Consider the following 117,998-nt stretch of genomic DNA (forward strand, 5'->3'; position numbering starts at 1 on the left):
ACTCTTCCACTGCCCTCTATGGGGAATTTCTCTGACAGTCCTGACCCTGACTTGAGAAAAACTTCTTAGTTTGAAGGCTCATTGACAAACCAGCACCTAGTATTCCTCCCAAATCACATAAGCAACAAATCATTTAAAAGGCAAATGTTCGAAGGTGGACAAGAAGGGCCTGGAGGGAGACACAAACTCAGCAGAATAGCTTTAGGAAACGTGTTGGCTTTAGAAATTTAGGAAACGTTGGTTTCTGAGGCCATACTTCAATACCAGCAAACCAGGGCTCTTTGAAGGAATGGAATTCTGGGGATGGTGTGACACTGTGATATAAAAAAAAAAAAAAATATTCCTGATACAAGCACTAGTAAAACATTTGCAATGTCCTGAGAGGGAAGAGTCTCGGTATTCAGAAAAAGCCCCTTTCAAACACACCCAGTAAGATGACTTTTGGTGGACCCCCCCGGGGAACGTCATGAGGCTGAGGGCCAGAGAAACCACACATGAGACTCGTCCCAGCCTCCCTCCACTGGGGAGGAAGGAGGAACTGGAGACCGAGCTAATCACCAGCAGTTAGAGATCTAATCAACAATACCTGCGTGATAACATGATGCAGCTGGGTAGGGAGCTGCTGGCCTGGGAAAGGCCGGTGCTGGCAAGGAGCGGTGTGGAGACGGTCTGGAGTCTCCATGCTCATCTCCCCAGTTCCATGCCTTGCCAAGTGCATCTGTTCCACCAGACTGTTCCTAGCTGTAACCTGCATCAAGCAAGCTCCTCTCCTTGAGTTCTGCAAGCCACTTCAGCAAACCGTCATCCACGAGGAGGAGGGGTAGAAAATCCTGACAGCGCCAGCCACTCAGCCAAAACAAGTCTAGTGGTCCTGGAAGTGCATTTGGCGATTCATCGTAACAAATGTCCCACCTAGTGTGACATGCTCGCACAGAGCAGTGTGCCAGGGAGACTTGGGAACTCTCTGACCCATCTCTGCAACTTTTCTGTAATTCTGAAATACAAAACACATGGAAAAATGAAAAAGAAAAAAAAAGAGAGAAATGAGTTTCTTTGAGAATCTTTAGCTTCACAGTTGAAATCCTCCAAAATCAGAGGGAGACTGAATCACATCTTTCTGTGTCTAGAGTATATTTTGCCCAAGCGGTAGCCTTATTTCTGGCTGGCTAATGGGAGCAAGACACAGTGGAGCGACACTGAGGACCCCTGCTTGACCTCCTTCTCCCAAGCAGTGAGCTAAGAGCAGATCTAAAGGAACAATAAATATTTGTGGAAATAGAAATGCTAATTACCCTGATTTGATTGTTATGCATTGTATTCATGTAGCAAATTATCATGCCATGCCTCATAAATATGTACAAATAGAATGAGTTCTTTCAATTCAAAATTCAAAAGAAATTATTTTACATCATGACACATAAGCATTGTCAGTCCTAAGTGATTAAAATCGTGATTTAACCACGCAAGATACTTTGTTGATTCCTTTGTATTAAATGTTTTCTTTATTATTATCTTTTTTATTGGAAAGCCAGATTTACAGAGAGAAGGAAAAACAGAAAGATCTTCCATCCTGGTTCACTCCCCAAATGGCCACAATGGTCAGAGCTAAACCAATCTGAAGCCAGGAGCCACAAGCTTTCTCCAGGTCTCCCAAGTTTTTAGGCCACCCTCCACTGCTCTCCCAGGTCACAAACAGGGAGCTGAATGGGAAGTGGAGCACAAGAACCAGCGCCCACATGGGATTCCAGCACTTGTGAGGTGAGAATTAGCCAATTGAGCCTTCACACCAGGCCCTTCTCACCCTTCTGGATGTAGTCATATGCCTTCTCTGCCCTCCATGCAACCAAACCCGTGAAAACAATTGGCAACCCCATGCTTTGTGCTCCGTGCCCCTTCCATTCTCTGGACACATTTATATCATTGCACGTGTCCTGTGTTCACACAGCAGCCCCTCAGTCCAGCTGGGATGTCTCATTCATCTCCATATATGCAGTGCTCAAGTCCTAATAGGTTCTGAATAAAAAAGTTTAGTGAATGACTAAATGAAGGAATGCATGGGTGAATGTTCCAGACGTGCAAAGGCGACCAGGAAATATCCAGAGTAGTTAATACAGACTGAACACACAGCCCCATAAAGTACCAGCTTCCTTCTTCTCCTCTTTCCCTGTTTGATCACACTGGCCCTACTGTGGAAGCTCCCCAGAAGGAACGACGCCAGTTCTGAGAAGGGTTTCACTTTGTGACTGTAGTTAAAATGTACGCTGTCACTGGCCACCACCCATCAGCTGCAATTTATGTTAAGCAAGGGACAGGATGTTCTACATGCGGTGTAGCATACACCCCCAAAAAGCCTTTAATGATAATGTCCTGGGAAGTACTTCTAAAACTCTTCCCAATCTCAGTTGACTCTGAAACGCAGGTGCAAGCAGTCACCACCATCCCACTGAGGCTCAGCAACAAAGACATGGTGGAGGGTCCATGGCCCTCTTACAAGGGAGCTCACCACTCAGCCTAGAGGAAGTGGTCAGCCCAGTGCAGAGGAATATGCAAGGGCAGACCCCATGTGAGGCCTGAGCAGGGAAGGGAAAGCTGCCAGAGGAGAAGCGTTTGAGCTGGACGTGTGTAAGGAGAGGCCACCCAAGGTTGAAGCAGGGCATGGCCTCTGAGAAGTGCATTAAGGAAGCTAAGTGCTTAAGTCAGTGACATAAGGCCTATGCAGACCTATGAATGAAGATCTTCTATGGAGGCCTGCATGATGGCATGGTAGGCTAAGCTTTCTGCCTGCAGTGCCAACATCTCATATGGATACAGGTTCATGTCCAGCTGCTCCACTTCCTATAAATCCCCCTTCCAATGCACCTTGGAAAGCAGAGAAGGCTGGCCCAAGTCATTGAGACACTGCACCCACATGAGGAAACCCAGAAGAAGCTCCTGAATCATGGCCCCTGGCTTCACATCAGCTCAACTTCAGGCATTGATGAGGGGGCATTTTGGGGAGTAAATCAACAGATGAAATACCTCTGTCTCTCTTTGTAACTCTGCCTCTACAGTGAAAATAAATAAATCAGGCCTGGCGTGATCCCTCAGTGGCTAATTTCTCACCTTGTACATACCAGGATCTCATATGGGCACCTGTTCATATCCCAGCTGCTCCACTTCCCCTCCAGCTCCCTGCTTGTGACCTGGGAGAGCAGTGGAAGATGGCCCAGTCCTTGAGATCCTGCACCCACGTGGGACACACTCTTGATTACTGGTTCCTGACTGTGGATTGGCTCACTTGTGGCCATGGCAGCCGCTTGGTGAGTAAACCAGCAAATGAAAGCTCTTTTTCTCTGCCTTTCCTTCTCTCTGTAAATCTGCTTTGCCAATAAAAAGTAAATAAATCTTTAAAAATAAATGCAGAAGCTCTTATATTTGAGTACTTGAAGTAGGCAAAGTCTCACACATAGTAAAACTAAACTGTGGTGCCAACATGCCCATGACATTAGTTGTCATTCTGCTTTCCACCATGTTGTTAGGGTAGATTTGCCTTGCTCATATGGTTTGAAGGATTTGCTAAGATTCTTTCAAAGGGGAGGAGTATCTTTACCACGGAAGTGAAAGCAGAGAGAAAAACAGAGATTGAAAATGACAAGGGTAGCCATGAGCAAACGAACCAGGTGCCCCTCGGGGAGGCCAGGCAGGCCGGCATTCCTGGTCCACTTCAAGGAGTGGTAACAGGCAACAGGAAAAGGCCCACCATAAGAACAAGACAATCCAGCCCAGCTCCATGGCGAAGATGGTAAGCCAGTGACAAAGAAGGCAAACAGCCCCAGATTTTTACAAAGGAAGACCTGTCTGTTGAAAATGAAAGTGGAAATCAAAGCTGCCAAAGCAGGTGCAGAGCCCCCCACCTCCTGGAGACGGGAGAGTCACGTATGGAAAGCCTGCCACACATCCTCAGATGAAAAGCAATGGTTGAACAGGAAGCTCAAAGGAGAAGACAAATGAAGATAAAATCAGCAAGCATGACTCAGTCAAAAAGAACTCACAAAAGCAAAACAGTGTAGCCTCCTTTCTTCTAGCAATGAAATTAAAAACGAGTATTTGGGGCCCAGACAACTTTGACAATATTTGAGATGCTTTTAGAAAGAACTCTTATTATTACAAAATTCATGGGGGAAAAGTAATAAAGCTTTATTCATTCATACACCTCTGCCTGAAATGCTAGCTCTGTGGATGTCAACTCCTACCAATGCAGTGGTATCCCTACATGTGTACATGTGTATAAATGAATTCTATTTTTAAACACACTTGAGGGGGCATTATATATGTGTGTCTATATGACATATGTGTCATCTATGGGTGCATACATATATACATATATGTACATGTATATACACTTACATATGTATATATAAATGACATATACATGTCATTTAACATTTTCAAAACATAAATTGAAGAGGCCAGCATTGTGGCATAGAAGGTAAAGCTGGCACCTTTGACACCAGCATCCCATGTGGATGCCAGTTCAAGCCCTGGATGTGTCACATTTTTTTAAAAATATATTTATTTTTATTGGAAAGGCAGATATACAGAGAGAAGCCAGACAGAGAGGACGATCTTCTGTCTGCTGGTTCACTGCTCAAGTGGCCACAATGACCAGAGTTGAACCAATCTGAAGCCAGGAGCCAGGAGCTCCCTCAGGGTCTCCCACATGGGTGCAGGGTCCCACAGCTTTGGGCTGTCCTCGACTGCTTTCCCAGGCCACAGACAAGGAGCTGAATGGGAAGTGGAGCAGCCAAGACACAAACCGGTGGCTATATAGGCTCCTGGCACATGCAAGACAAGGATTTAGCCACTAGGCTACTGCTCCAGGCCTGGATACTTCACTTGTGATCCAGCTCCCTGTTAATGGCCTGGGGAAACAATGGCGGATGACTGCAGTGTTAGGGGCTCTGCAACACCACGGGAAACTCGGGTGAAGCTCCTTGCTCCTCGCTTTGGTCTGGTCCAGTCCTCACTGTTGTAGCCATCTAGCACAGCGAGGCTGCACACAGATCTTCCCATCTCTCCCTCTCTTTGCAACTCTTTTAAATGCATAAATAAATCATTTTAAAATATTTTTTAAAAGAAAGTGATAGGACAGAATATTTGCATTCTATGTCTGAGAATTTACCTAAACAGAATGACTCTCAATTTTAAAATTATGCTACTTGCAAAGAGAGCTGAAACTTTGCAAATATGTAACAATCAACAAGATAGGAGGAAAAAGAGTAAGGGAACTGTAAAGATTTTGAGTGTGCATTTTGGGGATATCCATAAAACCTGCAGACACATTAGACTTGTTAAATTAGAAGTAAATCAGGATCGGGCCTGGTGCAGTGGCCTAGCAGCCAAAGTCCTCACCTTGAACACGACGGGATCCCATATAGGCGCTGGTTCTAATCACAGCGGCCCCACTTCTCATCCAGCTCCCTGCTTGTAGCCTGGGAAAGCAGTTGAGGACGGCCCAAAGCCTTGGGACCCTGTACCCACATGGGAGACCTGGAAGAGCTCCTGGCTCTTGGCTTCAGTCGTTGTGGTCACTTGGCAGTGAATCATCGGACAGAAGATCTTCCTGTCTCTCCTCCTCTCTGTATATCTGACTTTGCAATAAAAATAAATAATTTTTTTAAAGTAGATTAGGATCTTACTGATTCAATTTCCCCGTATTTGTTGGACATTACTTTGTGCCAGGATCTGCTTTATAGTCTGGGCATAGCATGGGGAACAAGTTCCTTCTCTCACAAAGTTTTTCTTTCGCAAGAATAAAAGGCTAACAGACAAGAGAGCTATCAGGCGCTAACAGGGCTCATGGAGAAAAACTGCCCAGGGAAACTGCTTTAGAGCATTTCAGTTTGGATAAGGCAAGGAATGGTGGTGCTTGTGCCTGACCTCTCAGCAAGGTGACTGGGATCACAGCAACTTCTTTGAGATCTTCAAGTTTAAATAAGATAAAAATGCTATTCGCTGGTTCACTCCTGCACTGGCCTTGCTGAGCTGATCCAAAGCCAGGAGCCAGGAGCTTCCTCCCGATCTCCCACGTAGATACAGGGTTCCAAGGACTTGGTTCATTCTCTGCTGCTTTCCCAGGCCACAAGCAGGGAGCTGGATGGGAAGTGGAGCTGCTGTGATTAGAACCGGCACCCATATGGGATCCCATCGTGTTCAAGGCAAGGACTTTAGCCACTATGCTACTGCACCGGGCCCAAGGTTACTTTCTTATTTTGCTTCTGCTTCATCCAGTTGCCAGATGTGCAGAAACAAATTTGTTTTGACAACATATGTATGATACTCACCCCAACTAGTGACAACTGTGTCTGATTTTAAAACTCAACTAGTATTTCCATTAGTAGAAATGACCTGGTGTACAATAGAGACTATAAGATACATTGCAGTATACATTTCTACTCCTGAATCAAAGATGCACTCCCAATGAAACTGTTAACTCTATCTTGACAATAGGATGTCGAACTTTCTGCCGTTGTCTATATCTACAATGTCATGATACACTTAAACAGCAGAATGCTGGACTGGTGACTGTTTTTGAAGCTCTACAGTATCGAGACAATATAGGGGAAATCATGCAGAAGAGAGGGAGGGGGGAAGAAACTTCTTGATCCTACGAAATGATATCAAAATAAGATAAAAGAAGACCTGGCGGGCTGGCATTGTGCCACATCCGGTGCCCCTGCTGTAGCACCAGCATCCCTTCTCAAAGGGCCAGTCTCGGTCCTGGCTGCTCCACTTCCCATCCTGCTCGTCACTGATGTGCTTTGGAAAACAAAACAAGACAAGTTCTTGTTCTCTGCTACCCACATGGGAGGCAAACCTGGCCTCAGCCTAGCCCAGCTCTGGCATTGCAGCCATTTGGAGAATGAATAAGCAAGTGAAAGACTTCTCTGTACATCTCCCTGTCTGTCACTTGGCCTTTCAAACATATCTTTTAAAACAAAAATGAATGGGAAAATGTAAATGGACACTTTCTATCATCTTGGCTTTCAACACCTACCTTAGTGATCAGCAAGTAAGTAACAGAAATGCATTCCCTTTGATGTAGCCCTTTAGAGAAACTGGGGAAAGCTGCTTTGCCTTGCTGAGGCTGGGATTTCCAGAACCTTCTGATGAGCTCTCTCCTCCCTTAGCTCAGCCCACAGGAAACATTCCTTTCATTGTAAAAAGCAGGTTTGTCACGCATCACCCTAGCACCAGCCTGCCATGGAACACTCACCATGCAAAGCCAGCCACATTGCAGAGCAAGGCAGAGCAGCCAAGAGGAAAGGCAAAGCAGCCAGGTCACAGTCCTGATGGCGTGACTCATCCCCACCATGCCGGGAAAGCTGAGTTGGCGTCTGCCAAATGAAGAATGCTGAGCTGGGTGGTTTGGGGAAGCAAATGTGCTCTTACCCCTAAGCTACTTAGCACCCTAACAGACCCTCTACTGCTGGAGCTCTGGGGCCCCTACCTGCCTCCCCATCTCCTAGCAATATTATGAGGATAAAGTGAGATCAAATGAGAGCCTGCCACATGCCTGGCACACAGAAGGCCAACATCAGTGTTGGACAGCAGTGCTATTTCATCTCCTCAGTATCTCTTACCTGCTCGGTGGTTTCCCAATGGGATTTCTACTGACAGTCCTCCCCTAAATCCATCCCACACCTACTTGCCAAAGCAGCTTACCAGCACACAAATGTGATTCTAAAAACCCTCCAGGAATTCTTCACTACCCTCAGAAAACTTCCTGATTCGTGGGCATGACACCTCAAGTCTTTCATTCTCTCCCTCTGCACCTGCACAGTGCTGTCTGCTTGGCCAAAGGTGCCCTTTCTCAGCTTGCCAACCTGTAAAACACCTACTCATTCCTGAAGACTCACCTCAAGCAGAATTTCCCTACATAGCTACCTGTATGAGCAAGTGCCCTTTACTTTGCAGAACATTCAGTGTGGACCTTTTGGTGGAACTTTGTGAATTATTCTGTCATTGCCTAGCTTTCTTCTCTGATAGAGTTTATAAAGCCGCAGGAGTAAGACCAGGTTCAAGGACCAGAAATGGGGCCCGGCGCGGTGGCGCAAGTGGTTAAGGTCCTCGCCTAGCACGCCCGGGATCCCATATGGGCGCCGGTTCTAATCCCGGCAGCCCCGCTTCCCTTCTAGCTCCCTGCCTGTGGCCCGGGAAAGCAGTCGAGGACGGCCCAAGGCTTTGGGACCCTGCACCTGCGTGGGAGACCCGGAAGAGGCTCCTGGCTTCGGATCGGCATAGTATCGGCCCGTTGCGCTCACTTGGGGAGTGAATCATCGGATGGAAGATCTTCCTCTCTGTCTCTCCTCTCTGTATATCCGCCTTTCCAATGAGAAAATAATAAAAATAAATCTTTAAAAAAAAAAAAAAAAAAAAAGGACCAGAAATGGTGACAGTCCAGACTCAATAGGAATGCAGCGGCTCTGGCTTTCCATCAACTTAGCTGGTTAACAAGGCAGAGAATACCCACAATGGAATGCTATCTGTAGTAAGAACTCTAGACTGTCTTCTGGAGAGAGAAGGGAAGGCAGTGGTCAGTTTCTCTGGTATTGACTGGAAGGTGTAGAACCTATTGTAAGGAGCAAGACTGGAAGCGTAGGTTAAGTTAGAGCCGTAAGAGGCTGCACAGGCTGGAGACGGTAGCAGACTAAAGTAAGGCAGTGGAAGCCAACTGAAGAGACGTGGAGAAGTGTAAGAGACTTTCAGGAGGCAAGACTTGCAAAATATGGTAACTGACTGAAAAACAAGCATGAAGGAAGAATTAGCTGGAGATGCTATTAACGCAGCAAACTCAGAAAGAGAAGTCTGTGAAAAGAAGACAAATTCAGTTTAAACACACATGATGTGCATGCAAAATCCAAGGTTCATTTGATGCTAGTGGACAGCGCACTCCCTGGTTCCCACAGAGAAGCTGACTGCAGGGAGGAAAGAAGTTGCAAGAGTCAAAAAGCCAGCAGTGAGGACTTGCTAGGGTTGGCTAGTGCATTGCGAGGGCTGGGCACCAGGAGTATTTTTGGACAGAATATGTTTTTGTTAACTTGGAAGTATTTGCATAAAAACATGAGTTATCTTGCAGATACTACTTAAGTCTAAACATGAAATTAATTTGTTTCTTACGTACTTAGCCTAAAGGCAATCTCATCTAACGCTTTTGATTGCAACCCATCACATGAGATGAGCTGCTATGACATTTTCTATTTGTGATGTCACATTTGTGCTGAAAAAAAAAAACTGAATTGTGAAGCATTTCACAGTTCAGGTTTCAGACTAGGTATATTTAACCCATAGTAGAGCTGACCTTCACCCACCATACTGTATATTTTGCTGAAACTATTTATACCTACTTTTAGAAATGTAATTTAGAAGGCATTCAATAAATGATATCTAAACATGAAGATGATAGTACCAACTTCATACGGATGTATAAGCTTAATGAGATAACTAAGTAGGAATGGGCCACTGGCCTGAAAAAGTACTTGCAGAATGTAAGTATGCACACACAGACACACAGAGCTGTAGAAATACATGGTTGTATGATCTAATCATTATGTGGGTATCATAGAATGTTCTTACACAAGCGCAGATGATACAGCCTGCTAAAGACCTAGGCTATATGGAACAGTCTATTGTTTCTAGGCCATCAACTTCTACAGCCTGCGACTATCCTGAAATCTATAGCAACTATAACACAGTGGTAGGTACCTCTATTTCTGAACACAGAGAAGGTAATGAAGAAATATGGTACAAGGGACCTGCATCATGGCCTAGTGTGTGCAGCTGTGGCCTGAGATGCCTGCATCCCATTTTGGCACCAGCTTGAGTCCCTGCTGCTCCACTCTTGATCCAGCTCCCTATGCACATGCCCAATGCAGCCTCTGCTAATGTGCCTCCGAGAGCAGCAGAGGGACCTCCTGTGCTTGAACCCCTGAACCCATGTGGGGAACCTGGAGGAAGCTACTGGCTTCACCCTGGCCCAGACTATTCCACTGCAGCCATGTGAGGCATGAGCCGGCAGATGGAAGATCTCTCTGTTTCTCTCCTTCTTTGTGTCTATAATTGTGTTTTTCAAATAAATGAAAATAAATATTTTTTAAAGAAACATGGCACAGAAGTATTTGAGGGGCCAGCTTTGTGGTGCAGCACTGGTGCTCATATGGGATACAAGGACTCGTGTCTTAGTGACAGTCTGAACTCTGCTCTGCTTCTGATCCTTCTCCCTGCTAATAAACTTGGGAAGGCAGTGGGAATGCCCTAACTGCCTGGAATCCTGTCATCTATGTGGGACATGAAGATAGAGTTTCTGGCTCCTGGTTCCCCCTGACCCAGCTTCAGCTCTGTAGTCATTTGGAGAGTGAACAAGTAACGGAAGATCTCTTAGTCTCTCCCTCTCTCATACACTCTGCTTTGCCATTAATTAAGAATATTTTTCGCTTATTTTAGGATTTATTTATTTTTATCGAAAGGCAGATCAACAGAGAGAAGGAGAGACAGAGACAAAAGATCTGTCCACTGATTCACTTCTTAAGTTGCTGCAATGCCCAAGCTGAGCCAATCCATAGCCAAGAGCCAGGAGCCTCTTCAGGGTCTCTAATGTGGGTGCAGGGTCCCAAGACTCTGGGCTGTCCTCCACTGCTTTCCCAGGCCACAGGCTGGGAGCTGAATAGGAAGTGGGGCCACCAGGACACAGACTAGCACCCATATGGGACCCCAGTGCATACAAAGCAAGGATTTAGCCTCTATGAAATCATGTCAGGCCCTATTTTTCATTTTTTTAAATTGGACACCTGCATAAGCATTTACCAGGAGTGGAATTTGCAGGACAGGAAACTTCTCAGGGTGAATCAGTGAGTAGCAAGTGAATGTGAAGGCTTGGGCCATCATTGCCCTCATGAAGACAGACCTGAGTACTCAGGCTGCACATGCAAGAAACCTTCTTCTTTCATCAATAGTAAGTGACCTTTGCTTACCTTCGCTTTTTAAATTAGGAACTTTCACATATTTTTATTTTTTTATTCTTTGGTAATAACACATTGATGTGCCAAAATATTATGTTGCTTTTTTATATCTTCATAAGATTTTTCCCAGTTTTAGTTTTTTGCTATTGTTCTGTAAACTTTTTTAAATTAAAAAACCAAGACACATATGCTACTCATACTAGTGACCTAAGAATATACAGGGTCAAGATAATCAGGCCCAGCAGCGTGGCCTAGAGGGTAAAGTCCTTGCCTTGGACACACCGAGATCTCATATGGGTGCCGGTTCTAATCCCAGCAGCTCCACTTCCTATCCAGCTCCCTGCTTGTGGCCTGGGAAAGCAGTCCAGGATGCCCCAATGCTTTGGGATCCTGCACCTGTGCGGGAGACCTGGAGGAAGTTCCTGGTTCCTGGCTCTGGATCGGCACAGCACTGGCCGTTGCGCTCACTTGGGGAGTGAATCATCAGACGGAAGCTCTTCCTCTCTGTCTCTCCTCCTCTCTGTATATCTGACTTTCCAATAAAAATGAATATAAATAAATCTTTTTTAAAAAAAAGATAACCAACATTAACATCTTCAGCCTCACACTTTATGCCACCGGAAGGTCTCCAGGGACAATCACTTGCATGGAGCTGACATACATGCCATCTTGCATGGACTTTCCTGACATACATGCCATCTTCTGGATACCTCGTGAAGAACCTAGCCCAGATTGCTTTACACTTACCTTTTTAAAATGTAAACATGAGGAGTACACTAAACAGTGATTTAAAATATGGTGTTATAAGTGCATGAACCAGTAACAGAGCTGGTTATTATTAAGTATTATGGCTTATACATAATTGCATGTACCACACTATTATTTGCCTGGGTTTGTTACTCTAGCATCACCACAAGCATGTGGAATTGGGATGTACCGTGGTGTTACAAGGCTACAGCATCCCCAGCTGACAGAACTCCCCAGCTCCCTTATGACAGTATGAGATCATTGCTGCACATGAGGGCCATCATTGACCCAAATGCTCTTAGGTGGTGTCTAATGATGCACGTACAAAATCCTGATAGCATTTACTGGAAAATTCGGTAATCGTATTTAGCTTTATCGAAAAAAAAAAACAAAACAAAGAGACCCAAGATGGCTGGATAGGGTTACCATACACACTAAATAGCTCAATACAATTTGCAAAAAAAAAAAAAAAAAGGATCTGAGGGCAATGTGGCTGTGACATCTGTCACCCCATTGATCACCAGGGTTGATTTGGCTGATCTGGCTGCTAGGCAGGTGTCCCCTTCCTCCCTCACCGCTCCATGTGCGTCCCTCCGGAAGCTGCGCGGCTGGTCGGTTGGTCGAAGAGGACGACCATCCCCCGCTAGAGGAGGCACCGGTCTTCGGTCAAGGGTATACGAGTAGCTGCGCTCCCCTGCTAGAACCTCCAAACAAGCTCTCAATTTGCAAAGAAAGAGTGGGGATGGGGAAAGAGGGGGAGCAGACTCTGCGAGACAAGGGGAGAGAAGACAGACTTCAATGCAGCCAGTCAGCCGCACCAGTTGGGAGCCGCCTCCTTACCACCTCCACAGAGGCAGAAACCTCATGCCCCATCACTCACTGTTTCAGCTGAGAGGGAACGCCATACTCACCACTGACTTCCACATCAAGTTGGAGAACTCATAGGGTCTGATCTCTGCTGGGCATGGAGCAGGGAAGGTGACTTAATGTACTTCCCACCTCTCCCCAGTCTGCACACAGCACCATATTTAGCAGCAAAAGGCCAGACAGTGCACCTCTACTCTGTTCCTGCCAGCTTCACAGTTAAAGTGAGGGCAATGTGTGGGGCAAGGCAGATCCCTGCATCCTACAGCTGCGGGACTCTGGGCAGTTAGCCCTAAAGCTACTTTTACACACTGAAGATGAGTTAGGGGGATTTGCTTAGGTTCTGGAAGCTAACACCATAAATGGTCCATTAAAAAATCAGTTTCCACGTTGGGACATCTGGATAATGATGCCACTAAATCCTGCACCACTAGTAATGTAACAATTTGTTTCAAATTTCTTGGAGCTATTGGAATCCATATGTGGACATATGGAAAAACCTACCTGCATTCTATCTATCTTTTTAAAGATTTATTTATTTATTTTTATTGGAAAGTCAGATTTACAGAGAGAAAGAGAGTTGGAAAGAAAGATCTTCCATCTGCTAGTTCATTGTGCAATGGCTGGGACTGAGCTGATCCACAACCAGGAGACAGGAGACTCCTTTGGGTCTCCCACATGGGTGTAGGGTCCCAAGGCTTTGACCCATCCCTTTCTGGCTCAAAGTAAGGAGCTTTATAGGAAGTGGATCAGCCAGGACATGAACCAGCACCCATGTGGAATACCGGTGTTAGGAAGTGGAGGATTAGCCAGTTGAGCTGGGCCCATTCCGCATCTCCAGACTTAACACTCTCCAGAGTAAAATCTCCTTTACACCTTACAGGTACCCTGTAAAGTTTAGGACTAGGAAGTTAACACCTCCTAGCCCTAGGACTAGGGCTGCTGATATTGTATGTCATAATACCAGTTGGACTCTGCAACCAAGATCTGAGGAAAGGCCAATCTGTATCCCACAATGCTAGAGCCACAGCAGTTGCTGCCACAAGCTGCAGCATCATTCGGGCTTGCCAATATGACAAGAGAGAATCCATTCCTGTCTACCTCAAAACTAAGAAAAACCTAGTTCACCAGGGACAGTGACAACAAACTCTTTCTGGGCCAAAGATACATCCAAGAAAACTCATATTTGTCTCAAAGTCATACTTCTATCCCTGTAAACTATAGCCAACTAAACCACTGTGCCACTTACAGATGCAGTTGATATTGGTTAAGACAAAAGAAATCACTCAGAGACCACACTCCTGGTCCCATTTAGAACTAAAGTCAAAGCAACAAGTCAAGTGATACCCTGCATTCCAGCTAAACCATAGCTCTTGTCCAATGAAACCTACTCCATAAAGAGACGTGATGAGTATACCAGAGAGGCAGATGTCAACTTTTAGGGATGCAGGAGATATGAAGGGGCAATGTGGCATGATGCCACCAAAAAACACAATAATCCCACAGAATAAAACCCTGAACTGAAGGAAATCTTTGGAACAACAGTTATAGAATGTAAAACAATGATTGTAAGAAAATTCAACAATATGCAACAGAATACAGACAGATCAAAGACATGAGGAAATCATGAGTGACATGAATAAAAATATTACTACGGAGATAGAACTCATTAAGAAATAAAGAGACTGGGCCCATATGGTAGTGTAGTGGCTAAATCCTCACCTTGTATCCACCAGGATCCCACATGGATGCCAGTTCATGTCCTGGCTGCTCCACTTCCCATCCAACTCCCTGCTTGTTGCCTGGGAAAGTTGTCGAGGATGGCCCAAAGCCTTAAGACCATGCACCTTCATGGGAGACCCAGAGGAAGCTCTGGGCTCCTGGCTTCAGATCAGCTCAGCTCCAGCTGTTGCGCCCACTTGGGGAATGAACCAGAGAATGAAAGATCTTTCTTTCTGTCTCTCCTCTCTGTAAATCTGCCTTTCCAAAAAAATAAATAAATCTTTAAAATAATAATGATAAAATATTTTTTAAAAAATTAATTGTAGATCAAATATCTAAATTTAAAACCTGAGCCTATGAAGTTGCTGGAGAAAAACAATAGAAGAAACACACCAAGACATTGGTGCAAGGCATGACTTCCTGTAACACAACCAAAACAAAGGCAACAAAGGCAAAGCTAACCAAGTAGGACTGCATCAAACCCAGAAGCTTTTGTGCAACAAAGAAAACAAACAATGGAGTTAAGAGACATCCAATAAAGTGGGGGGGAAAAAAACTTGCAAACCACTTATCTCACAAGGCATTAACATCCCAGACATATCAACAAATTTAAAAACTTAACAAAAATTAAAAAAAAAAACTCATCCAGCTGAGATGAGCAAAGGACTTCAATAGACAGTTCACAAAAGAAAAGATACAAATGGCCAACAAATCTATGAATAAGCGTACAGCCTTATGAGCCATCAGGGATGTGCAAATCGAAACCATCATGATACATCACCTCATCTCTGTTAGAAACAAATGCTGTAACAAATGCTGGTGAGATTCTGAACAAAGAGGACCATTTATACATTTATGCTTTTTTAAAGATTTTTTTCTTTTTTAGAAACACAGTTATACAGAGAGGAGGAGAGACAGAGAGAAAGATCTTCCATCCAAGGCTTCACTCTTCAAGTGGCTGCAGGGGCTGGAGCTGAGCCGATCCAAAGCCAGGAGCCAGGAACTTCCTCCAGGTCTCCCACAGGGGTGCAGGGTCCCAATGCTTTGGGCCGTCCTCGACTGCTTTCCCAGACCACAAGCAGGGAACTGGATTGGAAGCAGGGCCGCCAGGATTAGACCCGGGCACACTCAAGGCAAAAACTTTAGCCACTAGGCTATTGCACCAGGGCTGCTCCCTGCTTCTGACCTGGGAAAGCAGCAGAGGACAGCCCAAAGACTTGAGTTCTTGCACCCACATGAGAGACCTAAAAAGAAGTTCATAGTCCCTGGTTTTGGACTGGCTCAGCAACAGTCATTGTTACCATTTGGGGAGTGAACCAGTGGGTAAAAGATTTTTTCTCTCTCAGTCTCTCCTTCTCCCTATAAATCTGCCTTTCCCAGAAAAATAAATAAATATTGGGCCTGTTGTGGTAGCCTAGCAGCTAAAATCCTCACCTCACATGCACCAGGATCCCATTTGGGTGCCAGTTCTAATCCCAGCAGCCATGCTTCCCATCCAGCTTCTTGCTTGTGGCCAGGGAGGTCAGTCAAGCACAGTCAAAAGCCTTGGGACCCTGCACCCATGTGAGTGACCCGGAAGAAGCTTCTGGCTTCTGGCTTCAGATTGGCGCAGCTCTGGACATTGCGGTCACTTAGGAAGTGAATCATTGGATGCAAGATCTTCCTCTCTGTATATCCGCCTTTCCAATAAAAATAATAAATAAATCTTTAAAAAAAAAAAAAGAAAGAAACATGTAATCAAATGGTCAAATGCTATGAATAGTGAAAAATTCAGTCATGAATTAAAATTGGCAGATGATGACAATGTTATGTATTGAGAGGTTATATTTAAGCGCTTTCTTAAATGAGTCGAGGTTTCATACAGACTTCAGAGGGCAGCAATGCCAAGGCACTGGAAGAGTTGTAAGTCACTCTTTCCCACTTTTTCATATCTTGTAATTTTTGTTTAGATACAGAATATCATGAATTTTATGCCGCTAAGTGTTGAACTGTGTTCCACAGAAAGTTTTAGATTTTGAAATATCTATTTTTTTTTTCTGGCAGGTTGGAAAATTAAAATTCAGCTTTTCTGGAAGGTAGGCAAGTTACTTAAAGTTCAGTTACTTAAAGATCCTTTTGGGTCTGGCATTAAAGTTCTGTTCAATAACATTTAAAATAGCCATTTTCCCAATGCTGGGATAGCCCGACAACCGAGACATTATGCTTTTGAGATGTGTATTGAGTTACCCAAAGATTTTAATAGCAGGTGCCTATCGGCACAAATGTCCTCCAGCCCCCAGGTAGGCTCTAAGAATTTTTCAAATTTTTAGCACCTCGAACATTCTTTGCCTGGTCATTTAAGAGTTTATCTTCTGTGTACACGGTTTGGTTCTCAGCAACAGATTCAAAGGAGCCACTAAGTAATCTGTATGGATCATTTCTCTTCCTTCGTCTCCATTGCATTTTAACCATCTCTGCCTCCCTGGACTCCAATGTCCCATCAGCTCGGAGGAACATCTGCCTTCGTGGAGAAACACCAGCCAGTGCTTGCAGACAGTACCCCAGGGAAATCAGAGGGATCGCATCATGTTCTCCAGAGCGCAATGTTTGTAGTCCAGCACGACTGTCATGTGGAGAACAGCATAAAAGACCTCAAGAACACAATGCTGCAAATCGGCGTCTCAACCAGCAGTTCAGCCAAGCGCCAAATACCTGCTACAGATTATTCCATTTTCCCCCGTTGGGAAGTGTCCCCCCTGTATGAGCGAGCGCCACGGTCTCTGAGAGGTGCACAGGAGCTTCGGGGTGGTGCCTCCACTCCCAGACCTGGTCGCCCGAGAACACGGCCCTCACACGTGCACCTGGCTCAGCTTCTGTGAGAAGCTTCAGGAGAATGCTCACCAGAGCAAGGAATCTTGACTCCTTACAGCTGGGAGCTTGGGGTTGTTGCTCCATAATTGGTGTTCATTATACATACTGAAACCCCCTGTGCTAGGAACCCCTGTGTGTTGGCGATTACACATCCTGACTGCCATGCAAACGAGGAAAAAGATGAGTGTGCCACCTTCCCCGCCTTCACCACCTTCACCCCTCTCCACATGAACATACACGGCACCTCATAACCACACAGTCAATGAACAGAGAAACAAATTATCTGAATAAAGAAACCAGAGCCAGTAAGAAAGCCAGATCAGCCCCCTCCATCCCTGAATGCAAACAAGCACATCCGTGTACTGATGCATTAAGGACTCAGAGGTGTGTGGTGCTCTCCGCTGCACAAATGAACACATTTACCTGTCCTTCACCTCCAATGGCAGACATAATAATCAGTTAATTAGCTGATCAATGAAAATCAGCAAGGCCCCTTGAGAAACAGACTTACATCTGGGAAATTTCAAAGATCTTTGACTGCCAACACTGATTAGGTCCGACTTCACTCCAGTCACAGCATGAGCCATGTCGTGTTCTCTGCCTTGATCTCTTCCAGACTTACTCAAGAGAGTGAAGGAATCATTTGTGCGTTACTCATTTACTTCATTTATTCAACTCTCAGAGGGCAGGCCAGGTGTGCTCTTCACGAGGAACAAGCTGTGTGGCCCACACCCTGGCCTTCTCTCTTGGTAGTTCTGCTGGGGGTGTTGGGTGCTCGCTAGCAGGATGAGTTCTGCCAGGCAGTGGGTGGGATGGTGCAGGACACCCGGTGGTCCCCTACAGCCAAGGAAGACTCAATCCCCTCACGTGCCATGAGCTAGACTTGTCATTCTGACTGCTCCTCATGAGTGCTTACTCAGTCCCCAGTGCTCACACATATCACACATATCACACATGGCTAAGATGTAACCTCCAGAGTAAGAAAGGCACAGGTTTCTCTTCTTTATATAGTAACTGATCAATCCTGGACAGGAGTAATTATTCTTGGGACCTCCATTTCCTTGCCAAGAAAATGAAAATCACAGTGATTATATCAATCAGATGGAGTTGGAAGAAATCAATGAAGAAAGTCCTTTGAAAGCATCTAATGTAACCAGCAGAGACTGGGCAATCAACAAGTCTTACCTGATGATACAATTCATCATACAACCCCAAAGCAAACGCTAGATTATCACCAGACCTTTAAAAAAAACTGATGAAATGAAGATTCAAAGGTAGTCATTTGCCACGTCACCAGGTATGCAGAGCCCAGATACAATGGAGGTGGACTGCCCCAGATCCCACAGCGGAAGCATCCCACAGCCAGCGAACTCAGGACCACCACCTCAGCCTGACCATGCACGGCCCAGTCATTCTGAAAAGTGGGTAAGGAGAACTCTAGCAAAGGAAAAACAATGGAAATGGAGGTCAGAACAGGCAGGCCACTAGAACCCTCGTGCATAGACACCAAAGGAACAACAGGCAGACTCATTCTGAAACGCTTCTGTCGTTGCTTTCATTAGCATGAGCATTAGACTCTGAGAGGTTAAATGCCATGCACGCAGCCACATGGCTGGGAAGTGGCAGAGCCAGGATGAACCCCAGCTTTCTGGTGCCAGGGTCCATGATCCTGACTCTTCCCAACATGGCTGGCCTAGCCCCTGGCTACAGACTTAGGACGCCTTTCTGGGTCTGTTCAGCACAACATGTTCTTACCTGTTGTGAGAAAAGAAAGGCAAAAAAAAAAAAAAAGCGAAGTGCCTCACATGTGTTCATTAACCATAACCCCAGCCAAGGAGGTAAGGTGAGTTTTACAGAGGAGGAAATAAATTTAGTCCCTAATTAAAGTGTATCTCCCAAGGGCCCCACCAGAGCAGAATTAGACTGTTGAGGGAAGAAGTGTGTCCCAAACTCCGCTTGATGCCTGAAGCCAAAGACGGACAAAACCTATGGTCTGAACTCAACCGTGTGGATGCTGCAAGAAGAGTGAGGAGGTGCTGGCCCCAGCATGACACGTCTATAGACCCATACATTTCATGGAGGACTCAGATTTTCATCCTCCTGTCTTTTATTTAGCAAATAATGTAAATGAATACGTAATGAGGACACTTAGCACAGAAAGTCATAAACTCAAAGGCATTGGTTTGCTTTCATTTAAAACTACTTTTCTCCTGTGATTACATCAAATAACTTATGCCAACATAATTTATTCACTAATGTTCCTTCTCACCACAGGCATAATTTAAACACCATGAAATAATTGGAATCATGAATATGCCACCAAGGGCTGGTGATAACAAATTTTTATCCTTTGAGTTTCAAAATCTTTTCTCTTGAGTTATTGATACTATTTAAAAAGCAAACCTTGGGGAGCCAGAGCTGTAGCATAGTAGGCTAAGCCTCTAACTGCAGTACTACACCCCATATGGGTTTTGGTTTGTTCCAGCTGCTCCACTTCCAATCCAGTTCCCTGTTCATGATGTGGGAGAGCAGCAAAGCATGGTTCAAGACCTTGGGCTCATGCATATACCTGGGAGACCCAGAGGAAGCTCCTGGCTCCTGGCTCCAGATAAACTCAGCTCCAGCTGTTACATCCATTTGAGAAGTCAATTAGTGGTTGGAAGATCCATCTGCCTCTCCTCTCTGTAAATCGGCCTTTAAAAAAAAATAAAGTTTTATACACACACATACATATGCAAATCTTGACAGACACGTGGCACAGCATTGTTAAGATGCTGTTATCTCTAGCATCCCATGCCCACATCCCATATTGCGAGTCCTGACTGCTCTGGTTTCCAATCCAGCTTCCTGCTGCTGTGCCTAGGAGGCAGCAGATGAAGAACCCAAGCACTGATTTTCTGCCACCCACTTGGGACAACACAGATTGACTCCTGGCGCCTGGACCTGGCTGCTGTGAGCATGTGGGCAGTAGACTGGTGGATGAAAGATTTCTCTCGCTGTCTCTTCTGACTCTGTTACTCTACTTTTCAAATAAGTGTATTAATTTTGTGCAAATTAATAAACAGCAAAATAGGGAAGCCCTTTGCCCTAGTGGCTAAGAGCCCAGTTAAAATGCCTGAAGCCTATATCAGAGTGTTCGGGTTTGTTTCCAAGCTTCTGATTCCAGTTTCAACTTCTTTACAATATACACCCCAAGGGTCAGCAGGTGATGGCCTAAGTATTTGTGTTCCTGCCCCAGGCCCAACTGAACCCCAGCTGTTGTCATTTTAGGAATAAACCAACAGATTTTCTCCTTTGTTGTCTCTCTCTAAAACAAATATATTTTCAAAAAAATAAAGCAGAGCCAGAATTGTAGCTTGTGGGTTATGCCACCATCTGTAAGCTGGTGTCCCATATGGGTACCAGTTCAAGTCCCAGCTGTTCTGCTTCTGATCCAGCTCCCTGTTAACGCACCTGGGAGGCAGCAGAGGCTGGTGCGAGTACCTGGACTCCCGCCACCTGCATGGAAGATCCAGATGACGTTCCTAGCTCCTGGCTTCAGCCTGGCCCAGTGTCAGGCATCGCAGCCACTGAGGAGTGAACCAGCAAACCATCATTTATTTATTTTCACTAATTTTTAATATTCATTTTACAGGTGAGAGGGTAGGGATTACAGCCTCACGCAGTCCTCTGGTAGGGCTGGAAAGGGTGAGGAGGGCAAGAGGGGCAAGAGAGATATGTCCAAGGCCAGGCCAGGGCATAGGAGGGGGAATGCTGCTCCTTATTGTCAGACTGCATTGGACTTGGGGAACAGAGATGGCCTACTGATGCTGCCTCAGGGGCCTCCGGGTGGGGGAGAAGGTCCTGCAGGTGTTGCCTGGGTGTTTCTCACAGGGGCTCTCCCTTCCCCTCTGTAGGTTGTCCATGCCTACCACAGAGTGTCCACAGGCCTAGATGTGTACAGGGGATTTTACAGGGTCTCTACTTTGGTGTGGCAAATTAAGTCTATAGCACCAGCATCCCATATGAACACTGATTCGAGTTACAGCTGCTTCACTTCCCATCCAGCTTCCTGCTAATAGCCTAGAAAATCAGCAGAGAAAAGCCCAAATCCTTGGGCCCCTGCACTCACATGGGAGACCCACAAGAAAATCTTGGCTCCTGGCTTCGAACTGGCCCAGCTCCAGCCATTGTGGCTGATTGGGAAGTGAACCAACGGATGGGAGATCTTTCTGTGTGTCTCTCCTTCTCTCTGTGCCAACTCTGCCTTTCAAAAACAAACTTTAAAAAAAGAACTTCACAAGTTTTTCCTTCCAAAAAACAAGCACCCAAAAAGCACTTGAACAATCCCAACATCTTCCCACGAGAAAAATGTAGTAGAATAGGAAGGAATTTAACCTGATAAACTGCACCTTGGAAAAAACATAACAGTTACCATCATGTTTAATGGTGAAATATTGAATGTTACCCTAGAGTTGGGAACAAGATAGCCACTCTCCCATATCCATTCAACTTTATACCAGAGGGTCTAGCCAAGGCAGTTAGTCAAGGAAAAGAAATAGTGCTTCAACATTAGAAAGAAGCAAAATCATCCCTGTTTGCAGATGACATGGTCTTACAGACAGAAAATCTTAAGGAATCTACTGATAAGGAACGCTTTTGGTTCCTGGCTCTGGACCAACTCAGCTCCAGACATTGCGGCCACGTCGGGAGTGAAACAGTGGATGAAAAATCTTTTCTCTGTCTCTTCTGCCTCTAAATCTGTCTTTCCAACAAAAATAAGTATTAAGAAAAAAAGAAGTGACTTCAGAGAGTTTTCAAGATTCATGAACAATAAGCAGAAATCAACTGTATTTCTACAACTTAGTAATAAGCAACTAATAGTAAAATAAAGGAAGTAATTTTATTTGCAATATCATTAGAGGAACAAATATTAAGGAGTGAATTTAATAAAATATCCATACACTGCATAAACTGCAGAACAAAATATTGTTAAAAGAAATTAAAACGCTAAATAAATGGAAAGCTACCCCATGTTTATGTTTTGGAAGACTCAATACCATTAACATGGCAACACTATCCAAATCAATTCACAAACCTGATTCAATCCCTATGGAAACTCCAGCTATTGTTTTTTGCAAAAAATTGGGAAATACCCCGAAAATTCACATGGAAAAGCAAGGAGACAAGAATTACCAAAACAATTTCAAAACCAGAAAAACTGGAGGTCACATTTCTCAATTTCAAAGCTTACTACAAAATTATAATAATAAAAAGTAAATATAATAGTAAAAAATAAATTAATATGCAGATATTTAAAGTAGAAAATACAGAAATAAACTCATATTTACTGCCAAAAGATTTTTGACAAGAGTAACAAGATCGTTTGGTGAATAAAGAATATTGCTTTCGGGCCCAGTGCCGTGGCCTAGCAGCTAAGCTCCTCGCCTTGCATGCACCGGGATCCCATATGGGCACCAGTTCTAATCCTGGCTGCTCCACTTCCCATCCAGCTCCCTGCTTGTGGCCTGGGAAAGCAGTCGAGGACAGCCCAAAGCCTTGGGACCCTGCACCCATGTGGGAGACCTGGAAGAAGCTCCTGGCTCCTGGTTTCGGGATCAGCACAGCACTGCCATTGCAGCCAGTTGGGGAGTGAATCATCAGACAGAAGGTCTTCTTCTCTGTCTCTCCTCCTCTCTGTATATCTGACTTTGCAATAAAAATAAATAATAAATCTTTTTTACAAAGAAGAAGAAGAGGATTATTCTTTAAAGAAAAAAAGAACATTGCTTTCAGTAAGTGGTATGAGCAACAGATAGGGGACTAATATCCGGATTGATAAAGAGCTTCAGAAATTCAATGCCAGCAAAGCAAACAACATTGTGAAGAAATGGGCCAAGGAAATGAGCAGGCATTTTTTTCAAAAGTACAAGTTGTAGTGGTTAATACATTTTTTAAATGCTCAAGCTCCCTAGCTATTAGAGAAATAGAAATAAAAACCACGTTGAGGTTTCACCTCACTCCAGTGAGACTGGCCTACAACACCTGCTGGCATGGATGTACCTACTTCACGGTCAGTGGGAACACAGGCTAATGCAGCCCCTGGGAAGTCAGTGTTGCTCAGACAACTGAACTTTGATCTGCCATGTGACCCAGCTGCCCCACTCCTGGACATACATCCAATGGAAGGGAACTTTGAATGTGAGAACGTGACCTGCGCCATTACAGCAGTGCAACCCACAACAGCAGACGCCCGCTGAAACAGGAATGCATGAAGAAACTATGGTGCACCTACTAACAGCCATTAAACAGAATGAAATGTACCATTTGTAACAAAATGGTACCAATTAGAGACCATGATGCTCAATGAAATAAGGCAATCCCAAAAGGACAAACATCATATGTTCTCTCCAACTGAAGGCAACCTCAGGAAAATGAATGACATATAGATACATAGGTAAACATGTTTATACATATATTCTCATGGATGAACTGACTATGGAGACTAGCAAACTGAGAAATGAAGATACTCTGCAGATGCATCTCTGCCCTTGCATAAAAGGAAGACGTCCAATCAAACTGTTAAAGACACCTTGACGAGGCCCTAATGGCTGAAGTCCTGTCCTTTGCACATGCTGGGATCCCATACGGGCACTGGTTCTAATCCCAGTAGCCCCACTTCCCGCTTCCTATCCAGCTCCCTGCTTGTGGAGTGGGAAAACAATCAAGGATGACCTAAAGCCTTGGGATACTGCACCTGTGTGGGAGACCCAGATGAATCTCCAGGCTCCTGGCTTCAAATTGGCTCCTCTCCAGCCACTGTGGCCACTTGGGGAGTGAATCAACAGATGGAAGATCTCCCTCTCTGTCTCTCCTCTTTTCTGTGTCTCTGCCTTTCCAATAAAAATAAATAAATCTTTAAGAAAAAAAAAATGGCCCGGCGCAGTGGCACAATGGTTAAGGTCCTCGCCTTGCACGCCCGGGATCCCATATGGGCGCCGGTTCTATCCCGGCAGCCCCACTTCCCATCCAGATCCCTGCCTGTGGCCTGGGAAAGCAGTTGAGGACGGCCCAAAGCCTTGGGACCCTGCACCCACGTGGGAGACCTGGAAGAAGCTCCTGGCTCCTGGTTTCAGATTGGCTCAGCTCCAGCCACTGCAGCCATTTGGAGAGTGAATCATCAGACGGAAGATCTTCCTGTCTCTCCTCATATATATGACTTTACAATTAAAAAAATAAATAAATTTTTTAAAAAGTAGAGCTGGGTCCGGCACAGTGGCACAAGTGGTTAAGGTCCTCGCCTTGCACGCCCGGGATCCCATATGGGCGCCGGTTCTAATCCCAGCAGCCCCACTTCCCTTCTAGCTCCCTGCCTGTGGCCCGGGAAAGCAGTCGAGGACCGCCCAAAGCTTTGGGAACCTGCACCCGCGTGGGAGACCCGGAAGAGGCTCCTGGCTTCGGATCGGCATAGCATCGGCCGTTGTGCTCACTTGGGGAGTGAATCATCGGATGGAAGATCTTCCTCTCTGTCTCTCCTCTCTGTATATCCGCCTTTCCAATGAAAAAATAATAAAAATAAATCTTTTTTAAAAAAAGAAAAAACAAAGATGCCTTGACAATAGGATGCTGGGCTTTCTACCATTGTCTATAGTTACACTTAAACAGCAGAATAATGGAATAACACTGCTGCTGAAGACTTGTACTGTTGTAATAACACGGAGGAAATCAGTGAGGGGAGAGTCGGGAGGGGTGCAAGAGGGAATCCATAAATAGAATTGTTTCATGAAAACATAAATATTTATATACAATTTTATAAACTTTTCAATTAAAAAACAAGCATGATGTAGGCACAACTAGATACCTACACACAAAAAAATAAATAAAAGTAGAATCCTACTGCATACGCCACATAAAAATTAATCCGAGAGCACAGTGCAATGGCTCCAGGGCTAAATCCTCACTTTGCAAGCACCTAATCCCATAAGGACACCGGTTCTAATCCCAGCAGCTCCACTTCCCATCCAGCTCCCTGCTTGTGGCCTGGGAAAGCAGTCAAGGACAACCCCAAGCCTTAGCACCCTGCACCCACACGGGAGACCTGGAAGAGGTTCCTGGCTCCTGGATTCAGATTGGCTCAGCTCCAGCCATTGTGGCCACTTGGGGCGTGAGCCAGGAGATGGAGAACTTATCTCTGTCTCTCCTCTCCATTAAATAATAATAATAATAATAATAGATAGATAGACAGATACACATACATATATCTTTGAAATAAAAATAAATAAATCTCTACAAAAATGCATCTAAAATTAATTTTAGACCTAAACATAAATGCTAAAAATAGAAAACACTTTAGAAGAAAACTTAGGAACACATTTGTATAACCTCGGGTTAGGCAAAGTTTTCTTAGGACACTAAAATCTCAAGCAATCAAAGAAAAAATAAATATGGCTGAATCACAACTAAGAATTTTCATACTTCAAAGGACACAGTCAAGAAAATGAAAATACAACTCAGAGAGTGAGAGAAAATGATTGCAAATTATGTGTCTGAGAAGAAACATTTATCGAAGACCTGGTGCAATAGCCTAGCAGTTAAGGTCCTGTCCTTGCATGTGCTAGGATCCCATATGGCCTGGGAAAGCAGTCGAGGATGGTCCAGGGCCTTGAGTCCCTGCACCCAAGCGGGAAACCTTTAAGAAGCTCCTGGCTCCTGGCTTCAGATCGGCATAGCTCTGGCTGTTGCGGCCGCATGGGGAGTGAATCTTCAGACAGAGGATCTTCCTCTGTCTCTCCTTCTCTCTGAATGTCTGATTTTCCAATAAAATAAAACATTGGAAAGGCAGATATACAGAGGAGAGACAGAGAGGAAAATCTTCCATCCATTGATTCATTCCCCTCGACTGCCCTCCCAAGCCACAAACAGGACCTGGATGAGAAGTTGGGCCACTGGGACATGAATAGGCACCTGCCCAATGGGGTCCAACACATGCAAGGTGAGAACTTTAGTTACTAGGCTAGAACACCAGGCCCTGGAAGACAGATTTTGCAGAGAGAAAGCGAAGGATAAAGAGAGGTTTTCGATCCACTGGTTCACTCCCCAAATGGGCACAACAGCCAGAGCTGAGATGAACAAAAGCTGTCACCCAGGAGCTTCTTCCAGGTCTCCCATGCAAGTGCAGGGATCTGAGAACTTATGCCATATTCCATTGCTTTCCTAGTCTATAAGCAGGGAGCTGGATGAGAAGTGGAGCAGCTGGGACACAAACCGGCACCTATATGGGATGACAATGCCACATGGTGGAGGATTAGCCACCACACCAGTCCCTAAATTGTATATATTTTTAATGAATTTATTATTTTTTATTAGAAAATCAGATTTACAGAGAGAAGGGGAGACAGAGAGAAAGATCTTCCATCTGCTGGTTCACTCCCCAAGTGGCTTCAACAGTCAGAACTGCACCACTGATCCAAAGCCAGGAACCAGGAACTTCTTTCAAGTCTCCCACATGGGTGCAGAGTCCCAAGGCTTTGGGCCGTCCTCGACTGCCTTCCCAGGCCACAGGCAGGGAGCTGGAAGGGAAGTGGAGCAGCCGGGATATGAACCAGTACTTACATTGGATCCCACACATGCAACGCAAGGGCTTTAGCCTCTAGGCTACTGCATTGGGCCTTAAATTGTATATTTTTAACAACAAAGTTTATGCTATGCAATAAAGCTGCTATTGGGGAAAAAAGGTCATAAATAAAAGTATCAGATGTGATGAGACGTCAGTTCAAATCTCAGCTCTGTACTTAGGCCCTGAACAAGTCATGATGCCATGTGTCCCCTTCCTCTCTGTGGATGGAAGAGAGCCTCTCTAGAGGGGTTGCATGCCCAAGGCCTGGCACAGGAAGTTGCGTCTTTTCCCCTCACTCCCTCCTCTGCCATCCAGACCTGTTACTTCCTCCCAGATAACAAGATAAAATATACCTCATCTTCAAGAACGACTACAACCATCCCACCCAGGACTGGCATTTGTTTAGCCTCTACTCAAAGCTCAAAGGTTAAAAGGAGACAAGGTTAACTAAAAGATAAATTCTAGAGACAGAATGTAGAATCATGATTACAAGGCACTTGGGTTAAGGGAATAACAGGGTGTTGGTGTTTAACGGAAAAAGAGCTGCACTTTGGGCTGATAAAAATGTTCTGCACGTAGATGCTAGTGATGGCTGCACAAGCATGTGAATGTGGGGCCAGCCCTGTAGTATAGCATGGACAGCTGCCACCTGCGCAGGGACATTCCATGCAGGTGCCAGTTCCCAGCTGCTCCACTTCCAATCCAGCTCCCTGTTGATGTACCTGAGAAAGCAAGGGAGAATGGCCCAAGTGCGGAGACTCCTGCTCTCCTGTGGCAGACTCAAAGGAAGCTCCTGGAGATGGACCCAGCTCCAGCCATTGTAGTCCGAGAGTAATCCAGCAGATGCAAGCGCTCTCTCTCTCGCTCTCTCTCTCTCTCTCTCTGTGTAACTCTGCCTTTCAAATAAATAAATCTTTTTTATAAAAGAAAAAAGCTGAATGTGAAGTGCACATTGTCACTCTCCCGGCCTGTGGAGGAGGGGCAGGAGCTGCACTGCCATGGGTTCACTCAAGGCTTGCCAGCTGGACACAGAACCAGAGCAGCGGGCTGAAATGGTAGCTGCTGTGTACAACCAAATGGCCAGTGCCTGCCACTAGAAGTGCATGCCTTCTCACCACACATGGAAACAGAGCTGTCCAGGAGGGTGGGGGTCCTGTGTGCCTGGACTGTGTCGCCAGTGAACGGGCAGGCAGTGGACCCACTGGTCTATGCAGAAGGAAGAACTGATAAAGTGGGTACTGCCGAGCTCTGGACTGTGTGAAGCCTCAGGCATTATAAACCCCGGGGTGCACCTTGCCCCTCCTGGCTACCCGCTCCCTGGTGTCCTCTGTAAGACTGCCAGGCAGAGGCTTCCTCCAGATGCTCCAGGGACCCCAGTGTGTGGTAGACTTCTATCCCAGCCCAAGAAGGGGTGTTTGTCACACTGGAATGTAACTGTAATTATGTGTATATATGTTTATGTATATGTGTGTACACAAACAAGGTTATCCAAAAAGATTATGATTTATTAATGTACAGATTTATGTACTTAAAATGGAAAAACTTATGTTACGCATATTTAAAAACTGTTTCTAACTAAAACGCATCATGAATGAAAAATCATTGTATCCAAGCCAGTTGTACCTGATGAGGCAGTGTGATTTGATCCCTACCAAGAAGGCTTCCACTCCACTCTCTGGAAGGAATAGGGTGATGAAAGATAAAGTCCTGTATTCCAAGGAGACCACCTGAGGAAGGGAGTGGGGCAACACTGATTCGGCCCTGGTGAACAGAAAAGCGGGGAAAGTTTATCAGAAATACTCAAGTCCCCGTCACAGAGTGCGCTGTGGTCAAGGACAGCATCCTGTGCTATTGGCACGATGTCGTGCAGCCCAGGACTATTTCACTATTTCCCTAGCCTTCTTGGAAGATGAAGTATGGAAACCCATCCATCCAGCAAGAGCCACTAGCCCTGGGTCCCCCACAACCACGTTCAGTACAAAGGGAAGTTCTAAAAGGCCCATCAAAGTCTTCAACCCAACAGCCAGAATGAACAAGCAGAAGCTGGCTAATTTCTCCTGGGTGTACTCCAGTCATGCCCTTCTTGTTTGTTATCATCTGGCATACAGATGGACCAGAGAAAGATCGAACACCCCAGTGTGAACACCCAAGGACTAGTCAACATACCCTTATTGGGCCATACTATTTCCCACCTTAGACCTTCAGGATGTCGTCGGAAGTTCCCCTCATTCTTGGGGCACCACAATGACATTCTGTAGCTTCCCTATACAGCTAGGAGAAGCAGCCCTATTTATTTTCACTGTATTTCTTCAGAAAGTCCCCAAAGTGGTCTGTTCGTTTATCTAACAAACAGTGACTGAGTGCCTCCTGGGTGCACAAGCCAGCCCAGCACCTTGCCCCTGTGCTGCTTACATCTCAACAGTGCTCAAAATCCATAATACCCAGAACCCTTGCAGCTCGTGTGGCCCACAGTATCCTCGGGACTCCCACAGGCAGTAGGGAGTGCTGGTGCAGGGGCGGGATTTGGAGCCACGTTTCAAATTCAACACACTTGCTTCTCAGCCATGCTATCTTGAACAAATGTTAACACGTCCAGGACTCTTGGTTTCCTGTACATGAGATGAGAGTGACTAGCTTGCCAGCCACATGAGGCTGTTGGATGAACCTGAATGAGGCAACTTTCGCACAATAGTTTACACGGCTTATAATACGTGGTAGCTACTCTTCTGACTGTTCGTGAGAACAGCACTGATTCTGCAACCGTGAATTTCTTCAGAAAGAACAAGGACTTTATAGGAGACCCAGAGCTTGGTGTCAGCAAGTCCCAGTTTGGTCTCTAACCACATCTTTGAGTATGTCACAACTTTCCTACCTCAGTCTTGCCAAACCTAAAGTGGGAAGAACACCCACCATCTCCCAGCAGTGTTGTAAGGACATTTGAACTACGTTTTCCAGGGCTCTTTGAAGCTGAAGAGCTGAGTAAGTATCTCAAAAACAGAAAATTAAAAGGCACAGCATTTATTAGAAGAAAAGCACCAAACTAGTGTCTGCTCACTGGCCACCAAAGACGTGGCCTCTGCAGGCCGGCTCCCCTTCCCTGGCTCATTTTGAGTGAGATCAGTCCAATGGACACCTCAACAAGTGCCACGCCTCACGCCGCCACCTGCCACCTGCCACCTGCCTCCAGCCCAGAGCAGGAGTTAACATTTCAAACTGTGTTTAATAAAACACTTTTTTTTTTCACAATAGAGAATTACATGTATATTCCTAGTCTGCCAGTGGCCACATCTCAGTGAATGTTGTACTAATCAGTTTCCAAGAATTGGCTCAGGAGACAGTGTAGAGATGTGTCCATGCTGTCATGAGGCAGCTCAGCAGGCAGGAGACTCAGAGGAAGCATGCCATTCGAGTTCAAAGTCAGCCAGTCCACTAGCAGAATTCTTGCTTCTTCCTGGGAGATCAGCTGATTGAATTTCTCACACACACACACACACACACACACACACACCACACACGTAGGATAACTTGCTCAGTTCAAGGTTTACTATTCAACTGTTACATCATCTAAGACAGAAAAAGAATGGATCCAGCAGAAGCTCAGTAGCTAATCTTCACTCTGTAAGCACCAGGATCCATGGGTGCCAGTTCAGGTCCTTGACTGCTCCACTTCTCATCCAGCTCCTTTCTCATGACCTAGCAAAGCAGAGAGCATCGTCCAAAGCTGCACCCATGTGGAAGACCTGGAAGAAGCTCCTGGCTCCTGACTTTGGATCAGCTCAGCTCTAGCCATTTGGGGAGTGAATCAGAGGATAGAAGCTCTTTCTCCCTGTCTCTCCTTCTTCCATAAATCTGATCTGCCTTTCCAATACAAATAAATCAATCTTTTTTAAAAATGAAAAAGAAAACTTTCACAGAAACATCTAGAATAATTTTTGACCAAATATCCAGTACCAGGGTCAAACTAAGTTGACCCATGAAATTAACTATCACACGTGTTACCAGAACTTGTTTTATACAGACACAATTTTCCCTGCTGGATCCACTTCTGGCCTCTGGGTTTGTTGCTTCCACCCCAAGCACTGAGCAGTCTGTCCCATGCCTTCAGGAATGTCTTCACCCACCATCACCCACCTGAGTGTAGGGAAAAGCCTACTTCAAGCTGCTTGCCCAACCTTCTCCCCAAGGAAGATAAAATGAAGGTAACATCAGACCGGCTTCCTCCATTCATTCCCCAAAAATGGTGGTTCTTGAACTGTGGCATCCAGGGGTCTGCATTGAGCTACAGAGAGTTAAGCTTCTTATTGAGTGTGCTGCCAGCGTTCTGTATGAGCACCAGCTCCAGCTGTGGCTGCTCCACTTCCAAACCAGCTCCCTGCTAATATACCTTGGAAAGAAGCAGAACATGGCCCAAGTGCTTCAGCCCTCACACCTCTGCAGGAGACCCAGAGGTAGATCCAGGCTACTGACTGCAGCCTGGCCCAGGCTTGGTCATTGAGGCCACTTGAGGAGTGAACCAACAGACAGGAGATCTCTCTCTTCCTCTTCCTCTCTCTCTCTTTCTCTCTCTCTCTCTCTCTCTCTCTCTCTCTCTCTCTCTCTCTCCATTTACTCATTTCTCTTCTCTCTCTGGGCCTTGAAATAAGTAACTAGACCTTTTAAAATTTCATAAAGTATGCCTCCCAACCATCATCTCCCCGATCACCTGGGAAATTCTTAGAAAAGCAAATTCAGCAGGTAAGCACAAGAAGCATGACAGGAAACAGCCCAGAACAAGCCATGGACAGTTTCCCACTGGAATACATTTGGCAAGGGTCAGGCACAGACCAGGCTGAATAAGTTCACATCATCCACTGGCAAATCCGATCACCGGAACAGAGTGTGGGACAAGCCAGGTTATGTTGTGACAAAAAAACAGTGCATATTACAGAATGCCAAGGTCAGGTTGCCTGTGCCGGATGTGACTGCTACGCCCAACCAGCACACGTGAGAACGAGGGAGGGAGGGAGCAAAGCCGGCAGGGGGAATGTGTGGGGGCTCCCCTGCTGGATAGCTATTCCCATTGGAGAGTGTGAGCTGGGATGGGAACAGACCAGACTAAGCAGGGCTACAACACCTGTGGGCGTCATGTGGCCTAGATAAGGGAAAAGCCAGGCTGGGCTGATTGTTCCTACTGGTGCAAACAAAATTAGACTGGATGAGGGCTGTTTGGGCTTAGCCGCAGCATCAGCTGGCAGAAGCTGGCACTGGGGACTAATTCTGTCAAGTTAAATCACAGAACCACCTGGAGAGTGCATAACCCAGGAGTGGGAGAGACCTGGGAGGGAAATAGTGGGCTCCTCCCTCTTGGATTACCACCCCTACTGGAGAGCACAAAAACCAGGACAGGGGCTGGGATGGCTAGACAGAGAGGCACCCAACAACATCCCGTGAGAGCTGGACAGTTAACTCTGGTTAGATGGAACTAAGCCCTCCGACATTTATGAGAGCTAGATGGGATATGGGGCAGACTGGACTAGTCGGCTACACATACTGGCAAACCAGGGTAGGGGGCGGGCCTGGTGGGGGTTATTGTGGGTTGCTCCGACTAGGCTGGTTTATGTGAGGGCCGAGTGTGTGCTGGGCAGAACCAGGCTGGACTGCAACATCCAATTGGTTCCAGTGGAAGACAGCGCTGGAAACAGAACCAACCCAACAATTACAACCACCAGCTGATCAGGGCAATGGACTGTGCCAGGCCCTGTGCTTGCTAGTGCATACAAGAATCTGCTCTGGGAACACCTGAGACGAAGTTTCTTTGGGGATCTCCCGAATCAAACTGCCAGACTCAGATCCCTAACCATGAAAAGACAGAGGACAGAACAAGTCAATCAACCACCTCAGCTATGTGTTGACAGTGAAATACTGGGCAAACGGAGACTCTATGATGGACTATGTCAATCAGTGGATTCTTCAACGACCTCATCGTGCTTGGAGTGGCAAGACTGGCAGCAATTCATAACTGGTGAACTATCAAAACCACTTGAACAAGCCCCTCGGAGCATACCCTACATCCAGGACCTGGGGTGGGTGGGAGACTGGGTTTTTCCCTTAATATCCCCTTTTACCTCAGATACATGAAGGAAACAATGTGGAAATAATAGTCTTACCCACTTTCCTGTAGCCCTTGAACCTTTTTACCCTAATTAACTATGTAAAGATTGTCAAAAATATAATTAAAAAATGGAAAAAAAATTTTAAATATCACCTTAATACGAAAAAAAAGAAGAAGAAAAGCAAAGCAAATTCAGGTGCATGCCCATCCCAGACCTTCTGCCTCAGCCCCTCAGGGCGGGGTCCAGCAGTGGGGTTTCAGGGGTCTCCAGGAGCCCCCGCTGCATGCTCAGGTCTGAGGGCCACAGGCTCAAACACGCCCAAGTGCAGCAGATGGATCCTCAGGCCCAGGTTTCCTCTGCTCCTTCCTCCTCAGCCCTGGATGTGTGTGGTGAACACCACCCCCTCCCCCCGTGTGAGAGTTCAGGATTGGTCCCAGCACAGCAGTTTCCAAATGCTGACTCACACCGACCATAGATCCAGCTCCCTTCCAAAGTGCCTTTATTAAGTTGAAAACTGAATCACTTAAAGTCTAGTTTGTCTTTTCTAAGCTTGAACATTTAACCTTCTGGAGACAATAAAGTTGAAAAACATTGCAGAGTCACATCACTAACCAGACTGCCTTACCTGGGACTCCATGGAGTGCTGGTACCTAGTCCGAAGGCCTGATCAGACTCTATAATGGACTGAGTGCCCACAGCCAACCCCAGGCCTCCGCAGGCCACTGACCAGCTGGCTGCCTGTTTCCAGTGCTTTCCCCAGGGCTTGCCTTCAGAGGTGTGTTCAGCATCACTGACACAAGTAATTTGGTCAACATATTTCAGCAGCCCCCACCTACACTGACCAAAGTGGCCAAGAGGATTGTGGGATTGTTAACAAGAGTTTGTACCATGGGCCCATTTCACTGCTCACTAGGGCTTGGGAAAGTAGCTTAAAAACTGAGCTGCACTCACATACTTAGCCGGATTGAGCACAAAACACAAACAGTGTTAAGAACTGCTCCACTAAGCAAGTGCTCTGGTTAACAGGGAAGCCGCCCTAAAAGTACTGATCCCAAAATGATCTATGTTAATGAACCAAGCTCTGTCCGTCATGGTTTGACTTTACCCTCATGTTTCCCTTCACCTCCATGTAACTTGAACACCGTGATCACGCCTCCCCAGCACCCTGCTCCCCCAAGCTGTGACCTCCGTGATTTCAGTAGTGTCAACACCAAGCTCACTTCCATGCTGTCTGTATTCCTCTCAAAGTGTGACTCAAGAGGCAAATGCGGCAACCCAGCAAGCTAACCCTCTGCCTGTGGTGCCAGCATCCCCTACGGGCACTGGTTCAAGTTCCAGCTGTTTTGCTACCCACTCACTCCCTGCTAGTGTCCTAGGAAAGCCGCAGAGGATGCCCCAAGGCCCTGGGCCCTGCACCCATGTGGGAGACCTAGAAGAAGCTCCTGGCTCCTATCTTTGACCAGCTCAGATCTGGCCATTACAGCCATTTGGGGAATGAATCAGTAGATGGAAGATAGCTCTCCCTTTTTTCTTCCTCTCCCCCTTCTCTTTATAACTCTTTCAAGCTATGTGTATATATATATACATACATATACATATATTTAATATGCGACATGGACCTACACTGTAGGTCATAGCCTGATCAAGAAAAGAAGGGGAAAGTGAGTCCCTAATTCTTGACTAAAATAAAAGTAGTGCTATTGAACCCAGTGTGGTAGCCTAGCAGTCAAAGTTCTCTCCTTGAACATACTGTGATCCCATATGTGTGCCAGTTCTAATCCTGGCAGCCCCACTTCCCATCCAGCTGCCTGCTTGTGGCCTGGGAGAGCAGTCGAGGACGGCCCAAAGCCTTGGGACCCTGCATCCATGTGGGAGACCTGGAAGAAGCTCCTGGCTCCTGGTTTCAGATTGGCTCAGCTCCAGCCACTGCAGCCATTTGGGGAGTGAATCATCAGACAGAAGATCTTCCTGTCTCTCCTCATATGTATGACTTTGCAATTAAAAAATAAATAAATTTTTTAAAAAGTAGAGCTACTGCTCTCTGCTGTATCCTTATAGGTGAGAATATGGCATCTACTTCTGAATACATACACCTAAGTAATTCCAGATGCTAATGTGACTCTTAAATGATAAAATGCATTTCTTAAATATTCAAAACAATATCAAATCATACTCCTGATTCTTACCCTCCTGACTCCTCTACGTCATCCATTTCTACTAGTGGTAGCAATGCTCCAGTCATTGGTTGGAAGACTCTAGAATCAGAGAGTCTGAGGGCTGCTACAGAAGCCACCCCAGGTACTAGTTTCCTCCTGGGTTACTGGATTGCGGGTGGTGGGCCTGCCCAACTTTACCATGAACAGTCATGCCTCTGAATGGTGCTCCATGCACAGACTCAGCCTCTCCCAGCAGCCTGGGTGTGGCCGGACACCCCGGGCCAGCAGCTTTGTCCAGGCCCACAGGCCTCTTCTCTTTGAATCCCCTTACCAGCTTTCCAGGCGTATGTGTAGCCCTCAGGAAGTACAGAGCGGCTGTGCAAGCTGCCCAAGGCTGTACAGCTACTAACAGGCAGGTGAGGCTGAGCCTCCAGGACAGGCCGCCAGGTTGACAGTCCCTCTGTCGCGCCCCACCAGGGCAGCCATGTACAACGGCACTCACCATCCCCTGCACGGATGGGGCACTCTGCGAAATGGTGCTGGAGGGTTCTGCACAGTTCCCACAAGGCAGGACCCTGGACAGGAGGTAAGGGTCACTCCTTCCAGGACCCAACACAACGAGTCACTTTGGCCCCACCTTGGAAACCCTGTCCCTTGCTGGCGTTCAGACAGCTGGGCAAAGCAACGCCCACGAAACTAAGAATGGCAAGCGCTGTTCGCCACGCCCTGCACATCTTGCTGTGCTCTGGCTGAAGCAGAGCCCTGACACAGGAAAAAAGCCGCCTCTTCTCATGCCCGATCATTTAGCAGCAAGGCCGAAGAGGGAAGGTACGAGAGATGAAAATCCGTTTCGGATGGCCGCAGCTTTCGGAGGCCCTGTGTGGCCAGCCTGGAGGCTGCAATGCCTCTTGCCTGATGGGAGAGCTGAGATGCAGTGCAACAGCCTAAGTCAAAGGGGCGGTCTCCAGTGGGTTCAAAGGGAAAAGCCATTAATCACTGGCGTGATGTGGACTTACTCAGCAGAGCCTTTCATCTGTGCCTCTCAGCGTTCGGTGCTACCACTAATTATACCTCGCCACACACCTCTGAGGTAGGTCCAAATTATTAGATCTATTTTACAGGTGAATAAAGGCTACCAGGGAGAAGGGATGAATTATTTGGGGCCACACATAAGCCGGGGGCAGAATGAACAATTTTCAACCCTCCTCCCCCGGTCTGGCTGGGGCTGCCTTATTCTACTTGGAAGATCAGACCCCTGGAGAAAGACAAAGTGGCTGAAATTCTGCCTCTAAACACCAAAGAATTGGTCCCTTCTAGCCCAGGTTCTTAGGGGCCTGTTAGCAGGAAGCATAAAAGCAGAAGGCCCCCAGGATTTGGGCACTGTCCCTTAGGATGATGTAGCCAGTAGCTGATGGAAGACAGGGACCCAGACCACTCAGCCATGGGGTACCTCGCCAAGATAGCGCACAGCAGCTCCCCCTTGTGGCCAGGGCTCCCCATTGCTTTGCCACTACCCACAGCACAGGTGCACACAACAGGGGCATCGCAAGAGGCCTCGTCGGGGGCATAGGAAGGAGCCACGCAGGAGACATGCTGTCACAGGGAACGACCGTGATTCAGGCAGAGGCGGCAGAAAGCATGGGGTCAAGGATGGGACGGGCCTGTGTGTGAGCGCCTGCAAGGGAGTGTGAATGAAGGTTGCCCAGCATGTATGCAGATTACGTGGGAAAAACCCCAAGAGGAAAGTAGAAAGTGGGGAGTGGGGCAAAAACCACACAATCAAAGGTGAGGGTGAGCCTCACGACACCTGCTCCTGCCAGGCCCCACGGTGCCCACACCTATTCCTGCCAGGCCCCACGGTGCCCACACCTGCTCCGGCCAGGCCTCACGGTGCCCACACCTGCTCCTGCCAGGCCCCACGGTGCCCAGGCCGCCGTGAAAGGCCAGTAGGAATCAGTTGGAACCAAGGACTCGAGTGCTACCATCCCATCTGCACACAGGAATGATGGAAGGGCCCCAAGTAGGAACACAGTATAGGTGTCCACCGTGTCTTTCTCACTAGTGAACAATGACTGACACAGGACACTTCCCAAGAACAGCACAGTTGGAAAAATTACTACAATGAAAGGTAAAGATACCAGCGAACGTGAAGATATTGCATTCATTTTGTGTGTGGACAAAGGCTTTGCGAAGAGCAAGCAAGCATTGCTGTTGACAACAGAAAAGCAGCTGAGTCGTTCCAGAGATGAAGCCCAGGGCTACCCAGGAGGAGTGGAGGGCAAGGGGCCCCTAAGTCATGCTTGTCTTAAAAATATGCTTGGAGAACATGACCCTCCAAAGAAGAGCAAAGAAGATTCCTGAACCACAAGGAGACAGTGAGGAAGTAGAAAAGGTGAAGGGGGAGACACTGCTGAGAGCTGCGTCAGCCAGTCCCAGGCTTCCAGCGAGGAGGAGGAAGAGCAACAACAGCACAAGCAAACCCAATCTGCTCAGGGACCAGGGAGAGGAAAAGCATGTATGTATCTCAGTGACGAGGAAGAACTTACAATTAAAAGTGCATTCATGGGCCCAGTGCCGTGGCCTAGCAGCTAAAGTCCTTACCTTGAGTATGCCAGGATCCCATATAGGCACCGGTTCTAATCCCGGCAGCTCCGTTTCCCATCCAGCTCCCTGCTTGTAGCCTGGGAAAGCAGTCGAGTACGGCCCAAAGCCTTGGGACCCTGCACCTGTGTGGGAGACCCAGAAGAGGATATGGGCTCCTGGCTTCAGATCAACGCAGCACCAGCTGTTGTGGTCACTTGGAGAGTGAACTAACAGATGGAAGATCTTCCTCTCTGTCTCTCCTCCTCTCTGTATATATCTGATTTTGCAATAAAAATAAATAGATCTTTTTTTTAAAGTGCATTCATTATATTAAAACCTTAAGGTTAAAATCTCAGAGCACAAAATTCACCTAGGCAGAAATTTTTTTTTTTTTACTAGAAAATGCCAAATTGCTTTTTCCTAGAAAATAGCTCACAGGAAATTTCTAAAATACATGCAAAGTATCAGGTTTCTGTCCTGCCATGGAGTGGAGCTGGGGCCTTCCTACTCTAGAATCACAGACATTTGGAATGCCAGCGCTCCAGCATGCCGGCTCAGGCAGGACTGCCTCACCATGGAACGCATGGTGACACTATCGCACGTGCCGGCTGTGGCCACCTGCAGCCCAGGCAGAGTGAGTTCCCATAAAACACAGGGCAGCCCATGTTCGCACTCGGGCCCATCCCCACCATGTCTCATTACGGTTGTGCAAGGACTCCAAAATCAAAAATAATAAGGCCTGGATGACAAAGCACTTCTGGTCCCAATTATTTCAGATAAAAGACACACTACCTATAATTAAAATGAGAATTTTCTGATAATAATCCAGAAAAGTGCCCATTTTAAGTAAAATAAGAAAACAATGCTCTGACAGTGGCTATATTTTTGAAAGATTGATTTTTATGTTGAAAGGCGAGACAGAGCTAGGATTGCCATCCACTGGCTCACTGACCAGCTGTCCACAATGGTCAGAGCGGGGCGTCTCTGAAGCCGGGAGCCAGAAACTTGCTCTGGGCCTTCCACGTGAGTGTAGGAGCCCGGTGAGGAGCCCTCCTCGTCTGTTTTGCCAGGCCATAAGCAAGGAGCTGGATCAAAAGTGGAGCAGCCGGGACTTGAACTGATGTCCAGATGCCAGCACTGTGGGTGCAAGCTTAACCTGCCCCATCACCGTGCTGTCAAAGACCTTACAGTAACACTGCTGTCATCCAGAGAGGAAAAAATATACTAAAGTACTTCATTTGAAATGTTCATTATAGGGCCCAGCGGCGTGGCCCAGCGGCGTGGCCTAGCGACTAGGGTCCTCACCTTGAACACGCCGGGATCCCATATGGGCGCCGGTTCTAATCCCAGCAGCTCCACTTCCCATCCAGCTTCCTGCTTGTGGCCTGGGAAAGCAGTCGAGGATGGCCCAAAGCCTTGGGACCCTGCACCCATGTGGGAGACCCAGAAGAGGTTCCTGGTTCTTGGCTTCGGATCGGCACAGCACCAGCCATTGCGGTCACTTGGGGAGTGAATCATCAGACAGAATATCTTCCTCTCTGTCTCTCCTCCTCTCTGTGTGTCTGACTTTGTGATAAAAATAAATAAATCTTTAAAAAAAAAAAAAAAAAGAAAGAAATGTTCATTATACAACTGTTACTATCTGATTGATTTACATGATTTTCGAAGTTTAACCTATAAAACCAAACTTCATCAATGTTAGTCAACTTTTTAAAAAGAATTTTGTGTTTAAAAAGAAGGGGGGCAGTACCATGGCCCGCTGTTGTTTTCCCAGGCACATCACAGGGAGCTGGATAGGAAGTGGAGCAGCCAGTACACAAAACAGCACCCCTGGCATGCCAGCATCATGAGTGCAGGCCTTGCCCACTGTGCCAAAATGTCAGCCCCCGTTATTTGAGATTTTACAGCCACAAGCTTGGATTCACTTTCAGACTTTCCCAAGCCTGGATTTGATCCTGGCTTGGAGGCCTTTTTGATCTTAGCACCATTTTCCATCTGGGCAGACAGAATATTCGGAAGCACCAGGTCCTGGCTTGTTTGTCCTCATTGCCCCTCGCCTCTGCTGGCCGCTCTCCCCTCCCGTCACACAGCAGGAACCAGAAGCGCGCGGCTCACCTTGCAGTCGTCACTCAGAAACCTCATTAAGTAGATGACTCAGCTCACTGAATAGATTTCCCACTTTCCACGTTACTGCAGGAAACATGTTGCTAATTATTTCTGCTACTGCATAGCAAAGATCTCTTTTCTTCTGGATTCTGACAAGATTGGTCTTATTTTTCCCTTGAACCTAACAGTCTCTTCAGTCCAAAAATCGGTGAAGGCAGCAGTTTGAAACAGAAAGAAAACTGAGTGCCTGGTGCAGTAGCCTAGCAGCCAAAGTCCTCGCCTTATATGCCCCTGGATCCTTTATGGGCGCCAGTTCATGTCCCAGCAGCCCCGCTTCCCATCCAGCTCCCTGCCTGTGACCCGGGAAAGCAGTCGAGGACGGCCCAAAGCCTTGGGACCCTGCACCTGCGTGGGAGACCCAGAAGAGGCTCCAGGCTCCTGGCTCCTGGCTTCAGATCAGCTCAGCTCTGGCTGTTGCAGCCATTTGCAGAGGGAACCGGTGGATGGAAGATCTTCCTCTCTGTCTCAACTTCTCTCTGTCAATCTGTCTTTCCAATAAAAACAAACAAATCTTTTAAAAAGGAAGGAAAAAAAAACTGAGGCATCTTTCCGATGTAGTCATTCGTTATCCCTCCACTGTACACCGTCCTTATCCAGAAGTATTGAATGGAAAACTCCAGAAATAAATATCTTGCTTTTAAATTTCACACCAAAGTTGTGTGGTGTAATTTCACATCCTCTGGCTTCCTCCTGCCTTTGAGACAGAGTATCAGCTTCCCCGGTACAGTTACACTGTCCACGCGACCCCCAGCGGTCACTTTGCATGTCTCAGCTATCACATATGTAGCGTAGTATGTATGTATATATATATATATCATTCAACACTATGCCCGATTCCTGGGATTTACTAAAGACCTTGGAATGTGTGTGCAAGTGAGCATGAATCTGTGTGAATGTGTGTGTGTGTGTGTGTGTGTGTGTGTGTGTGTGTGTGTGTGTGTGATCAGCCTGAATCCTTTGACCAGAAGCGCAGGCATGAGGTTTTGGACCTCATAAGTAAGGTGCAATTTCATTCATTCAAGCCTGCCCTTACACTCTCGACCTGGCTCTGGAAGCCAGCTGGACGGGGCTCACCAGAATATAATGAGCTGCTCTTGTCTCAGTCACCTCCCGTGAGTGCTTGAAACACTTCAGGTACTCCAAGATCCACAGCGCTACTCAAAGAAAGGGCCACTTGAAACCACACACATTTGGGGAAGATCGTTTCAGTGTGTTTCTCTTATCTGTGTTTAATCGCATTATCTGCCAGTCAAATGAGTGGATTAGGTGAGCCATCAAGTGGCCTTTCTATGGAATGCAGTGCGCAGGAGGCTCCACCATTCCCAGCAAAATGAGAACGAGGAGGACCTTGTCGTCGTGTGGACTCAATGCCTACAATTCTGTCATTATTAGTTCTCACCTGTTGATGTCAAGGATGTTTTAGGCAAAACTGGATACATATATGCGGGTTCAAGCGGAGTCTTGTTTTGCTTTGTGCTTGCTGTTCTTTATCTTTCTCAAAAAAAGTCAAAGATGCAGGACAGCATTGTGGCATAACAGGTTAAGCTGCCACCTGCAATACTAACACCCAAATGGACACAGTTCAAGTCCCAGCTCCTCCACCCCGCATCCAGCTCCTACTAACGTGCTTGGGGGAGCAGCACAAGATGGTCCTAGGCCTTGCATCCCCCAGCTACGTGGAAGACCCAGAGGAAGCTCCTGAGTCCTGGCTTCTGGCTTCTGCCAGTCCTGGCCCCGCCTCGGTGGCCAGTTGTGGGGTGAAGCAGCAGATGGAAGATCTCTCCCTGTAATTCTGCCATTAAAACAAATAAAATTAATCTTTTTAAAAATAAGATTCTTGACCTTATATTACCATTCTTAATTATTATTTTACAATTCCATGACATGTACATGTCTGGGAGCTCTAGCCATCGTGGAGAGAACTTCTTCAGTCATGGAGGGCACGTGGTTGGGCAGCAGTCGATAAAACAGTGGAGACAACCGTTGGTCAGCCCTCATTCTCCTTCAACCAGGCCTTGCCTTCTCAGTCTGTTCAAAGCCTCCTTGTCCTTGATCCCTTCAGCTCCATCTTAACCTCCATTCTCACTCCCTAGCACCTGCACGCTGCCCTGTTCTCGAGACTCTACTCTCCATGGCCCCTTGTAGGGACCACGCACATCGCCAGCTGTAGGGACCACACACACCGCCAGCTGTGGACCACGCACACCGCCAGCTGTAGGGACCACACACATCGCCAGCTGTGGACCACACACATCGCCAGCTGTAGGGACCACACACATCGCCAGCTGTAGGGACCACGCACACCGCCAGCTGTGGACCACGCACACCGCCAGCTGTAGGGACCACACACATCGCCAGCTGTGGACCACGCACACCGCCAGCTGTGGACCACGCACACCGCCAGCTGTAGGGACCACGCACATCGCCAGCTGTGGACCACGCACACCGCCAGCTGTGGACCACACACACCGCCAGCTGTGGACCACACACATCGCCAGCTGTAGGGACCACGCACATCGCCAGCTGTGGACCACGCACATTGCCAGCTGTAGGGACCACGCACACCGCCAGCTGTGGACCACGCACACCGCCAGCTGTAGGGACCACACACATCGCCAGCTGTGGACCACGCACACCGCCAGCTGTGGACCACGCACATCGCCAGCTGTAGGGACCACGCACATCGCCAGCTGTGGACCACGCACATCGCCAGCTGTGGACCACGCACACCGCCAGCTGTGGACCACGCACACCGCCAGCTGTAGGGACCACACACATCGCCAGCTGTGGACCACGCACACCGCCAGCTGTGGACCACGCACACCGCCAGCTGTAGGGACCACGCACATCGCCAGCTGTGGACCACACACATCGCCAGCTGTGGACCACGCACACCGCCAGCTGTGGACCACACACATCGCCAGCTGTAGGGAGCACACACATCGCCAGCTGTAGGGACCACACACATCGCCAGCTGTAGGGAGCACACACATTGCCCATGTAGGGACCACACACCCTCCACTCCATCACTTCCCAGTTCTCTCCTCAGCACACACAAACCCCTCAGGTCGCCAGGATGCTGGGATCTGACACAGGTGCTAGGACGGCTGAATGTAAGAAGTTCAATTCCACCACCAGGAGGTGGTGGGCCAGTGAACAACACCCTTCCCCGGGGTCAAGCAGGGTCTTGGCCCAGCAGGTGCAAAGATCCTGACAGCGGGAATTACCTCCCCCGTGCGCGTGGTCTGATTCCTCACGGAGTCTGAGGAACCACGAACCAGTTTGTGAGGATGCTATACCAGTTACAGGAACTAACAAGCTGTAATGTCCTACCCTGGGGGCCGCAGGGGACACTGACCTCTCTCCACGGAGCAGGTTAGCCATTGCTTCACAGCTGTCCCTGCTAGCAGATGCTGTCGGCTCAACCCCCTACACAGCAGAATCTCCTAACTTCTTAGACAATGAGGTGAATGTAAATGGAAGACAATGAAGTGACTGAGTCCATGTTGACGGAAATAAAAGACCACTCTTGCAGCATCACAGAAGGGGTGCAGAGAGGAACGGATGGGGGGTGAGGGTTCCCGGGTGCCGGGCTCAGAGGCTGAGGGGGCCTCCGCAGGATGTCCTACTCTTTAAGTGTCACGTGACGATGCGGAGGGTCCTGGAAAGGGAGAGGGCATGGAGGAGGGTAGGGAAAACAGGAGGGGAGCTGAGGAAAGTAGTGAAGGCTGGACATGGACCCTGCCGGGAAGAGAAACATGGAGGCCCGCCGGGAACTCAGGGCGGCACAGCCGGGCAGCAGGGGAGGTCCCACTCTGTCACCAGGACGAGCAGATGCTCTCGACAAGAAGCAGGGTCTTGCACTGTGTACGATGAAAAATCAGACTCCCTGCCCTGGCATGGCTGGGAAAAGCATCCCCGCGAGAAATCTCAAATGCTCAAGTGAATCACGGTTAGAGGGCTCGCCCTGTGGCCCAACTGTAAGCGAACAGAAAACCAAGACCAATGATTTCTCTTCTTGTTTCCCCTTCGTCCCCTCCTTTTAAACAAAAGTCACAGAATTCTTTTTTTCTGAGTATAACCCACACTAAGCAGTCTTGCAGCGCCACCTGGTGGATCGTCCCAGTATCAGCCTTCAACTCCCTTAAAGGAAGGAAGAGCTGTAACAGGCAAAGGAAACATTCATTTAGCCATTGTGTTCGTGCTGAAAACACTGCAACAGGCAACATGACTGTGAGTATATGAACTCAAGTTTCTTCTGCTCTAATAAAAATGTAGTTATTCATTGAGTAAGTAAAAGCCTGTATTGAAAGTAAATTTAACAAGAACTAAAAGTTGTGATTCCTCTTAGAAGACAGCATAATGTCATCTAAACAGAAGTGAGAAAATCTAGTTCATTTAGCTTGTTTTTCTTCTGGGCTTCATTTCATCTCCTCTGGTCCCCTCTCCGTAAAAATGTGAATCTGACCAAGCAATACCATAACCCACATCCACAAAGGTGCCAGCCAGGGAAGCAGCTGTGGTGTAGGGAAAGAAACAAAATTTGAGCCAGCAGTCCGGAACGTGAACTATGTGGGGCCATCCGAATTCAAACACATCTTTTAGCTGAAATGTGAACATTATAATTGTGTTTGTTTATGGAGCACAAAGTGATGTCATAGGTACACAATGGAAAATAACCGAGAACAACCAACTAAATCAAGTTAATGAAGAAGTAAGCCAAATACTTATTATGTATGTAGTAAGAATATCTGAGATTTGCTCTCATCATTTTGAAAATATTAAGTCTATTAACCATGTGATGGCTCAATTGGCTAATTCTCCCCTTGCTGGCACCAGCATCCTATGCACTGGTTCATGTCCCAGCTGCTCCACTTCCCATCCAGCTCCCTGCTTGTGGCCTGGGAAAGCAGTCGAGGATGGCCCAAGGCTTGGGTCCCTGCACCCACGTGGGAGACCAGGAAGAGGCTCCTGCCTTCAGATTGCCTCAGCTCTGGCCATTGTGGTCATTTGGGGAATGAACCAGCAGGTGAAAGATCTTTGTCTCTCCTTGTCTCTGTAAGTCTGTCTTTCCAATAAAATTAATTAATCTTTTAAAATATGTATTAATCATAATCGCCATGCTGTGCAGTAATCTCCAAAGTCTTATATTCCTCCTAACTGAAACTTTGAAACTTGCACCCAGCGCAGGTGTTGCGACAGCAGCGGTTTCTGCACCTGTAACCCAGCATCTGCTCAGGTGTCCATCACGCTTCCTGCCAGTGTGCCTCCTGGGAGGAAGGAGGCGATGGATCATGTGGCTTGGGTCCCTGCCACCACAAATGACAGAATGTGAGGCCACTGGCTTTGGCCTGACCCAACCTAGGCTGTTCTGGTATTCGAGAAGTGAAACCTGAAGAAGGTAGGTGTCTCCTAATATTGTTGTTAATATTAAAGATTGATTGAAAGTCAGAGAGGAGGAGAGAGAATGAGTGATGCTGCATCAGCTGGCTCACTCCCCAGATGGCCACAGTGGCTGCGGATAAGCCATGTCAAAGCCAGGAGTCAGGAGCTTCTTCTGAGTCTCCCATGTGGCAAACACGGGCCCAAGCACTCCAGCCATCTTCTGCTGCTTTTCCCAGGCCACTGTGTGGAAGCTGGATCACAAATGGCGTTCCCATATGGATTTCCAGCAACACAGGCGGTACCTTTGCTGGCTGTGCGACAACACTGGCTCCAAAGGTGCTCCTGTCCAGTGCTCCTCCTCTTCCCCTTCCTCCTCCTCCTCTTCCTCAACCTTCTTCTCCTCTCTCTCTCTTTCTCTCTCTCCCTCCCTCCCTCCCTCCCCCCCTTTCTCCAATTTAAACAATAAAATAAGAACAGTATTGACATACACATAGATGAGCCATACTTGGAAGGCTCACGCCACGTAAGAATGCCTGGGCTTGCATCGTGCCTGCTTCTGGTCCAATGCCATGATAACTCACTTGGGAAGCAGCAGATCAGGGTCCACATGGGAGACCTGGATGCAGCTCCTGGCCCCTCGCTTTAGACCAACCATCTCCCTGTGCCACACCCATTCTGCTCTGCTTCTGGGTGTTCAACTATTTTAGATTCTACATGTAAGAGAGACCACAATTACTTGTCTTTCTGAGCCTGACTTATCTCACATGGCATATTTTGCTAAAGGTCCATCCATGTTGGGCAAATAGCAGCATTTCCTTCCTTCCTGTAAACCACCTTTTGTGAATTCATTCATCTGCTGATGGCATGAGCAAGTCTTTTCATCTCCCTGGGATTCTGTTTCCTCACTAGTAATAAAAGGGAAATAAAATTGCTTACCTTTCAAGACAGTTACAAGGATTAAACAAGCCCATACTGTGGGAAGTGCATTTTATGTAAGGAGCTCTTCAGGCGTTGGCTGGTGCATACGAGCCTGTAAAAAGCAGGCGCTCCCTACAAGAAGAAGAAGTACACACCTCTCTCGGGCGAGACATCACTGCCCAGAGAAGTGAGGGGAAGCCGCTGTGGCTGCAACGGCCTCACCAGACTCATTCTCCGGGGTGACCAAATGCCTGTGTTCTTGTTTCTCTCTTTCTCTCCCTCTTAAATAAATTAAATGAATAAAATCTTAGAAAATAGAGAACTAGGGCCCGGCGCGGTGGCCTACCAACCAAAGTCCTTGCCTTGAACATGCCAGGATCCCATATGGGCACTGGTTCTAATCCCAGCAGTTCCACTTCCCATCCAGCTCCTTCCTGACTTCAGATCTGGCTCAGCTCTGCCCATTGTAGCTTTCTCTCTGTCTCTCCCCCTCCTGTCTTCCCTTTAATGGAAAGTATACCTGAGTTTCCAATTACAAAAATAAAATACATAAATCTTTAAAAACAAACAAACAAAAAAGCTCCTGGTTCCTGCTTTTAGACCAACCCAGTTCTAGCCATTACACTACTGAGGACATTTGGGAAATGAAGCAGCGGATGGAAAATCTCTCTTTCTATCCCTCTCTATAAATCTGTCTTTCAAAGAAAAAAAATGAATAAATCCTTTTAAAAAATTATACAAACTCTATGGGGTGGTCTCATTTCTCTCTGACAAAAACCACCAGACATCCAGTGGCTCAAAAGTCTGGATCCACAGAGGTGAGGAAACTTTTATCTGCCATACAAAATGATCAACTTAAAAACCCACCAGCTCCAGATGCATTGGCTTCCAAGTTCGCCCGTGGCTGCCATGGCAGAGCCAGGCTGACCTGGGGGCTCCTGATGGTCCACGGGCCAGACATCGCCCAACCCTGAGAGAGAAGCCGCCTCTGTTTCAACACAGGCCCATGTCATGGGGGCGGCACAGCGGCCAAGGTGAGGTGGATGAGTGACAATGAAGGAGAAGCAGGAAGGGTCTACTCTCACATCACACCCTGGCACGTGCAGGCAAGAAGGCAGTGACAGACTCGCCTCATACCTGGCAGCTGACCGCTCTGGGGACTGGATGAGAAACTGACTCTTCCAGGGGGAGGTGGCTGCAGCAGCTTTGTGGCTCCCAGTTCAGTTCAGCATAGCTCCACTCCCTCCTGCATGTCTGGCTCAGAGATGCGCAGATAAGCAAAGCACGGCCCTCGGCTTGCCAGAACCAATCGCCTAGTGGGGAAAATAGGTGCCCCGAGTAATACAGAGCACGTAGTGTGTTAAGACCATGCTCAGGATGCCGCGAGAGCATCCTAAAAGGACAGGGTTACCTGAAGGAGCTAACTCGAGGGGTTTTTAAGAATGAACAACAGGGAGGACATTTGGCCTAGAGGTTAAAACACCAGTTCCATTCCAGACTCCTGGATCCAGTTTCCTGCTAATGTAGACACTGGGAGAAGTAGAGAAAACTTTACTTAATTGTGTTCTTGGAAACCTGCTTGGGAGGTTTAGACTGAGTTCTGATTCCAAACATCATAGGCCTTTGGGGAGTGAAAAAGAGGATGAGATTCTCTCTCTCTCTCCATATCTCAAATAAATTAATTAGAAGTTTTTAAGAAAGCAAGAAATTATTGGTTGAAGAAAGTAAGAAATGTATGCAGACAAGGACAAGTGTAAGCAAAGTGGCTAAGCATGGAGCGCATGGGGGGCTAGAAACCTGAGAGCTCATGGGTCAGGAAGGAGCAAAGCAGGAGGGGCAAGGAGAGAGATGGGGGGAAGGAGAGGGACAGAGCAGTCAGGCTCCACACACCTAATTAAAAACCACCTTCCTGGGTTCTATCTACAAGAAGCCAAACAGACCATAAATGGAAATGTGACTTACGTATGTTGTTCCAAATAGGGAAAGGGGTCACTCTCTTCTCTCTGCTGTGAATCCAGTCCTGTCGATCTTACACAGCGGACATGTACTCAGAGAGCCAATGTGACCTGTCAGTATCAAGAAAATGGGCTTGGGTAGATTCATACAAAGTACCAGGAAGGGGGCCCAGAGCAATAGCCCAGTGGCTAAAGTCCTCGCCTTGCACGCACCAGGATCCCATACAGGTGCCAATTCTAATCCCGACAGCCCCTCTTCCCATCCAGTTCCCTGCTTGTGGCCTGGGAAAGCAGTTGAGGACGACCCAAAGCCTTGGGACTCTGCACCCGCGTGGTTAACCCGGAAGAGCTCCTGGCTCCTGCTTTCAGATAGCCACAGCTCCAGCCATTGCAGCCATTTGCAGAGTGACTCATCAGACGGAAGATATATCTCTCTGTCTCTCCTCCTCTCTGTATATCTGACTTTCCAATAAAAAATTTCATATAAATCTTGAAAAAAAAAAAAAAAGGAAAGAGAAGAATGGATTTTAGGACCTGGCACAGTAGCCTAGTGGCTACAGTCCTCTCCTTGCATGTTCCGGGATCCCATATGGGTGCTGGTTCATATCCCCGCTGCTCCACTTCCCTTCCAGCTCCCTGTGTGTGGCCTGGGAAGACAGCGGAGAATGGCTCAAAACTTGGAACCCTTTGCTGGTGTGGAAGATCTGGAAAAGCTCCTGGCTTCTGCCTTAGGATCAGCTCAGCTCCATCCATTGTGGCCAGGAATGAACCAGCGATGGAAGAGCTTTACCTCTGTCTCTTGTTCTCTTTGTAAATCTGACTTTCAATAAATAAAGAAATAAATCTCCCTTTTTTTTAATTGAACATGGGCCCGGTGCAATAGTGTAGTGGTTAAAGTCCTTGCCTTGCATGTGTTGGGATCCCATATGGGTGCTGGTTCTAATCCCGGCAGCTCCACTTCCCATCCAGCTCCCTGCTTGTGGCCTGGGAAAGCAGTCGAGGACGGCCCAAAGCCCTGGGACCCTGCACCTGCGTGGGAGACCCAGAGGAAGCTCCTTTGCAATAGAGGATGGCCCAAAGCTTTGGGACTCTGCAATCTTGTGTGAGATCCAGATGGAAACTCCTCTTTCTCTCCATGCTTCCTCCTCTCTGTTGCTCTCTCTCTCTCTCTCTCTCTCTCTCTCTCTCTCTCTGTCTCAAATAATAAGCAAACATTTAAAGATACACAAATAAAGTGAAAAAGGAATTGAGACAGTCCAAGCCTACTAAAATGTTTCCCAGGAAACCACATCTTCAACTGCCCAGCTATTTCCTAATTGATTGAAAGACCACCAACACTGAAAATTTTCCCCGCAGGTTCCTGCATAGACAAGCAGGAGTCAGCAAATGCTTAAAAGACCAGATTCTTCTGGAAACCTCATTGTTTTCTCTCTCTTCCCCTCTCTCTCCCCTCTCTCTTCTCTCTCTCTTTCTCCCCTCTCTCTCCCCTCTCTCCCCCCTCTCTCCCCTCTCTCCTCTCTCTCTCTCTCCCCTCTCTCCTCTTCCCTCTCTCTCCCCTCCCCTCTCTCCCCTCTCTCCCCTCTCTCCTCTCTCTCTCTCTCTCTCTCTCTCCAAGAGACACTCTATCTCCTGCCCCCCTTCCAGGAAGTGCGGTTCCCTTCCCTCTTCTTTCTGTGTTCATCTGGTCACTTTACACATAAATATTCTCTGTCTACAACGGACTCCGGCTATTTATGTCTATATCAAGCTTTGCCGGTAACAGGCAAATATTTTGTCTAAACAGATGTTGGACGCGGCCCAAGGACTTGCCTCTCTAGCCAGCTCCTAGGTTATGCTGATTGGACAGGTCCCTGCAGCACACAAACAGCAAGGTAGGCAGAGATCAGACCAAAGACAACAGCATTCTGGCATACCTATGGGTGCATGATGCTGGAAGTGCTGACATGAAAGGAGCTGTTGACGAGAATCAGCCTCGGGTGTTGACCCATTTAGGCAGGAGGGCTAGGGAGAGGCACGAGGGACAGCTGCCTTAAGGCTTTAAGCCCTGAGAACAGCGAGGGAAGTCGGCATTTTTAGCCGAGGTAGAGCAGAAAAAGGAGATGTCCTGGAAGAAAAATAAGGAACGCTAGCAGCAACCTGTTAGGGATACTCACGGGCTCTGTACAAAGTAGCATGTAGGGGCCCCTTGCTCCAAAAAAAAAAAAAAAAAAAATTGCAACAAAGGAGTAGCACAGTATTCTATTCACACAGTATTCTATCACAGCAACTCTGATCTGGTAGCTGCGGAGCCTCCGTGCTGCAGCTGGGAGCCACCTGAGGGCTGGACGTGGGACTCCCTTCCCAGTTCCCTCAGCAGGCTTCACAGAACACCCAAGCACAGCTTAGATTTTTTTCTCCAAGACCGGGAGCAGGGTCGATGTCTGACTCACCTGCCTTGTCCCTGCCACCATTGCGTCCTGCCAGAGCAGAGTGGTGCTGTGTGAACAATATCAGTCTCAACCCCTCATTCCTGCCTCTCCCCAGATTTGTGGGCCTCTCCCTGATTGGTCACCCAGATAACAGGCTATAAACAGAGTTCATAGCCTGCAGTGCTCAGATCATTCCCATACAGTTATGTTTAGTGGAGTGCTTTACGGGACAAGTCAGAAAATGCCTGGCCCATCCCTGAGATTGGCACCTGCTCTGTGCTGGGTCCTTTGACGCCTATCGGTTCCCTGCAATTGCTTATGAGTTGTGTACAACCGCTAACCTGCACACTCTCAGCCAGGCCCTTAAATCCTAATAAAGTGCTTATTTCCAGGACCTGAGTAGGAGCAAACGTTTGACCAGCGCGTGCTTCCAAGTGCCTGTAATCACTTTCAACACAAAGAAACTGAAAAAGCAAGATGATGAAAATAATGCACCAAACCACAGCCTACAAAATTCTATCGACTCTTACTGGTTGCAACCTCCTACCTCTGGTCCTTAAATTGTAGGGAAATAGTGAAACGTTAGACATCGCATTCTGAGATTGCACCCAAGGAAGAAGGAAAGCAATAGTTATTGTGAGACTATGTGATAGGTACTTCATATATTAAATAAATAAAAAAAAATAGAGCAATATGCCATGAAGAGACTCAGTGAAGCCCGACGCTCACTAATGCTGCGACTCTGTCATCTCACCTGCTGAATGGATGCAATGATGTGATACTTTTCTCAGGACGTCGATGAACTGATTTAGCAGGAAATAGGTTATTACAGCAAAATCACTGGAAACTAGCACTGGATTTCCATCGTGAGTAATCTACCTTCATTTGCACGACAACCCTGTGAGAGACTCAAGTGTGTGCACTTCAAAACATGTTGAATACAGACACGTCATTCTACTTCCCAGGAGCTTTTGGAAGTACCTCTTATCCTGTAACTGAAGTTCGGAGAGGTGAAGAAGAGGTGAAGTATTTTGCTCTCTCTCTCTCTCTTACATTTTCTCCTCTTCCTCTTTCCTCTTTTCTCTGTAACTCTGTCCTTCAGATAATCTTTTATAAAAATGTATTTCTTTCATTTAAAAAGCAAAGTTACAGACAGAGAAAGATCTTCCCTATGCTAGTTCACTCCCCAAGTGGCCATAATAGCTAGAGCCGAGTTGCTCCAAAGCCAAGAGCCACGGTCTTCTTCTGGGTCTTCCCCTTGGGTGCAGGATCCCATGGCTTTGAACCATTCTCTATTGCTTTCCCAAGCCACAGGAAGGGAGCTGGATGGGAAATGAACCAATTAAGAACTGCCAGTGGGCCCGGCGCGGTGGCGCAAGTGGTTAAGGTCCTCGCCTAGCACGCCCGGGATCCCGTATGGGCACCGGTTCTAATCCCGGCAGCCCCGCTTCCCTTCCAGCTCCCTGCCTGTGGCCTGGGAAGGCAGTCGAGGACAGCCCAAAGCTTTGGGAACCTGCACCCACGTGGGAGACCCGGAAGAGGCTCCTGGCTTCGGATCGGCATAGTATCGGCCCGTTGCGCTCACTTGGGGAGTGAATCATCGGACGGAAGATCTTCCTCTCTGTCTCTCCTCTCTGTATATCTGCCTTTCCAATGAAAAAATAATAAAAATAAATCTTTAAAAAAAAAAAAAAAGAACTGCCAGTGCCACAGGGCAGAGGATTGGCCTGCTGTACCATCATGCCACTGTGCAGTGCAGGTCTCTTCAAATAATTAAGAAAAAAAAAGTTCTCCTCCACCTCCAACTCCTCTCTGTGTAACTCAACTGTTCAAGTAAATACAGAAACCAAACAGAATCAGCCACAGGCACCCAAATATTTCAGTTCTTGAAAATGAAGGGCGGGGAGCATGAAGACAATGAAGAGGTGCTGTGTCTAAAGGGAATTAAAAATCAGGCATAGATAGACCCACCCTGGAGGTTTTTATCACCACCCTGTGGTGACAGCTGTAAACAGTAGAGTGATAAAGTACTCCTGCTTGTGGAAGAAACTGCCTTTCTCACACCGCCCTTTTCAGGCATGGTTCCCAGGCTCGGAGATTTTCATACGGGATGTGGGCCACCTTCCTTCTGACAGAGTACAAAGGCGCATATGATCGCTGGCTTTCCTCCAGCCTGTTTGCTTGGGTAGTTCTCCATCATAGCACCCTGCCTGTATACATTTTTTGATTTATTGAACTCAAACTTGAGCACCACAATGTCCCCAGCTCTTCCAGGTCCTTAGGATGCCATGTGCCAGCTAATTCAGCAAAATCTGTTTTTGCAAGTTTTATCCTAGTTTTATTATGTTTCACTGAAAAGCTCCTGCACACCATAATCTGAGTTTAAGCACATTATCTCCTCACAGACTAATTCCAAATGCTTCACTTTTACAAATTAAAAAAAAAAAAAAAAGTAGGGTCCAGGATAGTTGATCATTCTTGTTGTGAGAAGGGACCCTGAGACTGACCCCACCATTCTGACTTGGGGCCACCTTGAAAGTCATATTCAGAACTACCTTAAACTCCCTAGGTCTCGGTCCCCTTGAATACCTGTTTACCCAGAACTACCGTAAATCTCCTTGGTCTCAGCCCTTTTAAGGACCACCTGCCTAAGTTTAGTGACCTTCAGGTTTAAACTATGCATTCCATCAGTCTCCTGAGGCATTTACTCCTGGTGTCCACCTATAGCCACATCTGCCAATCCCTGACCCAATACTCCCCACACCCACCTCTAGGCTATAAAGGTGCCTCTTCCCTTTGTTCTCTCTCTCTTCTCATGCTCTCTGTCTTTTTCTGTTCTGTCTCTCTGCTCCCACTTTCTCCCCACCCCGTGGGCTACTCCCCCTGCTGAAATAAAGACCTCCTTGAGTGACTTGTTGCATCTGGCTTTTGGGTTTATGTTGAAAAAGCTAGCATTTGTAATGGCACAGCTAAGGCAAAAATTCACTTGAGACTTTGGCATTGCACCTTCGTGGTTCCACAGAGTACTTCCAACACAGCTGCTACAGGATAAGCAAGAAGAGGCAGTAGGCATTTGGTAGACTAGACATTCCCATGTCACAATGCATGAGATCCAATCCCAGCTCCTCTTCAGCTTCCAGCTAAGGCTCACCCTGGGAGACGAAAGGTCTGTCTGATTCCAAATCCAGAATTCTTGCCAGTATCCCCATTTTCTCTAGACACAGCAAAGAGAATAAGCATTGGAATGTCCCCTTGACAGAAATGTAGACAAACAGCGAAACTAAAACTCAATCACCACAACATCTGTTCACAGACATTAACACAGATGGCATGGTACAGGCACGTTGGACCACCAGAATCCAAAACCTCAACAGCCCATCCATTATAGATCTTCTCCATTCTAGATCTGTCCTCTGTGTGACCCTAGCGAGAAGCCAGGAGTGCAAGCCAGCTCAGCGGAGGGAGTCTGAGAGCCCTAAATGGCACCGTGAAAGCCCAGCTCAAAGGATCAGCAAATGTTTATATTAACGTCCATACTGAGTGTGTATCTTCCACGTTGTAGCATTCAACCCCATCCCCTCCCACTCCAGCCACCTGCCTGTCACGTTAAAAACAATCCCATGACAAACATGCCTATTCTTAAGAGGCGAAGAAGCAAGGATTCACAGACCACCTGAATGTAGTAATCAGTTCGCAGTATTCCAAGATACTCGGCTCACCAATTCAAGTGTGCCTACAGGACAACAGAGCCACGGAAGAGCATAGCAAAAACCAAGATTGCGCTCAGAAATGAAACACCTGGGCATGTACAGTTGTCACAATGCCAGGTCACAACAACACAGGCTGCTTGCTTCATGTGGAAATGAAGCACGATTCCTAAGGCTTTGAGAAAATTAACACTGGTGGCTATGGGGTGGTGGTTGTTGTTTTCTTTTCCAGAGCCACTGATAGGTGAGAAATGTAACCAGAATGCCTTAAAGCTGCCATGTATGCCAACAAGGCAAAGGAGCAGCCGACCCTTGATGCTGAGTGATTCCTGAGCTAGCTCCCTGCAGCAGAAGGGTAGCACCCTGAGGCCTCTGAGCACAGCCCAGGGCAGCCCAAGCCCCAGTCTTCTGCTGCAGGCGCCCCACCCCATTCCTCCCCCTTTGACTCAGCCTCCATAATGCCATTCCTGGGATTCTACAGGCACTTAATAAATATTTGTGGAACCAATGAATGAAACAACCTTTATCTCATGAGATTATTTTTTAAACATTATATTTCAGAATAGTTTACAATGCAAAGTTTCATACACCCTTCACCCCACTTGCCCATTATTGACACTTCCTATGAGTCTGTCACAATGAATAAGCCACATCTAGCTTCCCCTAATTTTTTTTTTAAAAAATCCAATTTCCTTGTTATCTCTCCCAGCCTCCAGTCATCAGCGTTCTGCATTCAGATGGAGTTGTCCCCTTCTCTCTAATCTACAGCTCTGCCTTGAGCTTGCCTGGATCGTTCACACGTCTTTAAGCACCTACATGTGCACAGTGCCAGTCTCCAGGTGAACCAGCAGCCAGTTCCCTCTCCTGGTGACGTCAGCAGGAAGAGCCTGCGTGCCTGGAGACCCTTCTCTCCCTGGCCCGTTCTGGCTCCACCAGTCAGTGAGTTTCTTCAGGAAAGCGGTCACCTTTGGAGCTGCAGTGCCTTCCACACTGCCCAGTGTGGGTAGATTTGATGTTTACTGAATAAACAAATGGATGCAAGTGATTCCTGAAGCCTTTATCAGGAACACAGAAAACAAAAAATGTCAAGGCTACTTGGGACATCTACAAGTCTGAAAAAGTCAGTGTCACCTTCTCTTCATGTGATTTTGATTTCATTCATAAACTTCCACCAGAATAGTTACTGGGTTAAGGACTATTTCTGTGAGATTTTCTTTCCAGATTCACTTACTTCTTTCAAGGTAAAAGAAAAACTACAAACATTAATAATGCAATACGCTGTGGAATGGTTAAATTTGGCTACCTAAAATATACACTCATAGTTGCCATTTTGTAGTAAGAGCATTTAACATCCACTCTTAGCAGTTTTTAAAAAATCATTTTTATTTTTATTTAAATGGTACAGTGACAAACAGGAGAAGCAACAGAGGGAAAGGGAGAGAGAATCTTTCATTTGCTGGTTCACTCCCCAAATGACTGCATCAGCAGTGTGAGGTCAGACGGAAGCCAGAGGCCCAGAACCCTACCTGTTCTTCCCTGTGGGTGGCAGGAGCCTGTACACTTGAGTCATCATCCATGGCCTTCTCAGGCACATTGGCAGGAAGCTGGATCACAAGCAGAGTAGCTGACTCAAACCAAAGCATTGCCTTGACTGGGAGTATCGCAGACTTAACTCACTGTACCGCAATGCTGGCCCCAGTGTTTGTGAACAATAAAAGATCTCTTATTAACTGTACATGCTGTTCAATAGATCACTGGAACTTCTCCCTCCTTTCCAACTGTAACTTACATCCTTTAGCCAGCATCCATTTGATGTCACAGGTAAAGGGAGGCATTTTTCTGCCCACCCACAACTGGCAGAATCTGCTGTGTGATCCCAGAGCATAAGCTACGTCCCCAGGGCTCTGTCTCTCCCACGTCCCCAGCTCAGCTGATCTCATCTTGGCTTTACTTTTCCTTTTTCCTTTTTTTAATTTTATTTTTATTTGAAAGATAGATTATACACAGAGAGAAGCAGAGACAGAGAGACTGTCCATCTACCGCTTTACTCCCTAAATGGCCACAATGGCCAAAGCTGAGCTGATCTGAAGCCAGGAGCTTCACCCAATGAGTGAAGACGCCCAAGGGCTTATCTATCCCCTGCTGCTTCCCAAGGCCTTAAGTAAGGAACTGGAGTAAGTAAGGAAGTGGAGTGGCTGGGACTCCAGCTGGCACCTCTGTGGGATGGCAGTGCTGCAGGTGGAGGATTAGACTGCTATGTTACTTTGCCAGCCCCTTATCCTCAAGTTCCTCCAGGACTGCAGCAATCCAAGAAGTGGCACTTATAGTTCCCAGGGAGGACTCTGAACTACCCATCTCTTGACAGCCTATTTTGGCTGCATATGTTATGGAGAAAATGGCACAATGGGGAACTACCTTGGTTCTCATCTCACATCAAAGAAATCCCATGTGAATAAACCAGGGAGCCAAGCAAGACACAATAAAGACAGAAGGCTCCTGTCACAGCAGTCAGGAGGAGGAACACCAAGAAAGGAAGGTCATAGCATCTGATTGAAGGGGAGCATTTTGGGAAAACAAAACAAAACAACACAGAAGAGCAGCTAACAATCAAGGGTAGAGACATAAACTCAAAGGGTCAGCATTGTAATCCCGGCTGGCTAGCTCAAACCAAAAAGCCACCCACAGGGAGCTTACTGCTTTCCAGATTTTATGCTAAAAATCCAGAAGGGAGGGAGCCTTGCCTCCTTGCTTTTCTCATGGTAAAGACTAGAAACTAGCTTCCATGGGTCTGGTGTGTTGTCCTTCTAAAGGAAGTTTCTGAATAGAGGCCATCTTGCACACTTTCAAAGAGACTCCTGGAATCAAGATGGTGGAATAGGATATGGACACATTTAAACGGACAGAGAAACATTTGATCAAGATGAAGCAGAGAGGGCACATTTCAGGAAATAGGAAAGGACAGAACAACAGCAGAGGGGTGCCTGGGAGTGAACTCATTTCTGATTCAGTGAAATGCAACAACGTGGCATTCTACAGGTCTGATGGCCAGCAGATCAAGAACTCTAGTAGGGGCATGTCTGGCGCCATTTTGTACACTGTGGCAAATGCTTTAGGACTGCATGGGACAATAGTGAACTGTGCATGTGCTGAGCTCACGAGAACTCACTGAGCATGGATTGCACTGGTCCTGCAGAAAAATAATACCAACTGTGGCATCATACGGGTCAAAATAGGTCCGTGTGGCACCCAGACCTATCATCCAACAGGTTCCAACAAGATAAGTGCCACCAACAACCTAACTATATAGGACACCTAGTGTCTCTCTAATCCTGGGACCTGCTCCAACCAAAAGTGGGAGAAAGGTTGCACAGACAACAGTGCAGCCTCAGCATGGTATCACAGGAGGTGGAGATTGGTGAGCCAGAAGTTGGGGCTACGGAGTTCTTGGTGGAAATCTGACATAAGAACCCAGACCTAGAACTAGCTGGAGGGAGTGGCACAATTAGCTGCAAGCAAAGAGTTGTGTACCAACTGCAATAAGTAATATGGAACTGTAGACCTGTGGGTGACACAGCTTAGAAACCTGCCCCCAAGAAGAAGGTTCTACTAACCAGAAGTACAATGACCAAGAGCAAAAGAAGAGGCAAAGGCACAATGAAAATTACTGAAAACTCCCCTGCAAAAGAGCAAAACCCTTTGCCAACCTCAGAGTTAACTAAGGAAGACATCGAGAAAATGGGGGACACGGAATTCAGAAAAGTCATTAGAAAGTTTCTGATCAACAATGAGAAGCACATACAAGAGTTCAAAGAATTTAAGGAAGCAATGAAGCAAATCAAGGCTGGCATATCAGAAATTAAGAACATAGTAGAGCAAATTACAAGTACAGTGGAGAGTCTCCAAAATAGAATGAAGCAAGCAGAGGAAAGAATCTCAGAATTGGCAGATATCTCCTGTCACCAGGGGGAAGCAAACAAAAAGCTGGACGCAGAGCTGGATCAGGCCAAAAAAAATATTCAAGAATTGAAAGACACTATTAAGAAGCCAAATATAAGTTATGGGAGTCCCAGAAGGTACAGAAAGAGAAGCTGAGTTTGCAAATGTATTTAAGGAAATAATAAAGGAAAATTTCCCTAATCTAGAGAAAGAATTGGGAAACTACATCCAGGAGGGGCACAGAACTCCCCAACAGGCTTGACCAAAAGCAATCTTCACCAAGACATATGATCATCAAGTTCTCTTCAATTGAACCTAAGGAAAAGAACCTTAAATGTGCACATGAAAAAAATCAATTGACATAGAAAGGAATGCCGATTAAACTCACAGGAAACTCTACAGTCAAGAAGAGAATGGAGTGACATATTCCAGATTCTAAAAGAAAAAATTGTCGGCCTAGGATAACATATCCAGCAAAGTTTTCTTTTGTCTTCGAAAATGAAATAAAATTCTTCCACAGTAAAGAAAAGCTAAAAGAATTTGCCTCTTCCAAACCTGCCCTACAAATGATACTTCAAGATGTTCTCTTGACAGAGAAGAGGAATAGCACCAAACAAAACCAAAGGCAAATGGGAAGAACATCCCAGTAAAATGACAACAGAAGTCTAAACCAATGAACAACCCGTTCCTAAAATGACAGGACCAAAGTGCCACCCGTACATATTAACCCTGAATGTAAATGGCTTAAGCTCAATCAAATGTCATAGATTAGTAGACTGCATTAAAAAACAAAACTCATCTATTTGTTGTCTAGAAGAGATATATTTCACCAACAAAGATCAGCAGAAATTACATCACATGGGTTTTGATGTTCTCAGTTAGTTTCATCTCTTCAAAACACTTTCTTCTAATTAAATTATTTAATGACTCATAGATCACACAGTAGCATCATTTTCTTCAAGAAGGTTCTTGATTTTCATTTCTTCAGCTACACGTTAGTCATTTAGTAGTATGTTACTCAACTTCTTGGTATTGTTAATTTTTTTTTAAGATTTATTTTTTATTTTTATTGGAAAGGCGGATATACAGAGAGGAGAGACAGAGAGGAAGATCTTCCGTCCGATGATTCACTCCCCAAGTGAGCGCAACAGTCGATGCCATGCCGATCCGGAGCCGGAGCCAGGAGCCTCTTCCTGGTCTCCCACTCTGGTGCAGGGACCCAAAGCTTTGGGCTGGATGGGAAGCGGGGCTGCTGGGATTAGAACCGGCGCCCATATGGGATCCCGGGCATGCAAGGCGAGGACCTTAACCACTTGCGCCACCGCGCCGGGGCCTGTATTGTTAATTTCTTTTTTCTTCCTGTGCTTGATTTTGTTTTGTGACTCTTCATTTAAGCGGATGTATAGTAGCTATGTAACAGAGACTGTTGTACCTAGTAACATGTTATTTAACTTCATGGCATTGTAAATTTCTATTTTTCTTACTGTTGTTGATTTTGTATTATGACTTTTCATTTGAGGGGATGTACAGTAACTGTGAAATGGAGACTAACATATCCAGATGTGAGGATACAATGCAGTATGCATTGCTACTTCCAGACAAAGATAGAATTTACAATGGAACTGTTTACTATATCTTGACAATAGGATGCTGGACTCTCTGCCATTGTCCATGCCCTCAATGATGGACATATGACTGTGTATGAAGAACTATACTTTAGTAATGATTTAGAGGAACTAGGCGGTGGAGGGAGGAGGGAATTGGGGCTGGGATAAGGGAAATACCAGGAGCCTATGAAACTGTATCATAAAATTATAATAATAAGAAGAAGATGTAAAAAAAAAAAAAACAAGCCAAAAAAAAATAGACTCCTCCTTTCACTCCAACAGGGATCTGACCTTAACTCCCCATTAACCATTTAACTATCACACTTTGATTGGCCCACCTGAGCACACAAGAAGCCAACACCAGGGCACTCAGCAGTGACCACCATGTCCTTTCTGGTGACAGTGGGACCTGCCAAGGAGTCACGCTTAGGAAGCAGCAGAGTCCAGCATAACCAAGGCCTTCAATCTCCAGTGCCACCCTCTAACTTAGCCTGACACCATGTGTCCTGCCCATGACTCCATGGACGCAAGAAAGTGCCACAGACCTAAACAAGGCGAATTATTTTCACAGTGGGAAGAGAAGTTGAAGGGCATCTTGATCAGAAACACAAAAACTCTTCCAGAAACGTGACTGGTCAGCCCTGGGCCACACTGCTACCCTTCAGCTTCCTGAGTGGCTACACAATCTAACCTTGAAAAAGTGGGAGAAGGGCCCGGGACGATAGCATAGCAGTTAAAGTCCTCACCTTGAACGCGCTGGGATCCCATATGGATGCCGGTTCTAATTCCACGGGTCCTGCTTCCCATCCAGCTCCCTGCCTGTGACCTGGGAAAGCAGGAGAGGACAGCCCAAAACTTTGGGACCCTACACCACTGTGGGAGATCTAGAAGACACTTCTGGCTCCTGGCTTCGGAATGGCTGCCGTTGCAGCCACTTGGAGAGTGAACCACTGGGTGGAAGCTTTTCCTCTCGGTCTCTCCTCCTCTCCGTGTATCTGCCTTTCCAATAAAAATAAATATTGTTTTAAAAAGTAGGAGAGGATTTCGTGAAGATCTTGAACTAACAGTGATCCCTCACTCCCACCCCTCCCGGGAGTGGGTTGGTCTTGCTCTGTGTCCCACAGTATCCTGAGCCCCCTTGTTACAGCAACAGCCACACTGTGCAGCCCCGCTCCCTGCAGGAACTCCCAAAGAGGTCCTACCTCTGTCTTGCAAAGTGCTTAACAAAGTGCCTTGTTCTCCAAGTGGCTATCACAGTCCCAGACTCTGAATGAAATCGGCACTCTGAACCTGTCCTGGATGGATGGCTAGATGGGTGATGAGTTATACCGGCCAATGGATGGCTCCACCCCGCAGCAGCCTCAGGCCCCAGTCGTCCTCTCCTGTCATTTCACTTTGCTAAAAGCCTTCACTTGAATTGTAAAATTGTAAGGCTCTAAACAAGATGGAAGAATCCACCATGGGGGGGGGGAGCGGGTTTTGGGGAGGGGAGGGGGGAATCCCAGTGCCTGTAAAACTGTGTCTCATGATGCAATGTAATAAAAAAAAAATAAATTAAAAAAAAAAAAAGCCTTCACTTCCCCGTGGAGTCATTTTGCCGGTCCCTCGGTGTTCTCGGGCGAGGCTAGTACTTTCCTTTTCTCCCGCCACTCAGCATCCAGCTGACTCTCAATCAAGGCCAGCAAACTGGGTGTGAACGGAAGGAGCCGCTCATTATTTGCCATTATTTACCTCTGCGAGCGTGCACTCCCATTCCTTTCCATACCCATTTTCTCGCGCGCACTCTCTCGCTCTCTTTCTCTCCTTGGGAACCGGTGCAGCCCCAGCGGATGTTCATCTGCATCTAGCCCTGAGAGAACCAGCAGGACCCTCGGGAGGAGGAAGAGCAGGCAGCGGCTGCGGCTGTGCCTGCGGCGGGCGGAGGTGCGGCAGCCACACGGTCCGGTCCGGGCACACGGCTGCGGCTGCGCCCGGGAAGCCCATGCCCGGCCCGTGCCGCCCGGGGCTTGCCCATGAAGCTGCTGCCGAGCTGGAGGAGGAAAACCCGGGGCTTCTCGTTGGGACTCTTCGCCCTCTGCCTGGCCACCGTCCGCAGCCTGCAAAGTAAGCACGGGGACCAGGGAGACCTGGGCGCGCACGGGGGTTGCAGGGTTGCGGGAGGTGACCTCGTCCGGTGGTGGGGCACGCGGGGAGCCCCACCGGAGACCCCGCACAGCCCGGGGAGCTGAGACACCCTGGCCCCGGCGCCCTGGGCCACCACGGGGCGCCCGCCAGCAGGCGAGCCCTGGCGGCGGTTATCGGAGACGGAAACTCGCGGGAGATAACCGGCTCCCCGCCTGCAGCCGCCGCCGCCTCTGCAGCAAAGGCTGCAGCCCCCGGAGAGCGCGCCGAGCCCGCCCCCTATCGTGGGGACGCCTCCGCCCTTCCGTGCGCCCGCAGGTTATCTGGGCTCTGCAGGCCTCCCCGGTTGGCCGTTAGGATGAACCCATGAGAGCCTGCTCGGGAAGAAGGGGATTCTGGGCTGTGCGATGGGCCTGAATCCCTCCAGCCGGAGAGGGTCCTCACCGCGTGCATCGCTTCAGGGCGTCTGGCTTTGATCATAAAGCAACAACTCCCATCAATATAAACACCAGAGTACTTTCTCATGTAATCATTGTCCTTACCGGGATTAGTCATCTGAGCTCTCGACAGAGTCGGGTAGGGCTAAAGGCGGAGCAGAGGCCCCATAGGAACCACTGCAGATATTCTGTGCTTTAGTGTTACCCATCCTGGAACTTTCTCAAAGTAAGAGACTCCTTACCATTTTTTTTTTTCTTCCTAACCTTGACAAATAAACATGTTTAGTGGGAGTCATGTATTTTACTACTTTTAAACAAATATGATTTATTTGGAGGCAGAGTTACAGAGAAAGGGGGAGGGATAGACAGAGCTCTTTTGCTGCTTAGTGCTGGAGTGGTCCAAAACCAGGAGCCAGAAGCTTCTCCCAGATCCTGTGGCTGCAGGGGCTCAAGCACTCTGGTCCATCTCTGTTACCTTCCCAGGCACATTAGCAGAGGGCTGGATCAGAAATGGAGCAGTTGAACTTGGACTCATGTCCTTGTGGGTTCTGGTGCTGCAGGCAGCAGCTTAAGTGGTTAAACCATAGCACCAGCACTGTATTTTACTGTTTATTTCAAAGACAAAACTCCCATCTGCAGGTTCAGTCCCCAGATCATGCAGTCAGCAAGCAGGGTGCTTGAAATGCCATTTGGGTCGGCTCCCAAATGTGCAGTAGTGACCCAAGTGTTTGAGCCACCACCCGCTCCTCCCAGGGCGTACATTTGCAAGAAGCTGGGACTCTGATTCATAAGGGATTTATGTATCTTAACAGCTAAGCCAACCACCACCCTGTAAGTGCTACTTTTTTTTTTTTAATTGCAAAGGCAGATTGACAGAGAGAAGGAGACAGAGAAAAAGATCTGTCCTCTGGATCACTCCCCAGGTGGCCACAACAGCTAGAGCAGAGCTGATCCGAAGCCAGGAGCGTCTTCTGGTTCTTTCACATGGGTGCAGGGTCCTAAAGCTTTGGGCCGTCCTCGACTGCTTTCCCAGGCCACAAGCAGGGAGGTGGATGGGAAGTGGAGCAGCTGGGACACAAACTGGCACCTATATGAGATCCCAGCACTTGCGAAGGGAGGACTTTAGCCACTGAGCCATCACACCAGGCCCGTAAATGCTACTCCTCTCCCTATTCATGAGTGGGGAAGCCCGGGCACAGAAGAGCTAAGTTCCTTGTGCAAGGTGATGGTCAGTCTGGGGAAACTGGGGTTCAGCAGCTCAGCACTCTCGGCGTTTCTAACTCTCTGGCTGGAGGTTGCAGGTCTCAGAAGGCCAGAAATGGGATGGGGCATGTTCCTCTGGTGCCTGTGGAGCCAGCAGTAGTCTTGCAAAAGGGTCAGTGTATCTCCTGTTGCAGTGGCCTTTTCCATAGTTTTCCAGACCCCAAGAACATCATTCTTAATATAGCTGTACACATGACAGTGATGTCCAGGAGCCTGCCATTCCCATAGTGTATAAAATCCTATTCACTCTCTTATTCAATGTACCCTCTCCTTATAGGAAGCAGACCTCAGTAGATATGGAAGATACTGTCGTTCACAGTTTTGTTTTATTTTTCTAGGAGCATGGAGCTTCTTTCAGGTCTCCCGTATGAACGCAGAGGCCCAAGCACTTGGACCATCATCCACTGCTTTCCTAGGTCATTAGCAGGGAGTTGGGCGGAAGTAGAGGAGCCAGAATTCGAACTGACACCAATATGGGATACCACCACTGAAGGTGGATGTCACAGTGCTGACCCCAGTTCACAATTATGATCTCAGTAAGCTTAAGTCTCATGGAGAAGACAAGCATGGGAACAAAGGTGCCAGCCTTGGAGTGGCAAGCCTTGGCAGCAGGGGACATCGCCCTCACTTGGCATAGCAGGTTAAGCCACTGCCTGCATATGGGTACCAGTTCACATCCTGGCAGGTCCACTTTCAAACCTGCTCCTTGCTAATATGCCTGGTAAAGCTAGAAAATTGCTTAGTGCTTGGGACCTGCCCCTCTATGGAAGATCTGTAAGAATCTCCCGGATCCTGGCTTTGGAGTGGCCCAGCTTCAGCCCACTTCGGCTACTCAGGCAGAAAGCCAGATGAAAGATATCTCTCCAGAGCCAGTGTGTTGGCTCAACTGGCTAATCCTCCACCTCCAAGCACAGGCATCTCATATGGGCTCTGGTTCATGTCCCAACTGTTCCTCTTCCTGTCCAACTCCCTGCTTGTGTCCTGGGAAAGCAGAGGAGGCTGTCCCTGCACCCACATAAGAGACCCCGAAGAAGCTTCTGGCTCCTGGTTTCAGATTGGCTCACTTCTGGCTGTTGCAGTCATTTGGGGAGCGAACCAGTAGATGGTAGATCTTTCTGTCTCTCCTTCTCTTAGAAAAATCTGCCTTTCCAAGGACAATCAATAAATCTTTAGGGAAAAAAAAGAGAGAAAGATATCTTGCTCTCTCTGTCTCTCTCCCTCTCTGACTCTGCCTTTCAAGTAAATACTAACAAACAAGAAGAACAAGAGAAAGTGAGAGTTCCCTTTTGGTCTCCGTCCCCACTCAGTGAAAAGGCGGCCATTGGCAAGCCAGGAATAGAGCCATCACCATACACTGAATCTACTTGTGCCTTGATCTTAGGTCTGTGGGAAATAAATGTCTGTGGTTTAGCTGCCCAGCACAGGAGATTCTGTTACAGCATCAAAGCCAAATGAGAAAGATACTGGAGACCGACAAAGTAGTAGCATAGTGGGTTTAGCTGGGTCTATGAGGCTAGCATCACATGTAGGCACTGGTTCGAGTCCCAGCTGCTCCATTTCAGTTCCAGCTCCCTGCTAATGTGCCCAGGAAAGCAGCAGAAGATGCCCCATGCACTTGCGTCCCTGCACCCATTTTGGAGACCCAACAGAAGGCAATGGCTCATAACTTTGGCCTGGCCCAGGCCTGGCCATTGAGGCTATCTGGGAAGTGAGTCACCAGATAGAAGCTATGGCTCTGTCTGTCCCTCGGTCTCTGTAACTCTGCCTTCCATATAAAAAGAAATCAGTCCTGAGAAATAGGGTGCAACTACAATAAATGTTAAAATGTGGGAGTGGCTTTGGAACTGGGTAACTGATAGAGGCTGGAGGAGTTTGGGAACATGTTCTAGAAGTGTGGATGTTATTCTGATGAGCTCTAGAAATGAGAAGCATGGTGACCTTGCTTTAACATGGCAAAGAACCTGGGTGGATTGTGTTTGTGTCCCAGTGCTGTGTCGGAAGCAGAATTTAGAAAGGATGAGCTCAGATTTTTAGCAGGAGAGATTTTTTTCAGCAAAATGCTGAAAGAAAAGATTGGTCCCCCTAACTTCTTATAGAATTCAAGAGAAATATATTGAACAAAGAGTTGTTAAGCAAAAAGGAACCATAACTTAAAGATCTGGAAAATTCTCTACCTGCCTATGTTGGCAGAAAATGAAAAAGCATGTTCAGAAGAGAGTGCCAAGGTGTGGCCCAGCAGCTTTTGATAAGATTAGTACAGGCGTGACCCTAGGCCCTGGTCAGCCACCCCTGCAGCAACACTCTCACCCTGAGCCGAAGGGGTGAGAAACAAGACCAAATGAAGGGAGGCTGGCAGCCTCAGAACAGCCCATGGGATGGGACTAAGGACGTCCCGGCTGGGAACATATGCACCATTCTTCAAGGCAACAGGGAATAAGCAAAAGGAGATGAGTGAGCAGCCGGGCTGCTCCCTCAGTGATGGGGTGAGGGGGTCACTGCCTTAGTTCCAATAGGCCAGACAGTGGCCTCTTGAGCCTTGGTGGGGACAAAGCCACCTGAGAGAGCTTTGTTCCACGCCAGAGTGTGTTCTGAAGGCCCACCAAGCAAAAGAGGATTATCTTCAAATGATAATATTCTGACCTAATTGTGTCTACCTTGCTTTGTTTGGACTTGCTTGGGATCCACCATCCTTTTCTGCCTTCAGATTTCTCCCTTTTGCAGTGGGAATGCCTTGTCCTAGCCTATCCCACCATTATATTTTAGAAGTGCCTAGCTCACATATAGTTACATGTCACTTCACACGAAGGATATGATTTTCTTGTTGTTTGGACATCTCAGTGTACTAAGATGGCTATGTCACCAAGCAATGTAATATTATAGAACAACCACTGTGTATACCTTCTCTGGGTATCGTGATGTGGTGTACAGGGTAGTGTCACATCTCCACAGCTAAAGATGTATGGTAAAGGATTGAATTGTACCTGGCTGAGGCTGTGATTGCTTAGATGAGATTTTATCCTTTAGCATGGGTAGTGAATGACTTACAATGTGGGATCTGATAAGAGACAGAGTTATCAATAGGGTGGACACAGGGTACAATGATGTGGACTGAATGTTTTTTCCCCACCAAATTCACACTTGGAGCCCCAGTTGCCAATGTGATGGCATTGGGAGGCAGTTGCACTTAGGAGATGGCATCGTACTAGGATCTTGTCCCTCAAAGGAGAAAGACCAGAGCTCAGTCTCTCTTCGCATGCATGGACATTGCAAGAAGGAGGCAGTATGCAAGTGGGGAGGTTGTATGTGTGGTTTGGAGGCATTTCCTGAAGGCCCTTGGGGTCTCCTGCGGCCCTCTCTCCAGGACAAAGCCTCCCTGGTCACCTCCGTGTGGCACACATTTCCTGCGTGTCCACTCTGCTGCCACGAGCTCTGGGCTGACGCCTGATGAGACAGACCAAGATGTGGGCTTCTGCTACCCTGTCCTTTCAGGTTTAGAGAAAACTGTTTTGCAAACATACAGGTGTCCTCACTGGGAAAAAAAAAAAGTTGGTTTTTTTTTTTCAGTGTATTTGTACCAAGTACAGTCATGCTATATTTCTTATTCAACAGGTTGATTTCACACCAACTTTTATCTCCATCTGTGCTGATCAACAGGGGTCTTGTTCATTTCTTTCAACGGCTCCTCCTTGCAGTCATTTGCTATCATGTGATATGACTACACTTTGCTTAGCCAGCAGTCTCCTTCTGGTAGACTTTTGTTTTGTTGTAATTGTTGTTGTTATCTTTTTTGTTTGTTTTTATGGGTTTGTTTGTTTGTTTGTTTGTGGTAGACTTTTAAGCAAGCAGCTTTTAGCTCTTACTCAGGGGAGATAGAGAGCCCTAATACAGAGTGACAAGTGCAATACCAGTGACAAGCATACCTCGTGGAGGAGACACCAGCTCCTGACCGATGGGTACATCCTACACATATTCCTCCCCCCCACAGGGCTCCTGCTCAAAAAGTGGCTGGGGGATTAAGCTGAGGCTGAGGGAGGGATGGAGTCAACCAGGAGGTGGCTCGGATGCTGCCCTCTTGACCACAAGGGCCTCCCTGTGTGTACTACCTGCTGCTTTGGGGCAGTCAGGTCCCAGGTACCGTCTGTTTTCCATCATCCCCAAGACTGAATGTCAGCTATGTGTGTCATCTGCTCTAGTTGCCCCCACCCCTTTTTTTTCTTTTAAACCATTTTGCAATATTTATTGATTCTAAAAATGTATTTGAAAGGCAGAGTGACCAAGAGGGCGAATCAGAGCAAGATCCTCCATCCTTTGGTCTATTTTTCTCAATGCCTGCATGGCAAGGACTGGGCCAGGCCTCCCATATGGGTGACAAGGCCTCAAGAACATCAGCCATTGTCTGCTGTATCCTAGTCATGTGAACAGGAAGTTGAATGGGAAGGGGGAGGTCATTACTTCTGTATATAATGGGGGAGTCCCAGGTGGCAGCTTATCTCACTGTGCCACAACCTCCACCCTAAAGCATTTTAGTGTATCTAAATCCAAGGTTGCGTGCTGAAACCTCTGATGGGCTGAGCTCAAGTCCTTGCTGAGAGGATACAAGGGATGTGTGTGGCTTCTGCCACTTCCCACCTCACCCGGGAAGTTCAGAAGGATTTCCTTGGAAAGGTGAGGCTGAGACTACAAAGCAGGACAGGACAGAGAACTGCAGGCAGTGAGCAGGTGCTCAGAAAAAGGCACCCTATTCAGGATAGGCATGTACTAAGCAGGAAAAGAGGCAGTGGGTGTTGTGCCAGCAGGCACCTGGGGGGTGCTTAGCTGGTGCCCCACATAGAGATCTCATGCCCCTGAACTACCACAGTCAGTGCATTCAGAAGCCAGGTTTCCTACATTGGGGGGTTTTTTCAAGAAAACTGGCTTTAGGGCACAAGTGCATTTACTTCTCCAGCAGAAATTGGGGTATATGTAAAGAGAACTGGCAAGCTCCAAGTTGGAGATTAACTTTCCCCCTCCAAGTGATCTGCTGGGCCGGGAAGGAGAAATGACACAGTGGACTATAAAGGACGCACAGGACGGTCCTTATGCAAGTGACCAGCTGACCAAGAACACACACTGGCCCTCCCCCTCTGCTGAGAGGCACCCTCAGCCAGCACACTGACCCGGGGGAGCCGTGCTACAGGGAAGCCCAGCTGCCAGAGGGAAGGGACCTGCTCCAGTCCCCATGCTGCCTGTCTGCCCTGGACGCAAGGATGCCCTCCTTCCAAGGAGAGTGGGCAAGCTGAGTGGTTTCCAGCCAAAGCTGCCCATTAGAACCTCCTGGGAGATAGGTAATAATGACACGTGCCCATGTCATATCTAAGCCCTGTTGAATCAGTGTCTCTGAAGCAGGACCCAGACCCTTTTTCAAGTCTCTCAGCTTCTTGGGAGATTGTAATCTGTGGTCCTCCCCATTGTTCCTTCCTCTGGCAGCAGCTTGTCAGCTACTTACCTTCCGATCTCAGGACACCAACAGTTGCCAGGTAAAGCCTTGTTGTATCTTATGTGAGGCTTTAGCCTGACAAACCCATAGCGTTTTCTATCTGGCTTAGGGCAGGAGGCAACCGCTGCTTTGCTTTGAAGTTCCTTTTGGCTCAGTAGCATTCCAGGAACTTCACAGCAAACCCCTGAGCTAGAAGATAACCCTGAGAGAAAGGCAGATCCTCTACAAATATTTGATGTCAGACACCCTGGAGCCACTGAAGAAGCCTCGAAAACAAAGCAAAAACAGTCAAGTAAGCAGAGAGAGTAGCCAGAAGGAGCAGTAGTTAATTTTTACTTGCACGTGGTTTTTCCATTTCCATACTATTTCTTGATATTCAGACAAGTTATCTGAGCACCAAGGAAATGGAGCCTGGGAAGGTCTTGGATCTTGGGTGAATATGCTAGAATAATTCCTTTTTTCTTCTGTTAGACCTGGTCTTGGAAGCAGGGGCAGTGTGAGTTCCTGGGTACCTGGCACTGCTAAGAAGATGTAACATGAAAATTTTCCAACATCCTGCCTTCTGTACTGAGACCCCTGCCCCCATGCCCACTGTGGACTGTATTATGTACCTTTTGGAAGCCAATGCCTACAGCTAGAACCTTAGACCTGCTGTTCTCCAACCAATACTTACACATACTCTGGAGTGGCATTCCAGAGCTTCTCAAGCAAGAATGTGTTCTTTTACGTCAACTCAACAGTTAGTTCAGTTCACCTGCTGCTGCTTGCATGAGCCAGCACTCGTGTCACGTACTGCTAGGGGCTGATGATTCACACCTAAACACAACACCATGCCTGCTGCTCCACTGAGCAACGCAGACAGGTAATCACTCAGTGCACATGAGCTCTGGGGAGGCTATGCTCTATGCTATAGCAGCCTCATGAGACCCGGCACCAGAAGTGACACTTAGGATGGGTTGGAAGAATGAAGAGAGCCAAGACCCAGGAAGGGATGACTGAGCTGACTTGAATGGATACAGGTCCAAAGGGGAGTGGTCCCTAATAGGAAGATAGGAAGTCTTCCATCTGCTGATTCACTCCCCAAGTGCCACAACAGCCAGAGCTGAGCTGATCCGAAGCAGGGATCCCAGAGAATGCAAGGTGAGTACTTTAGCCACTAGACTACCATGCCAGGCCTATCCATCTGCATTTTACAACTGGAGAAACTGAGCTTGGAGAGGTTAAAGGAGTTGCCTAGAGAAATGCTAGCCTGTGCTAGGCTCTGGGCATCCAGGGGAAACCTGGATGGACCAGCCCCTGTGTTCACATGGCTGATATTGATCTAACAGGATGAACTATCCATCAAGCAGGGTTACACAGGTGGGGTAAGGTGTGTCCTTAGAGGAACAGGAAGCAATGCGGCACCCTACAGCAACCCTCAACCTGGTGCTCAGAGTTTGGGAAGGTTTGCTGGAAGAAGTCATTTTCAAATTGAGACCTAGATGATGGAGAGGAACTGACCCTTAATCTCTGACCCTTACTCTGTTCTCTGCATGCCTGAGTTATTGTTTAATCACCCTACTTCCCTCTCGCCTGCAGGCCTCCTGGAAGCCCCACCTCTTAACAAAAAGTTGTTAGGTGATCACACCTTCTCGTTTCTTCCTTCAACTTCCTGTTCAATACATGTCCTGCAAAGGCATCTGCAAAAAACCCTGACTTCGGGTTCCCTGGGCTGGTCTGACACCGAGTCCTGCAGCCCAGCTTTGCAAAGCCAGTCCTACTCCAAGGCTGTGGCAGGGCAAAGCAGCCACACTGTCGTGCCTGGCTTCTTTGGCATCTGATCAGAAGCACAGCATGGATTTGACCATTGCCTATGGCCTTTCAGCAAAGTCTGGTTTTTCAGCAAGGGGTGACTTCTGTTTGTGCCCAGAAAAGCAGTGGAGGAAATGTTCCAGAAAGCATTCCACAGGGAGAAATTTTCTGCCATCCAAGCTCTCATTACACTTTCAGCAGAGAACCACGGAAGTGCAGGTGTTGTAATCCTTTGGGGCTGCTGTAGGGTAATTTCTAACAAAAACAGGAACTTGGTGTTCATTGCTCTGGCGGCTGGGAGGTCCAAGGTCAAGGGGGTGGCAGGTTCAGTATCTGGTGAGAGTCACTCAGAGGGGGCAACTTCTGTGTCCTCACAAGATGCAAGAGGCAACAGAGCTTACCCGAGCCTCTTCCACAGCGCACTGTTTGCACTCCCAGCTTAATCATTTCCCCCAAGCCCACCTACCTTTATCATTACATTCAGACACCAACTACAGCAAAAGCACATGCCAGGTCTATACCAACTACATGATATGGAGTGCAGGAATAACTTGCTCTACCCAACACACCCACTCCAGTCCTGGCACAGCTCCAGCTTCTGCTTACAAAGTCCTGGGAATGGGGAGCCCACTCTATGTATCTTTAAAAAATTCTCATCCTTCGGGCCCAGCACGGTAGCCTAGCGGATAAAGCCTTCACCTTACATGCCCCAGGATCCCATATGGGTGCTGGTTCATATCCCAGCTGCTCCACTTCCCATCCAGCTCCCTGCTTGTGGCCTGGGAAAGGAGTAATGATCCAAAGCCATGGGACCCTGCACCCGCGTCAGAGACTCAGAAGAAGCTCCTGGCTCTTAGCTTCAGATCAGCTCAGCTCTCGCCATTGTGGCCACTTGGGGAGAGAACCAGCGGACAGAAGATCTTCCTTTCTGTCTCTTTCTCTCTGTATTATCTGACTTTCCAATTAAAAATTACATAAATCTTTTTTAAAAAATTCTCATCCATCAAAACTACTCATTCATTAAGTAATCACCAAGTGTTAGAAACTGGGGTCAGTTCCTTACATGTTGTATGGGAAGGTGGGATTGGGCACACCTTACCATAATTTATTCATTCTGGTGGCACTATCACTTGAGGCTGAACATAATTAAGTAATTGACTCAGGACACACAGTTGTTACTGGCAGAGCCAAATTTTGGCCATAATCAGACTCAAGAATCCATAGACACATCCATTTTTCATACATTGTCTGCATTCTGTCCACCAGAACCTGTCTCCTTTCCTTCGCAGGGGGCACTGTGCCATAGCCTGAAGCCAAAGGAAGGAGTGGGGAAGACAACCATTTCATGGGAGTATTTGGCGTGGATTGGGGTGCCTAGGAAAGCCCACCCCAGCAATGGGGAGCATGCACAATGCAACCAAGAAGATGTCGGTTCTATTTCAGCTTCACGCCGCCTAGCGGGGCCACTATGCAAACCACTCAGCTCTTCGGGCTGCCATTTCCTGTCCTGTAATAGGAAATTGTGAGGCATCGCTGTCGGTTCTATGTAAAGAAACATGCCCAAAATCCCATGTAGTAAGAGAGCTGGCCTGCCAGAAGTAATTCCCCTGGAGCACAGCAGCTCCTTTCTCTGATGTTGGAGAGACTGAGAGAGCAAGTGTAATCTACCCAGCTTGTCTTTCTTTCACTGGAAAAAGGATCCTGCGGGTACAGTTAAATTTGGGGGATGCCAGAAAGAGTCCCATGTGATGCATGGTCTCCAGCTGCCAACATTTTAATGTGGATTAGCTCAGTGCTTACCAATCTTGGCCAAACACTGGAGTCCCATATTCCTTTCTCCTGCCCCTTCTGCTCCTGCCAGCATATTCTCTCCCTGCCATCCCCACACCGTGTGTCCTGTACCAGATATGCTCCTGGCAGGTGGGGAAGATGGTAGTGACTTCTTACATAGCCTACTGAGTTTCTCCTTAAGGGTCTAAAGAAGCAGTTGGCTTATCCTCTTTGTCCTTTACATTTTCCTGGGTGTGTGTGCAACAACGCGTCTCCTTCTGATTATCCCTGGGGTTCTTATTTATTTATTTTAAAAGATTTATTTTTTTTTATTACAAAGTCAGATATACAGAAAGGAGGAGATACAGAGAGGAAGATCTTCCGTCCAATGATTCACTCCCCAAGTGACCACAACGGCTGGTGCTATGCCGATCCAATGCCAAGAACCCGGAACCTCTTCCGGGTCTCCAACGCGGGTGCAGGGTCCCAAAGCTCTGGGCTGTCCTTGACTGCCTTCGCACGCCACAAGCAGGGAGCTGGATGGGAAATAGGGCTGCCAGGATAGAACTAGCGCCCATATGGGATCCTGGTGTGTTCAAGGCGAGGACTTTAGCCACTAGGCCATGCTGCCGGGCCCCAAGATTTATTTATTTTTATTACAAGGTCAGATATACAGAGAGGAGGAGAGACAGAGAGGAAGACCTTCCATCCAATGATTCACTCCCCAAGTGATCGCAATGGCTAGTGCTGCACCAATCCAAAGCCAGGAGCCAGGAAGTTCCTCTGGGTCTCCCACGTGGGTGCAGGGTCCCAAGGCTTTGGGCTGTTCTTAAATTCTTCCCCAGGCCACAAGCAGGGAGCAGGATGGGAAGTGGAGATGCCAGGATTAGAACTGGCGCCCACATGGGATCTTGGCACATTCAAGGTGAGGACTTTAGCCCCTAGGTCACCACGTGGGGCCCAACCCTGGGGTTCCTTAAGGCACAGGCAGTCTCTACAGTCCAGGTGCAAATTTTGTTTGTCATTTGTCTTTCATTTACTGGGCATGGGGAGCACTATGCTGAGTGTGTGGCACACACACATTTATTTCCAGGCGAGAGCCAGAGGTCAGTAGCTGGTCAGCACCAGTCAGAGACTTCTCCTCCCAGGTCCTGGCTTTCTGGGGAAGATTCCTAGGAGTTCATTCCACATGTGGCCCCCACCTGCCAGGAAGGGGGAAACCAGGTTGTGCATGCCTGAGTGCACATGTTGGAGTGTGGGTACACACACACACATGCATATGTCATAGGAGATCTTAGACTGAAACAGAGGCATAAGGAGGCCCAAGAATCACACCAGAGCTGGCTGTGGGGCCCCCGATTCAGTGCTCAGTTTGGCCTTTCTCTGGGCTCTGCATCCCCTGTCTCTAGACTGATGTGTAAACCCTGGCAGGGGAAGTCACTGCCCAGGATTTGTACTTGAGTGCCAGTACTCTGCATAGCTCTAAACATGCAGTGGAGAATCATCCAGGCAACTCGTCTTCCTGGGGCTTACCACCTAAACAGGAGACCCGATATGAAATAATTGCACAAGCAGGCAGTTGCAAATGGTGATCCTTACTGTACCAGACAGGTGCTATGAGAATAGGGAAGAGAGGCCTGACCTAGCCCAGGGATTGGCACAGGCCACCCCAGAAGAGGTACAAGTTGATGTTTGTAAGATGAATAAGAGTTCAAGGCAACCAAAGGAAGAGCAAGCAAAGGGAATAGCATATGCAAAGTGCCTGCAGTGGGAGAGAACATGATGGATTAAAAGGGCTGAAAGAAGAAGAAAAAAAGAGAGAGAAAGGGCTGAAAGAAAGGCAGTGTGTTGGCAGCCCAGAGTATAAGGGTGTGCTGAAGATATTGAGGCTGGAGGCATGGGCAGAGCCCAGACCATGCCTGGCTGGGTAAGCCACCGAAGGGGTTCTGACTTCATTCCAATAACCGTGGGGAGCCAGAGGATGGCTTTAAGCAGGAGAGTGAACCCACATGGCTTACACTGTGAAACAGATCACTCACACTGCTGTGTGAACAACAGGTTCAAGGTGGAGAGCAGGCACGGCGAGCGGACTGTGCACCAGGCGGTGGCTTGGCCTCGGGCAGCAGAGGACGAAAGGTGCAGAAGGCGGCCTCGGGTTATGTTTTTGAAGGTCCTCGGATAACATGCATGACAGGAGGCTGAGGAAGGAGCAGGTGCCAAGATGGTGTCTTTTGGAGGTACTGCTGAGAGTATTTTGCTGAGTTTCGGGATATCAAAAGACCAGATCTGAGGGGAGAATGTGATTGCAAATTTGTTTTTGAAAAATTTTTCAGTTTGCCTATGTTTAAACAGGTGTGACTGACACATGGTCCAAAATTCAAGATGTACATACTTAGAAAGTCTCCCTCCCCCTCTCACTCCCAGCCACCTGGAGGACTGTGCATGCATTTACTTTATCTTTGGTTCTGAGATTCCTGTTAACTGTCAGGTACAGAGTTCAAGCAGGCGGTTGGGTTAATGAGTCTGAAGTTCAGACTGCAGTGTGGGTCAGTGACATGAACTTGGGATCCCTGGGACGGAGAGTTGTCTGTGTTGATGAAATTGCCTAGGGAAACAGTAAAGAGTAATGGAGAAGCTCTAGGACCACCAGCCTCCAAGAACGCCATCACTTAATGGCAGACCAAGGAGAATGAGTTTTCAAAAAGGATGAGAAGGGAAGGGATGGGAGGGGAGGGAAGGGGAGGAGAAGAGACAGGAGGAGAGGAGAGGGGAAGGGAAGAGGGGAGGAGAGACAAGAAGAGGAGAAGGAAGGGAAGGAAGAGCACCAGGAAAGGGTGGTGGTCAGAGGCCCAAGCCACCCAAGGGAGAGTGGTCAGCTCTGTCCCTGGAGGAGAAGGTCATATGTGGCCATCTGCTGGGAATAAGGAGAATTTGGAGGTCCAAGGAAGTTAGAGAGACTTTGTCATAGTAACTGTAGGAAAAAAGAGCAGAGTTAAGTGAAAAAGCATAGCAAGATTATCAGGCATTGTGAAGGTCTTTTAAAGTTTGGTAGTTTTTAATCCACCCTGAAAAAACATGTACCTTGTTCTGAAGAGTGTCTGTGTGGAATATTCTCTGACGATGTTGGCTACCTAGGTACAAGATCCAGGCATAGGATCTTGCTAGGTAGATCTGATGCAAAGGAAGGCCTGTAGAGCTTTGCGAGTGGACAGAAGGGCACAGGGCACGATGAGCCATGGAACCGAGACTGGTTAGAGAGCAAAGGGAGGATGATGTGTCAGAAACAGTGGCATCTAAGTGGAAGAAGCAGTGAGAGCAATGGGAGAAGCTGAGCAGTGAACAGGAAGGAGGGGAAGATTGTGGTCAGAGCAGGCAGCTTTGCAGAAGGTTGAGGTGGAGTAGAGGGTGGATGTTTCTAAATACCTAGGGTGGGAAACATCAGCCTGTGGTAGATGGGAATTGGGATTCAACAAATCTTGGGGAAACTGGAGGAAGTTCCTGGCTCCTGGCTTTGGATCGGCACAGCGCCAGCCGTTGCGGTCACTTGGGAAGTGACTCATCAGACGAAAGATCTTCCTCTCTGTCTCTTCTCCTCTCTGTATATCTGACTTTCCAATAAAAATAAATAAATCTTAAAAAAAAGAAGAAGAGTTATAACCTGCACAATATGATAGAAATATAATGGAAAATGCAGGCCACATTTGTAATGTCAACTTCTCCAGTGCCACATTCAAAATATAAAAGGAAGTAGGTAAAATTAATTTTAGTGATATATTTTCTTTAACCCAGAAAATTCCTGAAATTATCACTTTGACATGTAATCCATATGCACTATTCGTAATTGCAAATGTTACATTCTATATAATCCATTAAATTCTAGGTCATCAAAATCTGGGGTACGTTTTACACTTAGAGCATATCTGAGTTTAGACTAGCCAAGTCCAAGTGCTCAGTGGCCACAACTGACCCACAGCTACAGGTACACAACCGAGACCCAGTCTCTTCCTGTTCCTTGTCACATTGTACCCCAAGTCTTCATCAGTGCCGTGTGCTATTTTAGGAAGTGTACCAGAAGCATAAAGCTCCACGTCTATGCTCATTAGTTCTTCTAGTCAGCCTGGGGGGAAGGAGTGCTGGTAAGAAGCTTGGATCCCAGTCTTGGCTGTGGCTTGTTTACTTAGCAGGAGACTGGGTGTTTATGTTGCTGTTTTGGAGAGCAAGTGATCCAGCAAGCAAGTAACTGTGAGTGGAAAAGCAAGTTTCCCAGCCCAGGTTTCCTCGCAGATTACAATCATGCTTATAAAGTAGCATGTCACTTGTACAAATCGGAACATCTGACATTTTCAAATGGGAACATTCTGGAACTCAACCCAATCTTTGCATGCATTTTGTTATTAGGATCAACATTTGTTTTTATCTATTTTATTTGTTTTTATATAAGATGAGGGTTTTTTATTGCAAAGCCTGACATATATATACATCTATATGTGTGTGTTTATATATATATAGATAGATATAGATCTATAGGTATATAGATATCTATATCTATCTATATATATATAAATATATATATATATATTTCCAGCTCCCACCTTCCCTCTGACCCAGACCCAGCTGTTACAGCCATCTGGGGAGTGAAGTAGCAGACACATCTGTCTGCTGCCTCCATTCTCCTCCTCGTTTTCTGCTGCTTCCTTTTTCTCCTCCTCTCTCTCCCCCACCTCTCTTCTTTAGTTCTGCCTTTTAAATAAACCAATAAATAGCAAGAGTCCTGTTACAAGGCAGGCATCAAATCCAGGTACTCTGAATCTGCAGGTATCTTACTAGAATCTTAACCACTTGTGTACAGAGATATGGAGGCAAGCAGGCTGAGAGCTTCTGTCATTATTTTTGAGATACTCAAATATCAATATGTAATATTCACCTCATCCTTGAGTATTCTGAGGTGTGAATTTGGTAATTTATTTAACCAGCCCTTTACCAACACATGGATGTTGGTCTTTCACTAATTACAGTTGCTGTAGCTATGCTTCGTGTTACACTTAAACATGGACCTTTAAATCTATATATTTCCTGTAGGATAAATTCTTAAACATAGAATTTATGGGTCAAAAGGCATGTTCTATTTATTTTTTTTAAGATTTATTTATTTTTATTGAAAAGTTAGATCTACAGAGAGGAGAAAGGTCCTCCATGCACTGGTTCACTCCTCCAAATGGCCACAATGGCTGGAGCTGGGCCAATCCAAAGCCAGGAACCTGGAATTCCTTCTGGGTCTCCCTTGCAGGTGCAGGGTCCCAAGGTTTGGGCCATCCTTGACTGTTTTCCCATGCCACAAGCATGGAGCTGAAAGGAAAGTGGAGCAGCTGGGACAGGAACTGGTGCCTATATGGGATCCTGGTGCATACAAGGCAAGGACTTTAGCACTAGGCTACGCACTGGGCCCTAAATTTTTTTATAGATTTCACCATACTGCCTTCTCAAGTGGGTTACACCTGTCTACTGACATGACTGTAATGTTTGAGCGTAACTAATTCACAGTCCTGACGATACAATGTTATCACACTTTTCCATCTTTGCAGTCTGATAATGGCCAAGTCATTCACCCTTCACACCCTCAGTTTCAATGGACTGCAATACTCATCTGCTGCCCAACAGGTGTGGCTCACAGAAATGGTGACTCTTACGTTGTGGACTGATGACACATTCTGGAACCTACCAAAGGGAAAGAGTCCCACAGCTTCCACTTAAGCTTGAACTGCCCACAGTGTTGGGTTTGGTCCACATCTGGTCACTTCCCAAGACCCTTAAGACAGCAAAATCATGGGGGAAGCTTCCTGCAGAGTGAGCAGGATGTTAGTTGAGTACCAAGCTCTGAGGGCAGGGATTGCCACCCACCCAACAGGAAGGATGGGTTCCCTGAATCCTGTGCACACATCAAACATCAACACTATTCAGAATGAGAAATTCATTATCTAGAATTGCTATGTGATAGCTTCCTTTACAAAGCTATAAGCTTCTGCCTGCACAACCAGCTTTTCACACAAACACAAGTTCATGTTCTGGCTGCTTGGCTTCTGACCCCATTTCCTGCTTAATGACCTAGGAAAGCAGCTGAGCCTGGCTCAAGTGCTTTGGCCTCTCTACTCATATGGGAGACCTGGATGAAGCTCTTGGCTTTGGATCAGCTCAGCTCCAGCCTTTGTGGCTATTTGGGGAGTGAGCCAGCAGATGGAAGATATCTCTCTCTCTCACTCTCTTTCTCTCCTCTCTGTTACTCTGTATTTCAAATAAAAATTAGAAAAAAATTAGAATTTTTATAGCTTAATATTTTAGCTTAATTTTAGACTTATTTATTTACTTTTATTGGAAAGGCAGATTTACAGAGAAAGACAGACAGAGAGAAAGATCTTCCATTTGCCTATTCACTTCACAAATAGTCTCGATGGCCAGAGCTGAGTGCAGGGTCCCAAGGCTTTGGGCTGTCCTCCTCTGCTTTCCCAGGCCACAAGCAGGGAGCTGGGTGGGAAGTGGAGCAGCCAGGACACAAACCGGCACCCATATTGAATCCTGGAGCGTGCAAGGGGAGGATTAGCCAATTGAGCCATTGTGCTGGGTCCTATATTTCCAAAATTTCAAGTTTGTCTTTTTCAAGAACAGCACAGCTGGCCAGTATTGTGGCTTAAAATTACTGTTTCTTTGCCAGCTGCTTGGTTCTCACAGGCTTAGGGCTCAGAGAGGGATTCTGCCTGCGGTTCTCTGAGTCAGACCAAGTGTCCCTAAGCTCAACACACATCCCTCCTTCCTGCTGTCTCCACACTGCCAACATCTCGACAGACAGACAGGCATATCATCACTCATTTATTTGGATTACTATTTTGAACACCTTCAAATTGCCAGGAAATTACGAGGTCCTGGGCCCTGGGCACAGAGTCCTTGAACTTTCTCCAGCCAACGTCCCACCTATGGTGCAGCCAAGTGATGTGGGTTAATAGTCGGATCATGAATTCTACCAGACTGTCTTTCCAGAAGCCAAGCTCAGACCATGCTATGGCTCTGTTTAAATACCATTCTCATCATCAATAACCCCCAACGCTCTCCCAGATTCCTCCTGCATTTCTTTTTCCAAAAAAATTCATTGTATTTATTAATTTTTAGCTGAAAGGCAGTTATAGACAGAGAGGGAGAGACAGAGTTCTTCCACCCACTGGTTCATTCCCTAGATGGCTGCAATGGCATCTATAGCTCTAGCTACCTTCTCTCAGAAGTGAGGGTACCTTCTCCCAGAACTCCAGCTGGGGAGGTTCAGGATGTGTCCTGCCTTATCAGGTGTCTGTTCTGTCTCTCTGCCTCTGTAGTTATGTGACTCAGCACTATACCACCCGACTGCAATGGTTTTCTGAATTAAGACTTCTGACCTCTAGAGTGGTGCTGATGGCCTGGGAAAGCAGCAGAGGATGGTCCAGCTGCATGTGTGAGACCCAGAAATACCTCGTGGTTGCTGGGCTTTGGTCTGGCCCAGCTCCACTCAACTGTTGCAGCCATTTAGAGAATGAATCAGCAGATGGAAGACCCTCTTTTTCTTTTTCTGCAATTCAGTTTTCAAATAAATAAACCAAAAAAAAAAAAAAAAAAGAAGAAGAATCCAAAAGATCAATGAAACTAAAAGTTAGTTTTTTGAGTGGTAAATGAGAACAGGCATTATAATAGATGCCACTGAATTACAGAGGATTATAAAAGACTATTAGGAACAATTATATGTCAACCAAATGGATGATTTAGAATAGACAAATTTATGGAGTCAAACAGCCTTTTAAGACTGTACCATGAAGATATGTATATGTGTATATATATATATATATATATCTTCATATCTATATATAGTTACAGATATAACCTGAACAGGCCAGTAGTGAGAGGAGAGACTATATCATAATCCAAAACCTCCCACAACAAAAATCAGGACATGGCTTTACTGATAAACAAAAAACGCTTGCAAAGTTAATGCCAATTTCATTCAAATTATAAGGGGCTAGTGCCAAGATGTAGCACGTTCAGCCTCCACCTGCAGTGCTGGCATCCCAAATGTGCAACAGCTCGAGTCCCAGATGCTCTACTTCCAATCTAACTCTCTGCTAGTGGCCTGGGAAAGCAGTGAAGGAAAGCCCAAGTGGTGGGGCTTTTTCCTTTTTTTTATAAGTATTTATTGGAAAGTCAGATATACAGAGAGAAGAGACAGAGAGGAAGATCTTCCATCCATTGATTTACTCCCCAAATGGCTACAACCTGGAGCTTCTTCCAGGTCTCCCAGGCAGGTACAGGGTCCCAAGGCTTTGGGCCATCCTCTACTGCTTTTCTAGGTTACAGGCAGGGAACTGGAGGGAAACAGGACTGCCGGGATTAGAACTGATGCCCATATGGGATCTCAGCGCATGCAAGGGGAAGACTTTGGCTGGTAGGCTACCATGCCAGTCCTATATCTGACTTTCCAATTAAAAAAAAAATCTTTTAAAAAAACTTGCACTTATAGGAACAGTGGAATAGTGGTTGCCAATGGTGGCAGGCTGAGAGAAATGGGAGATACCCATCAAAGGACCAATACTTCCAGTGAAAAGATGAACTGGTTCTGTAGATCCAATGCTTAGCATGGGTGGTGATGGATGTATTGGATTTGACAGATTCGACAACGAGAGTCAATCCAGCATACAGACATGTCAAATAATCACATTGTATTTTTTTTTCTAAGTAGAGAGATAGAGACCAAGGAGTAACACACTCCATCTCTGTTGGTCTACTCTATTTGCGACAGGCCAAAAACAGGAGTCCCAAATACTGTTCATTTCTTCCACGTGGGTGACATGGACCTACCAGGCTGCATCGGCCAGCAGCCAGATCGGCTGTGGAGTCAGGACGTGACCCCAGGGACTCTGCTGCAGGTTTCAGGCATTGCATGCAGCTGCCGAGCTACTGCTGTACAGCACCCATCCCCACGTGTACACTGAAGATATACAATCTTTCCACTTTGCAGTTAAAGATTTTTAAAAATTTAGACAGAGGGGTTTTTCTGATCCGGAGAAAATCTAGAAACCAGTGAGAGCCAGTAGGCTAGTTTCCAGTTATTTTGACATGCGAGAAGCTCCAGATTTTTGTTGTTGTTGTTGTTGTTCAGTCTTGCAGTTTCTTGAGCCAAAATGAAGGGCTCCAAATGAAGATCCCTGAACCTAGTTAAAGTTTTAGAAATCTTGCAGACTCTAATGCGTCAGCGAGCATGTGTGGTAACCACGGATACCACAACATACCTGAAGAGCACAGAGGTCACCGCTAGTTCAAAACAGAATTCCCCAGATCTTACAGGGCTCAGTGCTCCAACTCATCTTCAAGATCGCTGAAATTGGGAAGGTGCAGGAGAAGGGAGAGTGAGTCACACAGCGAGACACGGGTTTAGAATCCAAAGGGCACAGAAACCCTCTTTTGTCATTTACTTAGGGAAATGGGCATGTTATTGGAATAAAAATCAGGATTGTAAAGTACATAATAACTGGAACATAAAACCACAACTGGATTAGGGCTCTCTCCCTTGGAAGCATTTTAATGTTTAGGTGTGCCCAGCAGCAACATTCCTGTTAGGAAACGACTCCCACTTCTTGCAGCTTATAAATATTTGGCCATCTAGTTATTTATTCATTCAATAAACATTTAGTGAGCAAGCAGTATGTGCCAGGCATTCTGTTGGATACAGAAGACACGGGGATGAAGGAATTACCTGATGCCTGCCCTCTAAGGGCTAACCTGGAATTTGACCTATATTTTCGTCTGTATTTCTGTAGCCTTGAACTCTGCACTTTGTTCAGTGTTAAAGAATAACTTTGACACACATTGAGAGGGTAAATGAGAAGGAATGATCCAGGAAATCTTGAGAATGGTCCTTTGGGGTCTGAAGGGGTGCCGCATGTTGGGAGAGAATTTGTGCACTCCACGATGTTTAAAGCAGGGCAGGTTGTTGGTTGAAATAAAAGGGAGCTTTCTAAACGGAGCTTCCCTGAAATGGAAAACAGCTGCCTTGTCTGCAGAGAGCAGAGCAGCCTATCCTGGTCACCAGAGTTCCAGCAGAGGTGGAAGGGTGAACCCTTGTGACCTGCCTTGCTGGGTGGAAGGTCAGCCAGTCAATGGTTCCTTGATTGAGCTCCCACGTGCTCACAGGCCTGGACTCTTGGCTTTGGGTTTCTGTGTCTGCAGAGGCCCTGTGAGCAGAGCTAGTGGCTCCCCATGTGGGCATGCACTGCAAGGCACACCTATTCCAAATGGCCTCAGCCATCTGCCCCAGTGGGAGAGTTTCTTGAGTTTTTTATTCTTTGGCTTTAAGATATGAGAGTGCTTGGGCCCAGCAAGGTGGCCTAGCGGCTGAAGTCCTCACCTTGAAAACGCTGGGATCCCATGTGGGTGCCAGTTCTAATCCCGGCAGCTCCACTTCCCATCCAGCTCCCTGCTTGTGACCTGGGAAAGCAGTCGAGATAGCCCAAAAAACTTTGGGAACCTGCACCTGTGTGGGAGACCTGGAGGAAGTTCCTGAATCCTGGTTTCAGATCGGCACAGCACTGGCCATTGCTGTCATTTGGGGAGTGAATCATTGGATAGAAGATCTTCCTCTCTCTCTCCTCCTCTCTGTATATCTGACTTTCCAATAAAAACAAATCTAAAAAAAAGAAAAAAATTGGGTGCTGGAGTGGGCATTTGGGGCAGCAGTTTAAGCCACTGCTTGGAATGCTTGAGTCTCAGAGTGCCCTATTCAAGTCCTGGCTATTTCTGGACTCCTACCCAGCTTTCTGCTAGTGCACCTGTGAAGCAGTGGACGATGGTCTAAGTGCTGGAGCTCCTGCCACCCACATGTTGCAAGACTCAAATGGAGTTCCAGGCTCCTAGATGTGGCCTTGCCCAACCCTGGTTATTGTGAGCGTTGGGGGGATAAAGCAACAGATGGCAGCTTTTTCTATGTTGGGTCTTGTCTCTCTGCCTCACAGAGACAAATAAACATATATACATATATATATATATATATATATATTTTTTTTTTACTGCAAACTCAAATATACAGAGAGTAGGAGAGAGAGGAAGTTCTCTCTGATGATTCACTCCCCAAGTGACCACAATGGCCGGTGCTGCACTGATCTGAAGCCATGAGCCAGGAGCTCTTCTGGGTCTCCTTTGGAGGTGCAAGAACCCAAGGGTTTGGGCCGTCCTCAACTGCTTTCCCAGGCCACAAGCAGGGAGGTGAATGGGAAGTAGAGCTGCTGGGATTAGAACCGGCACCCATATGGGATCCCGGCACATTCAAGGCAAAGGCCTTTAGCCACTAGGCCACCATGCCAGACCCGACAAATAAGTGTATATTTAAAAAATGTACATGACAGTCCTTGTTAAGATGAAATCAGTTCAAGTTGACACAATGGTTCAACTGCTCGTTGCGTCAAAGGCCAGCATCCTACATAAGGGCCGGTTTGTGACCTGGCTGCTCCACTTCCCATCCAGCTCCCTGCTTATGGACTAAGAAAGCAGTGGAGGACGGCTCAAAGCGTTAGGACCCTGAACCTATGTGGGAGACCCAGATGAAGCTGCCGGCTCCTGACTTCAGACCAGCTCAGCTACAGCTGTCGTGGCCATTTGGGAAATGAACCAACAGATGGAAGATTATCTTTCTGTTTCAACTCCTCTCTGTAAATGTCTTTCCAAAACAAATAAATAAATCTTTTTTAGAATTGGTCTCAGTTCAAGGAAACACTTGAAAACCAATGGGTAAACAAAATTAAAGTGGGTGAGGGTTGTTTGGGCTTAGACGCAGCATCAACTGGAATCTGGGAGTGGGAGAGGCCTGGGAGGGAAATAGTGGGCTCACCCCTCTTGGGTTACCACTTCCACAGGACATAAAACTAAGATAACTAAGATAGCGGCTGGGGTGGAATGGGGTGTGGGACAGACTGGATTACTGCTACACTTACTGGAAAACCAGGGTAGGGGGTGGGCCTGGCGGGGGTTATTGTGGGTCGCTCCAACCTAGGCTGCAGCTCCCGCTGGTTTATGTGAGGGCCAAGTATGTGCTGGGCAGAACTAGGCTGGACTGCAACACCCATTGGTTCCAGTGGAAGTCGGGAGTGAAAACAGAACCAACCCAGCAACTGCAACCACCAGCTGATTGGAGCGATGGACGGTGCCAGGCCCTGTACTTGTTAGCACATACAAGAAGTCTCTTTGGAGATCTTCCTAATCTAAATGCTGGACTCAGAACCCTAACGAAGAAAAGAGAGAAGACAGAATGGGTCAACCAACCATCTCAGCTATGATGGACTATGTCAATCAGTGGATTCTTCAAAGACCTCATAGTGCTTGGAGTGGCAAGATTGGCAGCAATTTATATCTGGTGAACCATCAAAACCACTTGAGCAAGAACCTCAGAGCATGCCCTACGTCCGGGACCTGGGGAGGGTGGGAAATTGGGTGGGGCTTCTCCCTTAAATAACCCCCTTTAAACATGAAGGTAACAATATGGAAAACATACTAGTATTATCCACTTTCATGTAGCCCTTGAACCTTCTTACCCTAATTAACTATGTAAAGAATGTCAAAATAAAAAATAAATTAAGATAAAAAAAAAAAAAAGAAAACCAATGGGTAGGTAGGCATCCTGTATCCGGTGCCAAATGGAACCTCGTGGAATTCGGGCCTCTTGTCTTCAGTGTGCTGCAGACTTGGATGTTGCGGGCATTTTCAGAGTGAAAAAGAAAATAAAAGTTGTCTCTCTCTTTTGAGAAGTTAAAACTAAATACTTAAAGAAAAATAAACAGGAACATTTCAAAGAATGCACAAATGCCCTGAAGGGGTACCCATGGGCTGAGTGAAGGATAAAATAGCAAGAGAAATGACAATGATGATAAAGAATATGATGCCCTCTTTAAAAATCTATGAGTTCACAGAAACACGAAGAAAACCAAAGAGGAGAGTGCGTGAAGACAGCTCTTTATTGTTTTAAAGGGAAGTCAGAATCTTGGCTGAAAATTCTTTTTAATTCTTTGAATATATTTTTGCTAAGACTTTTTTTTTGTTTTTCAAAAGGAAGAAAAACAGAGAAAGATAGAGAAAGAATGCCTACCCTCTGTTGGTACATTCCCCCAATAGCTGCAGTGGCCAGGGCTGAGCAAAGTCAAAGCAGGACCCTGGAACTCCACCCAGGTCTCCCATGTTGGAGCAGGAACTCGAGTATCGGGGCCACCTGCTGCTGCTTTCCAAGGTGCGTTAACAGGAAGCTGCCTCAGAATTGGAGCAGCCGGTACTCAAACCAGCACTGCTATGGGGTGTTGGCAGGGGCTGCTTAGTGCACTGCACCACAGCACTGGCTTGGAAAAGCTCTTCTTTACAGAAGAATGCCAGTGAATAAATTTGGAAGAATAGTAAAGTTGAAAAATCACCATTTAACGGCTGCCTGCTAAATAACTAATAGAGGTGAGGCTCCTCAGAGGATGTGCATGCACTGGTGTGAGATGGCAGGGGAGTCACATGGTCTCCACGTAATCATCCCGTGCATGACTCATCAGTTACAAGGCTAGCAAAGGAGAGAGGGTTCTATATCAATGAAGTGATTGGAGCTTAGCTTCCCCAGCAATGGGACGAGCTCGCAGAATTTTGCTCCTAAAGTAATGCAACATGAATACATCACTTTTACAGTGTTTTCTTTATTCTAAAACAGTAAATCTGCAATATTTATTCTACATAAATTCTACAACTATTCCAGATTGTATAAAATGGTAATATCAGACTCAGCGCTGTAGCCTAGCAGCTAAAATCCTCACCTTGCACGTGCCAGGATCCCATATGGGCACCAGTTCTAATTCCAGCAACCCCACTTCCCATCCAGCTCCCTGCTTGTGGCCTGTGAAGGCTGTCGAGGATGGCCCAGGGCCTTGGGACTCTGTGCCTGCCTGCATGGGAAACCCAGAGGAGGATCCAGGCTCCTGGCTTCGGATCAGCGCAACTCTGGCCATTGCGGCCAATTGGGGAGAGAACCAAAGGACAGAAGATCGTCCTTTCTGTCTCTCCTCCTCTCTGTATATCTGGCTTTCCAATAAAAATAAATAAATCTTTAAAAAAATGGTAATATCATGAAAGCCCACCCCAGGCAAAAAAAAAAAAAAAAGGTAGGGAATTTTTACAAGATTCATGATTAATAAAACATAACAACCAAAGCAAGTGATTAGATCATGACTGGATTCTGCACTAAACAGAAAAGCAGTTAGAAAGGTCATTTTGAGGACAATTAAGAGAAGTTGGAATATATACTGTGTCCTGGGAAATAGTATCACATCAGTCATTAAGTTTCTTGGATGGATAATTATGTTCTTGACTTGTTAGAGAATGGTTTGTTCTTACATGCCAGGATATCTGCAAGTTACTTTCATCAAAAGGCTTAGAAAAAAGGAAATATTTCATGGAAGGGGGGGTGTGGCATTGTTGCATATAATGAATTAAACCTCAAAGGCATCAGAAGATGGCCCAAGTGCTTGAGCCCTTGCCAACATTGTGGGGAACCAGACCAGGATGAAATTCCCAGCCTAGGTCAGATCTGGATATTGTGGCCATTTGGGGAGTGAACCAGCAGAAGGAAGATCCCTTTCTCTTTCTCTGTTACTCTTTCAAATGAGTGGTATAGTGGCATAGTCACTGGAGTGCCTGGTGTCTTGGCTACTTTGCTTCTTTCCCAGATTTCTGCAAATGCTCACCCTTGGAGGCCGTGGTGATGGCTTAAGTACCTGGGTCCTCATCATCCATGCGGGAGACCCTGATTGAATTCTGGGATCCTATTTTGGCCTGGCCCAGCCCTGGCTGTTGAGCACATTGAGGGAGTGAGCTGTCACATGCAAGATCTGTCTTACCAGATTTTCTACCATTGTCTGTACCTACAACACCATGATGCACTTCAATGGCAAAATGTCAGATTTGTAACTAAAGGGCTATACTATAATGTGGAGGAAGTAGTGGGAAGGGTAGAGGGGGAAGGAGAAAGGGGAGGCCAAGGTTGGAATCCTTACAAAACACTCTCACGGAAAATACTAAAATAATAATAAAAGATCTCTTTCTGCCTTTCAAAGAAAAATAAACAAATAAAATATGAGAAACCAGCAGCAAGCCGGGAAAGTATTGACAATCTGCCAGAGGTAAATGAATGTTAACTGTGTTTGTCTTTCAACTCTGACATCAACAGAAGCAGCACTCAGCTAAGGAGTCTGGAGAGGACACCACAGCTTTGCTCCTCTCGCGTGCAGCACAGCACTCTGCTGCGAGGTCATGCAGCGGCCACCAGTGGGGTGTAGCTCACTGCAGTTCTCATGCTGCCTACAGGAGCACCCAGGATGAGGGCTCAGTCCTCCAGGCTGCCTCCCGTTTAAGTTGCCAAATGTGAAACCCAGGTTGTGACTTACACTTCTGGCCATCCAGCCATTTAATCAGGATTCCTGGGTCCATTCTTCAGGTTCAATTAGTCTGCTAGTGGTTACACATGCACCCGTTTTGTTTTGAACAAAGGCTATAATGGAGACTGTGGATTGACTGCTAGAGGGAAGAGACACCCAGGGTGAGGTATGGGGCAGGGGCCTCCGTGGCCTCCCTGGGGGTACTGCACCTTGCAGTTATCTCCACATACTCAGAAGTGCAGAAGCACTTGAACCCTGTCCATTTTGGTTTTTATGGGAGCTTTATTACACTGGTCACTGGTGATCAGCACAACCTTCAGTCTCTCCCTCCCATGCCCCTACCCCTACCCAGAGAGCAGGGGGTGAGACTGAATGTCTCAACACCCTCGTCATGACTTGGTCTTTCTGTCAACAGCCACCCTTCCAAAGCCATGTTGGAGCCCAGCACTGCCAGTCATCAGGATACAAAGCCCACTGCCTGCCTTTCTGGCCTTCAGACACATCCATGTTCAGTGTCATGACCCAGGCTCTGCATCTGTCCTTCCCTCTGTCAGACACTCCTCCCCACTGCCACCACCTGCTCCTTGTCTTTCAGGTCTCATGTTAAAGGTCATTGTCTGACCATCCCTTTGTATCTAATGTTCTGTACCATCTCCTTTCACCTCCCCCCTCCAACCGATCCCTTTCACTCTGGGTTATTTATTATCTTTAAAACTCTTAGGTTATCTTAAAATATCTCCTTTGCTTGCTTATTAAACCCTTGCATACCTCCCTAATACAGTACAGGCTCCAGGCAACCTGCGTCTTTGCCTGTGAGATCAGTAAGTGCGCTTTGGCAGTTACCTTCAGTGTCCGTACAGGTCCCACTCCATCTTGCAGGTCGCGGAGTGTCGCTGTACATCCCCCAGTCCACCATCAATGCCACCGTCCAAGAGGACATCCTGCTCTCAGTTGAATACTCCTGTCACGGCGTGCCCACCATCGAATGGAGGTATACGTCCAGCTGGGGAGTGCAGAAGATCGTGGAGTGGAAGCCAGGGACGCAGGCCAATGTCTCCCAGAGCCACAGGGACCGAGTCTGCACTTTCGACAACGGCTCCATCCAGCTCTTCAGTGTGGGCGTCAGGGACTCCGGCTACTACATCATCACGGTGACGGAGCACCCGGGAGCAGCCAGTTCGGCACCATTGTGCTGCACGTGTCTGGTAAGATGGCCCCAAGGGCCTGGCCACCCCAGGGTGTGAACTGCCAGGGTGTGGGAGGCCAACTTCATGATATTAAGACACATTCTCACCCCCTCCCCAACACAGAGATCCTGTACGAAGACCTCCACTTTGTTGCCGTCTTCGTCGCATTTCTCATTACTGTGGCCGCAGTGTTAATCAGCCTCATGTGGGTTTGTAATAGGTGTGCATATAAATTCCAGAGGAAGAGAAGACACAAACTCAAAGGTAACTTCCCTAGGCTTTGCCCTAATCCAGTCCTGGTTTTGAGGCCACAGGTGGAGCGTGTTATCTCGTTCTCATCAAGAAACCACCAAGAAGCTCATTAACTTATGTTTTGCTTTGCAGAAAGCACAACAGAAGAGATTGAACTGCAAGATATTGAGTGTTAGCCAGAGGCTGGACTCAATGACATTCCTACCTCAAGAGGAAAACACCATTTTCCAAAAAAAAAGACACAAACACAGCCAGTCCCCTCTACAGCCTCCCATGGACCTGCCACAGCAGCCATTCCTGATGGGAAAGCTGCCAAGTTCACAGAACAGACTGCATAGGTTGGACGGACACAGTCGTAGGACTTGCACCGAGTTTACGGTGAAAAGTGGGAGCTTTGCTCAGCGTCAGGGTCATGCTGACCCAGAACAAACTGCATGGTGCAGGCACTGGCTGCTTGTTGAAGACACTCATTTGTGACACCTGCGGGAGGAGTCCCTGTTCCAGAGACCAGAGTATTTCAAGAGGCGTGAGTGCAGCCTCATCAGAACAGGTTGGGTCTTAGCATCCGGCACACTGCTGTACCCTCCAGCCCCCCACCTTGGGTCCAAATAGCACTGCTGTGGGAGCTGTCATGAGGCTCTCACAGGAGACACATAAAATTTTAGGGAGAGTAACTCACTGGATACAAGTGATAGGGGAGAAAAATACATTTTCTCCACTTCAACATTGGCTTTCTCCCTCCTCCTGCCCAGGTGTAGGCCAGCATGACGCAAATGACCTCTAGCCACTACAGGTAGCACCTGGCCTCCTGACAAGCGTAGTGATACACTCAGTGTGAAAGTGGCCCCTGCATGGTGGGCACCTCTGTGGGCATGGTGGGCACAGTCACAGACTGTGTCTCCTGTCAGGCCTCTGCCCTGTCCCACCTGGCCTTTGCCTACCTCATAGTGTATCAAGAAAAGCTCACAACATGCATGGAGTTCATGGAGCAATTTAAGAAAAGCATGGGGCGGGGGGAAAGGAAAGCATGGACATTTTTCAGCGATCTGGAAAGGGCTACATTAACTGAGTATTAGAAATTAAGACAGGCTCCAGATGAGACTGAGGACTAGACCTTCCCTGGCCTTGACCTTATTCCTCAGGTTTTTGGTCACAATGTTTACCTGTTTGTTTCTCCATCCCAGTTCACATTTGGCAAACCGTAAGTGTAGGTGTGGATTTATTTTTCCCTTCTCCTTTCCCCTCTCAAGGAGTCACAGCTACACACCAAGGGTACCAGGCAGATTACGGAGGTCACGGGCATGAGCTATGTTCCCAGCTCTCATCTGCAAATAAACCCATGTGCAGGAATGAAGCGGAATTTCCCAACCACTCTCAGAAGGCCCATTGGAATAAGCTGCCAAAGATGCAACGGGTGAAAACATATACATGTTTGTAAAAAAAAAAAAAGTGAGAGGAGAAAAATCACATCAGGAAATCTTAGAACTAAAAATCATTCAGAAGTTGATACCCCGTTTCCATAGAGGAGGAGACGAGGGAACATAGGCATGTTGGGGTTTTGTCAATGACTACTGGTGTGTGTGCAGAGCGGTGAGGGGATGGAGAATGCTTGAGACAGAACTTAGCATGTTAAAAAGATTCTTTTCTTGGGGGACCAGCACAGTGACATAGCATGTCAATCCTCCCACCTGTGGCATGGGCATCCAATATGGGCACTAGTTCATGTCCCAGCTGCTCCTCCCTGCTTATAACCTGGGAAAGCAGCAGAGGATGGCTCAAGTCCTTGCTCCCCTGTACCTACATGGGAGACCCAGAAGAAGCTCCAGGATTGGGATCAGCTCAGCTCTGACCATTACAGCCATCTGGGGAATGAAGCAGCAGATGGAACACCTCTCTGGCTCTCCTTTTCTCTCTGTATGATGAGCCTTTCCAATAAAAATAAATAAACCTCGGGCCCAGCACGACACTGTGATGGTTAAAGTCCTTGCCTTGAATGCGCCAGGATCCCATGTAGGTACCAGTCCTAATCCCGACAGCTCCACTTCCCACCCAGCTCCCTGCTTGTGGCCTGGGAAAGCAGGAGAGGATGGCCCAAAGCCTTGGGACCCTGCACCCGTGTGTGAGACCTGGAAAAAAGTTCCTGGCTCCTGGCTTCGAATTGGCACAGCACCGGCTCTTGTGGTCACTTGAGGAGTGAATCATCAGATGGAAGATCTTCCTCTCTGTCTCTCCTCTCTGTACATCTGTCTTTCCAATAAAATAAATAAATCTTTAACAACAACAACAAAAAAACAAATAAATAAACCTTTAAAAAATTATCTTGGAGCCCGGCGGCGTGGCCTAGCGGCTAAAATCCTCACCTTGAACATGTCAGGATTCCATATGGGTGCTGGTTCTAATCCTGGCAGCCCCACTTCCCATCCAGCTCTTTGCTTGTGGCCTGGGAATGCAGTTGAGTTTCAGATCTCTTTCTAAATAATGCATCCAGAGCTACCAACAGGGACAAGTGCTATTGGTGATCCAGAGAAGGGCTCCATAGCACTGCACTGAGTCCAGGAGGCAAGAGGGGGAACTGTTCTGCACCATCAATTGGTAGTTCTTGCACTTGACACAGAAGGTACCACCCAGCCACAACCAACTCTTGTGCACCCAAGTGTGAATACACACTTCTGTGTCCTTCCCCCAGGCATCAGCCATTAGACGCCCCAGACCCTGGACAGTTTCTAGTGCCATGTAGACACAGGGTGAGAAGTAAGGAGAGGGAAAGTGATCCAGGAATGAACTGAGTCTACTTGGCTCATGCGAAGTCGCTTGCAGCTGGGTAGCTGCCAGAGCATGTGACCACTTCTACACCTGCTGCTTTTCACAGCTTGACCCCTCCACTTGTCAGCAATCAGGGCAGTGACCTTCAAGATTCAAGGAGAGGGCCTGGCAGCATGGCCTAGAGGCTAAAGTCCTCGCCTTGAACGCACTGGGATCCCATGTGGTGCCAGTTCTAATCCCGGCAGTTTCACTTCCCATCCAGCTCCCTGCTTGTGGCCTGGGAAAGCAGTCGACGACAGGCCAAAGCCTTGAGACCCTGCACCTGTGTGGGAGACCTGGAGGAAGTTTCTGGCTCCCAGCTTTGGATCGGCACAGCACTGGCTGTTGCAGTCACTTGTGGAATCATCAGATGGAAGATCTTCCTCTTTGTCTCTCTTCTCTGTAAAAGTGACTTTCCAATAAAAATCAATAAATCTTTTTTTTTTAAAGGACTCAAAGAGAAATGACAAAGAATACCCAGTGAGAAGCCCCCGTGGGCAAACTCAGATATGAATTATGCAGTCCCCTAGAAACTTGCTGAAAAATTACCCCCTCGGCTTTCTACTTGTGGGGAAAAGAGTTTATCTGCACTTTCAAAGCTCCCTTCATCCAGACTATTATTGTGGAAAGTTTTGCACTCCAGAATGGGAGATTTTTGTCTGTTTTTCAGAGAATATTAAATCAGAGACTGGCCAGTGTAAATGTTAAGCTATAAATTATGTTTCAAACTGTGAAAAACATGTTTTAAAGAATCAAAGAAATAAAATCTGAAAATGAAGCCTTGACATTTGTGTGTGAGCCTCATCCTTCCACAAACTGGAGAGGCCGTGCTGCTGTTCCCATCCAGTGCTGAGCACAGACATCTGTGAACCTGCGACTACAGCCATGGCACATGTGTCAAATGACAACACAGCTCATCACACTGGCTCTAACAGTGAGCAGTCGCTGTAGGAAAACACCTGAGTAGCACCACTGTTCTCCCCAACCAATCTGAACTCTGTGCTTCCAGAACATTAGGTGTAATTCAAGAAAGGCCTGAAACCATCTCGTTCGACAGTATGTTTTCTCTGAAATCATGATGGAAGAACCCAAGAAGGTCTACCTTGTACTTCCTCATCTCAGGATGCTCCAGGTATGCCAGGAGAATGCAGGGAACCCACGTGCCCTTAGACCCTGGAAGATGGAAAATACCTGAGAGCTCTTCAGCTTTCCAGCAGAAGCAAAGCAGCGGAGGAGCAAAGGCAGTGAGAGATGTTAGCAGCTCGCTCCGTGCAGGCGTGCAGACAAGCTCTGAAGAGGCTACAGCTCAGAACTGGGTAAATGAAGCCAGGAGTATGGAAGAGGTGACAGAACCAAATGCCTGAGACCAAGAACTAAATCTGAGTATGAACCCCAAGCTGTGTTGCCATCCTAACCCTCTCAGCACCAGATAGGATAGGGGGACAAGAGAGACCACCTGCCCTCGCTGGCTTGTGTATATGCATATGGGTTTCATCTGCCCAGTTTCCAGGGAACCAGCAGACTTGTCTATAAGCTTATTAAAACCAGAGGAGAGCCCTGTGTTTACTGTTGACAGGTCTATGCTCAACTCAATTCCTGCTCAAACAAGGTACAGCTTACAGGTGCCTTCCTCTGTACAGCTGAATCTACCTGTCCCAGTCGTCAGCCGCCAGCCTTGAGAACACAGCTCAGATCACTTCTGCTGCTGCTTTGAAAAACCGAATGCTATTAGAAAGGATGAAATCTCATTTACAACAACATGGCTGGAACTGAAAGTCATTGAGTGAAATAAGCCATGTCCATGAAAGTGAAAAAAACAGATTAGCTCATACAAGACAAAAATATGATTGTGGTTAGCAAAGACAGGAGGGAAGTGAGAAGGGACTGGAGGAAGTTGATTGACAGGAACTAGGTTAAAGTTTAGGGTTCTATTGCATAGAAGGATAAAGGAAGTTAATTTATTGTGTATTTTCCTATTTAAAAAAACAAATAAAATATAAGGAATGTTAAACATTTCAACAATGTTGGGGCACACTTAAATAACAGACTGATGGACTTTATGAAGCACTATACTATTGTTTTTTGTTTTTTTAAATTACACTGCATTATGTGACACAGTTTTATAGGCAATGGGAATCCCCTACCCCTCCCCAAATGGTGGATTCCTCCACCTTGTTGCATTACCACAGTTCAAGTTGAGATTCTTTCATTGCAAGCATCTACCAAGCATAGAGTCCAGCATCTTATTGTTCAGATAAGTTGAACGGCTTCTTGGGGAGACCATCTCTGGTCTGAAGGTAGAGCTGGCATGAAGCACTATACTACTGTATTGTAGAGCACTTTATGAAGCACTATACTATTGTTACTAATATCGGGAAAATTAGTTGGGGAGTGGGAAAATCCCAGACCCTATAAATGCCATAAAATTCAAAATAAAAAACAAATATAAAAAAAGAGAAATGGGCCTGGCGTGATAGCATAGTGGCTAAAGTCCTCACCTTGAACGCGCCGGGATCCCATGTGGGCGCCAGTTCTAATCCTGGCAGCCCTGTTTCCCATCCAGCTCCCCACCTGTGGCCTGGGAAAGCAGTTGAGGATGGCCCAAAGTCTTGGGACCCTGCACCTGCGTGGGAGACCCAGAAGTTCCTGGTTCCTGGCTTCGGATTGGCTCAGCTCCAGCCATTAGGGCCACTTGGGGAGTGAATCATCAGACGGAAGATCTTCCTCTCTGTATATCTGCCTTTCCAATAAAAATAAATAAATCTTTAAAAACAAAAAATGAAATTTATAATTCTTAAAAAAAAAAGAGAAATGTTAAGCATTTAAAAGAGTGAATATACTTATGCTGATTGGACATTGAACAGTGTTCATGTAAATAACATCATAGTATCGCATAAATTTGTGTAATTTTATTTTACTTTTTTTCTTCAACAGTGGGAGACTGGCATGTGGCTAAGGGCTAACATGCAAGGTTAGGGGAGAGGGCCGCTCCTGGCAACCCAATCACTTCAGTATCCAGGAATGGGGCAAGGTCACCTTAAGTCATCCCAGGGCCTCGTGTGAAGAACATATTCTAAGGATATTCCTTAAATGGTTTTGATAGTTCTGAGAAGCTGTTGATTTCACTGCTCCAAGGTTGAGGAAATCCTTCCAAGGTCCACTGGCTGACAGCGTCCACCTTCGAGTCTCCATTTGCCCAAATACTTGTCCAGCAGAGCTGTCCAATTTTTCTGCCCCCCACAGTACCAAATGTCCTCTGTAGTCTTCAATGAACTGGCTAACATGTTCCCCATGAGCATGCCATCCACTGCTCAGGCCTCAGCTATTGTGCAAAGCCAGTTCTGACACATGCACTCCACGGTCAGACCACAGATCCTGTGATTTTCACCTTGGTTGGGGTTCTGAGTCTAGTGACCCAGTTGGGAGTTTCCCCAAAGAAACTTCACTGGAGGTAACCCCAGACCTGACTCGTGTGTGTCAGTCAGTGTGGGGTCTGGCTCAGTCCATCACCCACATCAGCCTACACACACATACTGGTAATTGCAGTCACCTGGTCCGTTTTGTATCTAGCCCCTTCTTACAAACTAATGAATGCTGCCACAACCCTGCCCAACACACACTCTGCCCTCACAAATACTAGTAGAAACAGCAGCCTAGTCAGAGTGACTCCCAATAACCCCCACTAGGCCTGCCATCAGCCCTGGTTCCTATGCTTGTTCCTGCAGAATGTGCAGCAAATTGGTCTAGCCTATCCACACCCCATTCAGCTCTTGTACACATAAATCAGCACTGGAGTCTAGCTTAACCAAACTGACCCCAATATCCAGCCCACACTTATGCAGGCAGATGCCACCACCCATCTAGCCAGGCCTGTCCCCAGCCCTGGTCCTCATGCTCACCAGCGGGAGTTGTACCCCAAAAGAGAGGTGCCGACAGTTTCTCTACTGGCCCACTCCCAGATTTTGCACTTTCCAGGTGGTTCTATGGTCTAGTCTGACAGACTTGCTCTTAGTCCTAGCATTTGCCGGCTAGGACTACCCCCAGTCCCAGCTCTCATGCTCACCAGCCAAGAGCAGTAGCCTAGTAAAGGAGCCTCCCAGGGGGAGCTGAAGCCCAGACTAGCAATGCTTGCCTTAACTTGGCATCTACCAGTGGGTACTGCAGCCTGGCCTGGCCTGTCCTGTCCCCACTTCCAGCTCATGGTGGTAAGTGCCACAGCCTAGCACAGCCCAGCCAGCCCCCAGTCCCAGCCCTAATGTGAACTGGTTGGTGTTATGGCCCAACTCAGCTTGTCCTGCACACAGTCCTGGTTCTCACACCTGCCAGTGTATGTTATGAATTGCCCCCAGACCTGATCCACATATATGCCAGCAGGTACTGTAACCTGGCTTGGCCTGGACTGCTCCCAGCCTTGGTTCTTGTGTTCACCTGCAGGGCCTGTTAGAACTGAGTTCTCCAAACTCTTCTAACAGATCACCTCCCAGTGGCAGATCTCGCACACACTGGTGGGTCTTTGGCCTAGCCTGACTTGGCAGGAACAGCAGTCTTGCCCAACTGGCACACACCAATTTCAGTTCTTACTGTCGGGTGCTACAGTCCAGCCATGTCTGGTCCACCCTGACCAAGCTTTCACATGGTTCAGCAGGAACAGAGACCTATCCTAACATCCACCCTGGCTCTCATGAGTACCAATGGGTTCTGAAGCCTGACTAAGTCTGGCATATTCCAGACACAGCCCACACCCATGCCAAGGTATACTGCAGCCATGTCCAGCCCAGTGTACTGCCCCCATTCCAGTTAATGCTCACCAGTGGGAACCACAACCCAGCCATAGTGTCCCCTTGGTTCCCCAACTGGCCTGCACCCAGCCACAGATTTAGCACATGCATGCCAGTGGTTGCTCTAACCTGGCCTGAATCATTGGACGGAAGATCGTCCTCTCTGTATATTTGACTTTGTAATAAAAAATAAATAAAAAACCTTTAAAAAAATCTAATGGTAAATTCTGAAAGGGTAAATGTTTTATTTTTGTTAAGCTTTTTCAAATAACAAACATCATAGGTCTGTATTGCTGTCCTAACATGCTCAGACTGGGAGGCCTTGTCCATTCAGAACAGATGCCATGAATACATTTAGGTAAAACAAGAAACGTTGCCCTTGGCCTCTTGGCTAGCTTATTACATTAGTCAGCAAGTTTCTCTGATTAAATGTTTATATCTCAACTTTCTCCCTCATCTATCATGTTGTATATCGAATGTTGTCTCTTCTTCAAAAAATGCCTGTCTACAGCAAGGCACTATCAGCGAATACAGAAATGAAGATAGTATAACATCAAGGTTTTTTTGGTCCCTAGGCAAGGAGAACCAGAATATGGAGAGCCACAAAACTCCTAAACCACTGGAGCTCTACTTTCAGAGAAGTAAAGATGGATGCCTACACATGGGAGTTCCTCTAGCATCTGCTTAGCCATTACCTTATTTAAGGACATTTAGACTGGTTTCAATTTATCAACATTACAGACCTTTATTCTAATCATCATAACCCTTACATGGGAACCTGGGTTTATGTTTATTTATAGGTAGGAAACTCCAAACTTCAGAACAATGTCAAAGGTATGGCCACTGACTTGCAGTAAGGTGCTAATGTCAAAAGATTCAACAAGACGTTAGCCCAACATAAATTATATCGACAAAGAAAAAAAAATAGAAAGAGAACAAATTAAAGAAAAAGAGTTTGGAGAGAGGTGGATTGTAGAACAAAGCTGGGAAAATTGACTCAGAACAAATCATATGCACAGAGGTATTTACTGTCGTCAACATGTTTCTAATTGACTTGACTCTTAGAATTACAATTGTTTAATGCTTTGTATTTGCAAAGTGCTTAAGGATTAAGTAGCAACTTAACTGAAATCTTTGGAGTCTCCTTCAGGTTGGCAGAGGTGTCCTTAATTCCCTTACATATAAGGAAACAGGTTCAGAGGATGACCTTGGCAAGTTCACATGTTTAATGAGCAGCACAGTCAACATTCAAACACAGCTCTTCTGTCAACCCGTCTCCAAGCTCCACATTTCCTTGCATTCCAAGTCATTTAGGTTGAAACATCAAACTAGAAATGTAAATCCACACAAGGCAGAAGTGCTGCCATTTCCCCCCATATATTACAGGTTTTTAAAGATTTATCTACTGGGCCTGGCACAATGACTCAATGGCAAAATCCTCACCTTGCAAGCGCCAGGATCCCGAATAAGCCCTGCTTGTGTTCCAGCTGCTCCACTTCCCATACAGCTTCCTGCTTACACACCTGGGAAAGCAGTAGAAGACGGCCCAAAATCTTTGGACCCTGAACCCACATAGTAGACCCCGAAGAAGCTCCTGGCTCCTGATAGGCTCAGCTCCAGCCGTGTTAGGTGTCTGAGGAGTGAATGAGCAGATCAAATTTATCTGTCTTGCCTTCTCTCCATAAATCTGATCTACGTTTCCAATAAAAATAAATCTTTATTAAAAATTATCAACTTATTTGAAAAGCAGAATTGCAAAAGAGACAAAGGGATGGTCCACCTACTTGATCTTTCCCCATTGGCCACAATGGCTGGAGCTGGGCCCACAGGAAGGCAGGAGCTTCTTTGGGGGGTCTCCTACACGAGTGCAGGGAGTTCCAAGTATACAGATCATTTTCTACTGCTTTCACAGGCACCTTAGCAAGGAGCTGCTGGAAAATGGAACAAACAGAACTGGAGCTCCTTGGCTACATAGGATGCTAGCACTGCAGTGCCAGTCCCAGTCTCCCCTATGCTTTATGCAAGCAATGACCACTGACTCAGCAGTCCCTATGGAACATCTAAGATTGAACATAACATAGTGGGTAAAGCAGCAGTGATTTGGCTCAAGCAGCTGCATCACAGTGACCAATCTGGGAGACCTAGACTGAATGCCTGGCTCCTGCCTTTGGTTTGAACCCGTCCGGCCTTTGAAAGCATTTAAGGCATGAACAATCAGATATATTTTATATATTTAAGTATATGTTAAACATATTTGCATATTAAAATATAAATATTATATACATTAAATTTTTACTTAAAAAATAAAAAGCCTTATAGAATTATTGGCTCATAAGACCCATAAGCCTAAACCTATGTCTTACTGATGAAAATTCTTCAGGCACATTTTAGGATTTGGACACTATTTCCAAGTAGTACAAATGTATTACTTGGAAAAGGAATTAACCCACTGAAAAAGCATACTTTATGAAAAAGGCTTTAATTACATGAAACATAAAGGGCCACTGGGTGGAGGCTGAAGCCCCCTCTGGGAGAAGACTGGACTTGAACATGCACTCTGCCCCAGTGAGGTCACAGTGGGAGAGCAGGCCAAAGTCAAGGCAGGAAGCATTAGAGCTAACTGCCCTCCTTTACGGATGTTCCTACACTACCCAGTTAGGCTGGCTCGGGCATTCCTAAAGAGCATAACTGGAGGAAGAAGCACCTGACTCACAGATACAGGATCAGCAGGGAACATGTGCTCCTTCTACTGGCACAACTGTTTCACACTGCAGAGGAACAACCTGACCCTCTCAGTGGAACTGAATTCCTGCAGAAAAAGCTGGGTCATAAAAATGTTTCAATCTTCATACGTGAACTTCCTGAGCATTAGTGGAGTGGACTGGCATGGGTGTGCAGAGGGTTAAGCTACCCTGGCTATGCCACTTCCAACCCAGCTCCCTGCACTGTGCCTGGGAGAGCAGCAGCAGATGGCTCAAGTACATGGACCCCTGCTATCCACATGGGAGCCTCAGATGGAAAAAGGACTTCTGTCCCTGTACTCTACAAGTAAATAAACAAACCTTAAAAAACAAAGGTGGAATGAGACAAGTTGATTAAAGACAAAATTCACTGGGGTTGTTCAGCGTTCTTAAGAGACTTAACCATGCACTTTATTTGATGCTAACATCGAAGACAGAATACTTTAAAAGCAAATATAAATCTTAAGTTAATATTTTCAAGTTAACCACATAAAAAGTGCTATTTTACATTTCCCCATACTGTATACCCCACAACTGTACAAAATTTTCACATTTCAAAGCACTTGTCACTTATAAAGTGAAAGGTTTCAAAATGCTAGGTAAAAACTTGCTAATTATTTTTTTTTAAAATATTCCTTTGGAATATTTTTCTTTCCTGTGCTTACAGATGTTCTGCAAATATCTCAAGCCAATGTTCCTGGAAACTTTTCTGGAAAAAAAATCATAGCAAACAAGGGCTTAGCGCAGACATAAGCAGCTCCATTTTATAAACAAAGTTTCGACCTTCCATTTTACTCCACTGGACTTCTTTGAATGGCCCACGAAGATGACTCCATTTGCTATCCTGTAAAACATCACTTTTTGGAAGGTCTTTGCACTGGTTCCGGGGAAACTGAACCATGACCTTGCTGCCACTTTCAGGTCCATTACGAACTGTGGAGAAAAAAAACAAGATTTGAATACACTCATTTTCCAAACTAGAAAATAACAAGGATAAATGCCACAACTCCACTCTGTTACAAATACAAAAACCTTTATCTGTCTACCAACTTTGACACTCTTTCTAAAACTTTTATAAGCCTTGGCCTGGTGGTGTAGACTACTGGCTAAAGTCCTCACCCTACATGTGCTGGAATTCCATATGGCCACCAGTTTCATATCCCAGCTGCTCCACATTCCATTCAGCTCCCTGCCTGTGGTCTGGGAAAGCAAGAGGCCAGCCCAAAGCCTTGGGACCCTGCATCAGTGTAAGAGACCCAGAAGAAGCTCCTGTTCCTAGCTTTGGATTAGCCCAGCTCCAGCTGTTGTGGACACTGAGGGCATTGAACCAGCAGTTGGAAGATCTTTCTCTCAGTGTCTCCTTCTCTCTACAGATCTGACTTTCCAACAAAAATAAATAAAATCTTAAAAGTCATTCATTTGATAATCCACATGTTCACTTAGGAGGGTCACATATAATGAATCTCAAGCATCAGCATCAGGCCTGGGAGGAAAGAAGGCAAGACCTGCATTAAGAACTTCCTGAATGGGGTTGGTGACATGGCCCAGCACGTTCAGCTGCTACCCATGATTGCACTATAACCACAGCAGTCCAAATAGAAGCTTACGCTAGAAAATCTGTACGTGAGCACCCACAAAAGTACCTGCTCACAGCAGATGCTTAATGAAATCTCTCTCACCCCTGTTCTATCCCATTACCATTTTTAGGATGCAATATTACCCTTTCTATGTTTGTAGTTGCACATTTTTTTATTCACCGTAGGTTCGGGATTTCAATAATAATAACGCTGATAAGCAATTCACAGATGATACTAGGAAAACATATTGCCATATTGTTATTCTGAGTAATATTCATGAACAGATAAATGCTAATTGTAAATACAACATTTATTTACTAAAGAGATAAATTATTCTCCCATATACTTAGTTTTGAGAGCTAAAGGATAAAGCCAAACTCCCAATGTTTTCTTCTCGTTCAAAGCACCAGCAAGTACCTGAAATAGCATAGTCACCGCTTGGAGAGGCCACTGTGATGGCAGAGGCATTGCCAATGCTCTCTATGGGTCCCAGTCCCACATGGTTGCTGAAGCTGAGGACCTGCCAGCCCATCACCTTGGCTAGCTGCTGAACTGCATGCACCTGATGCTGTGACATCTGTGAACAAGAAACAAACACACTTGCCTGACAAATAGCATGGATACTCATTTCGCAGGAACTTGACATCACGATTTTAAACTTTTGCTGGGGCATTCACTGTCTAACCAGCAATCCTATCTTACATTTGAGAAACTCTCTTTTGTGACTTCAGGTAGAAGAAGCACGACCCCACCTTCCTCTGTGAGCTAAAAGCTCCTACGCTTGCTTCCCCTGTCCATGGACAACCTCAGCACAGACACCTAAACAGGGCTGGCTCAAGGCTCCTGTCTGGATCTTGAATGGGAAAGCAATGTTGAAGTAGCATGTGTGCTGAAGAGCCTCCATTCACCTGGTCAAATCCACACTCTATTATCTGCCTGGGAGGGTGATTTGTATGATTACATAAAGAGCAACTCACGACCTTCAGGTAATGGAAGCCAAGCAAGCAATGCGAGCTCTTCAAAGGGAGAATGAGTGAGGTCGGCATCCTTACTCCCCTGGTACCCTCACTGTCCAGGATAGCTATTTTTCTTGACAAAAGGTGCAGCCTGTCCTTGTAACTGTCTCCTTCACTCTGGACTAGAACAGGTGACTACCAAGCCCCTGGGGTCTGGTTACCACAAGTAGCAGGTTACCACACTACCTCTGCTACCTAAAATTTAAATATGACATCACTTAAAAGTTCAGGGAAAACTAAATTATAATAACAAAAAGTTATTTTGACATAAAAAAAAACTTGTGTTTGTTTAAATCCATGCACAGAGTTTTAAGCTTTAAGACCCTTTGTGGGGCCCGGCGCGGTGGCACAAGTGGTTAAGGTCCTCGCCTTGCACGCCCGGGATCCCATGTGGGCGCCGGTTCTAATCCCGGTGGCCCCGCTTCCCATCCAGCTTCCTGCCTGTGGCCCGGGAAAGCAGTGGAGGATGGCCAAAGCTTTGGGATCCTGCACGCACTGGCTTCGGATAGGCAATAACATGACTGTTGTGCTCACTTGGGAAGTGAATCATCGGATGGAAGATCTTCCTCTCTGTGTCTCCTCTCTGTATATCCGCCTTTCCAATAAAAATAAAATAAATCTTTAAAAAAAAAAAAAAAAAAAAAGACCCTTTGTGGATCCTCAGTCTTTCTGAGATCATCTGCTAGGGCATGCACCGTGCTGGAGCAGCAAAGGCAAACTTCAGGGCCCTGGCTGTGGTTCTCACCGTCTAACTTCCTCTGGGCCTCATCCATCTGCAAGCCTTGTTCTCTGGGCTTATTATTGACTCTGGGGGCCAACAGCATTGTATTACATTTCTGTGTGTACTTAAGCAGACCAAAATGATTCTAGATGTAATCAGCCAACAGCTATCCTGTTTCACAAATGCATTTTACGTTCCTGGCACTAAAAAAGCAAATTAGCATATAATCTATAAGATTATTGCTACTGGAAAAGACATGTGTATATATATATATGGAGAAAAAATAGTATCTTACATAAACACTTCAAAAATCTACCCCCTTTTCCCAAAATTCCATATCTTACCAGAATATACAAACATGAAGAAGACAGAAAAAATGCTGATCTTATTTTACTAACAAGGAAATAAAAGGTCTAGAAATTTTCACATTGTCATAATGCAAGTTGCTGAGAGAGATGCAATCAGAATGCAGGAATTTCTGCACGGTTTCTTAAAATGAGGAACCGTTTATTTGGGCTTAAGATTAAAACAGGTACTTTGTTCACTGGGGCTAAAGGTTACTACAACTTTGTATCTGATTTCCATTTCCTTCATTTGATACTTACTACACTTTGATACTTAACATTGATACAGATGTTTTCTTCTTATGTAATTTCCTACATTTTAACTATCTCTTACTCAATTTGTCCTGTAAACAGGTGAGGAAAAAGCTAAAGACTTGGACTCTGCAACCATCACCTGAGACAGAAGAAAATCCTGCAGCTCCTGCTCCTGGTATGACAGTGTGACCGCTCTTCCATCACGGTGTACAACTCGGATCTGCTCAACTCCAATGTTCAACTGCAGCTGGATAGACCTGCAGAGACACACATACTAAAAATCAGATACAGTACAAATCATTTCACACAATGCCACAGACAAAAACCTGAAATCAGAGGAAATCAACAGTTTTAACAGCACATGCCAGCATTCATGGAGGAGGGGTCTGGCTATGTTTTACCAGTCAGATTCCCCCCAGACCACAGCAAACCCCAGGCTACTCAGACAGGCTACTTACAGGACAGGCAGCTGCACACGCAGCAACAAGATCCATACTTTGTGACCTTGGACCTGCCCTGACTTTGAATCCTCATTTTCCACAGAAGCCACAGCTCCTGTAACAATTTCACAGGTAACGATTCCCAATTTCCTTGCAATTGTAGCATGCCCCCCCCCCTTTTTAAATTTATTTTATTTGAAAGAGGAATTGAAAGAGATCAATCAGCCATCTCCTGGTTCATCACCCAAATGGTCACAATGGCCAGAGCTGGACTGGTCAAAGCTGGGAGCCAGGAGCTTTCTCTGGGTTTCACGGATGGGTGAAAGGGCCCAAGGATTTGAACCGACGACCTCTGCTGCTTTTCCAGCAGGCAGGAGCTGGCTCAAAAGTGAAGTAGCCAGGGGCTTTTACCAGTACCCAAGTGGGATGCTGGTGCCACAGGTGGAAGCCAACCCTGCATGACCGTTTTAAAAAAGCACCTCAGCCACAGTGGCCCCATCAGATACTTAAAACTCTTCCTAATCCAGATATATTTTACCAATTTGGAATCACTTTTACCATACACAATGTTGACCATTAATAGAAATAGCATCTTTCCTTATCAGGTTGCCAAAGACCTAGAGCTATAATTAACCGAAGAACAAATTCTCATCCAGAAAGGGAAACCATCTTTTTTCCTTCTTCTGAAATAATGAGCATACAATTCAAAATATAAACAACTTATTAACCTGGATTAGAGCAAAGGAACTCATAAAATAGCCAGTAAGTCACTTACAGATCACTGTATCCTTACAAAGCTGACAAAATTTTTAGCATATAACATACAAAATCTCTAAATCAATACTCTAGATGAACAAATGAAGAAAAATAGCATTGTTTTATGACTTGATAGTCTTGTTTCATTAGTATTTACAAATAAAACGCTTGATAACATCTACATTAAATTGTAAATTTGATAAATTGTTTACAGTTTAATTTTTCCAAGAAAAAGGAAAATGTTGAAACTTACAAACCTAATTTTTTAAAATTCTTCTTTAAAAATTGTTTATACATTATTTGTTTGAGACTGAGAGAACTGCCATCTGCCGGATTATTCCCCAAAGTGCCTGCAACAACACTGCACAGGGCATGGGACTCAAATCCAGGCACTTGGCTCGGGGATGTGGAAATCCTACCCACTAAGCCAAGCCAAATGCCTGCCCCTTAAACTCTTTCCCTCCACCCCCACTCCGCTTCCCATGCAAAAAAAAAAAAAAAAAAAAAGGTGTGTAGAGTAACATTCTTACAATAAATATTTTCAAAAATTACAGTCCTTACTGATGGGAATATACATGTGGATTGAAGACCAATCTGGTAGTGTCAATAAAAAATTTAAGTGTACAGGAATTTATCCTATAAACAGACATGCTTGTACATTTAAAAACTGTGCTAAAACCCAATGACGATGTGCATCATCAGAAAACTGCTTAAAAGCAAGAATACAGGGGCCCAGCACAGTAGTCAAACAGATTAAGTCCTCGCCTTGCATGCGCTGGGATCCCATATGGGCACTGGTACATGTCCCAGCTGCTCCACCTCCCATCCAGCTCCCTGCTTGTGGCCTGGGAAAGCAGTCGAGGACAGCCCAAGCCTTGGGACCCTGCACCCGCGTGGGGGACCTGGAAAAAGCTCCTGGTTTTTGGATTGGCTCAACTCTGGCCACTTGGGGAGTGAACCAGGAAATGGAAGATCTTTCTGTCTCTCCTCTCTGTAAATCTGACTTTCCAATAAAATGAATAGAGAAGAATGCAATAGCTCTACATGTTTCTTCACCAACTGAGTAATACTGAGTAAAACAAAGCAACAGATTGAGTGGATGTTAACACATCCAGGGTTTCTTTAGCGGATACTGGGAACGCCCTAGAATCAGATGATGATGATGACAGCTACACAACAGAGGGGGTAAAATAAAAACCAGGGAGGACTTGGCACACTTTAAAAGATAGTAAATTTCATTTTGCAAATTTGATTCCAATGTTTTTTTAAAGCACACAAAACTGCATAGAAGTAGGGTGCAGGTAGGATACAAATGCCTGTAAATACATCCTCTTTTAACTTCCATATTCTGTCTTTTACTTTTAGATGACTTTTCTTTAAAAACAATGCACTAAATAACCTCAACACTCCCACAAACAAACAGCATTAAGTTGTATTTTCTACTCCTTCTTCTAAGGGCAAGAATTTTTTGTTCTAACAATGTTCATTCTTTCTGCAGTATGGATTGTTAGGTCTCTGAAAGAAGGCAACCTACACTAAAAAGTACCACCATACCATGACAAATGTCTGTTGTCAGCTGGCTCGGGCTGACTCGTGAAGGAAGACTCTGCTACATCTTGTCCATTGCTAAATGTTAAATAAGCTTAAGTGGATTCCACAAATACCCTATTGTGGCTATTAGCCAACTGTACTAACTTTCAATTAGGGAATACAAATTAAGTAGACTGCATCTGAATGGACAAACAGCAACCAATCTTTAAGGACAATAATAATGATCTACACAGGATCAACAGTAGGTCAAGATGAGCTACAAAGCTTAGGATATTTGAAGCACAGCACAGGTGGTATAGTCTTTAATATAAATGGCCCTACTCAGGTTACATGAACTACTAGACTGGTCACAGCTTCTGAGTAACAACTGAAGCAAAGCTCGAGTCCAAGGTAAGCCAGCCCTCTGTTCAATGACAGAGTTTAGCTTTTGCACTGTAGCTCAATTATGTGACCCTGACCTCAGACACTTTAACATATTCTTACAAATAGTCCATAGCTAGGCTACCCTTCCAATTAAAAATGAAAAAGCAAACATTAACACATATAAATCAATCTAACACATTAAATGCATAACTTTAATTCCGGACACTTACTTGCATATCTGTTCATAACCTTGTGATGTGATTAAAACTTTCACACTTGATTCATAAACATCATTGATGTTTGACCAATGTGCCTGTATCTGAGGATCCTCAATGCGACTTGCTAAGCTGTCAATGGTTGCAGCAGCTCTTAAAAAAAGGAAGTCAAAAATTAAACTTAAAATTAAAAAAAGAAGTTAAAAACTAGGCTATATCACTCATTAATTTCATGAAAATTTAAAACAATGATGATGTTTAGAAAACACCACAATGTGCTCGTTTCAGCTTCACATTATAGTGCACTCACGTACAGAATCCCAACTGCCACATTCATGATGGGTTTATTCCTTCTCTTGTTTTAAACTGATCTTATTGATTTGAAAGGCAGAGTGAGAGAGAGGGCAATGTTCCAACTGCTAGTTCACTCCCCAGATGACTGCCACAGTCAGGAGCCAGGAGCTTTATCTGGGCCTCCCTCCCACATGGGGGCCAGGGCCACGGACTTGGGCCATCTTCTGCAGCTTTCCCAGCATTAGCAGGGAGCTGGATGGGAAGTTGCACAGCTCAGACTCCAAGGAGCCAGGAGAGGCCAGCCTTTTATGCCCCAACATTGGCCCTGGGTTACTTCCTTTTAACTTCAGTAGGTTTCTCCTACTCAGATAAGCTTGTAAGGACACTAATGAAAAAATACACTTCAGGGCCTAGTAAGGTAGCCTAGCGGCAAGAGTCGTGCCTTGCATGCTCCAGGATCCCATACAAGTGCCAGTTTGTATCCCAGTTGCTCCACTTCCCAATCAGCTCCCCGCTGGTGGTGTGAAAAAACAGTGGAGGACGGCCCAAAGCCCTGGAACCCTGCACATGCGTGAGAAATAAGATCAAGGGCTCATATGTACGCAATGCTGCAATAAGTGCTTTCATGATTTACACCATTTAATTTTATTAACAGCCCATGTAACTGGGTAGGAACCAAGAGCATCTCCATTTTCCAAAACAGAACTGTTTCATCCTGCACGGTAGCACAGCGGTTAGAAGTCCTTGCCTAGCACGCTCCAGGATCCCATGTGGTGCCAGTTCTAATCCCGGCAGCTCCACTTCCCATCCAGCTCCCTGCTTGTGGCCTGGGAAAGCAGTCGAGGATGGCCCAAAGCCTTGGGACCCTGCACCCGCGTGGGAGACCTGGAGGAGGCTCCTGGCTCCTGGCATTGGATCGATGCAACTCCAGCCGTTGCAGCCATGTGGGGAATGAATCAGCAGATGGAAGACCTTCCTCTCTGTCCTTCTCATATGATTTATTAAAACAAAATATGACCAATAAAAATAACATAAATCATCAAATAAAAAAAGAAGTTTACTGATGCTAACAATTTCACCAGTCACATAGCTAGAAGTGTGATGAAACCTGTGAACGCAAATTCAGAGCCAAAAACCTGGATATCTAACTAAAGCTGGTGACTGTGACTTTCTTATTACCCACCTATCAAGAGCCACAGCTCAAAGCTGAAACAATCATGTAAATTAATCAAATTGTCTTTTTGCCAGTTATCTGATGTGAGCACTGTATTGCAAAGATAAAAAGCCTAGAGAAAATGAGAAGAGCAGGCCCAGTGGCGTGGCCTAATGGCTAAGATCCTCGCCTTGAATGCGCCAGGATCCCATATGGGTGCTGGTTCTAATCCCGGCAGCCCCACTTCCCATCCAGCTCCCTGCTTGTGGCCTGGGAAAGCAGTCGAGGATGGCCCAAAGCTTTGGGACCCTGCACCTGCATGGTAGACCTGAAGGAGGTTCCTGGCTCCTGGCTCTGGATCAGTGCAGCACCAGCCGTTGTGCTCACTGGGGGAGTGAATCATTGGACGGAAGATCTTCCTCTCTGTCTCTCCTCCTCTCTGTATATCTGAATTTGTAATAAAGATAAAGAAATCTTTAAAAAAAAAAATGAGAAGAGCCAGTGGTGACAAGCAGCTCTGACATACACCATACACAAGTCCAGGATTTGCTATTTTATGCTGCAGCTCTAATCCTGGTTTTATGGTCTGCTAAGTTTCTTTTCTTTTCCCATGATGTTTCCCTGAGAGTACTACAAAATTAACCAGACAGATATGTATTCATTCGTATGAATGCACCTGTCAGCATTACACCAAGAAATATCTAGCAATTAAGAATTTTGGGGGAAAAATTACACACTATTCATGATAAGTGGGCATTAACTCAATTTTACAATCTCAGATTTGTTTTTTAAAAGTTGCATCTTAGTATCAATACACACAAAAACATGTTGGCAGCGGATCACAGCATGTACAGTATTAAATGGATGGATGGAGGCATTGGAGAACATCTTTCTATAATAAGGGGAAAGTAACGGCTATAAAGCTTTGCCTCTTGCAGGAATGTACTAACTACTCTAAAGTTCATACTGGTTCTGAAAACACTCTTTCCATGCAGATTTATTTTAGGAACATTTAACTTCATGATCCAAAAGAAGCTTCCAAAACAACAGTACTCAAACCAATAGCTTCTGTAATCAAAATGGATAAATGGAAAGTAACAGATGCCAACCACATACTATTTTATTGTCCACTAAATGACCTTAACTAATGTGCTAATCAAATTATGTCTGTATTAATAAGGGAAAAGAATGAAAACAAAAAATGAAGTATCAACCACTAAATGGCAATACACTTATGGTTGAAATTCTAAAGTACTATTATTCTACTTTTTCTTTTTTTTTTTAGTGGGGCTGGGCCTGGTATAATGACTCAATTGGTTAATCCTCCCGTTTAAGCACCAGGATCCCATATGGATGTCAGTTCCTGTCTGGCTGCTCCGCTTCCCATCCAGCTCCCTGCTGGTGGCCTGGGAGAGCAGTGGAGGATGCCGAAAGCCTTGGGACCTTCCACCAGCATGGGAGACCGGGAAGAGCTCCTGGCTCCTGGCTTTTACTGCTGCAATCATCTGGGGATTAAACTAGCAGAGGGAAGATCTTATTCTATATAAATCTGCTTTTTCAAGAAAATAAATAAAGCTAAAAAAAATTACTGGGTTTTGTTTGTTTAGCATTTATTTATTTTAGAAAGTCAATTATAGGGAGAGAAAGATCTTTTATCCTCTGCTTTGCTTTCACACTACCCAAAGCTGGGCTGGTCCCAAGCTGAGACCCAGCAGCGTCCTCTAGTCTCCCACAGGAGTGCAGCCAAGGCCTTGAGCCACCTTCCTCTGCTATCCCAGGCCATAAACAGGGAGCTAAACTGGGGTGTGCAGCAGACAGAACATGAACCATTGCTGTAGGGGAGGATAATAGTGTGACACCACTGCAACAGCCTCATAAATTTCTTTTTTTAAAACCAGTACGTATAAAGGAAAGAAAATAAGCTTTGGGCATGAGGCTTGGGCATAAATTCTGTTACTGTTCAGCTGTAACCTGGAACAGCCTGCAGGACTCCTCTAAGGCTCAATCTTCTCCTCAGTAAGAATGGGCTAATCCCATCTGCTCTAACGAGCAAGGGCGGAATAAGTCAACATACAGGCAAGTGCCTTCCAACCTCTGGGATATGCAACAAACAGAAAAACCTAAGGACCTTCAAAGGAAGGTTTAGGAGTTAAGCGCAGCTTGTTAACCATCACCTGGAATGCTGGCATCCCATATGAATGCCTGCCTGAGTCACCATGGCTCCACTTCCTTTCCACATTCCCTCTAATGACCCTGGGAAAGCAAAAGATGGCCCATGTGCTTGTACCCTTGAACCCAAGTGGGAAACTCAGATAAAGCTCTTGGTCTGGCCCAGACCTGTCTGTTGCAGCCTTTGGAGACAGAACCAGAGAATGGAAGGTATCTTTTTCTTATAGACAAGGAGAAACAGAGGGAGAAACCTTGTATCCGCTGGTGTACTGCCCAAAAGGCCACCAGAGCCAGAGCTGAGCTGAGCTGAGCTCATCAGAAGCCAGGAGCTCAGATCCAGGAGTTTCTTCCTGCTCTTCCACAAAGGGGAAGGCAAGGTGTTGGGTCATCCTCTGCTGCCTTTCCCCATAAGCAGGGAGATGGATCAGAAGTGAAACAGCTGGACTTGAAAGAACACCTAAACAGGAGGATTAACCTGTTATTTTAACATGCCAGACCACATAAAACTGTTTTAAATTTATTTTTATTGGAAAACGTAATTATTTAAAGACCAGACGAGAAAGAGGGAAAGATCTTCCGTCTACTGGTTCACTCCTCAAGTGGCTGCAACCACCAGAGCTAAGCTGATCTGAAGCCAGGAGCAAGGAGCTTCCTCCAGGTCTCCCATGTGGATACAGGGGTCCAAAGCTTTAAGCCATTTCCACTGCTTTCCCAGGTCACAAGCAGGGAGCTGGATAGGAAGCAGAGCAGCCAGGACAGGAACCAGCGCCCACATGGGATCTCGGCACATGCAAGGCAAGGATTTTAGCCACTAGGCTATTGCACTGGGGCCTTAAATAAAAAATTTTAAACATAAAAGATTCCAAGGCCAGCACCATGGTGTGCTAGGCCAACCTTCCATCTGTCACACTAGCACCCCGTAGAGGTGCTGGTTCATGTAGCAGGTCCTACGCTTCTAATCCCGCTCCCTGCTTGTGACCTTGGAAAGCAGTAGAAAATGATTCAGGCATTGGGCCCCTTTAGCCAAGTGGGAGATACAGAAGAGAACCCTGGCACCTGGCTGTGGATCAGCTCAGCTCTGGCCACTAAAGGCCATTTGGGGAGTGAAACAGTATATGAAAGATTTCTCTTGTCGCTATCTGTAGCTCTGCCTTTCAAATAAAAATAAGTTTAGAAAAAAAATTCAAAATGCTTCAGGAATAATTATCTCATGACGACTTCCTGAAGATAATAGTCTGTGTTCCTCATTAATCATTCCTGCCAAGTTTCAGTGCCACTACTAGGCACAGCATACTTAGTGTGATGAACCATGGATCTGAGTCCTCCCCACGTTAAGACCCAGCCTATAACTGTAAACTCTGACCCACCTTTTTTTTTTCTGAAATGAAAGGTTAAAGTACCCTAGAAACACCCAAGTAATAACAGAGGAAAACAACTGAATTTCAAAGAAAATCAGTAACTTTGTCCAGCCTTACCTACTCCTCAGATATATGTGCTTTGCTTGCTTAATTATTTTTTCCAGAAGCCCTTCACTGGATTGTATAGAGTTGATTTCATTTTTATCAAAAGCCTGGGGACCGGAAAGTCTCATTCTCTTGTGGCCGAAGGGTGCACTTGCCGGATGAGGCATCATGATGGAACTCAAGGTCTGTTTATGAAACTGACAAAATAACCATTTCATCAGTAAACATGTGGGAAACACAACACAATATTTTATCAAATCAAATCATCTTGAAACACTTGAAGTAATGCAATTTGAATCATATATCAAAATCAGTGATGGCACAGAAATAGGTGCTAGCATCTATTAAGTCATGTATTTTGTATATCTGTCAAATAGGGTCCCTCTGAAATTATTACTTTGAAAGTTTTAAATTCAGGCCCAACATGGTAACCTAGTGGCAAAAATCCTTGTCTTGGAAGTACTGGTTTGTATCCTGGCTGCTCTAGCTCCCATCCAGATCCCCGCTTGTGACCTAGGGAAGCAGTAGAAGATGGCCCAAAGCCTTGGGACCCTGCACCCACATGGGAGACCTGGAAGAAGCTCCTGGCTTCTGGCTTAGAATTGGCCATCGTAGCCACTCAGGGAGTGAGCCAGCAGACAGAAGATCTTTCTGTCTTTTCTTATCTTTGTAAATCTGACTTTCCAACAAAAATAAGTAAATCTTAAATAAAAAGTTTAAAATACACAACATATCTTCTGGCCTTGGCTCTGTGGCACAGCATGTTAAGCCACCATTAGTAGCACCAGCATTCTGTATGGGTACCAGTTTAAGTCCTTGCTGTTCCACTTTCAGTACAGCTCTCCATATGGGGCTGGTGCGTGCATCTCTGCACCCACATGAGAGGCTCTAAAGTTCCCAGCTCCTGGCTTTTGATTGGTCCAGTCCTGGCCATTACAGCCATTTGCAGAGTGAACCAGCACATGGAAGACCTCTACCTATCCTTCCCTTTAATTTGGTTTAAACAAACACATGCATCCTGTTGCTAACACATTATACAAGGAAAATACTGTAGGGGCTGGTGTTGTGGCACAGCAAAAATAAACTGAAGCCTGCAGTGCCGGCATCCCATATGTCACAGATGCTCTACTTCCAATCAAGCTCCCTGATAGTGTCCTGGGAAAACAGTGGAGGATGATCCAAGACCCCTGACCCTGCACCCATGTGGGAGACTGAGAAGAAGGTCTCGACTTCAACCTTCAGACTGGCTCAGCTCTGGTTGTTGTAGCCATTTGGGGAGTGAGCTGGAAGATGCCCGTCTCTCCCCTTCTCTGACTCTCAAGTAAAAATAAAAACAAAACAAACAAAACTCCTGAAAAGGCAATGGTGTGGTATAACAGGTTATGCTGCCAACTGTAATGCTAACATGGCCATATGGGTGTCACTTCAAGTTCCAGCTGCTACACTCCTCATCCAGGTTGCAGCTAAAATGCCCAGGAAAGCAATAGCAAATGGCCCAAGCGTGAGGGCCCCTGCCAACCACATGGGGAATGTGGGGAAAGCTCCCAATTTTAGCTTGGCACAAACCCAATTGCTGCGGCCATGTGAAGTATGAACCAAGGCACGGAAGCTCTTGACTTTGTTTCTGACTTTCAAATAAGGAAGTCTTTTTCTTTTTTAAGACTTATTTTGTTCACTCCCCAAATGGCTACAATGGCTGGTCCAAAGCCAGGGGCTTCTTCCAGGTCTCCCGAGTACAAGGGCCAAAGTATTTGAGCTACCTTCTGCTGCTCTCCCAGGCCATTAGCAGGGAGCTGGATCAGAAATGCAAAACCTGGGATTTGAACAGGACAGCAGGCCATATCTTTACCAGCCACCCTGACAGCACTGGCCCCAACAAATAAGTCTTAGGAACAGGGGGGAAAAAATATTTTTACGAAAGGGCTGATTTAGAGAGAAGGCGAGGTAGAAAGATCTTCCATCCACTAGTTCCCTCTCCAAATGGCCAAAACTGCTGGAGCTGAGCTGATCTCAGGTCAGGAGTCAGTAGTTTCTTCCAGGTTTCCCATGTGGGTGCAGGGTCCTAAGGCACTGGGCCACCCTCTACTGCTTTCCTAGACCACAAGCAGGGAGCCGGCTGGGAAGTAGAGCAGCTGAGACACACACCCATGAGATCCCAGCACCAGCAAGGGGAACTAGCCAAATAAGCCACTACGCCAGGCACTGTAGTGCACACTTTCAAATAATTATCTTGTTAAAAACTTTTACAAAACACAGATAAGTACCACTGATCCTTACACAACTGCAATCAACTCAACCAGATTTGGGGTTAGAGCACAGAAGGCTGGAATACGTACATCTACGACGTTTCTCAATGGCTTCTATAGAAATTAGCCTAAAGTGCAAATCAGCACTCCAGAAATACAACTTTGCAGCATCTAGAATATGTCCTGAGGTCAGTCAGCAGTTTTGTTCACAGGCACGCGTTATATTCCCCTTTCTGCCTCCCTTACCATCACAAGGATCTTTATGCAGCCATTAGCTTGTATACCTCTACTATAAAACCTGCTGTGTACTTCTATTATTACAAGGTGTGCTTGGGAAAAGGGACAGTATTCTGATTATCTGTGTTAGCTTAGCACACAGCAAGCTTTGTTCAGTCAGACAGTGAATGCTGCTGCCATGTGAATAATCAATCCCTGCATAGAGAGTTTGCACAGACAATTCAAAGAAAGATGTTTAATTCAGTACCTCTCTAATCAGCAGATGCAAATTATGCTCTAAGACATATAGGTGATCTTCTGGACTTTGCTTCTCAGTAGCAGATTTTTGTGACTTCTTATCATTTGAAGAATGGCATAAAGAAATAGATAATTGCAAGCCTGCTTACAAAAAAGAGGATAATTAACCTACAACATGTGAATGTACAGACTCTGTGAATGACAGTCTGTTCCCAAAACACACATTCTAAACTTAAAGATCAGTCGCACAATCAACACTTGTCCACCACTCATGAATGCTAACAAACTACCACGCATTCTTGAACAATTCAGAGTCTGCTGTCCTGTAATATTGATTTGTGGCTAAACACTGATAAGTAGAAGTTACATGTTCGTTTGCTTGTCTGCTTTTTTCTGCTTTAAGAGACCAACACCAGAGGCAAGTATTTGGCCTAGCATCCAAAACATTAGTTAAGAATCCTGCAGATGAAATCAGAGTGCTGGATTCAATCCTAGCCATGGATTCAGCCTTACCCAGCCCATGCTGTTTCAACATTTTTTCTTAAGATTCTATTCATTTTTTTTTATTGGAATGTCAGATATACAGAGAGGAGGAGAGTCAGAGAGGAAGATCTTCCGTCTGCTGATTTCACTCTCCAAGTGGCTACAAAGGCCAGAGCCGAGCCAATATGAAGCCAGGAGCTTCTGCCAGGTCTCCCACACAGATGCCACGTCCCAAGGCTTTTGGCCATTCTCAACTGCTTTCCCAGGCCACAAGCAGGGAGCTGGATGGGAAGTGGGACATTGGGGATATGAACCAGCCCTTATGGGATACCAGTACGTGAAAGGCAAGAACTTTAGCCACTTGGCTACCACGCTGAGCCCTGTCTTCAGCATTTTAAGAGACAATCAGCAGATTGGAGCTTGTTCTTACTGTCTCTTTTTCAATCCCAAAATAAAAATATTAAAAAAAAAAACAACAGAAAAAAAATAGTTATTATCTGGTCTTTCAAATTAGGAGATATAACTTTCTCGGATGTCTTAAGAACTAGGATGGAATCTTACACTATCTAATGTCTATTCTCTTGACAAGACCCAGAAAGACAGTCTTTGAAATTCACCAAAAAAAACAAGTGCATGGCACATCTGTTCAGAAAAATGGTTAAGATGTCATTTGCAGGGCCAGCACCATCAAGTAAATTAGGCCTCAACCCTACGCGCCAGCATCCTGTAGACTCCAGTTCAAGTCCCAGCTGTTCCCCCTCTAATCCAGCTCCCTGTAATGTGCCTGGAAAGCCGTGAAAGACAGCCCAAGTCCTCAAACCTCTGCACCCACATGGGAAACATGGAGAATGCTCCAGGCTCCTGGCTTTGAACCAGCCCAGCACCAGCTATTGCAGTCATATGGGGTATGAGGCAGAGGATAAAAGATATCTCTGTAAAAAAAAGTCTAATTTTTAAATAAGCAAATCATTAGGGGGAAAGAAAAAAAAACCGACTTAAATGTTAAAAAACAAGAAGGATGCCACTTAGGACACCTACTCCCATCTCACAGTGCCTGCTTTGCTAGCGTCCTAGCCCTGCTTTCCAGGCATGCTAGCCTCCACAGTGTGAGGCAGCTGAGGTACCTGGGCCCCTGCTACATGGGAGATCTGGAATAACACTTGTCCCAGAGCAAATTTTCTGCTGTCACCTCATTTACTCAACAAGCCAGGATCTCTGAAAAAAATCTCATTTCAAAGCAAATGCTGCTGGGTTGGCTAACAGCCTAGCAGTTATGATGCCCACAAACAGTGTCAAAGGACCAGACTGTGATGCCCAGTTCTGGTCAGCTTTCCTGTCAATGCTGGCTCAAGTAACTTCATTCCTACTGCCTACACACAGTATTTCTAGGAGTGATTTCCCAACTCCTGGATCTAGCCAGGCCTAGTCTCAGCCCTTGTGGGCTTCTGAGGAGTACGAACTGTCTCCCTCTCTGTCTCTCCTATCAACAAAATGAAATTAAAAACACAAAAAACTGTTAATGAACAGCAGTAATGATACTAATTTTTAACATACGTCATCTTGAAATCCAGGAGATATACTACTTAGAACACAAACACAATTGTCAGTGTGGTTCAGGTAATATGCTTCGGTAGCAGCCATTAAGCAGCAGGCTCCCTTTTCGCTCCTACTACTTTTCCGATTCTCCCAAACCACTCCTTTTGTCCTGTGAACCAAATCAGAGTCCTATTCATAAGTCTCAAAAGGGTCGGTTGCTCTTACTTGGAAAGGGCTGAGAGATAATCTGGTTTTTCACCACAATGTGAGGTATCTGTGACTTAATCTGAACAGCTTCCCGAGAGAGCTGCGCAAAAATTTCTTTACATAAAAGAACATTCTGCGCTGCTTCTAATTTCGTCTGCCACTGTGGGGAACCTGAAAAAAGAATAAATACACATATAATATTCTTTCCAATACATTAATCCCATTTATTTAAAAAAACTAGCGAATGAGTTCAATCTTAGAAACAAAAGACTATCTGCATCCTATTTATTAATGGCTTATTTTTTTTTAATTGCAGAAAGTAATTTTACAAATTTCCTTTATATCCAAAGCACCTATTTTTCCTATTTATATTTATCTTCAGCTCATGTGTAAATCAAAGCACAGGTAAGACCGGGAGATTTTATAACACATAACAATGGTACCTGGTTTGGATTTAGGCAAAGGCCGTCTGAAGAGGTTAACTGTGCCAAGATCACCTATGTCTGGAGCCTGCTTTTGAATTGAAACCTACATGACAAAAAATCATGAAAACAGCCTGAGATTAGCTTCAAAGCTATTGATAAGAAACTGACAAAACTTTCTGTATTTTTGTAAGAAATGGATAAATACCTTAATATATGCAGACCCCTCTAAATCACTGGGAATTTGGACATCCAGAGGACAATAATCTTCAGGTATCTTCTTATCCAGATCAATATCTGTATTCTTGATCACTTCAAAGGTACCATGATGGGGAAAGAGAGACCCTAAGGGAAAACACAGGAAAGGGAATAGCAGCTAACACACCAGCACAATGACCTAGCATGATACCACACATCCATATCATCGAATTACAAGAAATAGGGAAAATTATTTCAAAAAGAACCCTTGATCTAATGGTACCATTATAACACAAACCACTTAAGCCATTCAAGTTGTCTTATTCCATTTGAGTTTTATTTAAAAAAAAACAG

At 46.3% G+C, this 117,998-nt stretch overlaps 2 protein-coding genes and 1 long non-coding RNA gene across 7 annotated transcripts in view; 1 reads left to right on the forward strand and 2 right to left on the reverse strand.

The window, feature by feature from the left end:
* Positions 1 to 26,694: 26,694 nt before the first annotated feature.
* On the reverse strand, positions 26,695 to 61,509 carry LOC121154196. 3 transcript variants are annotated; one of them, XR_005883466.1, is made up of 3 exons: positions 61,420 to 61,509; positions 48,038 to 48,141; positions 26,695 to 26,728 (listed from the first exon to the last, which is right to left on the reverse strand). It is a non-coding gene; the product is annotated as an uncharacterized LOC121154196 (long non-coding RNA). The 3 variants fall into 3 exon arrangements; XR_005883464.1 differs by lacking the exon at positions 61,420 to 61,509 and adding an exon at positions 54,112 to 54,309; XR_005883465.1 differs by lacking the exons at positions 26,695 to 26,728; positions 61,420 to 61,509 and adding exons at positions 43,834 to 43,932; positions 54,112 to 54,309.
* Positions 61,510 to 61,541: 32 nt separating this feature from the next.
* On the forward strand, positions 61,542 to 90,077 carry VSTM5 (V-set and transmembrane domain containing 5). Its single transcript, XM_040977137.1, is given in 5 exon segments — positions 61,542 to 61,791; positions 88,881 to 89,162; positions 89,165 to 89,206; positions 89,312 to 89,452; positions 89,573 to 90,077. Coding segments are annotated over 5 exon segments (600 nt in total). The 5' UTR covers positions 61,542 to 61,700; the 3' UTR covers positions 89,617 to 90,077.
* A 10,063-nt stretch (positions 90,078 to 100,140) lies between these two features.
* Positions 100,141 to 117,998, reverse strand: part of MED17 (mediator complex subunit 17) — a 24,540-nt gene continuing 6,682 nt past the window's right edge. For 2 of the 3 annotated variants that reach the window (XM_040977139.1, XM_040977138.1), the window contains exons 4-12: positions 117,655 to 117,791; positions 117,468 to 117,552; positions 117,043 to 117,195; positions 114,809 to 114,939; positions 112,091 to 112,275; positions 107,015 to 107,152; positions 103,814 to 103,931; positions 101,756 to 101,915; positions 100,141 to 100,694 (exon numbers count right to left, since the gene is read on the reverse strand). In XM_040977139.1, the coding sequence (XP_040833073.1) occupies positions 100,483 to 100,694; positions 101,756 to 101,915; positions 103,814 to 103,931; positions 107,015 to 107,152; positions 112,091 to 112,275; positions 114,809 to 114,939; positions 117,043 to 117,195; positions 117,468 to 117,552; positions 117,655 to 117,791 (1,319 nt within the window). In that variant the 3' untranslated portion in view covers positions 100,141 to 100,482. The remainder of the gene's footprint in view (positions 100,695 to 101,755; positions 101,916 to 103,813; positions 103,932 to 107,014; positions 107,153 to 112,090; positions 112,276 to 114,808; positions 114,940 to 117,042; positions 117,196 to 117,467; positions 117,553 to 117,654; positions 117,792 to 117,998) is intronic. The other variant, XM_040977140.1, reaches the window with a different exon arrangement.

Source organism: Ochotona curzoniae, unplaced genomic scaffold (assembly GCF_017591425.1).
Source record: "Ochotona curzoniae isolate NIBS_2020 unplaced genomic scaffold, NIBS_Ocur_1.0 contig_2723, whole genome shotgun sequence".
Classification (NCBI taxonomy): Eukaryota; Metazoa; Chordata; class Mammalia; order Lagomorpha; family Ochotonidae; genus Ochotona; species Ochotona curzoniae.